Source organism: Oryza brachyantha, chromosome 4 (genome assembly GCF_000231095.2).
Source record: "Oryza brachyantha chromosome 4, ObraRS2, whole genome shotgun sequence".
In the NCBI taxonomy this organism is placed as follows: Eukaryota; Viridiplantae; Streptophyta; class Magnoliopsida; order Poales; family Poaceae; genus Oryza; species Oryza brachyantha.
The window spans coordinates 11713739-11829300 of record NC_023166.2 but is presented as its reverse complement, the minus strand read 5'-3'; the positions used below and the strand labels follow the sequence as shown (position 1 = coordinate 11829300).

The following is a 115562-nucleotide window of genomic DNA, read 5'->3' as shown; positions in this document are numbered from 1 at the left end:
TAAAGCGTGGGCCCGCTACCTAGTGGCGCTACTTTGCTAGTAGCGTGGGTAAAACACACATCGGGCTGGTGCAAGGCTAGACAATAAACAATGTAACGGTTTTGTTATGACCTCTAGATCACACTCAATGTGTAGAGTGTGGTGATACCGACGGGTATCGGACAAACTAGAGCGATCCATATCATGTGGGCTTAAAAGTTGTACAAACTCTGCAGAGTCTAAAACTAATCGATTAACCGTGCTCACGGTCATGAGCGGCATGGTGAAGTGTCATGAGTATAGTTTGTGATTTTGATAAACTCTTGTGAACTTGGAAAATTGTTGAAATGTTTTATTGGTGAACTTAAGTAAAGTTCGGTGAATGGTGATGATATGATGGTAAGTGGTGATGATCTACCTTGAGAGGTAGACGCGTGTTATTTATTTATTTACATTACAAGTTTTACTCACCCTATACTATTGTAAAAAAAAATTCCGTTGAGAAAATGTTGTGAACTAAAACTGGCATTTATGCAAATTAACCTATACACAGCTTATCCTTGAGTATGGCCAACATGTAGCATGCTAGGGTTGTCACCGACTTGCCAGTACATTAATTTGATTAATGTACTGATTTCTTGTTTTCTTTTACTTGTTTTTGGTTCAGACCCTGCTGCAGGTATTGACTGTTTGAATGAGGAGTTTGATGCAGCTTGTGATTTCCAGCATGGTTCTAACTAGGGATTTACCCTAGCCGGTTTGCCTATGGGCTTTTGGGTAGCACGCTTACCGCATGAACCAATATGTATGGCTTGTCGCCAAGTACTACTTAGAACTTATTAAGACTATTTATGCGTTATGCTTAGAACCACTTATAATTCGGATATCGTGCTTGAGATGAGTTATGTGAGACTATGTTGCATTCCTGGGCAACTAGTCCCACATGAGGATGGGTTTGAAATGGTTGAGATAACCGGGGAATATGCCTTTGTTGAGATCGAGTCTCTGGTGTACGCTTTTGGTTGCTACCATCGAGTGGTTGACGGGCGTATGACGTAGATAACTGGCGTGGCTATTCCAATGGTTATGTCTTCTATTTCATATCCGATGGCTTAGAGCCTTTGTAGTGCCCTCTTCAAGACATGTCGGGGTCTGCGATGAGGTTGGATGGTTACCGTAATTATTTGGGTTTAATTTGAGGCCCCATCCATCCAGATATTTCGCGCTGACATGTCTCAGAGCATTGCACCACCTAGCCTTTGGAACGTCCTCACAGGTAAGAATCTGAAACAGAACACTACTAAATGGACTTTGGATTCCTTTATCTGTTAGATTTCGAACTCCTGTAAATTTACAATCTTCGATCACCTAAAATTGGGCATTTCTAATTCTGAGAAAATTATCCGTCCTACGTAATCTGCAAGTTTGGTCTATTTAGCTACAATTTTGTCATTATATATGGTTTTATTTTTCTAAGTATTGAATACCTTTACATGTAGTCTTATATTTTTTTTGAATTGTAAATTTACTTTATGATTAGATTGAAATAATTTATTATCCAAACTTGTGTCTAAAAAAGGAAGAACTTTGTTTAAATAATAGAGGGACTGGTGATAACTATTGGATTGTAATTCAAGGGATAAAAATGTGAATAAAAGTTTTGAGATTTCCAGTCGCCAAAAAATGTAGACAGATTCTTTCGTTTATATGTAAGCGAAACATATTTTTTGCAAGAGAAACACAAGCGTATTCAACCATGTCATTTTTAACGAGATAATGGATAATCCAACCTTTGCTTCAACCAAAGCTACAACCATGTACGACCAGAAATGGGATACAGTGACAGTGACATTGAAGTGTGATATTCTTGGTGACATTCTATCACTGACGTGTGGATCCAGGCACATACAGGTCCCACGTGTCAGTGACAGAATGTCACGTTACAATATCACTAAATCTAGATCCGAATGAACGTGGAACACCGTCACACCGGAAAACGCATCACCACACTGACACGGTCAACGCAGGAACACGTCGTCAGTTTATGAGGACCTCCGCGACGGCGTCCTTGGGCGGCGGCGGCGGCTGCACGAAGCGGCGCCAGTACCAGTGCCGCGCCCAGACGGCGCCCATGGCCTCGAGGGGCACCCCGTTGGTCTCCGGCAGGAACGCCCAGATGAAGGCGGTCATGACGGCGACCCAGGCCGCGTAGTAGGCGAAGGTGGCGTACTTGAAGCTGCACAGCATGGCGAGGAACGTCTGCGTGAACAGGAAGGTGAAGCCGAGGTTGACGGCCACGCTGATGCCCTGCCCGGCCGACCGGATCTCCACCGGGAATATCTCGCCGGGGATCACCCACGTCAGCGGCCCCCACGACCACCCGAACGCCGCCGAGAAGACGCACGTCATGGCCAGCACCGCCACGGAGTAGCGTCTCGCCATCGCCGACTCGCCGTCCCGTCCGATCTGCTCCCCCATGATCCACGCAACCGCAACCTGATCACCACCAAGCAGCAAGAACATCAATCACAACGTCGCAACGCCGATAAAAGTATAGATTTTTTTCTGTGCTCTTGTTGTACCTGGCAGATGATCAGTACGAGGCCGCCGGTGAAGAACAATATCCTGCGGCCGTAGCGGTCCACGGTGAGGATGGAGACGAGGGTGGAGGCCAGGTTCACGGCGCCGAGGATGACGGCGGCCATCAGCGAGGCGTTGTTGCCGAACCCGGCGGTCTGGAAGAGTATCGGCGAGAAGAAGGCGACGACGATGACGCCGGTGAGCTGCTGGAACAGCGGCACCGCGACGGCCATCACCAGGTGGGGGCGGTGCTGCCTCCAGAGGATCCTCCTGTACGCGCCCTCCTCGTTGGCGCGCGCCGCCTCCACCGCGCGCGCCACGTCCGCCAGCTCGGCGTCCACGTCCGCCTTGGCGCCGCGCACGCGCCGGAGCGCGGCGCGCGCCTGCTCCACCCGCCCACGCACGAGGAGGCTACTGGGCGTGTCCGGGATGAGCAGCGCGCCCACGACGATGACGGACGCCGGCGCCGCCGCAAGGCCGAGGGAGAGGCGCCACCCCCACCGCGGGATACGGGCCGCGCCGTAGTTGGTCAGGTTGGCCGCGAGGTTGCCGATGCTGAGGAAGAGCTGGAACCCCGTCGTGAATGCCCCCCGCCACTTTGCCGGCGCCGTCTCCGCTAGGTACACCGGCGCCGCCTGCAATTGTCAATTGTTCATGCATTCACCACACGTTCGAACTCGAATTTTCTGTAGTACTGCGTACGGGCTTTGGGCTGGGCCTAGAAAAAGTTTGGCCAAAAAGCCTAGGCCCAAGTCCAGCCCGGTGCATGGTTAGCCCGGATCAGGCTTAGGATTTTCCGGGTCGGGCTAAAGTTGAATAGACCTATGTATGTATTGTATACGTAGAAGTCACTGACAAATAGATCCTACGTACTCTACTCAGTGACACCTAATTACATATACATTATAATAGAAGATCTTATTCACACTCAATTTATTAGGATTGGGATTCTAATCAAAACCATATTTATCCAAGTAGTATCGGATCGTACTATATCGTACTATATGATGAAGATATCATGGGATTAATTTAACTTTAATGTAATATATGTCAATTATATGTATCCATTTATATGGAAGTAAAGTAATAATATATGCAATAAATAATTGTTAAGAGGAAACTTCGCACTAGAGCTAATAGTTTTATTTTAACATAGGTTGATTGTACCTATCTCGATCAAATATTAACAATAACGATCCTATAGGATGTATCTCCATACTAGAATAATAATAACCAACCGTATTCTTATAACGATACATATAGTATCGTGGTATCATACAATATCATTCATACGAATCCCAATACCAGTGACCTTATTCACACCACGTATTTGTGCACCTATAGCAATATGAATAGTATAACCAACCACCAACTTTATAGATTAACACATATATAGCCGATGTAATAACCAACTAGCTTATACAGTAGTTAGTCATACATCTATCGTATTTTTCAAACAACTTGTTAGAGTTTGTGTTACAGTCGACAATAAACCTGTAGCACAATTTTGTTATATCTCCTCTCCTATCTCCTTTACCTAAGGAGAAAGTTGATGCGTTAATTTTTATAGCTCACCTATATCATTTTATTATACTCGTTTTTATGGTCAGTTGGAGAGTGAGTAAAAAAAACAGAAGATCATGCAAAAATGATATAACTCTTTAGTGAATGATAAATTTAGTATTAACTATTGCAGTTTAAAAATAAATTAATGTAATTTATTAAAGCTACTTTTAGATAACAGATTTTTTTTAAAAAAAGATGCTTAGTAGTTTGAAACTGTGATGAGTCTCTATCGTTCTGCTACAAGAGTTGACTATGAGACTTGATACACCTTAAAGTTCATAGAACGAAAAGACACGAATCTAAGAGTTCTCTTTCTTTCTTTTTTTCCCCTTTGGATCTATTGCGGACGTCCATTAACACTTCATCGGTCACCCTCGTCTTTTCACTTCTGCTTATGTTTAAAGATAAAATTTAAATTTTTAACCTTAAATTTAGAGTTATTAAGATTTATTCACCGAAGTTTATTTTCAGCATTGACTTTTAAGTCGTTAAAAATACATATATAAAAGTTTTATTCATAAATTAATTTTTTATTTACAAATATACAAGCCAAACAATCACCCCGTTATCATGTCCGACTTAAGCATGACGTACGCACGGTGGGAAAAGGTGAAGGCCATAGCCACTTAACTCTGAGACGGGAACACGGGAGCTGCTGCTCGCCTACTCCCAGGTCCCCAACGAATTAAAGGTAGCAGTAGACTCTCGCAAAATTGCAGGATTGATGCGTGAGTGAGAGAGATGTGTACGTTGACACAAAACCAGCCACGCACGCGCCATAGCTAACACGAGGGACAACAAACGAATGAAGCAAGGCACACATACCTACCTACCCTTCCAGTCTGCATCTGCATGGCCAGCTACCCCCAATGGCCCGATTTGGTGAACATGAGCTTAATTGTCATTCTTTCATGTCCTTCGAAGTGATTTTTCCAGACAAGCTGACATAGGTCCACTAGCTTTTGTGAATCTGTTTTCCATTTTGAAGCCAACATTTTGTCTGGATGTTTATGATGATTAGGGACTTCGTAGTTGGGTGATGGTGATAATGATTCGAGGGGAAAAAATTAACTCTGTTGTGTGATCAAAGTAAGCTACATTAACGAAAAACTATAGTGAATTCAAGCAAATGATTATTTTAGACAGTTAAAGAAATTATTTTTTTGTCTAAAATCAAAGAAACAAAAAGAATTTAGTGTTGCTGTTAACTTTTATAGGTCAATATATTTAATAGGGGAAGCACCAGTGATGGAGTCGTGGGTACATAACTCAACTCACTAGAGTTTCTATTTTGGTGCTCAATGTACTTAATTGTGCTACCGCTAGTATTTTAGAGAGACGATAGATTTACCACCGATAATCGTCTACTGCCTCCATTTCATATTGTAGGACTTTGTAACCTTGTCTAAATTCATCAATTGATAAATATATATAATTTATATATACATCTAAATTTATTAGCATCCATATGAACCTAAGTGAAATTAGAAAGTCTTACGTTATGAAACGGGGGAGTACTTGATTATGATTCTCGATTAACGGGTATATACACGAGCGTGGCGTGCGCTCATCTTCTACATGGTAAAACACTTTAGTGCCTTTATTGTTTATTTCTCCTCGACATATATACCTAAAACTCAAAAGTTTACTTAGAAACATGATATCAAAAGCTCAGAAGGGAAAGAGAAGGGCTGGATCATGCAAGAAACATGACCCCTTCAATTCTTTTGGGGTACGGGTACGCTGCGTGACACTATTTCCGTATGTACGTTCCTCTAAAAAAAAAACGTACTTACGTGTATGTTGTAGCTCGATCTGGATACATTGCAACTGCAACACCATAATGGATCACGTGTTTGGTCTAACACACCTGTTAATTACTCGTAGATAGTAGTAGCAGCTGCCGTCGTCTTGACCAGAGATTTTGTTCGGTGCACGTGCGACGATGTGATGATGAGTGAGCAAGCTAGGCTCGTGGCCATGCATGCGTGCCCAGTGGTAGTGGTGCTGGTTGATGCGATGCTCGTGCATCGCGTGAATTAGTTACGGAGTAGAACTTAGAACTTACCCGTGTGCGTGTTGTAATCGGGGGAGTCGAGTGATTTGATTTTGGTTCCAATTTAAGGGCGGATCGATTAATTATTAGGTACGGACCTGATTGGTGAAGCCAATGCCAAAGCCGAGCAGCACGCGGCCGACGATGAGCATGGCGACGTTCACCGCGGCGGCGTTGACCGCCGCGCCGGCGAAGAAGAGCGCGCCGCCGGCGAGCATGACGGCCTGCCTCCCGATCGCCCTGGTGACGCGGCCGGCCGCCAGCGACGCGACCAGCCCGGCCAGGTACAGCGACGAGGTGAACGCCGTCAGCACGTGGCTGTCGTAGACGCAGTACTGGTCCCGCCGCGACGCCGCCATCCGCCGGAGCACCCCCGGGAAGAAGGGCTCCAGGAACGACTCCATCGCCGTCACCCCCCCTGATCGATCATCGGCCAGCCAGTGTCAGAGAGAACATCGACGCTAATTTGCAACCGCGGAGGATGGATCAGCTAGCGGCCGGCCACCACGTACCGGAGATGCCGATGTCGTAGCCGAAGATGAGGCCGCCGGAGGCGGCCATGAGGCAGGTGACCACCACGGAGAAGGTCACGCCGCCGCCGTAGTCTGCCGTCGGGGCGCCCGCCACGGCGAACCCACCTCCAGCCATCGCGCAGCTAGCCGCACACGCCCGCGCGCGCGCGTAACCTGATTAAACTGCGTAAAGCTAGCTAGCGCGCGCGGCCGGGTTCGGCTTGCCAAGAGCCGCGCGCACAGGAGCAAACAACAATAGCCGCGAGGCTCACCTGCCGCGCTACCTGGTTGGTCGGACTGGTAGCTAGCTGCTCCTAGCTCTGGCTTTACGCTTTTGCTTAGGTTTGTAAGTTTAAATTTAGAGATCTGCTTCGGTAACAAAAAATACCTTGAGTTATCTGTTAGGGAAATTGGCCACATAACCGAGACAAAGATTTAACGTGGAAACCCTTACGAGAAAAAAACACGGGCGCCAACTGACAATAACCGCTATGAGGTAATGATTACAATAGCAGGAGAATACATCGGGCCGTCGCACCCTTCCCGTGCAGCTTACAAGAGATATTATATATAAGGGGAAATCAAGGAGTCCTAATAGGAAAAGCTTGACAGAATCCTATTAGAAAACTAATCCTACCTCCTAGTCCAAGTAGGAAACGGTTAGGAGAAACTTACTAGGAAACTAGTAATATAATCCAAATACATTATAGATAATAATTCGGATCATATCTCTAACAATCTTCACCTTGAAACGAATTCCCTTGTAGCATAAAAATCATAAATCACCAGAAACCTTATGTAGATTAAAATCACCTTGCGGCAAATAGTCTTTTAGACTATACTGAGCACGAACCAAACTTGAGGACAACGAGAAGCTCGCTTGTTTTGAACAGGAGCAATGAACGGTACTTTAAACTCGCAATGGGAATAAAACCCTAAACCTGTTGGTATAAATTGGTAGAACCCAACAGATATGCGAAACAAAACGAAGTACTTGAATCTCCTGATAAACCTCATGAAAAAATGGTCATGTGCTCATAATAGTTTCTCTGAAATCGCGCGATCAAAACAAGTGCATTAAATAATACTTCAAAACTCGCCGTAGGATCAAATCCTAAAGTTGTTGGTATAAATTAGGGGAACCAAAGAATCAGAATCAACATCAATAGTAGGTGAAACTACCTCAAATTCCGAATTCCTTGCAGCAGCTTCATCGGTTTCAGTCTCAACTGGGGGAGTATGACTACCCGATGAAAGGAAAACATCTTCATGAAAAGTAACATCACGACTAACGATCAATTTGTCAGCTTCAGGACACCATAAACGATATCCTTTGACACCAGAACCATGACCAACAAATATGCACTTTCTTGCTCAAGGCTCCAATTTTCCAGTGTTAACATGAGCATAAGCAGGACAACCAAAAATTCTCAATTTAGAGTAATCAACTGGTTTACCTGACCAAACCTCTTCAGGAATTTAAAAATTTATGGCAGAATTTGGAGAACGATTAATCAGATAAGATGCAGTAGAAATCATCTCAGGCCACAAAGCACGCTTATTCCACAAGCCTGCATTAGAAAACATGCAACCAACTCTTTCCAAAAGAGTGTGATTCATACGCTCTACCACACCGTTCTGTTGAGGACTTTCTGGAACAGTCAAGTGTCTTGCAATACTATGGCACAAAAAGTATCAAACTCACCACTACAAAATTCCAATCCATTATCAGTTCTAAGCTTCTTTATTTTCCTGCCAGTTTAGTTTTCAACCAACACTTTCCACTTCTGAAACACCGAAAGAGCTTCATCTTTATGTTTCAAGAAGTAAACCTAAACTTTGTGAGAAAAATCATCTGTGAATGTAATAAAGTACTCACATCCACCAAGAGAACGAAACTTAGATTTACCCCAAAGATCAGAATGAACGTAGTCAAGAATTCCTTCAGTTGATGAGTAGCAGTACTAAAACTAACCCCCTTCTGTTTGCCAAAGACACAATGTTCACAGAAATCAAGTTTGCCAGATTTAACGTGGAAACCCTTACGAGAAAAAACCACGGGCGCCAACCGGCAATAACCACTATGAGGTGATGATTACAATAGTAGGGGAATACATCGGGCCGTCGCACCCTTTCCGTGCAACTTACAAGAGATATATATAAGGGGAAATCAAAGAGTCCTAATAGGAAAAGCCTGACAGAATCATATTAGGAAACTAATCCTACTCCTACTCTAAGTAGGAAACGGTTAGGAGAAAATTAGTAGGAAACTAGTAATATAATCCAAATACATTACAGATAATAATTCAGATCATATCTCTAACATTATCGATGCCTCGCGGTACCAAATTATTTCTGATCATTGGCTCTAACGGTGCACATCATAATCAGCTAGATCCAATGGTGAAAAACGATTTAGTATCTCGAGGTACCAGTACCTCGAGATACTTTTTGTTGGACCGGAGCAAATATCTTAAATTTAAATTTTAAACCTTAAATTTAAAGGTGATTTTAATTTTTTATTGAAATTTATTTTTATTATTAACTTTTATATCACTCCGAATAAATATATAAAACTTTATTTATCAATTGTTTTTCGTTTATAAATATACCGTTCGACTTTTTATTAACAAAAACAGCAATTACACCCAAAAGGGTGAGTAGCTACAAATACGATAGCAAAGGCCGATCTGCTGGCTGCTGCTGGTTCTCCGGTGTTCAGGTGGTGATGTGGTTGTTGTACACTGACTACTGAGCGGTGGTGGTGTTCATTCCCATCCACTTGCGTTAGGTGGCGTAGAGCAATGGCGTGCCAAACTATTGAGAACTCGATCGTTTCGCTTTATTTCCGTTTTGTTGGACAACGGAATTATTCACTCGTAGTATTGTTAGAAAAGACTCCCACGTACAAATTAAACTTAATACTCAAAAGATATCCTGCTGTTGCGATGGACGCGTATAGTCCCACGAATAATTCGTGGTCGATTATAATTAAAATGATAAGCTATAGTTTTGATATACTTTAAAAATAGTTTATTTAGTTGATCATGAGCCGACCCATATCTTCCGTGAATGGTGCGCTAGCGCTGCTACACTGATTGCGATGGATAATGGTTTTTATTAAAGGGAACGAAATATCAACCTCTGCATCGTATGATGTACACAGTCGTTACTTATTATAATCTAGTATTTATTGTTTACGTATACTATAAAGCAACAAATGATCCTATAAAATCTTGCTTAACTTTAATGAATATCAGATACATATTCTATTGGAAAACTTCCATCCATTATTTGATCATTTTCATCAAAGTAGTCTTTAAAAGATGACACACCACTTCCAAATGGTAGTGTTCTTCCTCTTTTTTGCAACACATCCTAAAATCGAATACAATAGATGCCCTTAAAGGTTACATACATCATTATGACTTATCCATATAACCCAATACATGGCAGTTGCTCCAACCAAAATGAAATGTTTTGATCTTTTGAACACCTTATAATTAACCACATTCCAATATTAGAAAAACTAAGAGGTATTATTGGTCCAAAAGTTATCTGAATCGGATGTCATATGAACCTGGGAAAATGAAGATTGAAAAATAGCTATTCTATATATATAGTTTCATTTAAGTCACAACTTCATTTACAAATGCCTTTCCATTGCCTTTTTACTAAGTCGTTTCTCGTTAGAATTACTCCAGTATGTAAACACCATAACAGAGCTTTTTTTTTTTGAGTTTCCGAATTTAGTTGTTATTCGGTATGATACTATTATTTATCTATGCTTGTACATAGATTGGACTAAAAACCACCCATGTTGATGTATAACCATCAATCTAACTACAAGCTCATGCCAAACAATCAATTTATTCCATACTAGTGCCCCACGTGCCTTTTTGAAGGATACTAGTAGTTCACTAAATGTGTCCTTTTACTATATTATTTAGTGCAAAGTACAATTATAGTGGTGTTTAGATTTGAATTTATAATCTCAACTACTATTGCACTTGTCTTCCGTACAATATTATAAAACATATGGTATTGCTCTTTAAGCATTCGTCGCCCCGAGCCATATATTCTTCTAAAATGAATTTGAGTTCCATTTTGAGTTTAATAAAAACTTAAATACACAAACTCCCGCTTAACATTCATCATGCTACTTCAAAAGTGGGATTCACTGGGTTTCTGATCAACTTAAGTAATTATTACTTTAATTTTCAACTACTTGTTTTTAAGGAGACTTTGCCACACTCCTTCCTCGTTCATTAATTAAAATAATCACTTAGGCCAATCTTAGTGTATGTTTCATGAGGTGTCATGCACATTAAATATGTGTCACATCAGTAAAATTGTTTACTTGGCAGAGTCATTAAATAAGGGAGTTTCATGAGATGAGAGAGGAGTTTCAACACCATGAAACTTATCTGATTTAGTTACCTAGTTTACAGTTTTGTTAATTATGCAATGAAACTATGTATTAAGACTTGTTCTGCACATTCAAATTTATGATGCCCAAACCACCCTTGTCCTTGGGAGTGCAAACAATGCTCGATTTAGATACTATATAGTAATTTTTTTATGTCTATCACTCTAGAAAATCTCGAGCTATTAATTACCGATAAAACCTTTTTAGAATTCCCATGAAAATCTCAAAGAAAGATAACATAAAAATTGCCAGGCTACTCAATACTGAAATGATAAGTACTAATTTATCCCTAGACAATAATTTGCTCTTCCAAGTTCCTACAATGGAACTTTTTAAAAACAAATCTCCCCTCTATTTCTCTCTAATCATTATCGCTTGGTTTTCTGCCATGTATAGGAATTCCCAAGTATCAAACTTTAGGATTACACCATTGTGTTTTCTCCTATAACATACCAGGTAAAAAAGTTATCTGAGTAGATCTAATAACTGGGCATCGGGATTAACTATATCAGTAAGCACTTTAATAAGGATATTTTTAAGGTGTTCCTAAGTTTGTTTGGATGGTCCATTGGACTTCAATCTAACAGTTGGTGTAATTCATTACCTCACTAGTGGTAAGACCAATAATAAGGAAAGTGTTAATTTATTTGCATGTGCTAACTCTGTTTATAAGGAGGATGGAATTGCTAGCACAAAATGGTGTCACTTAATACATTATAAAATTTTAAAACTTGTTGTGTAAATTATATTCCATATTATGAATGCAAAATTTGGAATCATATTTAAATCATATTTATAGTCAGAAATCAACATGACAATGCAATTTTTTGAATCAAATACGAAAACAACAATACATTGAAGATATGTGTTTTCTATGCTTCCCATTTACAATCGCTTGAAAGTACTTAAGCATGTTATCACCTCAAGCAACTTTGTTGTGTTAAAGCATTGAAGGCATTTAATTTCTTCTTATCCCAACAACTTAGCTAGCTTGAATTCTTCAAACAACAGTGGTATGGATCTTTGTTTGAAGAGCAATTTTACCATCCTTGAGAAGGTATTAGGAGATACTAGGAGTTAACACTGATTTATATATATAATTTGATACCTCTTGGTACCTTAGATACTAGAAGGTACCAAATTTTACATAGAAAATAATGGTATCCTACGATACCTACTCAAGGACGAGAAAAATACACTTGTTTGAAAGGCTGCAACAACCTATATATATTTTCAGCTTTCTTAACTCATCAATTTGATTTAATAAAACTTATTTTCCTTTTCTATGGGCACCCAGATCATTTTTGGCCTAGCTACTTCTTAAAAACTCCCTATTGTTGGATTTTTTAAGGCTTTAATTTCCGACGGAGTGGTTGTTGGGGATTAAATTACGAGTATTTTTCCTATACTTGAAGAGGTGTTTTCTATATAAAATTTAGTACCTTCTAGTATCTAAGGTATTAAGAGGTATCAATTTTTACATATAAAACAGTGATACCTCATGGTACCTTCTCAAGGATAGAAAAATTGCTCTTAAATTGCTAGTGTGTTTGCTCTCCACTTCTCTATCAGCGTGGTTGTTGGGGATCGAATTGCTCAACCGCATGCTTGTGCAAGCTGCCGTCGTTCTCGGACGCACCGTGCCTCGTTTAGTTTCTGTAATCTGAGCGATGATGACAGGAGTCAGTTGGTTAAGAGCATTTTTTTCATCCTTAAAAAGGTAACATAAGCTACTACTGTACCTACGTAAAATTTAATATCTTCTAGTATCTAAAGTATCAAAAGATACCAAATTTTACATAGAAAATAGTGGTGCTTTCTAGTATCTTCTGGTTAATGTTAGAATCAAAAGAGAATACGGAACGGTATACCCTTCGAGAACGAGATAAACGAGATAGGTATACGATACAAAAGTATAATGCAGCATCGGTCTGATTTTTTTCTGGGGCATTTCTGGAAACAAAAAGACTTAAATACATATGTATATGCAGTGTGTCTCTTGGCCAAAACTGAAGTTGGCGGATAGCCAGACGCCCATCTAGCTCTTGTCAGCGGGGGCCTGGTTTTGCTCCAATCACCCGGGCCGTCGTCACCGGCGGCCGGATCGACTCTATCTAAGCCGTTAGCCACTGTATGGCCCTGCAGGCTATCTCGCCACCACATCTACCACCGGTTGGATGGACTGAGTACTATGGGTGTGTTTGGTTGCATGTATCTAGCTGACTTGCATGAGAGATATGTAGAAACGTTTGTTTAGATGTCTCTACATGTTTCGGAGCTAGACTGTGCGCATGCAAAATTCATCCCGTGGCCAGGCTGAGGAGAAAAGCTCGGCCTGAGTATCTGAACTCAGCCTGACCCGTGCGATGCTCCGGACCGCACCCACGTGTGCACTGCTTTGCACACGCACATGCAAAAATCAGACTGGGGGTCATCCGCGCAAGTCTCATTTTTTGACCGGAGGCAGACACCGATGGAAGAGAAGAGGATACGGAAGAAGCCGCAGCTTGGGCATGTTTTGAGCTGTGGTGCGGGTTGCGATGTCCAAAGGGAGCAACAAGGAAAGCTGCTCGATCACTCACCGGGACAAGAGTAATAAAGATGATGATAGGAGGAACGTCGTAGTTAGGCCATCAGAAAACCGTGTGCGATGGGCGAGCGAAGAAAGACGCATCGCGGCCTGCAGTTTGCAGCTGCTAGGCTTGTGCAGTTGTGTGCGTCTATGTCAACGTGATGGAGATTATTTTTCTGGGCCTGTACTGGACTCGCTATGCCCCGTACCTACCACGCTGGAGGCCTGCCTGACCTGGAGCTTGAGTCGTACAGTTACTACCTATGAAGAAAGACACAGGTGGCCCAGCAGACCTCCTCGATATCCATTATCATACTTCTCACACCGCTAAATATTATGTTTCGTATGATAATTATATATGTGTTCCTTTAAAAATACAAATAAATATATTTAAGTTTTTAATATTTATTTTTTAATTAATCATATGCTAATTATGTTTTAATTTTGTGTGCAGTTAATCGACTAATCCTAACAACCGAAAAGAATGCAGACAAGGTCGTTTTTGACAATTCAGTTATGTACAGGGTGATGTTGCCATGTGATATACGTGTTTGACATGCCACCAGCTCGATCAGTAGCTTGTCCAACCAATACACTGTACATGAATGCACTATATATTGATTGAAACCGGAGAATATCTCTCGATGTAAAATATGGGGAAGAAAATAAAAAAGGCGCACTACTTGATCTGATGAGAAAACTCCTCATCATTTTAATTCTGCTTATGTTTATAATCTAAAATTTAATTGATTGATGTGTTCACCACTGTCTGACGGACACGTGTGTTCAGCAGCTGTACGAAGAACACTCAAAGCTAGCTGCGTTCCTTCCTCGTTATCAGATGGATCATGGCTTAGCCTCACACATGTCGATCGACCGATCCCGTCATCTATCTACACCGACGTCGCGTCACCGGAGCATTTCGCAGTTCTGTTATCTTGCGAGCAGTGGGCCACGACGAAATTTGGAGCTCATACCGGAGTGCCTGTCGATCGAACAGTAGTCCCCTCGCTTGCAGGTAGCACCAGCAGGCATGGGGCAGCTTCCTCTGTATGATCGGTAAGCACGTGAAATGTGCGAGGTGGTTTGCAAAATTCAGCCATCCACCAAAGTGTTGCTTTCCTTTTTTCTGTCTAGCTACATCCTGACGGCGATGTTGTTGTTCATATAGGCGGCGGAACTGCACTGCGCAGCTCGAGTGGCCAACAGAGAGGCGAGAGCTGCTGCAGCACGAGACGTTCGTGACGGCTGGGCCAGAGGCAGAGCAGCAAGCTCGCCACCGCCGCCGCCGCCGCCGCCTCGTCGGGGTTGTGGTCGTGCCGCCGGGCCGGCCGACGGAGGGAGCGCTACGGTGAGTGACAGTTAGCTCATGTGTTTTTGCAATTGAGCGAGCGAATTGGATGTGATTGATGCTTTTTTTTTTTTTGGTAGAAGTAATGGTTCACCGAAACGTTTGTTGGAGTAGGTATATGTTATATGTGCACTTTCTGTATCCGAAAGAATTCGTGTGCCTGAACTTTTCGGATTAGGCTAGATTGTGGAGTTTGGTGGTGAAAGTTAGCTCGTCAGGCCTTAAGGATAGAGGAGTGGCCTGATGATGGAAGACATCTCGGTTCAGAGTTTCTCAGAGCTTTTGTTTTTCTTTTAGGACACTTTGGTTCAGTTTTTCTCTGTGTAAATGGATCCACCTTGTGTTGCTTTGCACTGAAGACTGAACAAATATCATGTCGGAAAATGAAAAAGAGAGGAATAGTCAGGAAACGATCGAATTGTCGGGATTAAGGATTGCTTAGATAAGAGGAGGGGGTGATTGTTTGGAAAAAGCCAAACGACATATTTGCAAAAAAAAAAATAATTTATAAATAAAACTTTTATATACGTATTCTTAGCGATCTAAAATCCATGGTCGGTGAAAAAAAATCCTAAAATAAACTCTAAATTTAGAGCTTTACTCACATCCTTCCTTTTGTACCGCGAGATACTAAAATCCTTACTTGTGCTATCCACCTCACGATTAAGTTGATACTAAAATCCCAACTGTTGCTGATGATAGATCGAACGGTCACGATTGTATTGTAACTCGAGGTACCAGCTTGATCGTGTGTTGGATAGCATGAGTGAGGATATTAGTACCTCGCGGTACAAAAATAATGATGGGAGTAAAACTCCTAAATTTAAGGTTGAAATTTTAAATTATGACTTATAAGCATAAGCAGAATTGAAAAAAATAAGCGTGGAAATATCTGGTGTAGGTGAATTCTGAATTTAATCACTGTTTCCCTGTGCTATTATGTACTCTCTCCGTCTCAAAATAAACCAAATTTTCACTTTTTACCTTTAATTTTTGACTCTTCGTCTTATTCAAAATTTTTTATGATTGATATTTTTGTTTTTATTAAATGATAAATCATAAATAGTACTTTACGTGTGACTAATTTTTTTTAATTTTCTCAAAAATTTTCAAATAAGATAGATGGTCAAACGTTGGACACGAAAACCGGAGAATTAGTTTTTTTTTGGGACGGGTACGCGGTATGCCCACAGCACCTGTGCAGGCAGTGCAGCTGTGCTTCAGGGTAGCTCATGTGAGGTCAGGATATGGTGTCATGGTGAGATAAGTGAACCTTTTTTATTTTAACGAATGGGACAAGTCTACTTTCTTCCTAGATGCCACAAATATACTGGGATAGATGTGGTCATCCTTTTTTTTAATGATGGCAAGTACACATCTTGTGTTATTAGGTAGGGGCATTTGATACAGAACTCTCATCTCAACACACGGTTAAATTGAGCCAACCAACACTCCACAAGCACCTTATCAGTGTCCAATCACCAGTTTTTCTAGACATTGTGAATCAATTGGAAACGATAACTTGTTAAAAGCAGGCTTACTTTCTGGATAGAAAGCAGTGGATTCATTCAGCACTCGCGGTTTTTGGATATGTTCGTTCGTCGATCGGCACAAACTTCATCGCAGCATCATGAGTTCATGACTTGATACCTTGCGAGTTGCCTGCAGAGTGCAGACTTGTCTGAACTCTGAAGATGCATTGCTGATATTTTCTTCTCCAAAGGCGTCGGCAACAGCCCAGCGTTGTACAGGGTGTTTGCGCACGTGGCCGCCAGGTCAGCGGGCATCGCGCGCGCGGGCCGCCACGTCACCACCCACGCGATGGGGCGTGCGCCTCTCGTGCTGATTGGCCCGCGCCGTCCCCATTATTGCTGGGACGATTCCAATTATTGCCATCAACTATGGAATTCTCGTCGCGTGCTGGCTGCTGCACATGGTTGATGTTGTCCAGGTTTGTTGCTCAGCACTACGAACCATTCTCTCTCTTTTTTTTTTTTTGGGGGGGGGGGGGAGCACTACGAATCAATATCTAATCTCATTATTTATACCCTCAGTAAAACTATATATCTTTTGAGACCTCGTATATACCCAACTTTCTATCAGAATGTGATGATCTTTTTCTTGGCTAAGATGTTTCTATAATAAATCTTTGTATAGTAATTTATATAAAAATGAAAATTAATTATTTACTTCCAACATATACAAGAAAACTCTCTCATGTTCACTTGCGGAAATAATGAAAAGTATATATACCGTGCTATTTATTTATTTCCTCTTTCGTATTGTATGCAGTTCAAGATTAAGATGAAACAAATATTTTTTAATACAGATATTGAGTGTGGTTAGCTATGGGCATGTCATGGGTCTAAGGATGATTTTAAGCTAAAACTAATACTTAGAGTACTTGTATGAACAAAATGGACAACAAGGACCAAATTGAGTTTTGGTGAAACGGGAGGGCTAGATTGGGTATTCACCCTCTTTTTTTTTTTGCCCCATTGGGTATATTTTTTATTTATTTTTGGAATAATATATGGCTAATACAAGGCTTAGGGGTAGAATGGTCATTTTTAATGTCTGTTTTGTGAATTTTGGCGTTTTGGCATGACTACCTAGTGGTGTTTTGGAGGGTTCTTGTTTACTAATGGTGTTCTGGAGAGTGCTAACTTTACGGGTGATGTTTTGGCAATTTTCCCATCTCTTAGTGGTAGAGAGATACAGGTGTCAAACAGGGAAGCAAATTATGCGTAGCATGGCAGCTAAGGGAATAACTACGTAAACATCAATAATCAGTTGCTCTACCTAAGCTCAAGCTGAACCTAAGCTCAAGCTGAAGGAAGACTTTGGAATCGAATTTTGGATTATCGGAGATCTTCATGCATGATTGCATCTTTTGCTGTTTATTTTCCTCTGTTGAAATGATAATGAACATATCAACTGATTTTCTGCTGATGAAATGTACAATTTGACAGAGCAAATTGATTTGCCGTGCCATGGCGCTCCAATCCTCCTGGAGTAGCAGACCGCCGTCGTTGGATGCTGTCGGCTCTTTGGTACGCGATCTCTACGACTCCAGTGCGATCCACAGCCCTGGCTGCGGTGGCGGTGAACAGTTCGTCGTCAGCGGCACGAACAGTGGCGAGCCCCGGGCGAAACGCGTCGTCAACGACGGTGGCCACCGCGGCTGGCAGCATCCCGCGACGCCGGATTTCCTCGACAGCGACCGGATCTACGCTGCGCTGGTACTCGAGTGCGTTTGCAGCGGTGGTGGTGGTGCGCCCAGCATGGAGGAGGAGGCCCATGCGAAGCGGAGGCATGACGTTTCTTGGAAAAAGCGGCCGAGTCGGCGGGGCGGCCTCGGCCGCTCGTTCCGGCTGATCGTGGCGAGGAACGAGTGGTGCGTGACGTACGCCGTGGTGGTGGCGACGCTGCAGCTGTTCCTGCGCCTGACCGGGGCCAACGTCACCGGCACCGCGCTGTTCCTGCCGGTGCTGTCCCGGGCGACGGGCTGCAGGAGCAAGGCGGCGCTGGCGGGAGGCCACGCCGTGCTGGTACTGGCGAACGCCGGCGGCATCCTCGGCTCGGCCCTCGCCGCGAGGCTGTACGGCCGCGAGGTCATGTGCGCGATTGGCGGCGTGCTCATCGTGTTCTGCCAGGTGAACGATGATCCACGTTTACGTACATGTACGCCCTGACGACGTGTTCGACCAATAAACGTGCATATGCACGTCGCTGCACGATTTATGCCAGGTGGTGATCCCGGCGGCCATGGAGACGCACGCGGCGGCGTTCATCCTGGCGTGCGCGGCGTCGGGCGGGTGCGGCTGGTCGTGGGCGCGCTGTTCTGGACCGTGCCGGGGGACGCGTTGGGCGCGGCGCTCGGGTTCGCGCAGATGCACTGCTTCCTGCTGATGCTGCGACAGCTCAGGCACGCCGCGCTCGCGTACTACGCCGTCCGGATCTGGTCGTGACACGCACGCCTCGTCCGCATCGGTGCGCGACCGCCGTCGCCATCGTCCCTCACGACCCCGGACGGCGATACGGTGCATGAACAGACAGGCAGAATCGCCGGGCAACGACGCGCTGTACACTGTGCGTGCATGCAGGCATGCAGCTGTGGTCGGTCCAGCGGGAGTTTTATAGATAATAAATAGGATGTCATATAAATATTTTTGATGATGTGATAATTTATTAATAGAGAGAGATGAAATAAGTTTTATAGAGATAAAACCATATATGTACAGTTACCTAGACAACTTGTGTCTTGCATGTAACCTAGAAAACAACAATAGATAAAACTATGTATCGAGAGATGGATGTTTTATCCTAGTTTTAAACATATTTAAATGATATATCATTCTAAATAATCGTGTCCACAAAATTTATATTGGGATGGCTAAAGACGCCGAGACGGTGGCTGGATCACAGTGGAACTCGAACCATTTTTTTTGTTTTGCTACAAACAGTGGGGAAAAAGACGTGCTTTAGCATGTGTTCGCCCCTATCTATCCATCCACGCGAATCCATACTCTATGTGGTGTACTGTGTGCGCGCGAGACGGTGGACTTGGCCTCGAGTGACCACGCATTGTTGACGGGTGCGTCCATGATTGCATAGGCATCCATTCGCAATGTACAGTCCATTTTTTCCCCGATTGACTTTTTCTTGGGAGGATACTGTATACAAACTATACGCTACACGCTGTGCATATGATGAACCAACTTACACCACATAAAAAACCACCATGGCTCATGTTCAGAAGCATTGGCGTGCTGACTTTAGGCACGCATAGTGCTCCTACGTGGTAAGAAGAACCAGCTCATGTAGGAACTGGTTCGCCATGTCAGCGTGGATCGTGCCTTAGCCAAAATGCACGGTTCTTGCTGAGGTGCCGGTGGCTCTGTCAGAGAGAGATGAGAGGCGATCGAGAAAGAAGGAGAGAGAAAGGACGCAACCGACACCGCCCACCAGCGTTGCTGCTTGACTCGTGGCTGCCAAGCTCCGCCACCGCTCCTGATGCGCTGCAGGGCCCTAAATCTGCGTGCGGACACGGGTGCCACCGAGCTCCTCCACCCCCCGACGCGTCGCTGCACCTAGATCCACCGGCGACCGCCGCTAGGAAGCTCCACCGCTGCCGAGATCCACCGCCGGGGTCTACCGCCCGCCTAACGCGTCGCCGAGCTCCTCCATCGGCGGTGTGAGCCGCCGGGAGAGAGAGGAGAGAGCACTGGAGAGGGGAGAGAGAGGGGTAAAGAAAAGAGTAAAAAAATAAAAGGTGGGATCCACTCGAAGCCCCATGCATTATGGGGTGTATAGCTCTATCCTATGTGATATATTTTTTTTTTTTGGAGAGAGAGTAACTTGCATAATGCATACTCTTAGTGTGCGGTTTGTGAGCCTAAATCTCAGAAAGTTTCGATTCGTCTGCGGATGCTCTCTCTCGCAAAGCTGCTGCTCCGAAGTCTGACCAACTGAACCTTAAAGATTGCCAGATGGAAGAAATTCTCGGGTCCCCCCAGCGCTACAGCGGCGATCTGCTCCAGCCGGGAAACGGAACACTAGGGATGCGCTTCGACTACCGCCTTTATGCCATTTCCTAAATAACCATCGTGCCGCAGTGCGCTGCACAGGCACAGATGCTGTCCCTCGAAGGAGGAAAACAGTTGAGACTTTAGAAGGGAGGGCTCCAGTGCGCACCGCCTGTCACGCTCGCGACGCTTGGCAGCAGCCAGCGACCGGATTCGCCGCCGATGGGGGCGATGGCCCCCGCAGCTCGCCCGCCGCCGCCCCCCGTACGAACGGCGCGATCGAAGCACCAAAGCGCACCGTGCGTGCGTGCGTCGTCGACGCACTGATCCGCGGTTCGGTTGACGCTACGCCCCCCAAGCGGCCGGGGCGAGGGGCGTGAGTGTGATCGATCGTTTTAGCCGCCCGCGTGGCCTTTTTCCACGGCGGAATGATGGCGTATCGTGTGCGTCCCGGCCGTCCGGCGGCCACGCACGCTGATACGCCTTGCTGTGGGCAGGGCAGGCGGCGACGTGGTTGCACCACGAGGGCACAACTTTTCATCCCCTGGGGGGCAGCGCCATGTGTGCGTGCATGGGCATGTCCGGGTGTGCACACGGCAAGCACGACTCCACCTCCACGCTTGTCACTTGACACGCCAGCGAGCAGCACTGACCAACGGGGGAATTATTGTCCCGGAGCCGTGTCTGGAGTAATGTCGTTATAGAAACGGATATTTGCAGAGATTTGTTCATCTCAGCAGGCAATATGCCAAAATTGGTCCAGACTCCAGAATATGACCCGCCGTTCTTTCTAGATCGATCTGACGGTCGAGAATCATGCGAGAGGTAAAAGCGCCGTAATCCCGGTAATATTTTTTTAATAGAAAAGCATTACAGTGCTCGTGCTCCCTCTCGTAGTATAATACTACCGGCATAATTGATCTAGACAATCGGTTTATAGAAGTATTTTACTATTTTACTAACTCAATGATTAAAGGTAATATTGTTATTTATAATTTTACCAATTCTTCGTAAGATGTTTAGATCGTATTACTACCTAGCACGTATTCGATGACGTATCCCTTTGCACGGGTGTAAATATACGATTTTATCCTTTAAGCCTATATTATATTGGACGATCATGCTCCCTCATATTTTATACTTCATCAAATGATCTGATAGTAGAAATAGATTTGAACCATTCAATAAAAATAAATCAACGGTTCAGATTTATTTCTATCGCTAGAGAGAGCGCCATAGTAGGGCTCTATGTTCTTTGTAATTAATAGTGTTCTTTTCGACCATTGTTTTCTAAAAAAAAATAATTGTTGGACTTTGCAATTCCAACTCTACGTATTATTTATCACAACTTAATGGGTAATATGAAAACTAATTAGAACATCAACATAAAAATGGATTACTATCTATCCAAGGTCGCCGAATATATGCATAAACGTTGTTTCCGAACAACGGTCTGCAAGGTGCATGTAAAAATTATCCCCTTCAACCTAGAAACATACTTCTCGAAGTCAAGGTTTTCATCTAAAAGTCAATGTGGAGAAGGAGAAAAAAAACAAAGCCATAAAATGCCTCTAAGAAGGAGCATAACATCCAAATGTTTTATCACTGTCGAAGCCCGTGGACGGCACAGCAAAGCTTTTGCCAACGATCCTCTAATGGTACAAACAGCTCTTATTATCGTCTCTATCGCTGCATGCTCGCTGATATGAAAGAGTGACAATAGAAAATAAGTTGTTTTGTATGGACTCAGCAAACCATCGACTTTTGGAGCATAAAACGAGGAGATAACCAGAAAAATATGTTTTATATGTATGCTGACTCTAATCAGAGACGTCAACAAGATAAAATATGGACAAGGAATTACTTAGTCTATAATTATGAATAGTTAGCATGTAAGGTTGTCTTTGTATGAGCAATTTTTTCTGCTAACGTGACTTAAGATAGAGCTTATAATAGACTCTATCATTGAACATGCCGTAAGGGCGCGTACAAATGTACTTATTAGCTGACTCTTTTAATTATCATTTTAGTAAATTTGGTGACGTGGAGAAAAGATGGGAATAAGAGATAAAAGCTGTTGTTATGCATGATAACAGCTTACAGTCAACTCTTATTATTTATTAAAAGAAACTTTGCATGAGAGTGGATAAAAAGAAACTAGCATAATAAAAATATTTTATTTACATTAAGAAATTATATCTGATTTTATCTTTATACGTACTATTATAAAATAAGTTCTTGTTGCTAACGTAGATCAGATAAGAGTTAATATTTAACTGTACTTTTTTAGATAAAGAATAGGCTCTATCATCGAGCATATCAACAACTACCCCGTATACGGAGAATTGCCATGGCCAGAACACCACGTCACCGCATAATCCCAGGCATCCCGCGACCATGGTCTGCTCTGCAAATCGTCACTCTTCTAAAACCAACCACCCTTCTATATATGTGATGTGATGCTATTAGTTGTGATGCCAGATGAGCGCATGATCAGCTCCAAGTACTATCACATATGAAGGACATATCTTCGTGTTCTTAAATGCTGATCGCAAGAGTTGTTTATCAGTATTCAGTATTGTAAAACTTGGACTCTTTTTTTTCTAAAGCAGTACATGACTAATCTGGAAAAGAGCAATGTTCAGCAGAGAGCACAGCTTCCTCTGGCGTTTAAAGTTTAAACAGTTTGGCCAGAATCATGACAGTTGATTAAGACGGACAGGAACCAGTAACACCCCACGCACATGATGTTTTCCAGAGCCGAGCCTGATGTGCGTTGCCAACCTGAATCCGGTGAATCCTCTGAGCTTTCATTTTCTGCAAGGTGCGACTGCGAGCTGCTCGACAGAGAAAAGGAAACCCATTTCCACCTTATCTATGCGAGCTGCCAGTAGAACTTGCATTGCAAACCTAACACGCCACAGCTTCTAACATGGCTAGAATGCTCGATGTCAATGGGCGTGCTGCTCTTTATTATTTTTCTATCTCAAACTTTCCAGCAGAAAATGACATTATAATCCAGTTATCCAACATAGAACGGTGCAAGCAGCAGCGAGCTACTGCTAGCGGTGCCTCCATCAGCTGACAAACGTGTCCTTTCAGTCTTTCACATAGAATGCGCTCTACCCGCTAGCTCTCCCTGGTGTTGTACTCTTCTAGAACTCTTACGAGGATATCCTCTCAACTATTACACGTTATTTAAATATTTACTAAAAAAATTAAAAAACTATATCAATATAGATTAATACTAAATATATAACTCCACAAACATACGCGTTCAAATATGACTTATATAAATTATAACAAAAATAACTATAAATATGCGTATACTATTTAGAGTTAAAATTTGTTATTTTTTTATAAATTATAGAAACCACATTTAAACTCATATGTTTGTGAAGTGCTATATATCATATTAATTTATCTTCGTAATTTTTTAAAATTTTTTATAACTATTTAGATGATATAAAATAGATGAGTGGATGTCTATAATCCATGTTCCTAGCTCTCCCCTTATCTTAAGTTATTGTGCTGAGCCCACCTGATAAAATTCCGCATGCTCTATTACGAGATCTTCCTTCATGGGAGCTAAGTACGGTTGTACCAAGCACCCGTCCCTCCATCCCAATATAATTATATTTTTAACATGGTAGAGACAAATTAGCAATAAGAAAAATGACTTAAATAACCCTAATAAATAAGGGTATTGTACGAAGTTAAAGGTATGTAGGGTTAAATGGATAGATATTTGAATATAAGATGACCGATGAGACAACCCATCATTTACTGATACACGTTTTATCGAACAAATTTAAATGACAGAAATTTACTTATTATAATACAGAGATGAAGTATACGATGATGCCTTCTCTTAGACACAATACATGTCCAGATGTAAATTTAGAGGTTTATTTTTCTCCGTGACGAAGGAAGTAGATACTGGTGTCTATTAATTCCACACAAGTGTTTGTATCTTTTATACGTAATGGATACGATTCAAATGGGTGGAACCAATTCAAAAAAATATCGTTGTAAGGTTTCTAACCCGTGCATTGCACTGACAATTATAGCTGATATTATAAATATTTAAATTTTACTCGTAGATATAACACGTTGTTTAATTTTGTAGTTATAGCTACAGTTTAAGAAGAGCCCACGCCAATTACATCAGCTAATTATTAACTTTGAATTTTAGAATCTCAGTAATAAACTACTAAATTGCGGGACATTTATTAACTCTAATGTTATGAATTATTAAATTTATGATATCCAAAAGTAAGAGTTGATGTTAGTAACAAAACTAAACAGTCCATAATTTATTGGCGCAACAATTTGATTCAACTATCAAAAAGATATATTTTTCTGATTAACGTTGGGGATCTCTTGTACTGCCAATTAGTATAGGCACAGATTTAGAGATATATAGATACAAACTTTAATTCTCTATTTCTTTTCCAAGTTATACACGTGCAAACACATCTAAATTATGAATACTTATATATCAACTTCGGATAACTCAGGCAAGATCACAGAATCACTTTCAACAGGCAAAAGAAGAACCAAAAACTTTTATTGGATAATAGAATAATTCTGTCGTCCCTCTCTCTGTACCCAAGAGGGAAAAGGTGTTAATTGAACGAAAGAAAACACATCCATGCATGTTGGCATCCTTTTTGAATTTGGCTGCCCACTGCTCAAGTGTGCGTGTGATGAAGCAAACACCAAACAGTCCAACGAACGGTGAGGCATGTGCGCAGCCACATCAAATTGGGGAGCCGGCCGGGGGGACGGAGAATTCCGGTCCGGGAGGGAAACCACACTACCGCCACTCGTGTCGCGGTCGCGTTCTTCGGACACCAAAAGAGATAGCACGACGCTGATCGGTAGCTAGCTAGTACTACCAGATTGAGTTTTGAGCATTTTCAACGGTTTATTTAAATTTTATTATCTGTATCACTATGGACTCTATTCATATCAATTATTATTTTAATGAACATTTATATTATATCATCTATGCATAATTTATTAATATTTTACCACCACACTCTCATATTGTTATTAACATTTTTTTATTGAACGTTGAGATATGAAGGGAGAAGAGAGGACATCCATATTTAGAGTTTTTCTTTTCTAATATGGATGATGCTTAATTTATGGATGATACAAAATATTTTTCTATGTCATGTCATTTAAATTTTAGGATGAATGATATGATAAATAATCTGTTGAGTTTGCTCTCGGCAAGGGTTAACTAGAGCACGACAGCCATGTACTAAATGGAGCGTGCACCATCGAAGCATCACACTGCAGTGCTACTCAGTAGTCAAGACACACGGATTGCGGGATAGGTGCTCTCGGCTCCAGAAAAGGGACGTGTCCAACCATGACGAGCATTTTCCTTTCGCTTGGGATTCCTAGAAAGATCAAATCAAGGACTAGCGGACAGGGTATCTCGGAGAGATATGGACAGCCAAATGGTGTGTGTGCTCTCCTCTGCGCCGAGAAGAAAGCGAGCCGATCGATGAGTTTTTGTACAAAAGAAAAGGAAAATTCTACGAGCTTGCTGGACACACAATCAAAATGGTGACCCGGGTATCAATAATGAAAGGGTATAACCTTGTGAATTGTGATAGTCACTGTTATCGGCTCCCACCCTTGTTTTCTCTCTCTCCTGTTGATGCCTATATGTTAAAATTTGAATTTTTAATATTAAATTTGAAGTAGATTTTAGGATATTTCATCGTAGTTTATTTTTTAGCATTGGTTTTTAAATCTCTAAGAGCACATATATAAAAGTTTTATTTATAAATTTTTTTTAAATATGTCGTTTGGTTTTTATGATCAGTTGGCTTATTTAAAAAAAAGTCAAATGATATATTTGCTAATAAAAATAATTTATGAATAAAATTTTTATACAAGTATCCTTAGCGAGCTAAAAGCGAACACTGAAAAATAAATCATGATTGAAAAACCTCAAAATCTACAACAAAATTTAAGGTTAAAATTTTAAATTTTCACTTATAGGTATAAATAGAAATGAAAAGACGGTGTTGTATGAAAGTTTACCTAAGAATTTTTCTGGTTTTTATCATAGCCGAGTGGTTGTCAAGAATTTTTCGTATTTCGAAACCCTTGGTGGCCACGTTGGTATCAAGGCCTCTCATCAAACAATAAAGAACATGTTTCTATCTTGTGACAATCGTGGAAGGAAACGCAGTGCCCCCACTTTGATAGTAAACTTTCTCATGTTGATGCAATAGCTGATGTGATGCTAAGTAAAGCATGTAATTAGACCATAGCATATTAGTTCGTGTGAAGAGCCATGATGGCATCGAAGATGCGTACCGAACCTTTTCAATTTGCATTCCCTTTTGTTTTCTTCTCATGACCCACACCATATTTTTAATGTTTGCCTAGTAGCTCATGACAAAGCTTTCTCCTTTACCCTTTTACAGTGATTACATTGGTTGCATGGTGTACTAAACTATTTCTATCTATTTAAACGTCCATCTTTTACTTATACTTATATTTATAAGATAAAATTTATATTTTATAGAACTTAAATTTGATTTTGATTTTAGATTTTTTTTATCGTGGTTTATTTTTCAGTATTACTTTTATATTGCCCAGAACATGTATACGAAAATTATACCTCTAAAGTATTTTTTAATCATTAATAAGTTATTTTGCTTATGTTTATTTTCAGCACAGCAGCCATGCTTTAATAGATTGTATCATATATCCATGGTTTTTTGCGTGTTCAAAAAAATGGAAATCCTTTGCCAACTCTTTGGTAGAGCTTTGTACCTACCGCCGGGATGCTGGAAATGGTGCATGCACGCGTGAGTTCTTCTGCGCGGTAAACGTCGGTTTGCTATTTTTCTGCCGTCCGGTAGACGTGCAGAACAGGTGCATCCGTTCATAGCTAGGCTAGCGGGCAGGGGTCGGAACGGGCGCTGTTTTCCTCCTCATCTGGTTGCGTGATAACCCAAAGTTTCGACCAATCCAAGTGGTACAGGCACTACTACGGGTGTGTCAAGTTCTCTAATCGACAAGCTATCTAGTGTCAACCATGTACACTGCACACGTCACACCGAACAGCAAACAAGCAAACGATCGAACTGATAAATATGTTTATCCAGACGAACAATTGGATCGCACACCTGTTGGTCAATGGAACCGAAGTAGTGTGCGACCGGCCAGCCCGGTCATAATGTGCAGTGCAGGCGTAGAGGTAGAATTGAACGGTATTGGTGTCATCTCTGTTATATTATTAGATTATTTTATAAATATATATTAAAAATATTAATTTATAATAGAGATCGTAAAAAAATTATCGGTGTCATCTGAATTCTCTTACGCTATAAAATATCCATACTCCACCTCTGACTATAGTACTTACATGTCATATGGCACAGAGGTATGCGCGCACAAGCTGCAGGAGACACCAGCGAATAGCGTCGTGAGTTCGTTACTCGTGAGCGATACGCTCGTGGGGGTTCGGGGGATCGAGTGCCATCCATCATACGCGTTCAACGCGAGCATCCAATCGCGGGACGCGGGAGGACGAGGAGGAGGAGGCGGCCAAAAACGGGGCTGATCCGGTTTATGCGCTCGATCAGCGGCCGCTCTTGCAAGTTGCAGCTCCGGCACCACCTTACACACATGACAACATCGTGTCAATGCATCTGCAACTACTGTTCAACTGTCACGACGTGTCGACAGGCAACTGAGCTATACATACGGCCTGGATCGATCAAATGTCGTGGCTCAGAGCTTCAGATATTTTTCTCTCGTTTCTTAAGCAAATACCCCCTCCGGTTTTAAATAATTGACATCGGTTATTGTTTCTCCGGGAACTTTGATCATTCGTCTTTTTAAAAAAAAATTACTGTGTATATCGAAAAATATGTCATATTTATGATGTATGACGTATAAATATACAACCGTACAGCTTTCACTAATCATCAACTGATCACTTAATTGTTTTTAATGGTCAACAGTGACAACTAAATAAAGACGGAGAGAGTATTTCAAGCAGATAAAGATATGTGTTTTTTTTTAAAGTTTCCTTTATTTACTGCTCTCACAAACTATACAATGATTTTTCAAAGATAAACTTATTTTTAAAAAATAGACAAAGATGATCTAAATTTGAGATAACGGAAGCATATATGTATTAACATTCTGCTCTATTTTATAAGTGATTAGAACCAAACGCATCACGTGGTAAAACCATGAAACTGTAGTTTGGATGTGTTCAAATATAATATTTCCTAAATTCTGTCGTCTTATTTCCATTTCTACGTGCATGATTCCTAACCTAACGAAACATTTTTTTAAAAAAAAAGTTTATAAGAAGGTTGCTCAAAACATATTAATCTATTTTTAAATTTTTATCTAATAATTAATTAACCATACGTTAATAAGTCGTTCCATTTTACATGTGAGCAGGAGAAGTTTTCTAGACGCCACCAGACAAACTTAGTTTGTGTTTAAGATTGATGGAAGCTAGAAGATTATAGCATTTTTCCCATATTTGAGAAGGTAATATGAGGTACCAATGTTTTCTATATAAAATTTGGTGCGTTCTAGTGTTTAAGGTATCAAGAAGTACCAAATTTTGAAAACAGTAGTACCTCATGATACCTTCTCAAAGATGAAAAAATTGCTCCTGGATTTTACTACAACTGTTTAAAGTTGAAAATCCACTTTAAAAGAATACACAAAGTCTAGAGAACGGTATTCCGAGAATACACAAAGTCTAGAGAACGGTATTCCGTTCTCGATGGAATCATTAAATAAATTGATCATGTGCAGTCCGCTTCTCTGCTTTGCTGCTTGCGTTCTAGACAGTTAGCCTTCGGTATTCCATACTGTAGCAGTTCTTAAACAAAATAACACAATAAAATTCTCTAAGAAAACATTTTTTAAACACGTACTATGGCGTATGGGTTTTCTTCCTGGTACGCGCCCTGATCTGTACCGTACGTGTGCCGCAGATAAGGCAGGTCGCGCAACGCAACAGCGTCGTAGTAATGTGAAAGAGGCCAGAATTAAACGGTAGGAGTAGCCACTAGCCAGAGACAGAGGCAGGGCCTGCCGCTATAAAGACTCACCCCCCCGCACCCGCAGGGCTTTGGACTCCATCATCATCGTCATCGTCATCGTCATCGGCGGCGGCAGCATTTGGCGACGGCCGCCTGAGGATTGGTTTGCCGCTGGGGGTACGTACGTACGGACGCGCGGAGAAAATGCCCGGCGGCTCCCTCCTCAACAGCGGCGGCATGGCGGACTACGGCGGCGGCGGCGGTCTCACCTTCCCCGTCGTGGTCACCTGCCTCATGGCGGCGTCCGGCGGCCTCATCTTCGGCTACGACATTGGCATCTCAGGTGCGCCTTCCCTCCTTCGTTCCCTCGTCGACCCGTAGAGATCGATCGACCGATCGATCGACTGCTTACTGCATGTGGTTTCTTCTCTGAAATCTCTACCAGGGTTTATCTCGCGTGTCTTCTCTGAAATTTCTGAACACATATCCCGTGAGATTTGATTTGATTTTGATTTTTATCGGGGGTCAGTGATTCTCCCAGTCCATCATATCTCCCTCGCGACATCAACGATACGATTCTCTCGTGGCTAGCCCACTGGACTGATTCCTGGTCTCCAGAAGTCGCTCGCTACAAGCCAAAACCTTTGATCTGAGGCCATGGAGCCGCGGCCGCGCATCTCAACTGCTGCCTCTGCCCCCCTTTGGTTTCTTTATTCCGTCTCTGCTTCTTCCGCTCCAGATTCCCCAAACAAGTCCAAATCTGGCCACAGTTTCTTATTAATCTAAAGATCACCAGGCAGGTGTGTGGCATCACTCCACGCTCCAAACGAGCGAAGAAATCTAGTCCGATCAAATTGGTGCCGTTTAGAACAGACGATTATTCTTTTTTTTTTTTGAAGATCTCGAAATATTTCCGCGTTCAAACGAGGTCGAAGAGGACGCACGCGCAGCTCTTGTTCTCTCGTCAAACCGAACGTACAGCAGCCGCTGATTATATGACCTCACACATTCACAGCAGAAAAAGCTTAGAAAGTGTTGGGGTGTTGGGTGGAGGGTGGGGTGGGGGTTTGGGTTGATTGGGAGCGCTTGGCAAATGAAAAATAATTTATAAATAATAAAATTATATACAGTTATTAGTAGAAATCTAAAGTTTAATACTGAAAATAAGCTTTAATAAAAAAACTTAAAATTAACTCTAAATTTAATGTTTAAAATTTAAATTTTAGTTTATAACTATCAACAAAGAGTTTTTTCATCCTTGAGTAGGTACCATGAGGTATCACTATTTTCTTTGTAAAATTTGGTACCTTTTAATATCTACGGTATCAAGAAGTACTAAATTTTACATAGAAAACAGTAGTACCTCATAGTACCTATTTAAGGACGGGAAAAATGCTCATCAACAAAAGCAAAAAGACGGGGTGTTGGATTTCTTCAAAAGAATGGCTAAAATTTGATTCTCCAAATCTTAATTTAACTATTTATGTTAAAATATTATATTTTCAAATTACGTGCATTTAAATAGACTCTTCATCTTCACCCTCTAAATCATAACGACGGAGAGGATGAGTTGTGGCCCAACCATGTAGGACCCACAAATAACAATCCTGTTAGGTACATGATGAATTGTAGTTTTGGATATTGAGGAGACATGTTTAACGATCCAAATAACATGTCAAAGTTAAATATCCAGTCTCTTGAAGGTTAATTTTTTAATATAATTGTTAAAATTTGGAGTAGCAAGTTAAATAGACAGTCACCTAAAGATGCTAACCATCGGACGACGAGGAGCGGTGGGGGGCCACATGGTAGAGACCCTTACATGTGGGCCCGGACACCTGCTTGGGTGGGTGGGACTAGGCGGCGTGAGGCGACACGATCCGGTCGAATTTGGATTTTGGATCAGCCACTGGGCCGGCGGGGGCCAGCGGCCGGTGTACGGCGGTTCCACGGCCTGTCCAGCATCATCATCTCGTGGAGCGCCATGGAACACGTCAGGTTAGTTGCAGTTAGCCCTTTAGAGCACATAAGTGTGTCCGTTGACTACCTTTCCATGGTGAAGCTAATAGGCTCTATCGGTACTAAAGGAGATGATTGTTTATGTTTTTCATAAAAAAAGCCATGATATATTTAGAAACAAAAATAATTTATAAATAAAACTTTTATATACATATTTTCAGTGATCTCAAAGCTAATACTCAAAAATAGATTTTGGTGGAAAAAATCTCAAAATCAACTCTAGATTTAATTTGAGGGTGTAAGTTCATAAATTAGTTTATAAACATTAGCAGAAGTGAATAGATGGGGTACACGAGTTTTGTTTGGTTATTAGAGAAACATTGTTTAATGTATGTTGTAAAATATATACATTGTATGTGTAAACAAATCTATGTATATATGTATTTAAAATTAATTATATTTCAGGACAAAGATACTAAGACCCATGTGAAATTTTATTTTACGTAACCCAAAAGTATTCCTATTCCTATAGAATTTTAGCTGTGAAAATTCATTGCATATAATCTTCCCTTAGATCTTAGTACGACCTCAAATGGACTGTGGATGCCACGGTTACCTAATGTTGATGGTGGATGCCATGGATGTTTCATCGTATAAGCATCGCATGCAAAATGGCCGTATGTATAGCGGTGTTCTTTAAGCTCTGACGTAATTCTCTATTTTGGAAATAGCCGTATTCTGTATGTCCAAATTTTGTAGCCCCTGTTGAAATGTAAAATTTTTAAAACCTACTTTGACCGGGACTTTTTTACCTACGATTTTTAGGCCGTAACATGTGGTCGAAGAAATGGAAAGCAAACATAAATTCTATGTCCAGGCTCATAACATGAAACTGAGATAGTAGAAGCGATGACAAAAACACACATTACTAACTTAAATGTAAGCTTAGACATTAAATTTGAGCTGCCAAGCACACGCTAGTTCAAAATATCCTCGTCTTCCAGATGAGTTTTTTAATGAGGCTCATGCGACATGCGGGAAAAGGGATGCGTACTGCTTCCACGTATTACGCTCGGAACGTACACCAACTTGTCGTTAGGTGTGCATCGATAGTTACTTGCAACTTTGGACGTTTTCTGTGTGCGTGCAATCTGCGCTTCGGTCAGACCGGATGTCATGGTGGCGTCCTCCTCCTCGGCTCGTCGTCTTCGCTCTCCTTTTGTTGCCTGCCGCGAGTTTTGGTGCGGCTTTTCTGCTAATCCCGAGCTGTAATTCACGGGCACCTTCCTTGAATCCGTAGTCCGTTGCTTTTCTTGCAACACAAAAAATAAAGAAGAAAGGAGATTGATTGTGATTGCTTCTTTTTTGCCCCCACTGGAATGGCTACTTGGCTTTAGCTAGCATGTTGAGATTATGTGCTAGTACTACTACGAGTATAGGCGAGTAGTAGTATTTGTAGGCCACTCGATGGGGGCTAATCTTGCTTTGGATCGGGGAATCAGGTTTGTATCGTGTCTGACAGCCTGAGTGATGTACGGGCTTGACAAGAACGGAATTTTTTTATAAGATAAGTGGATGATGTGATGATCGATCAAGACTAAATGCGTCAATAGAAATACTAATCCCTATCAACGTGAAAAGAAGATATATTATAAGAGATTTGTTTCAGTCCAACAAAAAGTATCTCGAGGTATCGGTACTAAATTATTTCTGATCGTTAAATCTAACAGTGCATATCCTACTCAGCTAGATCTAATGGTACAAACGATTTGATACCTCGAGATACCGGTACCTCAAGGTATTTTTGTTTGGATCGGAGTAAATCTCATATTCTAATGAAATGACCGTGGTGCGTTCAATTTTGGGGTCTAAGATAAAGTCTTTACTTTTTTACTTTTTTATGCTTAACGCTAAAGTTGGATCCTTTGCAGTGACATGATGTGTTAAAATCTTTCCTTGCCATAAGATTGAAAATCAGAGTGTAAAATCTTTCCTTGCCATAAGATTGAAAATCAGAGTGGAAGCTGCATTAAACCGTCAGGGTCAGCCGACCCTAATAAACTCTGAACAAATCCATGGTTATATTATTTAGACAATGATACTATGATTTAAGGTTATATTATTTAGACAATGATACTATGATTTAAGCAAGATTAGTGTATTTATAACCTGATGATCCTGATAAACTAAATTTTTTAGCTCTGCCCTTATTTAAAGATTTTTTTATTTTTTTTAAACATTTTTAATAAATAATTTTATTACTAAACCTTAGAGAAAAATATTTTTACCGTATGAACCTTTTGATCACTCCAGTGTTGGTGACGTGACAAGATAAAGCTGCCACACGGAGAATTTGGCGTGGTAAGTGACGTGGTCAAAAGGTTCATACGATGAAAATATTTTTCTCCGAGATTTAGTAATAAAATTATTTATTAAAAAGGTTTAAATGATAAAAAAATATTATTTAAAATGCACTGCTGAGATCAAAAGTAACACGGTAATCGCTTATAGTGTGTCACTACTGTTCACAGCATTAATTTACTGTTGCTCTCACGGCTAATAGTTTTCTACTATCAAGATTCCACTAGCTCCCGCATGTAAGGTTATTTGTGCATGGCAGAAAAAGTGTATGCACAACACGAAATTTACGTGAACGAGTACTAGTCACCCTCATCACGTGTTCTTGTTCTAATTAACAAGAGTTGAAACTTCTCTGCGAGTGATCAATTTATCATCGGTTTCTTTAGATTTGAGACCAAAAAAAAAATCTTGTTCATGTCACAATGAACATCAGGTGGTGTATCGGAGATGGAGTCTTTCCTGGAGAAGTTCTTCCCGGGCTTGCTGAAGAGGACGGCGCACACGAGCAAGGACGTGTACTGCATCTACAACAACCAGGCGCTCACGGCCTTCACCTCGTCGCTCTACGCGTTCGGCATGGTCGGGACGCTGGTGGCGAGCCGCGTCACCCGGCGAATCGGCCGGCAGGCCGTCATGCTGATCGGAGGGAGCATGTTCTTGGTCGGCGCGCTCGTCAACGCCGCCGCGGCCAACATTGCCATGCTCATCGTCGGGAGGATGCTGCTTGGCCTGGGGCTCGGGTTCTCCGGCCAGGCCACGCCGGTCTACCTCGCCGAGATGTCGCCGCCGCGCTGGCGCGGCGGCTTCATCTCCGGCTTCCCGCTGTTCATCAGCGTCGGGTACCTCATCGCCAACCTGATCAACTACGGCACGTCGCGGATCCCCGTGTGGGGCTGGCGCTTGTCCCTCGGCCTCGCGGCGTTCCCGGCCGCCGTCATGGTGGCGGGCGCGGCGTTCATCCCGGACACGCCGAGCAGCCTTCTCCTGCGCGGGAAGCACGACCTCGCCCGCGCCGCGCTCCAGCGCGTGCGCGGCAAGGGCGTCGACGTCGACGCCGAGTTCAACGACATCCTCACCGCCGTGGAGCACGACCGCAGGAACGACGAGGGCGCGTTCCGGCGGATCCTGCGGCGTGAGTACCGGCCGTACCTGGTCATGGCCGTCGCGTTCCCGGTGTTCCTCAACCTCACCGGCGTGGCCGTGACGGCCTTCTTCTCGCCGATACTGTTCCGCACCGTGGGGTTCGAGAGCGACGCCGCGCTGATGGGTGCCGTCATTCTCGGCCTAATGAACATCGGCGGCATCCTCGGCTCGGGCTTCGCCATGGATCGCTACGGCCGGAGGCTGCTCTTCATGATCGGCGGCGCGCTCATGTTCACCTGCCAGGTAAACCACTCACTCATTCACTCACCTGGAGCACACCAACCTTGCCTACATTTTCCCAGCAAGAAAGTGACGGCGACCCGTGCGTGCGTAGGTGGCAATGGCGAGCATCGTGGGGTCGCAGCTGGGGAACGGGAGCAAGATGGCCAGGGGATACGCGGTGACGGTGCTGGTGATGACGTGCGCCTTCTCGGCGAGCTTCAGCTGGTCGTGGGGGGCGCTGTACTGGGCCATCCCCGGCGAGATCTACCCCGTGGAGGTCCGGTCGGCGGGGCAGGGCGTGGCGGTGGCGCTCAACCTGGGGCTCAACTTCGTGCAGGCGCAGTGCTTCCTCGCCATGCTCTGCTGCTTCAAGTACGGCACCTTCCTCTTCTACGCGTCGTGGCTCGTCGTCATGACCGCCTTCGCCGTCGCCTTCGTGCCGGAGACCAAGGGCGTGCCGCTCGAGTCCATGGGCCACGTTTTCGCGCGCCACTGGTACTGGGGCAGGTTCGTCAAGGACCAGAAGTTCGGCAACGTGTCGACCTAAGTCTAGTGCAGTAATTTACACGCGTGCAGTGCAGGTGCAGCGTCGGCTTGATTGATCTCATAAGTAGTTTAGCGTGTGCTCAATGTTAGTAATATCGGTAAGACGGATTTTGGGTAAGTTAATCAAGAATGGGCAATGTATGTCACTGAGATGTTCGATCTCCTTCTCGACCACAAACTGCACAGTACACACATCACACCACGATCGGTTTAATTGGTGTCGATCATGTCGAGGACACGGCCGTCGTGGCGGTCGGCGTCTCCGACGAACCTTTTCCAGTATCAGTGCCGCGCCCACACGGAGCGCATGGCCTCGATCGGCACGCCTTTCGTCTCCGGCAGGAAGGCGGCGACGAAGATCGTCATGGCCAGGAGCCACCCTGCGTAGAAGAGGAACACGCCGTACTTCATGGCGCAGAGCAGCGCGATGAACACCTGCAGCTCGACGAAGGAGAGGCAGAGCGCGACGGAGATGCTCAGCGCCTGCCCCGCCGACCTGACCTCCACGGGGTAGATCTCGCTCGGCACCACCCACCGCAGCGGCGCCCACGACAAGCCGAAGCTGAACGTGCACAGGCAGATCAGGACCAGCACGCCGGTCGCGTAGCCCCGGGGCATCGTCAACCCCTGGTGCCTCCCGAGGTGATCCGCCATGATCCACGAGATGGCCACCTCGCAGAGCATCATGCCCAGGCCGCCGACGATGAACAGCGGCCGGTGGCCGGTGCGGTCCATGACGGAGGTGGACAGCAGCGTGGAGGCCAGGTTCGTCATGCTGTTGATCACGGAGCCGAGGATGGCCTTCTGGCTGTTGAACCCCACCGTCCGGAACAGCACCGGCGAGAAGATGGAGATGACGATCATGCCGGTGAACTCGTAGAACACCGGTACGCCGAGCGCCACCGCGAGGCAGTGCCTGTACCGCCAGCTGAACAGCCGCCGGAACGCGCCCGCCTCGTTCTGGCGGGCCTCGTCCACGGCGCGGACGATGCCCTTGAACTCGGCGTCAATGTCGGCGTCCTCGCCGCGGATGCGCTGCAGCGCCGCGCGGGCGCGGTCGTGGTGGCCGCGCAGGACGAGGCTGCTGGGAGTGTCCGGGATGAAGAGGGACCCCGCGACGATGATGGCGCCCGGGACGGCCGCCAGGCAGAGCGAGACGCGCCACCCCCACCCCGGGATGCGGTTTGTGAAGTAGTTCGTGACGGTCGCCGACAGTATGCCGACCACGACGAAGGCGTTGTACGCCGACGTGAACGCGCCGCACCACCTCGGACAGATACACCGGAGCTGCCTGTACCGGAAAAAAAAATGTAATCTTTCCCCCCAAAAAAAAAACAAACAAAAGAAGAAGGGTTGGAACTGCGCCGGAAGCAGTTTTTTAAGCACACGGGTATATATACACCCGTTGCTTGCATGCCATCTAAATAGTCATAAAAAATATAAAAAAAATTTACAAGATAGTTTAATATGAGTTATATCACTTCACCAACATGCAAGTTTAAATTCAACTTCTATAAGTTGTAGCAAAAATAACAAAAATAATTATGAATATGCGTATACTTAGTTTTCAGTTTTGTTTGTTTTTTTTCTATAACTTGTAAAAGTTGAATTTAAACTTTGCATGTTTGTGGAGTGATATAACTCATATTAATATATCTTGTCAAATTTTTTCATATTTTTTGATAACTATTTAGATGGCATGCAACACCCGTGTGCTAAAAACTATTTCCCGAACTGGGCCGGATTGAATCGCCGGGCCTTCTGTACCTACCTGCAGGGTGAAGCCGAGGCCGAAGCCGAGCAGCATGCGGCCGATGATGAGCATGGCGATGTTCACGGCGGCGGCGTTGACGATCGAGCCGGAGAGGAACATGACGCCGCCGAAGAGCATGATGGCCTGGCGGCCCACCGCCCTGGTGGCGCGGCTCGCAACGAGCGAGGACAGCGTGCCGGCGACGAAGAGCGACAACGAGAACGCGGTGAGCCACTGGTTGTCGTACATGCAGTAGGCGTCGCGCCTCGCGCTCTTCATCCCGCGGAGCACTTCCGGGACGAACTTGCTCAGGAATGATTCCATCTGCGTCACGCCACCTGAACCAACGAGGAGCGGACCGATCGTCAGTAGGATGACTGAATAAGGGTACGGTTATTTTGTTAAACAATTTTACAGTTACTGAGTTATTGGAGTAGTCACGAGTATGAGTGGTACCAAAATTTTAACGTAAAATTCGTTGCCTCATTTAAGATATCAAGAGGTACCAAATTTACATAGAAAAATGATACATTTTCAAGGACAGTAAAATTGTTCTATTTTATTTCATGCAGTAGTATGTCGCAAAAAGTTCAAGTCAAAATTTGGAACTCACCACGAGAAAAGAGCAATATATAATACCCAGCCATGAGTAGTATCAAATGTTAAATTGGTCCAAAATTAGGTGGATTTGTGTTTTTTTGACAAATATATATGACAAGTTTTACCAAGTATGCAGAAGTTTTCAACCAAAAAATGTGCAGCGTTTTGTACATAAAAACTTGAATTTTCCAGCACTTTTTAAGTTTTTCTTATATCTTTTGGAGGCATTAGGCGTACCTCCTAAATCATACTTGATCGGGGAATCATAAAATAAATCGACCTTTACAACAAGATTTTATGAAAATTTTGAAAGGGGGTAATTTTGTAAAGACACGAAACCCTCCAAAGTACAACTATAGGTGATTATTTGCTTCTTTATGGAAAAAGCTTAACGATATATTTAGAAACGAGAAATAATTTATGAATAAAATTTTTAGATATGTATTCTTAGCAATCTAAAAGCTAAGACAGAAAAAATAAACTTTGATACAAATATTCCAAAATTAACTCTAAATTTAGGGTTGAAAATTTAAATTTTGGCTTATAAGACTAAGCAGAAGCGAAAAGATGATGGTGCTAATCCCAAATATAGTTCATTCATGGGAACAAGAATCAAGGAAACAATCAAATGATTTTGTTGCCCTTCATTTTATTCTATTGAAAAATATGAATGGTTTTATTTTTAGAGAGGTATTATTTATTTACCAAGGGCAAACACGAAAAACATTAGTTAAAATGTCCTTAGAAATCCTATAGTGACTTATATTTTGTAAACAATTAAGAAGGATAAAAGACTTATAATTAGGATTATAGGGAGCACTAAAAGGATACTGTATTATCAAGGCTTGTTGCATCTTTGATAAGCTCTCATCCATCGTAGTCGAACCAATCATAAATTATTAATGATTAAAGTTAAAATAACGCTAGTCAATAGCGACAAGTAATATTTAGGAAGAGGGATTTGAATTTTTTACACTCCAAAAAATTTATCGTTATGGGATGGAGTATAATATGTCCAAAACTTCGCCTTTGGTGGTGAGTGCATTCCTTCATCCTTCTTATCTGGCCAGACACCAACTTCAGGAATTTCCCAAAACAAATAGGGGTTGACTTGATGGCTAAATTATTCAGAATTTCAGATAGTGTATTTTATTACATGATCGCTTGCGTCGTTGCACACCTGCACATGAGCTTATTCCTTTTCATTTTTCATTGTATTCTTCCAGGCCTTGTGGAAGCATCTCGTGCAGCGTGATCTGCACTGCTTGTACGGTTTGTACCACATGCATTTGAGGGGAGTAAGATACTAATCAATTCAGTGATGCGTTGGAATTCAATATATACACTTAGACAAAATCGGGGGTGATCAGCATATATACGAATGAAAAGTAAAATTTTCATATATGTGTTTTTAACGGTCTAAAATAGTTAAGACTAAAAAAATAACTTGTAACAAAAAAAACTATAAAATCATCTTTAAATTTAAGGTTTATAATTCAATTTTGACTTCTGAGCATAACTAGAAATAAAAAGATGGGGCTGCAAAATTCTAATTAATCATTATGGCAAACTGCTTTCTCACATCAGCTACAATGGAACTAGCTGAAAAGATACCATAGTTTTGTGTAACTCTAGTGGGCCAAAATGCCAAAAAGAAAAAATTCTGCTTTGAACTTGAAAGATTGAAAATTTTGAAATGATTTTAGAAGAACTCAACATGCTGTAGGCCTGTAGCTGTTCCAGAGTACGCACCTGTGACGCCAGAGTCGTAGCCGAAAATGAGGCCGCAGGAGGCGGCCATGAGGCGGGTGACCACGACGGAGAAAGTGATGCCGCCGCCGTAGTCCTGAGCGCCGCCGCCGCCGGAGACAAATCCTCCTCCGGCCATTTCTAAATGTGTTGTCTGACAAGATCCTGACCAGATTGCCTGTGACAATGGCTGGACCTTGCAAGGTACTGTGCATGGGTGCTGTATATATAGCTTAGCCAGGTGCTTGTATTCTCTGTTTGGATCCATTCAAGAGTGCAGGAACCTCTGTTTCTAAGCCAGTTGAGCCAAGATTATACTAGTATATTTGTGTGGTATCTACACAACGATCTTTCAAGATATTTCAATAGGAATGCAAGATTAGATCAGATGCATGCATGCATGGGGTGAAGCATCTGAACAGCCTAGCCGGGAAACAGTTTTGAGTACACCAGGTGCTTGCGTGATATGTAAAAAGTCATCAAAAAAATATGAAAAAATTGACAAGATAATAAACATGAGTTTTATCACTTCAAAAACATGCAAGTTTAAATTTAACTTCTACCAATTGTAAAAAAAAAAACAAAACTGAGACTAAGTATATGCATATTCATAATTGTTTTTGTTATTTTTACTATAATTTGTAGAAGTTGAATTCAAACTTGCATGTTTGTGAAGTGATATAACTCATATTTATCTATCTTATCAAATTTTTCATATTTTTTATGACTATTTAGATGATATACAAACGGATGGACATCCACCCGTGTGCTAAAAACCTAAAATACTGCTTCCAGCCTAGCCGTCCATAGCAAGTGGGTTATCTGGCAGAGCGTTGACATCGAGATTATGTTTCAATATTTTTCGCCGATAACGCCGGAAGGCTCCACCTTCGGTTTAGAGCACATTTGAAGAACAGGAGTCCGTTTGTCGTTAGAAACAGTTCTGTTTTCAGAAGAATTGGAAAAGGTATGTGATTCTGAACGCTCTCAAACATCTTTGGCAATCATTTTTTTTCAGAAAAATGAATTTATATGATAATTTTATCCTTAGACCTTATGGAGAAATCGATGAGAAAAGGGCATGGGGGAAAGAGGATGGTAGATAAGGCCAGTCTCAGTTTCACTACACAATTAAAACAGTTAACTCGACGAAACGGTGCATGAAATAGTTACTCACAGTGCAACATTTCATTGTACAAATTTGAAAGCTAAATAAATCATTTAATTACTGCTAAAAATTTAATTGCATGCAGAGAGTGTTTGATTGCATGGAACGTCTCAAGCCCCTCGATGCAAGTTTCGCTGCATTATCAAGGACTTGGTAACGGCGCCCAAAGGTTTCATGGCCATGAAACTAATTCCCCTTCTCTCCTCATAGTTCATGCAAATATTTCCTTTTTATGCTGAGGTGTCACTTAATTAATGTGTATGACATCTTTATGAAACCTCCATCGAGACTGATCTAAGAACAAGAGACCGACCAAAGTGTTGTTGTATTTAGAAATCTTAATAGTTGTAGGCAGAGAGAAGATAGGAACACAGTGAAAAATAAGAGGAAGACAATAACTTAGGTTATAACTTAGTAGATTTGAAACTTTTTTCTAGTAGTTTATTTTTCAGTCTTAGATTTTAGATCATTTTATTTATAATTGTTTTTTACTTGCAAATACGCTGTTTGGTTTTTTCCCTAAAAAGTTCAAACATTAATCACCTCCTCCATGTTGCCAATGCTACTTTCCATTTTGAACAGGTTATTTTATATTACTAAAGCAACTCAGATGCTTTCATCCGATTTAACTTTGTTGTGTTGGTATATACACACGTGATACACCCTGTCAACAGAACAACTAATCAATCCTCAAAACATGGAAAGTCAATTCAACCTATGGGCCGTTTGGCACAGCTTCAGCTTTTAACTCTAACTTAACTAGAGCCGGAGTTGTGCCAAACGGTATAGATTCTAATTTTGTTAGAGCGGAGTTGACGGAGCTGCTCCTGAAAAATGAACTACAGGGGTGGAGCTGGGTTTTTGCTGCTCCACAGCTCCACTCCACACCAAAAGACCCAATACACTTAATTATTTTATTGTAATTATTTGAATCTGCCACTCATGCTACTATATATTATTAGTAAATATTTATATTGTGTGTTAACTATCATATAGTATTTTATTACCATATAGTTGTGTTGTTGAAGTTCAAAAGAAAAATAATCAGTATTTAATTACATGAAAAGAAACATAATTAAATCATGGTTTAATCATGACTACACATAATCCGCAAGACTATTATTATCAATCTACTTCGTATTCTCTCTTTTAGGAGTTCTGGAGCAAACCAAGCTACAAACAAGATCTACTCTCCGGCTCCCCCAGGAGCAGCTCTTAGTGAAGTTAAAGTTTAGAGCTAGAATCTAGAGTTTAGAGCTCTACCAAACGGTCCATAACCACTCCTCATCATTGAGCAATCTTTAATCAACAGCAATCTCTCCTTCTTTCCCATTACAGACTAATTAATCAATCAACAAAAAACATGCAGACACGCAGCTAGCTAGCTCAGCTTAGCTGGTTGGTCTACACTGTGCACGCCAGCTCACGCCGACATGTTCACTTGACCATAATTAAGCTAGCTAGTAGCTACCATCTGTTCACAACTTGAGCATCGTTTAGATTAACCAAATGGCATGTATGGTCAACCGAACGAAGCAACAGTTCATGCTTCAGCTGAACGAACAAGAAGACGCACACGCGCACACACACGAACCAGTAGACACGGTGGTCAGAGGCAGTTCACTTGGGCGTCCATCCTGGCGTCCTTGGCGTACCGCTTCCAGTACCAGTGGTTCGCCCAGACGGAGCGCATGGACTCGAGCGGCACGCCCATGGTCTCCGGGAGGAACAGCGCGACGAAGGCGGTCATGGTGACGACCCAGCCGGCGTAGAAGAGGAAGATGGCGTACTTCATGGCGCAGAGCAGGGAGATGAACACCTGCGTCTGCGTGAAGGAGAGGGTGAGCGAGATGGACAGGCCCAGGGCCTGCCCCGCCGACCGGACCTCCACCGGGTAGATCTCGCTCGGCACCACCCATTTGAGGGGCCCCCACGACATGCCGAAGCTCGCCGTGTACAGGCACATCAGCCCCACCAGCCCCGCAGCGTAGCTCTTCGCCATCGTCGCCGCCGCGTGGCGCCTCCCGAGGTGCTCCGCCAGTATCCACGCCGCGGCCACCTGTTTGATTGATCGGTCTGATCGAGCTCGCGACGTAGTAGCAACAGCAACAATGGAGATGGGAAGTGGCCGTGCGTGTACATGTGTGTTCGTACCTGGCAGAGCATCATGACGGTGCCGCCGGCGAGGAACAGGACCCGGCGGCCGACCCGGTCGACGGCGAAGGAAGAAAACACGACGGAGCACATGTTGACGAGGGTGAGTATGACGGAGCCAAGGATGGCCTTCTGGCTGTTGAACCCGATCGTCCGGAACAGCACCGGCGAGAAGACGGTGATGACGACCATGCCGGTGAGGTCGAAGAAGGTGGGGATGGCCACCGCCATCACCAGGTACTGCCGGTACCCCTCGCCGCGCAGCCTCCGGAACGCGCCCTCCTCGTTCCGGCGCGCCTCCTCGACGGCGCGGACGATGTCCTTGAACTCCGCGTCGACGTCGGCGTCCGCGCCGCGGACGCGCTGGAGCGACGCGCGTGCTTTCTCCTGGTGGCCGCGCAGGACGAGGCTAGCGGGCGTGTCCGGGACGAACAGCGCGCCCACCACGATGACGGCGGCCGGCACCGCCGCGAGGCCCAGGGACAGGCGCCACCCCCAGCCCGGGATGCGGTCTGCGAAGTAGTTTGTGACCGTCGCGGACACCGTGCCGAGGACGAGGAAGAAATGGTAGCCGGAGGTGAACGCCCCGCGCCACCTCGCCGGCGCTGTCTCGGCGAGATAAAGCGGCGCCGACTGCGTTCAATGGCCATATTTACTACACAGTGGGCCTAAATGGGCCATATTATATTGTAGGCCTAAACGAGCCAGAGCCGTATTCGAACACATAAATTTGGTTAGGAAGTTGGTCTGGGTGGGCTGGGCCAAATTCAAGCGAGAATAATAAATGCAGGTTTGTTATTCGTCAATCGCTTGAAAAATTTTAATCTATCAATCGATTTTTCCATCCATTAGATTTGCTTCATAATTTGTCCTTGTTGACCCATTCTACTTTATTTGATTGTTTTTGTTACTATTTGATTTTAATCCAATGTCTAACAAAATTATTTGATGGATTCAGTTTCTTCGAGCGATTATATGTCAGTCAGACCTGCGTGGTGAAGCCGACGCCGACGCCGAGCAGGATGCGTCCGATGATGAGCATCGAGATGTTGACGGCGCCGGCGTTGAAGGCGGAGCCGGCGAGGAACATCGCGCCGCCGGCCAGCATGATGCCCTGCCGCCCCACCTTCCTCGTCACGCGGCTCGCCGCCAGCGCCGACAGCGCGCCGGCGATGTACAGCGACGAGGTGAACGCCGTCAGCAGCTGGCTGTCGTACTTGCAGTAGGCGTCCCGCTTCGCGCCCCGCATCCCTCTCACCACCTCCGGAAAGAACTTGCTCAGAAACGACTGCATCTGCGTCACACCACCTGCGCATACAGCAGAATTGATTGATTTTTTTAAATAAAAAAATCATCTTTACAAACGCTAGAAATTCTTGAGCAATTTGTACTACTATATATTTTGATTGGAACAGTAATGGTGATTAAACTAACTGCTAGTGGATTTTTTTTTGTGATAAATGGAAAATGGCAATCCAACAACCAACTTTGCTACACGATTGTCAACTATATTCAGGTCTTTTCTATCTTATTGGTTGCCCACGTGCGTCCTCGTGTGACTTGTTTAATTGCTGGTAGATCTTTTGTGATATATATAACAACCTCAATCAGTACTCTGATTAATGTTTTGGGTCTTAATTTGGGAGCTGATAACTGCATTCAAAATTAATTTCAAGTAGTTTTTTTTTAAAGCAAGAGGTTACGGACTAGCTAGTTCCTTTCTCTTTTTCTTCTTCTTCAAACGTCATGGGCACGTATTTGCAACCAGCGTACACACATCCGCCAATTTCATCACTGTGTCGCACATGCATTGACAATTGAATTATTGAAATGATCTGGTGGCAGGTGATAAATACAGTATATAGTATGATCTTGGGTGTTGACTACGCACTAAATAAAACAGTAGTGGCTGGCAGATATGCTTGTTCTATCTCATTTCTCAGGTCATTTCAAACCTGCCAGGTTTCTCGAATACATCATGCATCCGCAAGTTAGCATGCCCGTCGATCAGAAGTCAACACATCCCTCTTTTTCTTTTTGTGAAACAATGGTAATAAAAAGTGTCCCAGTCTGTGGACAGAAACAAATCAAGCTGAGCAGTCCGCTAGAGCAGCTCACACTAGCTTAATCTGATTGATCATAGACAAGGCGGCCTCTGTTGAGTTTACACTTGTATAGGTTGAATGAGTGCAGTCTCATGTGCCCTCTGCCCTCTGCACATTCATAGAAGTATATAATCTAATCCACTTTGAGCATCTAGCATGTGGCGTTTTTGGGGCAACTATTTTCAGTGGACTTGGGCTTTAATTTGATGTCAATTGTTCCTGTCATTCTGTATTTCTGTGTGGGTGGCTGCATGCATTTGCTAATGGTGAAGTGCTGCCACCTAGCTTACACTGCTTGCTAAAGGATCGGCAGTAAGCCAGTAAAAGTGCACATGCCACTTGGAAGCAACTGCAATGGACGTATATTTCAGCGTGGAGGCTATGGAGGCTACAACCTCATACACGCTGGATCCCCATAGAAAATAGGGAAGGGAAGAAGAGAGAGAAAAAAGCTAATTAGTCTCTTAGCTTTCAAATCCTGGATGAACCACTACTGTATATGAGTTAGTTTTTAGGAAATCAAAGTACTAGTTATCAGCTAAAAAATATTTTTTTAGAAAATGGATTAAAAGAAACCCAGCCTCTACATCCCTAAATAATCTACATGGCAAATAATTGGAATGCATGCCTAGTTAATTAGCTCCTCAATTATAGTGTTATTATGCACCATTAATTCCCTTCCATTTTGTGCAGATGCAGTGCAAGTGGAAGTGGGCGGTGCCAAAATCTCTACGGATTAGGTTCTCGGATTGGGAAATGCAATTCTTGCGACCGCATGGACAAATTTTAACTACAAATCCAAGAGGATATATATGTGTGCTGTTGCATGGAAGCAATTTTTTAACATACGGGTGTATATACATATGTTGCTTGCATGTCATCTAAATAGTCATAAAAAATATGAAAAAATTTAATAAGATAGTTTAATATGAGTTATATCACTCCACCATCATGTAAGTTTAAATTCAACTTATACAAATTGTAGCAAAAATAGCAAAAACAATTATGAATATGCGTATACTTAGTTTCAATTTTGTTTGTTTTTTTCTACAACTTGTAGAAGTTGAATTTAAACTTGCATGTTTGTGGAGTGATATAAATCATATTAATCTATCTTGTCAATTTTTTTCATATTTTTTGATGACTATTTATATAACATGCAAGTACACAGGTGTACCTACATTCGTGTGTTAAAAACTGTTTCCCGCTGTTGCGCGTCGCTGAAACATTGCTGTAGATATGATTCCCTACATGTTTTTTTTTTGGCAATGTGATAGTGCTCTTGACATGCATGTTCTTGTTAGCTTTCGTGTTAAGCAACATATTTGAGAAACTCGATCAAATTCGATGGGAATAAGATTCTAGCTAGAGGTAGGGTATCAAGTGATCAGTAGCAACGAAGAAAGAAACAGGTTTTAAGGCTGAAAGGCTCAGTTGGCAAGCTTCGTAGTCTTTAAAAGAAATGCTAACGAATATGTCCAAGATTGTTACTGCCTTGTAAAAATATTTTAGCCAAAATCTTGTCTCCTCTTGTGATAAGTGTCTTGCCTTTGATTCCCAGATGTAGTATTCTGACAATATAATATTACTTGCATCATACCAAATGAAACTATTAATAAGAACAATGACCACATTATCCACCGAGTCAGCGATGGCGTCTTGTATATCACAAGTAGTACAGCTATTTTTTGAATGAACAAAAGTCCAACTGACAACAAAAATTGTAGGATAAGTTTATTAGCCATCTTAATGAAATCGTAGTCATTATCAAGTTTGGGAGGGTAGAGATGCTTACTAGCTAGCTAGGAGACAAATGGCTTTAAATAAAAAATTGTTCCAATCGGAATATCTCCAATAAGCTACCAAGTGCTCCTTCCGAATGCAAGAATTTTATAGAAAATTCACAGGAAACAATTCAATTTACCCAAAATTTATACAAACTATTCCAATGATTATCTAACGGCCTATTCGTTTTGGAGGAAAAGTAAAAGATTAGATTGCTATGAAAATCATTATGTATATAGAAATAAAGTATAGGAAAAATCAAAGAAAATTTGGGTGGGCTAGATACATGACGGCTATGCTAGCCAACCAATAATGTCTACTAGTTATTCCTACACTTTTCCTATTTCTGGGTTAAAATATCTCCCAAACGAACAGGCCTAAGCTGCCAAAGTTATGGTAGGATAAGCCTGTCACCGATACAAACCGGCCCTGCTAGCTTCCCTCTTCTGCCACAAAGGAAAACATAGAACTGCGTACCCATCTCTGACGAGATAATTCTGGGTATCCAGTAACTATACCACCTTTATAATCGACCAATCAATTAGCACAAGCATCCGATACTTAGGTAATAGTATCATCCACTAACTTTGGAAAGGGGAAGAAGTTCGCTGTTGTTAATTGGTATAACCATTGACTAGTAGGTTATTATGGGTGTCATAATGCTGATTAAAGGCAAAATGCATGTCACGAAGACACGAACCCGGCCTCCACGCTGGTATGAATCTTAGCTCCTTTTGGGCACCACAGAAATTTGGCTTACTTGTCTGGTTAATTCAGTATAGCCTGCCCCACTGGCGTCAAGGCAGCTAGCTGGTGGATAAGAAAAACATGCATGATGAATGCGTCTCTCATTCAGAGCTCAAACTCGCCGATGGCGATGGAGTAGTCAAACATGGTGATCTTGGCATGCCATATCCAAAGTTCTCTCCAGACGTTCAGACACGCGGGAAATTAATTTCTAGCTAGCTAAGCTACCAAGTGCTCTACACGATTGGACGAGCAAGTTAATCAACCTGAAAGCGCTGCGTGAAACAGCAGGCACCATGTGCAGAAAATATACGATGTGGATGTAAATATACCTGTGACGCCAATGTCGTAGCCGAAGATGAGGCCGCAGGAGGAGGCGATGAGGCAGGTCACCACGACGGTGGCCGTCACGCCGCCGTAGTCGCGCGCCGCCGCCTCCGTCCCCGCTGCCATTATCGCCGTAGAGCTCGCCCGCTCGCTCGCTCCAGCCGAGGCAGCGCGTGTGTGCGTGCGTTCGCCGGCCGGCTACTCGACCCTCGGAGATCCTGTCTCGGCCTCCCTCCCGACGAGGCGCTTGCGCTTTACGCTACACAGCGAAGAGAGGCAGCGTCGCGGGCTCTCTCTTTATAATAGGCGGCGCTCGGCGGGTCGATCGCCCTGCGTCTCCCTCTCTCTCACTCCCGTCTCTCCCTGTGGATTTCTGACTTTGGAGAGCTCTCTCGGAGAGGACACACTGACGAGAGTGCGATGAAACGGAGGTTTAGGCAGAGGCTCAAGTGTACGGAGAAATTTAAGATTTTGCCACTGCTTAATGTTGACTTTGATCTTATGCCATCTCACAAATAGGCTTCGATAAAGAGCCACGTTTAATTGGGTGAGCTTCGACATTTTGCCATTTTAGCCTATTTATGTATTTTAGATTTATTTTTAGTGAAAATTGATTATGTGACCGATTTGCCCCTGTCTCTATTTTGCTGGAGCTGTGGCGACGTCGGGGCGAGTGGTGAGCGAGGAGCCGACGTTGGCGCACGTGGCAAGCGAGGAGCCCGAGCGCCGGCAGCGGAAGGTGCGGCGGCGGAGGAGGGTGCCGGCAGCGGGAGGGTCTCGGCGCGGGCGGGCGGCATCGGCGCCCGAGTGCCGGCAGCGGGAGGCGCGGTGGTGGAGGAGGGCGCCGACAGCGGGAGGGTCTCGGCGCGGGCGGGCGGCGTCGGCTGGGCCGAAGGGGCGGCGAGTCGGGCTAGCCCGAGCACCCAGCGGGAGGCGCAACGGCGGAGGAGGGCACCGACAGCAGGAGGGTCTTGGCGTCGTCGGGCGATGTCGTCTGGACCGGAGGGGCGGGGAGTCGGGCTGGCCCGAGCGCCGACAGCGGGAGGCGCGACAGCAGAGGAGGGCGCCGGCAGCGGGAGGGTCTCGACGCGGGCGGGCGGCACCACCGGTCGCTGCTCTGGATCTCTCTCCTCTCGTTTATGATTTTTTGGGTCCAGTTCAATGAGAAAGACGGGCAAAATAGTACTGTTTGTAATTAATTTCATAGAAAATACATCTAAAATGCATAAATGAGCTAAAATGGCAAAACATCAAAGCCCACCCAGTTAAGCATCGCTCTTTATCGAAGCTCATTTGTGTGATGGCATAATACCGAAACCAACGTTAAGCAGTGACGAAATCTTAAATTTCTCCAAGTGTACGTGAGGAAAGCAACAGCACGTCGACACGCACAGCCAGAGGCTCAAGCCTCAAGGGCGGTGGTATTGTGAGGGAGACAACGAATAAGATAGAGCTTTTTACCGTTCTTAAAAAATATCCTAAGGTAGCCTACTTTTTAATATAAAAAATTAGTAACTTTTGGAGATATATGTACCTTAAGGTTCTATAATCTTGTATTACTCTAAGATACTTGTCAAGAATGATAAAAAAACCCAACAACATAGGTGTAAATAAAAATAATTTTGTAAATAAGATTATTTTATATAGTATGTGTTTTAGCGATCAAAAACAAAATAAAAAAAATAAAGTATGATAAAAATTAAAATTAATTTAAAATTTAAGGTAAAAATCTAAAAATTTATATTATAGATAAGGCCGTAGGTCATTAGCATCTGCTGCTGTCAGTCACGGCAGTTGAAGTTCAAGCCTACTCCATCCGTCCCAAAATAAGTTAAACTGATCATCCGTATTATCTAAAATTTAGTCACATATAAAGTAATATTTATGATTTATCATCTAATAAAAAACAAAAGTATTAATCGTAAATTTTTTTAAATAAGACGAAGCTTCTAATATTATAGCTAAAAAGCGAAAGATTGATTTATTTCGTGACGGAGTATCAAGTTTAGGGGAGTACGTACGCTGATATATACATGGTTTTAATTAAACCGTACGTTTATGGACCGATTATTCGAGACGTCCTAGAGTGAACTAGTGAAGTGGATGTATCATGTGTGTGCCACAAAAGTTATTCGGTTTTTTGATAGCGTACATGAGGCTAAAGTGAGCTCAACCTTTTGGTTTCACCCTTTATTACAAGTGAGTGGCTGGAAACCCTTTTTGACAATGCCGCAGCGTGAGTGGATGCTAGCTCTAATTAAGAAGCAAGCGCCGTGGTAGTTTTGTTCTTTTTAAAAAACCAATCCACATATTTATAAATAAAAAATAATTTATAAATAAAATTTTATATATGTGTTATTAGTGATCTAAAAGCAAATGCTAAAAAACTACGATGAAAAAGTTCTAAATTAACTCTAAATTTAAGATTGAAAATTAAGATTTTAGCTTATAAGCAGAAGGAAAAAAAATGAGGATACAATTATTTTTTACTGCAGCACCTACAAAGTCCAGGGATCAATATCCACCGAGAAGTCTAAAGAAACACGAGAAGATGCAACAAATTCTTGATATTTGCATCGATAAATACATAAGTTCATGTGAAATGTACTGAACGCTGATAAATTCTTTAAATATACTCCTTTGGCTCCGGAATAGGATTATATTTGGTCTGTCTTTCTTGTTCCAAAAATTTTATCTTTAAACAATCATTGTATCGAAGTTTATTAAAACTAGATAAAGTAGAAAAACATTATATTTAATTTAATAAAGTAGAAGATATTTCTATTTATTTTTTTATAAGCAAGATGACTGAAAAATAAAGTCATTTTGGTCCGAAACCAATAAACTAATAAAGTGTGCTCTGCTCTTCCAACTTAGTACTCCCCTCCATCCCAATATAAATCCATTTCTAACACTATATAGTCAAATTAGTTGCGAGAGAAAATAACTTAAATTCTTCTTATTAAATAAAAATATTATATGAAGTGTGAGGTATGAAACGGTACAACTGATAAAGTTTTGAATATGAGGTGATTAATAAGACAACCAATACTTGTTTATTCACAAGTATACTCTTAGTCAGACAAATATAAATTCTAGACATGACTACTGCTTCTTTTTCTTGGAAAGGGGCCAGCGTAAGCTACTAAGTACTAGTTTGCCATGACTACTACTCTAGACATGACAGCAGTATAGCTAACTGCTAGCTCAAATTTATCTATAGTCAATCTAATAGCTCATTTATACAATAGTTATCTATAAAATATTATTACATGATCTCACATATTATATACACACTCTGTCTTGGAGTCCGCGTGTAGCTGGCTACAAATTAGTAACCTATCTCTCTTTTCTCTCCTCTTTTATCTCTTTAAAATATGTTTATAGCTAGCTTATATAGGTTGCTATTGTACTGCTCTTAGTGGAGTTTGCGACGTGATCTGAGAGCTACGCGTAATAAATTGTGCATACGATTGGCGCGTAATCAGGTCCCACAAATAATTTGGGATAACGACATAACGTAAGTAGGTGAAGCCCGTATTATTGTATGTTATCTTTCCGTTTCTTTCCTCAATCTATAGCGCCGCGTTTGTCCATAGCTCTGGCTTGTTTTGAAATTTTTCCCTTCGTCATCGTTTACCTTCAACTTCAAAGTCTTATCCACATGTATTTCTTCAAAAATCCTCTACACATGCAGGCATGTTTGAGTTTGTGGAATTTTTTGTTTTGAATTTTATTTATTAAATAATTTACAAATTTAATTTTGTATTTTAAAAAATCACAAAACTAACATCTTACTGTCCTCTAAGCGGGTGGAAAGGTGACGTGACAAACAGCCACTCAGTCCTAGACATGAGAGTGGGACAGTGACCACTAAGGTAAGGTAGTACTTGTGACTAAACAATTACATACGTTATACATATATGTATTAACCGTGATTCAATTGAAAAATTTCCGGTTCAGTCACAAAACTCCCGGGCGACACGTGGCAAGGGCCTAAATACAAAATTCGCCGTGCCGCTGTTTTCAGCCGTTCCTCGCGACCGAGTGGTCGTTTGCCACTTTACCTTTTCGCCCTCCTAGAGGACGGCAGGAAGTTAGTTTTATGATTTTTTGACATACAAAATTAAATTTGTAAATTATGTAATAAATAAAATTTAAAATTCAAAAAATTCTGAGTTCATGTGTGTGAGAGGAATGCGATATAGTTCAGTGGGAACAGAAGTACATAGAAGAACTTGTTGGGCTACGGCCCGCGTACGAAATTTTCGGCCCAATAACACACTACGGCCCACACAAATTGCAATCGGCCTCAACTCCCCCATCCCTTGCGCCGGTCCGTCGCCTTCCCTCTCGCGTACTGTACAAATGGTGATCTTCGGCTTCAGATTTGAAAAGACGAGTCATCCAGGATCGGAGCCGCCAATATTCGAACTCACTCACAAATGCTCTAAAAAACCCGCCTGAATTCTGATTGCTATTGAAATCCATGTATTTTGATTGAAACGAGTTGATAAGTACACTCTTTTTTTTTCGTTTTTGTTTATACTTATAAGTTATAAATCAAAATTTGAATTTTTCACCTTAAATTTGAAGTTAATTTTAGGGTTTATTCATCTTAGTTTATTTTCAGGAGATGTACAACAATTGACAGACCATCGCAAGCGTTTACACATTTGTGAACACATGGATCTCCGGAAGTCAGCTTAGCCAGCAGTAGTCGTCGTCGTCGTCGTCGGTGCGTCGGGGCTCTTCGCTTGCTCCGGCGCGAACCGCTTCCAGTACCAGTGGCGCGCCCAGACGGTGGGCATGGACTCGAGCGGCACGCCCTTGGTCTCCGGCAGGAAGACGGCGACGAAGACGGTCATGACGGCGACCCACGCGGCGTAGTAGGCGAAGGTGGCGAACCTGAAGCGGCAGAGCATGGCGAGGAACGACTGCGTCTGGACGAAGGTGAGGCCGAGGCCGATGGACACGTTCATCGCCTGCCCCGCCGACCGGATGTCCACCGGGAATATCTCCCCCGGCACCACCCACCCCAGCGGCCCCCACGACCACCCGAACCCGGCCGTGTGCAGGCACGTGAACACCACCACCGCCACCGCGTACGGCCTCGCCATCGCCGCCGACCCGTTCTTCCCCACTTGCGCCCCCATGATCCATGCCACCCCAACCTTCAAGAAACCTTGCGTGTGAGACTCAAACCGGCCGGAACGGGCGGCTGCATGCATGGTGGAGTGGACGTGGACGTGTGAGCTTTACCTGGGCGATGATCATGACGACGCCGCCGATCATGAAGAGCACCTTGCGGCCGAACCGGTCGATGACGAGGGTGGAGAGCATGAGGCAGCCCAGGTTGACGGCGCCGAGGATGACGTTGCCCATCAGCGCGGCGTTGCTGCCGAACCCGATGGTGCGGAACACCAGCGGGGAGAAGAAGGAGATCACGATGACGCCGGTGAGCTGGAAGAACATGGGGATGGCCACGGCGAACACCAGGTAAGGGCGGTACTCCCGCCTCACCGCCATCCGTCGGAACGCCCCGTCCTCGCCCTGCCGCGCGATCTCCACGGAACGAACGATGCCCTTGAGCTCGGCCTCGACGTCGGCGGCCCGCCCGCGCACCCGGAGGAGCGCGGCGCGGGCGCGGGCCGTGTCGCCGCGCATGACGAGGCTGCTGGGCGTGTCCGTGAGGCAGAGCGCGCCCAGGAAGATGACGACGGCCGGGGCGCCCGCGAGGCCGAGGGAGAGGCGCCAGCCCCAGGGGACGCGCGACGCGAAGTAGTTGGTGACGGTGGCGATGACGACGCCGACGGCGAGGAAGAACTGGAACCCTGCGGTGAGCGAGCCGCGCCACCGCGGCGGGGCCATCTCGGCGAGGAACAGCGGAGCGGCCTGCCATTTTGTCAAAAAAAAAAAAAACACACGAGATGATCCCCAAAATTCGTCGTGCGCACCGCGCTATCGCTCGTGTGATGCACGCGCCGCGCGCGACGGTGGTAGTGGATCGTGACGCGCACGAGGCCAAGTCGCCAAGACGCGGCCTCGTCGCGCGCCAGGCCGCCGCCACCGGTGGATTAGTTGCACCAAATCGGCCATGTGGCCATCGGCCTAAGTACTACATGTGGGTAGTTTACTGCAATTAACGAGTGGACTGACAGATAGGAGTACTAGTGCTCTTTGGTGTCTTGGAGATCACATTGATTTGACGACGAATAGATAATATCAGAAACGTAGCACCAAGGCATCGTTTAGTTTCCAAAATTTTTCTCCAAAAATATCATATCGAATTTTTGGACATATAAATAAAGCATTAAATATAGATGAATCAAAAAATTAATTGCACAGTTATAAAAGAAATCTTGAGAGGAATCTTTTGAGCCTAATTAGCCCATGATTAGTCATAAGTGCTACAGTAACCAGCATGTGCTAATGATGGATTAATTAGACTCAAAAAATTCGTCTCGTGGTTTCCAGGCTAGCCGTGAAATTCGTTTTTTCATTCGTGTCCGAAAACCCCTTCCGACATCCAATCAAACATTTGACGTAACATTTTTTCTAAAAATTTTCTTAATCTAAACGCCACTAAGAACACGTAAGAACGGATTGGCTTGCAGTCTGCTAGTCCTCATTTTTCTGTATACGCGGAGATCCACCTGCCCTTATATTTAGGCAAAAAAAAAAAAGAAACCATGGCTCAAGGCAGTGGCTTTTGGAACCATATCCTGATATATAAAAAAAAACGGTAACATAGCTGTCTGAAAGCAAATATCCGATAAGTTCACCAATGAGCATTAGTACTGATGAAGCTTCTGTCTCTGGTGTCTATCAGCCCAAGACTTTGGACACCATACGCTGACGCAGGCTTAGAGAGTGTTGCTCAATGCTCGATGGTCAGAAGCACTACTGCATCGGAGTGGAGGATGATGGAAGAGAGCGTGACACTGACACTGACCTGGTTGGTGAAGCCGACGCCAAAGCCGAGCAGCATGCGGCCGACGATGAGCATGGCGATGTTCACGGCGGCGCCGGTCACGGCGCCGCCGGCGAAGAAGAGCGCGCCGCCCATGACCATGACGGCCTGCCGCCCCACCGCCCTGGTGACGCGGCTGGCCACGAGCGACGCCACCAGCCCGGCGACGTACAGCGACGACGTGAACGCCGTCAGCGCCTGGCTGTCGTAGACGCAGTACTCGTTCCCGGGCCTCGCCTCCGCCATCCTCCTGAGCACGCCCGGGAAGAACCGCCGCAGGAATGGCTCCATCGACGAGACGCCGCCTTTTGATCGATGCAGGCAGCAGGTCAGTTGGCTCGCTCTTCGTGCGATTGATTACCTTAGCTTTCAGTTCGACGGACAAGCTTAGTTAAAAAAAAAATGGTTGATTCCATAGATATGCACCTGAGATGCCGACGTCGTAGCCGAAGATGAGGCCGCCGGAGGCCGCCACGAGGGAGGTGATGATCACCGAGAACGTCAGCCGTCCGCCGTGGTCCGTGGCGGCAGGGCCGTCGCTGGCAACGATGACACCTCCGGCCATCTCTCTCAGTCTCTCTCCTCTCCTCTCCTCTCTCTTTCTTCCTTCGTATAATTTTTGGTCAGATGGGCTGCGTTTCAAATGTGTACATCTTAACTTGGCAGTGTTGAAAGTGTTGCTGTGTCAAATCGAGATTGTGTGGGTGGTCAGATGGGCTGCGTTTCAAATGTGTACATGAATGATATACATGGGGTTTCGCCTCCTAATTAATCCCACTAAAAGAATTTGTGATTTGGACAGATAGCTATTTGTAACAAGGTACCAATTTTTCCATTGTTTTATTGTATAAGCTAACAACACCACCTAAAGTGACTTGTTTGTTTCTGTACCAACCATTCCAATCTCCGAAGCAATTTTTAGCACACGGGTGTAGGTAGACCTGTTACTTGCATGCCATCTAAATAGTCATTAAAAATTATAAAAAAATTTAATAAGGTAGCTTAATATAAATTATATCACTCCACCAACATACAAGTTTAAATTCAACTTCTACAAGTTGCAGCAAAAATAACAAAAATAATTATGAATATGCGTATACTTAGTTTCAGTTTTGTTTTTTTTTTTTGCTACAACTTGCAGAAGTTGAATTTAAACTTGCATGTTTGTGGAGTGATATAAATCATATTAATCTATCTTGTCAATTTTTTTATATTTTTTGATGATTATTTAGATGACATGCAAACACACGGGTAAAAACTGTTTCCCTTCCAACCTCCAACAAATGCTTTAAATAATACCAAACGGAAAAACGATATTCTCTCTTGTCTTTAGTCTTACTATGATCAAACTCATCAAGCCATTTTTGGATAAGGGGTTGTTGTTCTCAAACTAAATCTAATATATTTTTTGAATGCTAATGTAATTGCATTATTTGTTTTGCTCCCAAATTTGGGAATGCCCATGGTTTGGTGCTTCAGTTGATGCCAAACCACACAATAGCTTGAGCAATTCCTATCAAAATTGTGCGTTCATTTCAGTGGCAATTGTCAGTTTGTGGCACATTTATATGTGAAACGTTGTTGGGGGGAGATTCTGTGGGTAAGGATCCTAACTAATACTAAGGGTGTGTTCTTTTCATGATGAAAAATAAAAGATATGAAAGATTATCTGATTTTTAATAGCTGTTTAATGGTACAAACAAAGAAATTAACTTCTACAAAGTTAAAAAATTACTCTAAAATGATAAGATGATGAAGTTTTATATAGAAATTTTTCATAAAACAAATGTTGTTTAACAGTTTGGGAAGCGTGCATGCAAAAACCAAGGAATAATTTGGGAAAGATCAACCAGAAGAAAACAAAATTAAGAAAGTAAAAACAACCTAGTAAAATGTAAATTGCATGTCAGTCATTATTAAACATATTTGTCTATATAATCTAGGTTTCCATACGCCCAAAAATATAAATCTAGGTTTCAAACATTGTTAAAGTGTATCATTATGTTCCAAAATTATATGACCCCTCAAGGATTCTACTTGTCGCTGAGATGATATGCCACACATACGTCGGTGTGATATCACCTTTTAAATCGAGTGATAAATGGGGCCTACTTGAGAAATTTAATGTTCCTTCTTCCTCTATCATCTTTTACTTTCTTTTTCTTGTCCATCCCTCCCCTTCTCTTCTTCTGTTGCATGCAGCTTAGACGGTGGCAAGCTAAGCCAAGAGTTTTGAGATGAGGGACCAGAGGCAAGCTCTCGACAATGGGCAGGGATGAACTCGGTGGCGGCGATCGTGATTTGGGGCTGACGATATATAGGGGATAAGGTCTAAGCGACCGTGGCTCGGGGCAAACTTGAGAACAGCGATAAGGGAGTGAGCTCGATGATGGTGACCGTGACCGAGACAAGGGTTTGAGACCCATGGCGTAGGGCTAGTTTTTCGGTGGAGATGCGTAGAAGAAGAGGCACTGTTTTCTTGTCTTGTGATGGTTGGTATGACCTCAGTGGTGGTTGGGGGGCCGGGCAGACCAAATGGGGTCGCTGCCAATGAATATTTAATACTAAAATGAATCAACCACAGAACGCATTATATAGGGAGAAACTGAAGATTAATTTGTGTTCCATTAGTATTCAACCATGTCACCTGAAGTAGTATTTACGTAAGATTTCCTCTCTTTTTTTCGTCTCCCTACACGTCATATTTTGGGTTGATTTTTTTGTGTTATGATATATGGCATCGTGTTGCACAACTCAGATTTTATAAACTTTTTGGATGCAATTTTTGATAGCACGTGAGATTCTCTCGGTACGAGTATAGAACAGACGAGAGTATAGTTGTGCTGCCGCTTTTACCGTAGCTAGTTCAGTGCCCATACGGTGATGATATTTAGTAACAGAATTTTTTAAAAAAATGTTGTACATATTGGGGCAATATAAATTTACTAAAATACATATCAATTCTTTTCATACACTTTTTCCACTTCTCCATAAATGTATGAAGTAGTAGCAAACACATAGGTGGCCATCTTTTCGCTTTTTAAGGAAAAACCCAAACGACATATTTATAAATAAAAAATAAATTATGATATATATATATATATATATATATATATATATATATATATATATATATATATATTCTTAGTGCTCTAGAAGGCAAGGCTAAAAAAATAAACTATATGAAAAAACTCCAAAATCAACTCCAAATTTAATATTGACAATTCAAACTTTGATTTATAAGCATAAAAAACGAAAATATGGGGGCGGGGTGATAGTAAAAATATCAATGTGTGCATGCTTTTTGCAAGATGAACTAAATGAATCAAAATTTTGATATTATATCTACTACTGTATGATCTTACACGAAAAGAGAAAAATGACAAAATGCATAACTACATACTCTCAACATTTACAACCAAAATACATCTACTATCAATCGACAATATTTATAGTTGTAAAAACATTTAAATTGATCGCAGTCTAATGTTAAAACATTGAAGAGTAGTTTGCATTGCTTTCAAATATTGAAACACCAATTCACAAGCAAATATACATATCCAAGTGACGAAGTTAAGGTTGCATAGCTAGGTATTGAAGCAGTGAGTGACCAAAGATCAAACATTTCCAGTTCAGAACAATATATGCCCCATAGAGCATCTTCAATTCCTTTTTTTTTTGGTTGCAATAACAAGTTGGGCTTGGGCATATCTTCTGCTAGCAAGAAAAATTCACATTATTGGATTAAAGATCGCTAAGACCTATATGGACCATAAAGGAGAACATAGTCATTCCTTGGTTTAATGGGTAAACAGACATCCTCTACTTTATTAACATTTTTCCAATTTTTTCAGCAATTAGCATTATAAACCAATGCACAAATCGAATTTATTGTTAAATTGTTTTATTAAGATTCCAATTTCATTGGCATCCAATGTACCAATGCACAAATCTAACGTGCTGCTCTAACAGGGATTTTCAGAAATGTAACATAACCTATCATCTCTGTACTATTTTTAGAAATGGAAAGAAAGTGTGCAGAAAAATAAGCAGAACAACAGGGCCTAGCCATACCCTCGTACCTTGTTCACTGGCACTCTTTAAGAATAATCATAAGTCACCCTTTTAGGCCAAACTCCTATGCCATATTTTCGCTTCTAGTGACGCTTATAAGCCAAAATTTATATTTTAACCTTAAATTTGAAGTTACTTTGGAGTTTTTTTTACCGTATTTTATTTTTCAGTATTGGCTTTTAGATATCTAAGAATACATATATAAACGCTTTATTCATAAATTATTTTTAGTATACAAATATGTTGTTTGGTTTTTTCTATGAGTAAAACAAACTTTATGGCTACATGAGTAGAAATACCAAGTATTGCAATATTAGTGTCTGATCCAACGTGGATGACGATTGAACTAACACCAATAGCAGCAGACGACCAGTACAGAGCAATCAATTACTGTGCACGATTCAGATGGATCAGATTGTTGGTGGTGGTTCCGAGAACTTGAGATGGGATCAAAGATTTTTTAGTTTGGTACGTGATGGTATTAAGATTGGCTTCCGATTGTTTATATAGTTTTGCAATCTATATATTTGCATCAGCTGAACATTTTCTAATTAACTCCAAACCCATCTTCTTTCCCCATGACCCATCCATCGTCCACCAAACAACCTCTAAAAAACAGTCCAAACAAGGAATTAAACAAATTCCACTCCCAAGACACAATTTTTAATCCAAATGACAATTGTTCTTCAAGAGGGGAAAAGAGAAAGTCAAAACCTTTGTCTCAGTGGTCTTGGCAGCTTCCTTGTCCAGCTCCTCCACCTTCTTCCTCCTGGAGCTCTCTGGCTTAACATTCACAGCCTTGGTGTACTGCTCATCCAACGACTACTGCAGCACCTTGATCGCCGGCTTGTAATCCGAAGCGTGGCCGCCGAGCTTAAGCAGCGCTGACCCCTTCCAGAAGAGCGCCCTAACGACCAGCCTTCTCTCTGCCCGGAGCTCCCTGCCCCCTCTCCACCGCCTCGTCACAGCGCCTCGCGCACTGCTTGTACTGGAACGAATCGAAGCAAGCTTGGTTATAGCAAGTCAAGGATGGGTTGGGGGAGGCAATGGGGGGCGCCTGACCTGGTTCATGCGGAGGTACGCTTTGGCAGATTTGATCGGGAAGGAGATGTCGCCCGGGTCGAGGGCGGCGCGACGGGCCGAGTGGTCGACGGTCCTCTTGCACCGCTTCTCGTCGTAGCCGTCGTCGCGGGCCTCCTTCTTCTGCTACTGCTCGTTCATCCCCGACGTCGCACTGGCTCCCTCGGTGGCGTCCGACATGGGCGACGGAGATGGCGGCAACGGCTGGTGGGGGCGGAGGCGACCGGTCGGAGTGAGGCGGGCGTCGGCCAGGTGCGCCGGGGGCCGGGAGCGGCAGCGGAGGAATGGAGGATGGGCACAGTCGGCAGAGGCCGGGAGCAGCGTCGGAGGATGGGGGCAATCGGCGCCGGGCGTTCGGAGGGGCTGGAGCGGTGGATGGGGGAAGTCGGCGCTGGGCGTTACGCTGGACGGGGACGGCGCATAGTTAGGGACGTGTCTTTGTTTAGGATCGCAAGAGATAGATGTTTTAGGTCATTTCATGTCATTGGATACCTTGATCTAACAGTAAAAAATGGATCGAATAAATTCTGTGTATATTTATTGATGTGGCCATAAAAAAATTGTAACTTCTCATTTTTATATTAGTATAGATATAGCAATTAATCTCATCCGTTCTTTGTAAATCCTAAACGAAAATGCTTCGCGTACGACTCAGACGTACGTTTTATATACGACCGGGACGAAAGGCCAGCGGCTTCCGTCCGCGGTGTTATGGTGTGCGCAGGCGCAATTGCTATCATTCGCTGCGTCCGTCTTACGGTCATACACGGATCGTACGTCTAGATCGATAGCGCTTTTAAATCCTAAATTCACTGGCACTGTGCACCGACTGCGTAGGATCGGCTTCCGGTCTCTGCTTAGAGTAGGTACAATATCAGGCTATAAACCAGCTATAAGCATATTTTAAAGAGATAAGAGAAGAGAGGTATACACGGGCTCCAATACAAAATATGTGTGTGACATGTGGGACCATGTATTGATGTTTTGTAGGTAACTATTATATGAGTTGATTATTAAATTAACTATAGATAAATTGGAGCCAGTAGTTGGCTGTAGTCTGAACTTGCTCTTAGCCCACCCCCAACGAGCTGGAGGCTTCCCCAAACCATCAAAATTCTCCCTTACCATTCTAAAATCCACTAGTTTCCGAATTCCGAGCTTAGCATTTACCCACAATTGTCAACTAGACAAAACTCACGCCAACTCCAAGGGTCAAAGATGCGTCTTTTCACCCACTAGTCCACTAGTTACCAGGATTTGAGGATCATACATGCTATAAAAATCGCATTAAGCATACTAATTAATCCGAGTCGACTAGATCAAGCATCAAAACCTCGTTCTTTCTGCATCGATGTATTGACAAATTCATCTCCGAGACTCCGACGTCGTAGTTGTAGTTCACCCGCAAGTCAGCACGACAGCTCTGAGTATAATATTTGTTCAGCAAATTGTCCACTTGGTACAGCAATTTCGTTACACACACTTGACAAAAAGCGACAATATTTAGTTGACTAGTTAAGCATGGCCTAGAGGAGCATGATCGAAAGCTTAACGTACACACATTGTAATTAAGTAGTAAAGTAGATCGACGGAGATGGATCAGCTCGCCGGTTTGTCGCCGCCGACGAACCTCCTCCAGTACCAGTGGCCCGCCCAGACGGCGCCCATGGACTCGAGCGGGACGCCCTTGGTCTCCGGCATGAACACGACGACGAAGGCGGTCATGGCGGCGACCCAGCCGGCGTAGTAGGCGAAGGTGGCGTACTTGAGCCGGCACAGCAGCGCGAGGAACGTCTGCGTCTGCAGGAACGTGAGCCCCAGCGTGACCGACACGCTCACCGCCTGGCCCGCCGACCGGATCTCCACCGGGAAGATCTCGCCGGGGATCACCCAGATGAGCGGCGCCCACGACATCCCGAAGCCGGCGCCCTGCAAGCAGGTGAGCACCAGCAACGCCCGCGAGTACGCCCGCGGCATCGCCGCCGCGCCGCTCCTGGCTTGTGCTCCCATGATCCAAGCGTTCGCCACCTTGCAGACAAAAGCCTCGCGGATTTAACAATCTGGAGGCGAACGAATTGGACGGAGTTGCATGCTTGCGACGTATGTACTACCAACCTGGCAAACGATCATGATGGCGGCGCCGGCAATGACGAGCACCTTCCGGCCGTAGCGGTCGATGACCAGCGTGGAGAGGATGAGCGACGCGAACTTGACGGCGGCGAGGATGACCGCGCCCATCAGCGCCGCGTTGCTGCCGAAGCCGGCGACGCGGAAGACCAGCGGGGAGAAGAAGGTCAGGACCATCATGCCGCTGAGCTGGTGGCACAGCGGCAGCGCGAGCGCGAACGTCAGGTGCGGCCGGTACGCGCGCCCGGAGACCAGCCTCCGGAACGCGCCGTCCTCGCTGCCGCGCGCGGCCTCCACGGCGTGGACGACAGCCTTGAGCTCGGCGTCCACGTCCGCGCGGTCGCCGCGCACGCGGAGGAGCGCGGCGCGGGCGCGGTCCACCTTCCCGCGCATGACGAAGCTGCTCGGGGTATCGGTGAGGAAAAATGCGCCGACGACGATGAAGACGGCCGGCGCGCCGGCGAGGCCGAGGGAGAGCCGCCACCCCCACGGGACGCGCGCGGTGCCGTAGTTGGTCAGGTTGGCGATGAGTATCCCCAGCGAGAGGAAGAACTGGAAGCCCACGGTGAGCGACCCGCGCCACCGCGCCGGCGCCATCTCGGCGAGGTACAGCGGCGTGGCCTGGTTCGTGAACCCGACGCCGAACCCCAGGAGCATCCGTCCGACGATGAGCATGGCGACGTTCACCGCGCCGCCGGTCATGGCGCCACCGGCGAAGAACAGCGCCCCACCCATCAGCATCACGCCACGCCGGCCGAGCGACCTGGTGACGCGCCCGGCGGCCAGCGACGCCACGAGCCCGGCGACGTACAGTGACGACGTGAACGCCGTCAGCGCGTGACTGTCGAAGATGCAGTACTGGTCCCTCTTCGCGTCGGCCATCCTCCTCAGCACCTTGGGGAAGAAGGTCGCCAAGAACGGCTTCATCTGAGAGACGCCGCCTGCAACAAACACCATTAGAGAGAGATCAGAAATCAAGCAAAGCATGCGGATGCACAAGCTCGGACAGTGACTGTGACCTGAGATGCCGATGTCGTAGCCGAAGATGAGGCCGCCGGAGGCGGCCACGAGGCATGTGACAAGCACGGACAACGTAAGCTCCCCGCCGTAAGCTGCAGCCGAGACATCGCCGACGCCGTCGAGGACACCTGCCGCCATGGTGCTTCCTGCTCTCTCGTGTGCGCTGTCACACACCTACAAGGTCGCGAATGCTGCCACTGCCACGGGAGCAGCTCGTGGATAGCAACTAGCAAGTGCAGAGTCGCCTACGACGACTTCTTCAGTTCTTCCCTTTAGTCCTCTTACTATAGTGGATAAAATGCATGACGCTTGTGTTAGCCCCAGCTCACACTCTCACAACTCACTCAACAGTCAAGCGCTTAGCTCACTGAACAATAAGATGAACAACATGACCCTCTCGTTGTTTGACTTTTTCTCAGAAAAAGAAGCAAAACACTATATTTATAAAAAATAATTTATAAATAAAAAATTATATAGGTGTTTTATGTGATCTAAAAACAAATACTAAAAAAACAAGCTTTGAAAAAAAAATTAAAATTAACTTTAAATTTAAAATTTAAAATTTTAGGTTTTGGCTTATAAGTATAAATAAAATCGATGAGATCAATATGTATAACACGGGAGAATTTGTTGCCACTAAACCAGCGCACCACCGCACCCTTCACTTGTGTTTTATTCACTTAAAAAAACACAAGGTTCTATACTGCTTAAATCAGCACACACTGGGCCACGTTTTGGCCGTACGACCTGGCCAAACACTGGATGGCTTAAACACTATTCCACTAAAGCACTTCTCTACACATGCAAACCGCTATATATATATAATTCCATGCAAAGCACCTCGAACTAACCCATGCAGGCTGCAAGCTAGCCGATCCACGGTATTTCTTGCATGCATTCACTTGCATATGCCAATCATGTTTTTTTTTCCTAATCAAACTAACTCACCCACTCACACATGCACTTGACTAACACACATGCTCACACTACATATACATGCATATAACTAAAACAAGATTACGTCCAACAACTTGTACCAGCTAATCATTGATAAGTAGCTAAACGGTATGCAGGACCTAAATAGCATCAATAGTCTTGAGTTCAAATATTCATTGGAGCTATTGGGTTATTTGAGGGTCGATAAGTATGTACTAACATTATATATACAAATCTCGGGAACTCATCGCTACACATTATAGAAACCATGCTAGATGACAGACAAAGTTGGAATCCCTAGCGCAGGTGCATTTTCCACGAGACGCAAAAGAAACTCAAATTGTCCTCTGGCCCCTTTGAATCCAGTAGTGAGCACATTCTTGACATATTTGTATTCCCTCTGCCCAAATTCATGTACGAGGGGACCTTGTTGTCTAAACCATAAAAAGCCACCAGCAAACTGCAAAAAGTTTCAAACGTTCATGGAATGCCATATATATCTAGTTTGACTATGTAGTTGGATATGATAACTTGATGAGGAACCATAAAAAGTTATGATTTGCCTAAACCACAAGTTTTACTTATCGCTTTTTTGTGAATGAAGAATTTCGGTAAAGACAATGCGGTATGAAATTAAATATAAAACCCAAGAGACGTTTCAATAGTTAAAAGCGAATGAGTTGGGACCGTGGGGCGCGATTCAGGATAGAGTCCGCATCATGACGTTTTAGGTTAAGGATATGTTCATTTTATTACTACCAAAATAACCTTACAATTTGTTGGCAAAACCAAAATTTGACAATGTTAAGACGTAGGGTTTATATTTGGTTTGGTACCTTATCAAAATTTTACAAGAAATACTTTGGGGAAAAAGAAGAGAGGTCATACTATTCTTTGTATTGTTGATTAATTTTCGGAGTGCCCAAAAAGCATGGTTGTATTTTTTTTATTGGATGTGCAAGAAAATAAAATAATTAATATTGTCCGTGAATGGATTTTGCTCATGCCCTTAGTCTGTACAGCTTACTTATTCCTGAGCATTATTGCTGTCACTGCCACTACCGAGCAACTATCAGTTTGATTTAGAAATGTTATTTCTACCATGCATTACCATATATCAAGATGTTTGTCAAAGTTCTGACTCAATTTAGTATAATTGCAGATAAAAGTCAATTATTTAGCAATTATTTTGATTTACGTAAGCCCTTGGAGCGGCATATACTTAATGCTCGAATATTGAATGTTTAGCACTCAAGGAGACAACACTTCCTCCAGGATCGTAGTCGTTTCGAACAGCAGGATGGTCAGATGCCATGATCAAGCAGGATAAAAGATCATTGATTCAATCCGACTTGGGATTGCACTCGGGAGCCATAATCATGCTTCTGAAGGTCAGCACCTCAAATGTGAGCTGCAAGGGGAGGAATGATTAGAATTCAGAAGTTGTAACAACTTTTGGTAATGAATATGATAAAAGAATCGACAATTAATCAGTTTTTTTCACAGAAAAACACGATTACTTGAGAAAGCATCAGGTACCAGTAGTATCAACTATATGTAGATGCAGTGTAAACTGTAAAGTTCTTAACCACAGAAAATAATCGTCAGTGATTGCCGGAAACCATATCGTATGCTGATATTTTTTATATAATGGAAGGAACATTGAACTCAGTCAATTGCATAGAGGTGATGTTCAATATGCTGATATAGGCATATAGCTCTACATCATCTATAGATTCGTAAGTTCATAAACGTTTTAGAACCAATTCATTGTACCCCTAGTATCAGTTCGTGATCATTTTTTTTTGGAAGTAAGCAGACTAGCCAGGACCCTAACATGTCAAAAATACTTGGATTCAACGAGATGTAATACAACTTATCCAAACACTGCTAGGTAACTACATTTATAATACTCTGTCAAGGATGGCAACCATATTAAAGTTGCAGAATAGGAAGCCTTCTGAGGCTTCCACTGCATCTTCTTGGTACAAAAACGGATAGTAAGGTACTAGATGAGTTGAAATTTCAGGTCCGAGTATGCTATTCACCAGAAGTAAACTTACCTCTGAAGCACTATTCGTAGCATTTTAGTACATCGGAACACTCGATGATTATTCATGCAGGCATATATTACTGGTTCGGAAATAAAATATGTAAAAGAGAAAATATATTACCTTCTAGCCAAATGCGTAAGGGTCTTCAGCATATGGATTCAAGGAGCCCTCAGAGAACAATTCACCAATGTTTGCAGGATGGGGATGGGATCCAGAGACAACCTGGAGTGGAGAGTATGGAGGCATAAATGTAAAAGGAAGCAAAAGAAAATGAAAATAGTGCAAGAGCATTGTGTTCTGGGTGCATGTTTTCGGACAGATACTGATTGAATTCTGCCACATGAGCGATCACTATTTTTTAATAGAAAAAGAGAGTGAAATGATCCTTTAATTGAATTAAGTGGATTTACTGTGACTAGCTGTATGCCTACGAATAAAAGAAAATATATTATAACATTCCTGAAATAAATAAAAATAATAATTCCATGCAATGTGCTACCCATCTTTTGCTATGGGGAATCTTCACCTTAAATTTGATTTCATATGTGGCTTTCCACTTATATTTGATTCTTTTTAATACTACGAAGATCAAGGGCTAATTTACAAATTTAGAATAGGAGTAGGTGGGATGGCAGATTTACTACTGGCACTGCTACTTTATTTTAAAGAGTATAGATAAGATTTGTAGAGAGCACTAGAGCAGCAGAAAAAAAAAACAAAACAAATTTTCAGTCATGTAGAGCAAGAGAATATTTTCTAGTAAATGTACGATGTATCATCAAAGTGGTAAGTCAACAGCCAATGTTAGATATCTTAATTCAGAAAATATGGGATAGTACATAGAGAATATTTCGATTCTATAAAAGTAGCCATGTAAATAAAAAAAGAACTACAAATGTCACTGAACCTATTTTTCTGTAAAACTTTTAGACATGAATAGGGAAAATAAGTTGACGAACACATTTACTCACACAACCATACCTTTCTCACTTTTGTATGATCAGTGTCAGCAGTATTATGCAATGACTTTTGAGTGTTGGGTTCCTGAAAGGGAGAAAAGGCTAGCATGAACATGATTACATGAATGAAATGCTAGATCACCAATCAAATGAAAAGGACAAACTTTACCCCAAACATGACGGTGCTCTTAGTTTTCCTGCGCTTTGTGATTCTTCCATTTGCTGTCTCAACTTCATATTCATGATGTGTTACCTAGTTAGGAGAAATATGCCCAAAAAAATGTCACATGAAAGCATATACTTTACAGATTAGTTCAGTCAATATTGAAACTTGATTCACTCTATGTAAACATATGAGAATGAACCTAATGCAAAATGAGTCACCTTTCTATGCTTAGGAATATCCTGGGTTCCTTTCTCTACCTTTCTCAGAATATTTGAAATTGGTGACTGTATAATGCCAGATAGATTAACATCCTGGTAGTAGAACACGCGAATTTAGAATTTGGAAAATGAAGCATGCAGTGATAAAATCAATCTTTAATGAGAGATATTTTACCTTCCGTTTGGTTTCATCATGACTTACCAACTGAAGCTGGTGTTCTTTTCTGATATATGGATCTCTCCTCTTTATTGATGAAACAGAGTATTCCTAAAAGAGAAAATATGCATGTCTTATGGAAAGCACTGTCACATACAATACTAATGATGAAACAAATAACAAAGAAGAATCGATGCAAAGAATTAAAAATTGAAAATAATGCAGGATAGGGACTATATCAGCCTTTCTGGTCCTGCCCATCATGAGTACAAGACCAGATTATGGTAACCATTAGAATCAATTCAAAGATTAACAAAAACTGAAAACAATGCAGGATAGGGACTACATCAACTTTTCTGGTTCTGCCTCACCATGAGTACAAAGACCAAATTATTGTAACATTTTTTAAAGACATGTTTCCTCATTACTTCAATTTGTAAGATATGTTTAAGAAGCACTTAGGTGAAATCTAGCATGAATGTGATTGTATGGCCATATGGATATTTTAATCCAAACAGGTGAGAAAAAAATGCTTTTCTTTCATTTATTCTTGATAGAAAGCGTCATACTGGGAATAGGTTGAACAGATCTATGATCAAGATCCTGGATTTTTTTTTTTGAGAAATATTATTATTTTTATAGAAAATCGCAAAATTGGAGACCGTCTCAGCGAAATCACAAAATTAGCAGCCTATCAAACTGCTGTAGGTCAATAGGGTACATATTGAACGGCCAGAGTTCGACTGGGCACCCGATCGAACGGATGCGACGTCGACAGGGCCTGTCGAACAAGGGCAGTTCGATAGGGTCCTTGTCATCCTACCATTGTTCGATAGGGCAGTAGCCTGTCGTGCTACCATTGTTCGACAGCCACCAGCGTTTGGTGCTGGTGCATTCTTTTTCCTTTCCTTGGTCTTTCGTTCCATCATGGACGCAGGCTGTCGAATAGCAGCCTGTCGACAGGCCCCTATCGACCATCCCCCGTTCGACAGGTCTCTAATTTTACGAATTTTCGTAGGTGGCCTCCAATTTTGCGATTTTCCATAAAAATCATAATATTTCTCAAAAAAAATTCAAGATCCTGAATATGAAAAATCAATAGTACTTCACTACTTTGCACGTGTAGCTACTAGCGCCTATGTATCAGCCAAATCACATACAAAGGGACCTAAATACAAATATCACATTCAGATTTCGCAACGCATGAAACGATATAATAGGATTATAATGAAAAAAATTGGCAAAATGGGGCATAAAAAGTCTACAACATAAAGTTTAACAAAAAAAATATTTCAGTTCATACTAAAAAAAGGGAAAGCAAAGTGTGATGTGTTAAAAGATAGTTATATACAAAGAAAATTGGCACCCCAGCACAACTTTTCTAAGTACTCCCTCCAGTCATGTATACATGATCAGAGGGAGAAGTGAATAAACTCGATTGTTACAGTAGGGTTAAATTTTTTTGAATGTTTCAACAGCCAACTTGAAAGTTAAAATAGAACGTTTTCATTAGTGCCACACAGGGATTGAAATCACTCTATTACTGTGAAACTGTGACAATTATGGACGATGTAAGCAGGGATGGATCTAACATGGGTGCGGTGAGGGTTCGAACCCCCACTAACCCCCCCCCCCCTAAAATTTTGTACCAAAGATAAATGAAAAGTGGGGCTAGAGCTCTTTCTAGTTAATTCAGGCACCCCTGGTATCGTTTGCTAAATACACCACTTGACGTAAGCATATATTGGCAATACCAAACAAAGAGTTAAGAAGCATAAAAAATGAATCTCATCATTTACTTTCCATTAACTTATTCAATCAAATCAACCAAATTGCTCATTTCCTAATCTTCATCAAAAAAAATTTAATCACGATCCACAAGGCAATAATGGTTTTAGTCGATGTCAAAGGTAGTAAAAAAATACCTGCTTGTTTTAATGTACATTTTCGAAAAACAGGCCACAAGCCAATAGTTCTGTTTACAATTGAATGCTAAACCGAGTTGAACCTAATTTCTTGAATTATCGTTACATGAAAAAAACAGCATCATTTCAGTTAGTGAGAACATATGCACTTGCATCTTTATATTAAATGCCTAGCATGCTATGCAATCAATACAACATAACATAAATATGAATTGCTTAAATAATAGTGTACTGAGTGGCAATCAGACGATACCTTCTTAGAGTTTACTTCTTGATCAACTTGTTGGTTTTCACCCATTACTTTCCATTGTAACTGTAATAGTGCTCTTTGTTTCTCCTCCTGCAAAAAGAAAAGTGTTCAGATATACTTTCAAGTAACTATGTTCAGAAGAAAATCACCAGAGTAACTACCTTTGACTTCTGCAGCTCCAGTTCATCCTGAAGTTTCTGGCAATCTTCCTCATGTTGTATAGTCAATGATTTTATTTGAATTTCATGATCTTTCCTTAGTGATGACAGCCTCTGCATTTTTATTCCAGATTTAATTAGTATGAACAACCATCGTTTGGAAGTTCGAAACATCTGCTGGAAATCTGGAATGTTGCTTACCTCCCTCAATTCATTCTCGGCATGAGATTGAATGCGCTGGAGTTCTTCTTTATGATAAGCTCGAAGAGTTGATTCCTTGTGCTCATTATCCTGCTGAATTCTTGCAACCTAAATATCAAGAAACAACTTTCATGGTCACTTATTTCAGATTTTTCCGCTGCACAGTGCTTCCCTAGTCTTGGCTCCAAAGGTGTACTTGGACAATAGTTTCAGTCTTCAATAAATGGTAATTTACTAGTGAATAGTGACAGTATGCTACTCGAAATTTAAAGGAACATTTTTACAGAGTCTTCTCATTGCACCCCTTTTACTTTATGTAAACAAAAGTACCATCTCCAAGCTGCCACAAACCAAATGGAAGATCAAAAAATATTCTCTGCTCAAATAGCACATTTTGTTTTCACTTATGAAATCTTTGTGCAATCCACCAGTAAAGTCTACAAACCACTAAATTAACATCGTACATCAATGAAATATGATAATCGTGCTTTGATGTATTTTGTCCCTAGTGCAAATTAAATTAAAGATGAAGGCAAGGACAGTGGTATCCTAAAGCACCTTGAAAAAAAAAACTTTGAACACATTTAGCTACCAGTGGGTGTTTTGGTATGGTTATCATGACTGAAATGTCAAGATAAAGGAAATTAAAAGCACACATAGCAGACTTTGAGTAACTCTTTTAGGTGACTAAGTGTCTAAGCCTCCGTAGCAGAGAGAAGCATTGTAGAACAGCTAAAATGAAATTATGTATCCATGCCACCAATACCTTGTTCAGATACTCTACAACTAACATTTCCGATGGAAAACTGGCACATGTGGCTCTTCTTGGCTCAGCCTTTTTTTTCTTAAAAGCTCTAGCTTAATTTGAATTTTTGAATTTGATTTTACAGCTACTTTTAAAGGTTTTTCTTCATCACTTTCATTGCCTAGCTCTCTTTTATTGATTGCTAATAAGACAAGCAAAATATACCTAAATAATTCTTAAAAATTAATTTCAAAATTAGCATTGTTACCATACCTAAATCATAAACTTCACTTCTTTCAAAATATCTTTAACTTTTACGAATAAAATCAAACCAGTACCACTTACCATTGCGCCATGCTCCTCCTTCAGATTCATCATATACATATCAGAGTCTTGCTTGTTTTCTGAAATCTTTTCATTGCATTTGTTTTCCATTTCCTTTATGAGCTTCTCTGCCTAAATATTTTCAAAATCCAGAAAGAAGATAAAGAATAAGATCAAATTCAAAACATCTAGCATACAGAACTTTGAAGAAAGAGGTTAACTTACCTTTTCTTTTTCAGTGTTAATGATCTCTACCTTTTCTAGTTCATATTTCCTACGGATTTCATTGATTGCCTGCAAAATGCATTTTGCTAACTGTCATTCCTGATTCACATAGAAAAGTGCTAAACAGCTGATAGAAACATAGTACCTGATCATTTTTTAGTGATAATTCTTTCAGATGCTTGGACAGTTCTATCTTTTTACCTTCAAGCATGGTATCATACCGTTTTTTTGCCTCAGTAAGTTGGCTTTCTGTTGCAGCAAGTGATGCTTGGACCTGGCAGTAGATACAAAAGATTAGATGTTGTCTACAGATCATTATATTATGAGATCTAAAATACCTAGTAAGAACAGACCTGTAACTTCTGTTCCTCTAAATTCTTCTCTCTTTCTACAGCACAAGTATACAGTTGCTCTTTCTCATCAATAATACTGCGAAGCTGATTGACCTGATTCTCAAGTGCCTCAACCTGCTGGTCACGCTTAGCTATCTCTCCTTGCAGAGATTCTTTATCATTAGACTTCTCATCCAAGACAGACTGCACTTGACCTAGAAGCTCCTGATTATCTGATTCCAGCCTCAGAATCTTCTGAATCAACTCTTGCTGCAAAATTCAAATCCCATGAATCTTACAGGTTAATGGCATTATTTTCTTAAATAGCAACCATTTTGTCACTGGACTTGCTAGGACACAAACCTTATGACTTTCAGCAGATCTAGAGTCTTCCAGTAATTTTTGAACCCTCCCTTCTAGGTCAGAAGCTGCCTTTTCTAACTGACTAATGTTGGAGGCAGAAATTTCTGCTTCAGACTCCAATCTTCTGATCTTATCTTCAGCTATTTGGCATTCTTCTACATGTTGAACCATGACAATCTCTTGAGTTTTCTGCAGCTCTATGATTCTGGACATCAGCTCCTTGATTTCAGTTTGGAGAGAATTGTTTTCTGATATCAAATGTACGTACTGACTTTGGAGATGCTCAAATTTGTCCTTAGCAGATTGTATTATAAGTATTTTCTCCTCTTGAACTTTGCCATCGTATCTCTCAAATGAAGAAATCAACCGAGAAACATCACTTGACATTGATGTGTGCTCTTTATCTAGCTCAGTTACTTTAGCCATAAAACCGCTAAGCAATTCATTAAGCTCCTTGTTGTCCTTGCATAGTTTTTTAACTTCCAGATTGTAGCCCTCATTCCTAATCTGCAAATCATTCTTTTCACTTTCAGTGCTTGCTAGGTTTTCATTCAGACAAATGCAAACATCTTCTTTTAGCTTCAATTCTTGCTCCATGCATTGCAAACGGGAGTCAAGATACAACATACGGGCTTTATTTTCTTCAACGGAAGCTTCCAACTGTTTGATGAGAGAATCTGCAAAAAAAAAAAAAAGACACAGTTGGGTTACTGCTTTTGGTTTGTGATAGTGCATCGGATGAACATAAATGTAGTAGATGAACATTTTTCAATGAAGTATCATACACTATACCTACCTACTTAATTTCTGTTTACTTAATGACCAATAACATTTTCGCTTCATACCTTTTTCCTTTATGGCAGTATCACTTGCATATATCTGTTCCTTGTAACTCTGATCCATCTCTTCTTTCTCTTGTTTGATCCGCAACATTTCCTGTTTCCCTGAGTTAATGGAACAAATGAAAACATTGAAGCATTCCTACCTAAATATCCAGCACAATATTATTCACAAATCATATAAAAACAAAAAACTGCAAAAATAATCATGGTTTAGGTGAGATAAACAGCAGTGTACAGATAGTGATCCCCTAGCAGATATACAGTCTCTACTAGCAAGTTACTGCATTGTCAGACATTCTAAAAGACTGGTACTAGCACTACAGTGTGAAGAGACGGACCAACCTGAAATGATCTTTTGTTCTGCACATTCCAGTTTTTTTGAGGAATCGTGCAACAGGCAGTTGAATTCTTCTAAAGCTTTGGAATTCTTGCCAAGAATTTCCTCAAATAACCTTTTATCTTCCTCAGCTGACAGTGCGTTGTTTCACCAGTTAGATCTAGATAGCACTCGTGCATGAGTAAATGGAACAAGAAACATTACCTCTTTCCGTCTGACTGGCTAGCTGCTGCAGAGTTTCTGTCAGTTGATTACACAGAGTGTTTGTTGAGGAAACTTTTGAATCTAATCCCTGCCAGAGCTTTGAATCTTCAGTCTGTTTCACCTTAAGCTTCGCATTTTCATTGATGGCTTGTTGGAGCTTTGATTCTAACAGATTTATCTGTTCTGTTGCTCTTCGCAATTTGTTATGCTGAAGTTGCATAGAGCATAGGCATCAGTAGTAAGAAATCCTGTAAAAACCAATACAATATCTTGCTGTACAAAACTATGATATATGGTGATATATACGTTCTATACTTGAGTCAATTTACCTATTATCTATGACAGCGCTGAGAAATTGCATGATGAAAAGTGACTACAGATTACAGTAATGATAATATGGCCATACACTGAGCATGGAAGGGTACAATCTCATGTTCAAAGTTCAGGATGTGAGAAAAATGAAATGGAAGGCGGAATTTGCTTGATCTCCCATGTGTTTAACAGAAACCACAGAGTACAAAGAATCAAAGCATCCTAGTTTTTGCAGCTGGGCAACATTCAAAGGTTCTTAATCTTTGCAGGAAAAGTTCAAATTTATGAAAATACAAAATTCTAGAAAAGTAAAATGTGACTGTTGCTGAAAAGTGAAAACTGGTTCAATATAGCATCCAACATCTCTTTGGTAGAACTATTCCAATTTTCAACACAACTATGTATATGTCAGGGGAAAGAAAAAGGGTATAACAATCATGAGATCCAGATTATCTACAATATGTGCAGCCTTAAAATGGTAAGAATTTGATGCCTGTGAGCTGCCTACACTGGTAGAACATTGTACTTGCATGTTGACATGCATACATGGTTACTGGGTTACGTGATGCAAAGATAACAAGGTACTTCCACGTATAATGTAGTTAATTTGTTTTACCTAGTGCTGAATTCAGTAGACCACAAGATTATGATAGGATCTACAGACAGAACAGGACATAGAAAACTACTGCATGTGATACAACTGAAACGCCCTAAGTACATAAAAAACTTTGCAAGTCTGACACTGATCAATCAGAAGACAGTTTTCTGCTTTTTTTAAAGGAAATTTTCTGCGGTTAGACAATATAACAACCAACAAAAGGTACCGGATATATCCCGAAACAGAAATTGTGACAGGAGCACAGGAAACCGAACTATATATCCCTTTCAGTAAAATTTCCATAAAAACGGGTAAACGCTGAGAAATATACCGTCATTTCTAGATCAGTCTTCACTGAAGCCTGCTCCTTAACCATTTTTTCTGTGATTAAGCAAAATTTTTGAGGGAAATCGGTTAACGCACAAATTAACCAGCCTCCACGAATAAAAATAGGGGGGAATGAAACCAGAACCTGCTGTGATCTTAAGATTGGCGAAGCTCCCGTACGTGCTCCCTCCAATATCAGCCGACGGTTTGGGGTTCGGGGCCTTCCCGGCCGTCAAGGTGGTTCCAGCGAGAGATCGGAACCCCTCGAGTCCTCTAAGCCCCGAGAAACCCAGCTTCTGCATCTTGTCGTCGAAACCCTAAGGTTCGCCGGAGGCGGCGGAGCTGCAGAAATTCCTTCGCGTGAGTAGAGGAAGCACCCACAAAATGCACCATATTGCAAACAAACTAGAGTAAGCCGCTTACTGCTCAGGTCGTAGGAGGCGATTTGGTGTATCACCTCGCAACAGTAGCTTCGCAACCCCGATTCCCGAAGCGTCGAGAAGCTTCGAGATTATCCAAAACTGGAATGGAACCAATCGAATGCGATCGGTTTGGGACTGAGCAGAGGAGCTACGCGATCAATCGATCGGAGAGGCGAGAAGCTGAGAACACTCACCGGTCACCGATTTGGCGGAGCGAGTAGCTTCCGAAACCCCGGCCTCCCCTGCGGAATGCGGATGATTCCAGAAGCTTCCAGAGAACACGGGGCGTGAGCAAGCGATCTGAGCCCGATCCAAGCCCCACGCCTCGCCCAGTCGACGAGGAAGCACGCGGCGTCGTGCCGTGAAGAACCGGGAGGCTTCTAGAAGCGTCTAGAGATTTCTAGAGCGAAAGGGGATCAGCCGGCGGAAGGGGAGAGGAGGAGAGAGGGCGTTTGAATTGTCGGTTCGGCGCCAGGCCGAATTTATAGGACGGCCGAATTTATAGTGCTTGAGGCGGGGAGACAGCCGGCGTCGGGCGAGGCGAAGCACATGTCATCGCTACTGCTCCTAGCCAGAGAGGATCAGTGGAATGACGCGAGCACATGTCATCGCGCGATGTTTACTGCTGTTAATTGTCTGGTCGACACTCTATACAGCTGTTGTCCGTAACCTATTTAATAAATTCTTTATGTATTATATTTGGTGATCAATTTATTTATAGATACATGCAGGCGGCGTTCGGTTAAAAAGATTTTGGGGTAAGTTAGGGGTCTTGGGGTAAGTTAGGGGTCTGAAAAAAAAGTATATAATTAATTAATTATTAAAAATTAATATAATATTTTAAGACAATTTTTTATAAACTTTTTTATAGAAAATACACCGTGGTTTAGAAACGTGTACGTGGAAAATAAGGAATATGGGTAAGTTATTGAGACTGTCGAACACAGTACATAGATTAAAACATCGATATCCAAGTTTTTATTGAGTAATAATAACCCATACTGATTAATTGGACGTGTGTGTGTATATATATATATATATATATGAGTGGTTAGTTATTTTAGAGGTGTTTGGTTGGTGAAATAAAAATTTTTGTGTGTTATATTCAGACGTTTGACCGGATGTCGGAAGAGGTTTTCGGACAAGAATGAAAAAACGAATTTCACGGCTGGCATGGAAACCGTGAGACGAATCTTTTGAGCCTAATTAATCCGTCATTAGCACATATGGGTTACTGTAGTACTTATGACTAATCATGTACTAATTAGGCTCAAAAGATTCATCTCACGATTTCTCACATAACTGTACAATTAGTTTTTCAATTTATCTATATTTAATACTCTATTTAGGTGTCCAAAGATTCGATGTGATGTTTTTAGGTGGAAATTTTTAAAAACTAAAAGGGGCCTTAGTTATGCATGAAAAGTCAAAAGCCACTGCTCGTTGGCCGTTGCCAATTTGGCATGGTCACAACTCACAGGCCCACTTCTCAAACTTTTCTCAAATGATGTGTCTGTCCCCTGCCACTGTCATTCATGAGTTACACGGGGGTTTGTTTCTAGATGCTAAATTTTATCCTATTTGTTATATCGGATGTTTGGATACTTATTATAAAATAGTAAACATAGACTATTAATAAAACATATCCATAATCTTGGACTAATTCACGAGATAAATCTAATGAGCCTAATTAATCCATGGTTAGCCTATATGATGCTACAATAAACATTTACTAATTATGGATTAATTAGGCTCAAAGAATTTGTCTCCCAGATTAGCTCACATTTACGAAATTAGTTTTTTTATTAGTCTATGTTTAATACTTCAAATTAGTGTCCAAACATTTAATGTGACATGTAGCTAAAAAGTTTAGCCTAATCTAGATAACCCCACAGTCAATTAATCATCATTATTGCCTCTCGGTACATTTGGTGGCATGATTGTTACCGTCTCCCTTTTTTCAAGTTCTCATGAGTTATTACGGAAGTGAAAAACTATATAAATAGAAAAAAAAATACAGGAGTATGATAAAACTGTGTGTGCAAATGGGAAAGAAAACCATATGGAATGTATATGATGATTTATTTAGAAAAAATAAGTAATTGCAAGCATGTAGTTAGGGGTAGTTCAAATGGACTTGTGACTACCCTAATTTTGACCCACGAATACCCTCCCTCTGTATTGTTTTTATACTCCTATCATCTTTTAGTTAAAAATGTACTCGTTTTATAATTTGATATGTTTAAAAATTTTGATATGCCATGTCCACTTGTGGTGTAGGACTATCCAACGAAAAAAATCTAGCTACATCGCTGAGTAATTGCATGTGTTTTACAAAGCACAATTTATCATGATCTCTGTTAAAATTGTCCTCAAATTATGGTCTTTAGAGCTTTCATCGCTTTGTTTGTCCTGGAGTTAGCAAATACAAGGGAGAAGAGAGAAAATGAAGGTGTTGACAGACGCCTCAGTTTCTATGAGATCTATAGCAAAGAAAATTTTTCTCCACTTCCCCTATGCCCAAATCCTAGTATAATACATTCCAAATGAATGAATAGTGCCAAAACCTATAGGAATTGAAATCCTCTACTTTTCCTACAAAATTCTACAAAAACCAGACGATCCCTTGTAAGTGCAATCGTGCAAGGAAAAAAAAAATGAAGGATGCAATGGTACATTTGGTTGTGCATTCGGTAAGCAGGAGCACTGTATAGTAACTGAAATGAAATTAATATAAGTTCTCTAGGGGCAAGATCGTGAGAGCATATGTTCTTCCCAGGCATTAATGCGTAAAAACACAATTTAAATTTAATATAAGTATATTTCTCTTTAAAATACCATCGACATATTACTCACTTGTTAGATTTACAAATTTACTGTAATACAAAGTTAATTGTCAGAGATTCAAAGCGTTCACTGAATTATACCATAAACATTAAACAATTTTTTTTATCGCAGGGAGTACTCTCGTGCTATCATGCGTATGATCTAAGAAAAACAAATTTTACCATGAAATTTATTAATTTAACCTACTCTTGTCTTGTACACAATTTATTAGTTTTTTTTATCGAATCCACTTTCCGACACTCACTCAACGTGTACTCTCTACAGCACATCCCGCGCAAACCAAACCTGCTTACACAAGGGTGACCAAAATGGCCATAAAGTTTACTTGGGTGTGTTTGGTTGAATAGATATCTTTGAATGAGAGGTGTTTGTTCAGTTTTTTTTAATGTGTTTGGTTTATAGGCGATGAAAATACACGATGGTCGTATCTGGTCAAATTGGCTGGCCGAACTCATCTATCTTTAATAAAGTGATTGTTCAGTGATAATCAACGTGTTTTGTCATTAATTAGTAATTAACAAGTTTAAATTAATGATGATAGATATATTTTATATTAATTTGTATCCATGTTAAATAAGTAATGCATTATTTATTAGTAATTAAATACGTTCATCTCGTCCATACTTATCCATAAAAAATATATCATCTGATTCATCCAACCAAATATAAATATGAATAATCACATTCCAAAGTATATATCTCATCTCCCAACCAAACGCCCTTAGCGACCGGACTAAACAAGATTAGATCCGGGCGCCGGGAAAAAACCAAGTCCGAGAAATTCCAGATAGGCCCGGACCCCACAAGGTCCCAGTACTCCAGTCAATTGCAAGCCGCGCCCACCCACGACCAACACAAACAGTAAGAACCACAACCAGCGAGACCGATCTAACCCAAGGCAAAACTCCCATCCCCCCCAACTCCACCCGCAAGCAAGACGCGAAGGCGAGGGAAAACAAAAGAAAGAAAAAATCCCCCAAACGAGAGAAGCGGCAGCGACGACGGCGACGGCGGCAGCAGCGGCCGCAGCAGCAGCAGCCCCCTCCTCCGCCCCGCCCCATCGGATCGAGGCCGCCCTAGGGTTCCGCCCCGGCCACCCCCCGCCTCCCCCCTCATCCTCTCCGCCGCGCGCGCGCGGGGAGCCACCAAACCCTAGGACGGCAAACCCCGCGCGATCGCCCACGGTGGAGGCCTCGTCGGCGGCCGATAGGAGCCGCTCCGGGCTCGGGTCGGGGTTCCGGTACCTCGCCGGCGCCGCCTCCGGGTGGTGGGACCGGTGGATGGTCATGGGAGCCAGCGGCTCCAAGCTCGAGAAGGCCCTCGGCGACCAGTTCCCGGAAGGCGAGCGCTACTTCGGCCTCGAGAACTTCGGCAACACCTGCTACTGCAACAGTGTCCTCCAGGTCTCCATGCCCTATCCCTGACGCCTCTCTGCCTTATGGATTTGTTGCTCCTGTGCTCGGTGTGATGCCGCTGAAGTGCTGATTGCGATAGCATTCTATACGTTGATACCGCAGTATACAGCCCAAGTGGCTTGATTCAGTACTGCCTTGCTTTGATTAGGCAGCATGTTCGATAAACTTTGTGCTGCCTTTGATTGTTCGAGTTGACTTCGATAGGCTCCCTGTTATGTGTTTATGTTACTATAATGGATGGCCAATACCTTAGTGGTTGTGCGATTTTTATGTGATTTAATGGATGGCCAATACATTACAGGTTGTGCGATTTTTATGTGAAATGGGTTGTTATGGGTAGAATCTGCCATTTCCTCAACTATACAAGATGTTATGAGTTGTTGGACATTTGGATATTTGGTTATACACCAGCACTATGCTTTCAAAATCAAATGGTTAGCTTCATCATATATGGAGATGTGTGAATGCAGGGTGCCAGGGTCCCAGTGATTCTGTATGTTGGCCCTCCTACCATAGCAGCATACTTATTTTTGGAATGCAAGTAGAAGATTGTCTCTATGAGCATCCATGTATGTAATACCTCTAGAATTGAATGAGGTAGACATATGGGTTTGGTAGCCTGAAATTTAGAATCAATGTGTTTATCTTAAGAGTTTGCAGTGTTCAAATTTTCTGCAAGAATACTTGTATGTTACAAGTTAGAAGTCTAGCAATATATCTCCATTTATCCGGTTCTGATTTGAATTTTCTTCTCATTTTTATATGCATTGTGTTGATAGCTTTTATCTCTGTAATCTCAAGTTCTTTCTGCAATAATTGAAGTAACTTGTAACAGTTCCAGTAGTTTGAAAAACATTGTGGGGTTATATTTTGACAAATGCAAGACAACTTTCTGTTCTTTTTCCTAGCATGGAAGCTTAGGCACTTACTAGCAGTTAAAGCCACATGACATTTCTGATGATGCTGTTTCCTACTCTTGAACATTCACCTTATCTGACTGGGGATCTTGTTAGATACATAATTTTGTCTGTAATTGAAAATTGTGATTATGATGACTTGGATCTTCACTAATTATCTGATTAGCAGTTTGCATATATAATCTTATAAGTAATTAATTAAAAACCTTCTGTATTGTTATATCGAGTAAACAGCTCACACTGACCAGTAAAGCTTGTTGTATTTTGATAGAATATATTGCAAGTGCGCAAGAATAATTACTTCAGCATTAGAGGTGGTGGTTTAGAGTTTTGGACCATTATTCTTATTACGTAAGAAAATCCCCAGCAAACAATTAATTATTCACCATCTTAGCTTTTGCTGCATATCTACTTTCTGTTTATAAACATCTGTGCATCGTATTGTATAGTTGTAATGTAATATGATGATCAATGATAGAACTTATCATAGGGTGGTAGTTGGTAATCAGATAGTGTTACATTCTTGAATCATACTAAATTATGGACTATTTCTGTTTAGTAAATGTGCTGCACTGCTGCTAGAGTCTATTCTTCACATTAGAGCATTTACAATGCTTATAACTTGCACTTTGCAGTGAATTATTTTTTATAAACCTGATCTTTTTACATGAACTTGTCTTCCAGGCACTATATTTCTGCATCCCGTTTAGGGAGAAGTTGCTGGAATATTATGCAAATAATAAAACTCCTGGAGATGCAGAGGAAAACCTTTTGACTTGTTTGGCAGATCTTTTCATGCAGGTAAAGTGTACAAAAATACAAAAAATTTACTTGATGATAATGATATGTAACTGTACTTGAGCATATTGTTCCTTTGCAAAAACACGCAATGGGTGACACCTTCTTCATAACTATTTCTTCTGCATTGCATCTAGTATTCTAGTGGAACTTCCATCTACCAAGTATTGTATGTCTGATTGATATAAGGAAGTAGTACACTGTAGCCTCAGTTGGCTTAGGCATGTTGGCTTAGGCATGTTGCCATGCTTGGGGGCTAGTACTTAGGCCTGTTTATTTGGTTGCTTATTAAAAAAAATCAACCTGCGTAAGACAGCCCCCAGGCATTAAGCATAGAAGAAGACCTTCTCATGCAGGTCAAGAAAACCTGAATCTAGCCCAATGAGAATGACCAAAGACCTGGGCCAGGCCTTAGACCTGTGCTTTGGCGTGGGACAGACGAGGGGATTTTTTTAACCCCAGCCTGAAATTCGGTCCCACACTGAATCGAACCTAGGACCTGAGGGGCGCTACTAGAGCCACCTAACCAACTCAGCTAGAGGTCTGTCTGCTTTATTTGGTGGCTTATTAGCCTGTTTATAAGCTAAAAGACGTAAGCCTGGACATACAAGCAGTTTTTGTTCCCTTTGCTTTGCTCAGGTCTAGGAGATGGGGGGATTGGATTTGGCCTCTGTGTTTCCCTCTGCCCTGCTAATTGCGCATCAGCGAGGAGAAACTGGTGGTTGTGTGGGGAAGTTGTGGAGGGATTAGTGGGTGAGGGTGGGTGGAGGATGGGTACCCCGCCCCCCCCCCCCCCCCCCCCCCCAAAAAAAAAAAATCCTCTCTATCTTCCTCTGCTAACTGTACACTCCATGTGCTGATATTAGGGGTGCCATGTATGACATTCTTGCCCATCTAAGTCATCATATATTCTCTGGCCAGGGTGCCAGGTATTGTGCCTGTTAGTGAATTAGGTGTTGCACTGGGTTCAAGGGTTTGTGCCATAGCCTCGGTCAGAGAATTATGATGGAAACCACTTGATAGCACTATGCAGCTCCATATGCGATATTTTTTTTGTCCATATGCTATTTACAAGTTTGGGTGTTCTTGAGGTGATTTGTTTAGTCTTGAGGGAACACGTTTGTTGTGAGAATTATTGAACAACATACTTAGGATAATGTGCACCGATCTGCTGTTAAATAACCAGTATAACTGAAATCCATCATGAAAACTGGTAACTAAATAAGATATATGGCTTGATGTTAAATCCACAAATTCATTGATTTGCTGCATCTGTATGCATTATGTACTTATGTTTACTGCTGGGTTTTGTATGCTGTGTGAAATTTCTTGCAGGATATTGTCCTAGTCAGTGAATTAATGGATCATAATAAATCTTGCAGGTAAGCCAGTCAAAGAAAAAGACTGGCGTTATTGCTCCGAAACGTTTTGTCCAAAGAGTAAAGAAACAGAATGAGCTATTTCGCAGCTACATGCACCAGGTACCTTGCACGTATAGTAATGCATTTTGTTTTTAATATTGTGAAGTATCATGAGACCACATTGGCACAATATAAGAGTTCACTTCGCCAGTTATATTTTCAAGTCAAGCTTTATGGTGACCAAATTTATGCAACGTAAGACAAACTCCTCAATCATTTATACATCATTTATACTTGAAGTAATTAGTCTGAGTGATGTCAGTTTCGTTGGTGGTATGAAAATTCACATTTAAAGTTGACAGTTCATTGCGTTTGAGAAAAAAAAATAACTTGTATGTTTCTTCACTAAAATATACTTCCATGGTTGCTGTGTAGGATGCACATGAGTTCTTAAATTTTCTGTTGAATGAACTTGTTGATATTCTGGAAAAGGAGTCTAGTGCTGCAAAGGACTCGCCCCAGTCATCATCTCCTGAAAAGGTTCCAAATGGACCAGTTCAACCTTTAGCCAATGGAGTTAGAAAAGAGCCACCAGTTACCTTGGTCCATAAGAATTTTCAGGTGACTGAACTCACTGAAAAGTCCTTACAGTTTATCCACCTTTAAGTGCTCAGGCCATTTGTCATCTTATAATACTTGTACCTACGTAGGGCATACTGACCAATGAAACCAGATGTTTAAGATGCGAGACAGTGACGGCGAGGGATGAAACATTTTTTGATCTGAGTGTTGATATTGAGCAGAATAGTTCTATCACAAGCTGCTTGAAAAATTTCTGCTCCACAGAGACTTTAAATGCTGAGGACAAATTCTTCTGTGACAAGTGCTGCAGGTACAACTATGTACTACATTTTTTTACCTCATTTTCTTCTCATCACAGTGGCATGGTTTTTTTGACCTCCCGATTTGTTTTCATGATGCCATCTCCATTTTGCTTGATGAGCACCTGTTTTGCTATATGTGTGGTCACCTGTTTGTTGAGAACCCATTATATGCTATAGATTTTGGGTGAAACAGATGGAAACTGTGTTTAACTAGCCTATGGTAATCTTCACTTAATATGCTGAGCTCCAATATTTTGGTCATTCCAGTTTGCAAGAAGCACAGAAGAGAATGAAGATCAAGAAGGCTCCACACATATTGGTCATCCACCTAAAGCGCTTTAAGTACATTGAGCAGCTTGGTCGGTATAAGAAGCTATCCTATCGGGTTGTATTCCCCATGGAGCTGAAGCTCAGTACATCTGATGATGTAGATACTGAGTACTCCCTCTTTGCTGTCGTTGTTCATGTTGGAAGTGGCCCCAACCATGGACACTATGTAAGCCTTGTCAAAAGCCACAACCACTGGTTGTTCTTCGATGATGAAAATGTCGAGATGGTTGAAGAGTCGACCCTGCAAACATTCTTCGGTTCTTCACATGAATACTCTGGCAACACGGATCATGGATACATCTTGTTTTACGAGGGTCTTGGTGGGAAGAGTTAGATTGATTTTCTTCACCTTCCCTGTTATTTTCTTTTTCTTTGGAGCATGCAAGATTACCGTTGTATTTACACAGCTATTTCATTACCTCCATGGAAAATTGTTGATCTCAGAGATTGTGAGTATGAACATGAGGACGCTGGATTTTGGATGGTTTTAGTGTACAGAGCATAATGGGACCATGCTCCTAGTGATGAAATAAGGTGTAAATCATTAAGTACGCCTGACATTTTTTTCCCCGTCAGCATTGACATCTTTAGGCTGAGAATCACGCGCTGAGAATCATGTAAGTTTGATTAGATTTCGGGAACTTGGCCAGTCAAGCTAGCCGTGTAACTCATTGTGTATCGCTACAATATTGTGATCTTGAAAGGAGAACACTTTTTTTTTCTACTGGAGACACTCTTTTCACGAAGCACGTTTTATCTCCAATCTGTTCATCCTGAGAAATGGCTGGATAATTTTTGCTACTCTTGCTTGATAGCTTGATGGTTGAGAGTTGAGACTATGGATATCGCATAAAACTCCTGATATTGTTGCGAGGAAACTATCTCCAGATCAATCAATTGTCCCATTTCTCCCAATACATCCTTAAACTGATTTTTATTTTCTAAGATCCAAATAACAACTACTAGCACCCCTATTTTTTAGCTTTTGCTTATGCTTATAAGCTAAAATTTAAAATGTCAACTTTGAATTTGAAGTTAATTTGATTTTGAAGTTTTCTTTTTTATCGTAGTTTATTTTTTAGTCTTGACTTTTTAAATCGCTATAAACACGTATATAAAAATTTTATTTTTATAAATATATCATTTGTTTTTTTAGAAAAAACGAAAAGATGACACGCTACATTGGTGGCTTGGTGCTCGGGCTCAATCTGACAGGACCTAGCAAATAGAAGTTTTACTCCCATCTTTCTTTTGTACCTCGAGATACTTCTCGAGGTACCAAATCGTTTTTTACCATTAGATCTAGCTAAGTAGAATGTACACTGTTAGATTCAACGATCAGAAACGATTTGGTACCACGAGATATCAATAGAAGGAAACATGAGAGTAAAACTCAGCAAATAGTGATAGCACAGGACGGTGCTATTCAACCCAAAAATATTGATAGGCCATAGGTTACCAATAGCACAAAGGGAATGTACAGGTATAGATAATACTCCCCTAAAAAAATTATAAGCATGACACTAGGAAAAACCACGTTGTCTGATCAATATTACAGATCCCTTTCAGCCAGCTCTAACAATGCTGTTACAACATATAGGTTCTGCAGGATTAGATTTACACAACTATTATCACACTCAGAAAACTGCCTGGCTTGCATGCTCATCAGACTATAGATAAGCAAAATAGGTGGACAATTTACATATGAATCTGGGCGTCGAGAAAACCCTAACCGATCAAATTTGGCTGCACGGAATTTTCCACTTCCCAACCTGTTGTCCTGCAATTCAAGATTGACCAAATATTAGATCAATGTTGTTAGAAATGTTAGCACAGCAGTCTTATGTTTTATTGATAATAATAAGTTACAGACATCACCAAAAGTTTGACGACATACTAATTAAAAGCCAAACAATCAGCTTGCGCAGAATCAGATGAGATGTGGATGTGATCATGAAAAAACAACATAGAATAAGATTTTAAATGCTGCAAAAGAATCTACAAAAGGAGGAAGATAGAAGAGAGTTTTGCCTTAAATATGTAATGCCAGGTAGTAATTCTCCAAACACAATTAGTAAGAAAGTCTTGGTCAAAGTTGAGGTAAATAGACTGTTCTTTATATATCAAGCCATAGGACTTGAGATTTTTACATGATCATACATATGCTCAAGAGATACTCCATCCGTTTCACATGTAAGAGTTTCTAGCATTGTCTATATTCATATGAATGCTAATGAATTTATGTAAGACTAAAATGTCTTATAATACGAGAGGATGTAGTACCTTTCAATTTAAGGTGACATTTTTTGTTTAAACTAAAGTCAAATGTTTTTACTGATGGTGTTTATATGTATACATACATGATTGCAATATTGCATGGCTTCGCACGTAAAACAAACATTTTTAGATACTATTTTGGTATTAGTTTATGCACGAATTTTGCATACTATGATAGAAGCGTTTCAAATTGTGAGCAACTGCATCTGCAACATCAATTCAACTTACTGAGACCAATCAGTTACCATGCATCTGAACTCACAATGACTGCGATAACTGGCTCCAGTTCATCAACCGGTGTGACTGTGGATGCCTATCCAAATAACTCCTACTAGAAATGTCAGCTTCATCAGACGCAAAAGTTTCTGAATGGCCTGATGCTGCAGGAGGCGACCAAACTGGGACCACGCCTCCCTCTCTCCCGGTCCAGCCACTCGATGCCTCTGATACAGATGGTGCTAGAGCATTTCGCATCCGGTGCTGGGGTTGCTGGAAATTGTTGTGCCCGTGAATAACATTTGTTCCAGCAGCATTTCCTGCAGCTGTATGGACAATGTCTTGCCGCTCAGTTCCAGGCTCAAAATGCACATGAGCTGGGACCTCTGCCCTACTGTCCACGCTGTTCAGAAAGTCGGCCGAAATCTCAGTCTCAGCCCTGTTCAGTGAAGATGTCATCGTAGGCACCATCTGATCCTCGCGCCTTCGAGCTGTTGTCGGCACATTGGCTGTGACCCGGGCCGGTTCTCGGTCAATCTCCATCTGTAGTTCTTGAGGAAACTCAATTGGGGGAACCTCGGAGGAGTCACCTAGGCCTTCCTCCATTCCATTGTCCATTGCGGCCCTGGATGCTGCCTCGAGCTGCCACATTTCTGACAGTGCTTCTTGCAGCCTGGCGTTGGCTGCATCCAGCCCAACTATAGGGAGAGGGTAGTTGGAGCCTAGCTCAACTCCTGCAGCTTGCAGCACAGATGCAGGTGCATCCCATGGATGGTGTATCCATTCAGTCGGCAACCTTGCAAGCTCAGGGAGCCACCGTCGGACATACTCCCCACGTGGATCAAACTTGTACCCTTCGAGCTGCATTTCACAATTGAGTTACACAAGACAATGCATCAGCATTTGGAAAATGTTGTCCACACAGGATTGCATTTTTCTTCTGAAATTTATAGCTGCACATACCTGGGGATTGTCAATGCGGTCAAGCTCTCGGCCATCAGGGAGAGAGCCAGAGATATACTGCCAACCTAGGGCATCACTCTCAAGATCAGCATCTAGCAAAGTGTCCCAGAAGTACTTCATCCCCCATCGCCATGGCAGTTGAAGGACTTTGACGAAGAAACTTGACACTACCACACGAATGCGATCATGCAACCACCCTGTGGCCCACAGCTCCCTCATGCCGGCATCAACAAGTGGGTAACCAGTTCTTCCCTGCCGCCAAATCTTGAAGTGGCACTCGTTGACCATCCAGGGAAAGAACCTGAGGTGTGCCAGCAGGGGCTTCTCATGGCTGCACGGGTGGTTGAAGCTCAGGTACCGTGAGTACTCCCGGAGGCCAATGGAGCGGAGAAACAGGGTGCAGCTCTCCTCAGCTGCACGATTTCCTTCATTGCTCCACACAAGCTGCTTCATTCGAACAAGGTGGAAGACTTTGCGCACGCTCAGCTCACCAAAGTGCAGGTACGGTGACAGGAGGGAGGTGCTTGCGCTGTCTGCTTTCTTGCGGTTCACTGAGTAGTGAATCAGAGGACCATTCAGGAAAGCTGTCAGTGCCTTGTCTGCGTTCTGCCAGCCTGGTGACCATGCTCGAGCGAGAAGCGCATTGCTTCCCCTCTCCGAGTCATCCTCAAAGATCAGATCATCTGATGGGCACATTGATAGGTCACCTGTTGAAAATTTGTCAGTGAATCAACGAACAGTTTCACCTTGTAGTGTCGCACTTGTTAGAAACAAAATATTGCTATTTAACAAAACGGCATTAGTGGTTATAACTAAACATTGCGCAGAGCAAGTAAAAACAGAAAGAAGAACATTCCAACAGTTGCACTGTTCTTCTCGGTGTGTAAACTCGCTACTCTGATTCAATTTAGAACAACGCCAGTGACTGATACATTATTCTGGATAAGTAGAAACTAGCATCGTGACCCACGCAGATTGCGCGGCTAGCTTCGTTATGAAATTTCTTATAATATCAAATATAGATTCATATTATATTATAAAATATAAATATTAAAGTGTCAATATAGTTTTAAACTCGGACTTAACTTAGATCAAACTTTTACATTCACGTTTTTTTCTCCTTGTCCAATTCAGATTAAAAAAATCTAATCCTTCCAAAAAAATCGACGTTCTTTTTTATCCAAAAATCATGTTTTTTTCTCTTTTTTGATCCAGATTATAAAAAATGCAATCCTTCCAAAAAAAATCCACATTCTTTTCATCCAAAAAATCATGTTCTTTTTTATCCAAAAAATCACGTTTTTTCTCCTAAAAAAACTCCTTGTCCAATCCAGATTTAAAAAAAATCCACGTTCTTTTTTATATCCAAAAATCACGTTATTTTTTATAAAAATCAAGTTCTTTTTATTCTAAAAATCATGTTCTTTTTAATAAAAAAATCATGTTTTCCCCTTGTCCGATCCAGGTCAAAAAAATCCACGCTCTTTTTTTATCCAAAAAATCACTTTTTTTCTCTAAAAAACATTTTTATCTCCTTGTCCGATCCATATTAAAAAAAATCCAATCCTTCCAAAAAAAATCCACATTCTATTTTTATCCAAAAAAATAATGTTCTTTTTTCTACTGAAAAATCACGTATGTTTCCTCCTCGTCCGGTCCATATTAAAAAGATCCAATCTTTCCAAAAAAAAATCCAGTTCAATTTTATCCAAAAAAATCAAGTTCTTTTTTCTCTAAAAAAACTCCTTCTTTCTTTCTTTTTCTATGATTTATCTACACCGTTATAATCTGGACCTATTATGATCTAACGGTGCATTTTTTTTTCTGATTTATCTACACCGTTATAATCTGGACCCACCATGATTTTCTCTGATTTATCTACACTGTTATAATCTGGACCTACCGTGATCTAATGATTCATATTTTTTTTCCGATTAACGTGGTAATTTCTAGCCGTGAGAGCGAACGTGGAGACTTCTTTTCCTATTACTTTAGATATATAATAGATAGATTAGAACATCTAAATTTAGTTGTGCAAGTACCTGAATTGATTCTCTTAGGAGGCAACAGTGGTGCGGCAGGATCATACGGCATGCTGAGGCACCTGTTCCAGAAAGGCGCGAACATGGTGAACGATTGGCCTTCGTCGTCCACAACCTCCCACGGCTCATACAGCAGATCTGCATTGAAAGACTGCACGATGATGCCCTCCACTGCCATCATCTGCTTCAGCCGGTGGTCCCTGACCAGTGAGATCGGGTCTGAAACGATGACACAATGAGTGCAGATTTATATGAGGCCATGAGTATCAACTGCCAAAGCTTACAAAACATGAACCATTAATGGATGATGAATTTTAGAAACTACACAAACACTAGGAAGTACAACCCTACACGTGCATATGGAGAGTGCACCTAACTATCGGCTGACCTATGACTATTGCCTCCTTAAATTGGTTGGTTGGTAGCAAGAGCTTTAGGAAACTAATAAAGAGGGGATGACGCAATGTTCTTAATGATCGAAGTGTAAAGGCAGATTACTAAAACGGGGAACTTCTGATCAAAGACAATGGTATCTAAATTAGAACATAGTTGGCATGTGGACCATGGAGGTATATTATAATATTAAGTTACTATATAATACATATACAATATTGTTTAACAAGACGGAGTAGATCTAGCTCAAACTTTGAAGCAAATCGGATGAAAAGGCTAAAAACTGTGATAGGAATGCAAGCGAGACAGAGAAGTTGCATTGTTTCATGTTATCATGAGGCCAGTCAATTCTTAACCTCAAGTTAGAATTACCCATAGCAGCATGAACTTGTCATGAAATTTGATCAACAATATCTAACAGAAAGACTCGCCAAAAGGGAAGACTGGTGTGCGGAAAACAATCTAAAAGGCCATCTCTTTCTTGTATGAAAAATTAAACAACACAAGCTAGCACAAGCATATTCCACTCAGAAAAGGAAGCAAACCGTAGAGATGGTTGAAGAAGAGCTGCGTGGCGCCCGTATCGCGGACGAGCTGGAGCAGCGCGATGACGGCGTCGGCCGACCTCCTCGTCACCAGCCTGCCGGCGCCGAGCCGCCGGAGCGAAGCGTCGAGGTGCTTCAGGCTCTGGCTGAGCCACCACCGCGACACGCGCCCGGGGTAGTACGCCCCGTCCTCCTCGGGAGCCCACACGTACGCCGGCACAACCTCCCCGCCGGCGCGCGCCGCCGCCGCCAGGGCTGGGTTGTCCTCCACCCTGAGGTCCCTCCTGAACCACACCACGGTCCTCACCCCCGCGTCCCCGCCGCCGCCGCCGCCGCCCATGGACGACGAGGAAGACACCGACATGGCCAAACCCAACCCAACAACCACCTGTCCAAGAAACCCCCCACGAGTTCTTGGATCAACAGGTCATCAACGAAACATGGAGCCAAGGCCAACCAAGAACTTGGAAGCTCACAGGCTCCTCCTCCCCCTCGAGATTCTCAACTAGAGTGGAGCTCCACCGGATTGGAATTGGATTGGGTATCGGCGAACGAAGCAAAGGTAAGCGAGCAGCGTACGCGCGCGAGCTCAGCTGATGCTGCTGCTCTGCAAAGCAGCCTCCTTTCCTTCCTTTATTTCTTTTTTTCCCGTATATATTTTCCTATGTATAATTTGGCTGTTTTTTGTTTGGTGTTGGGTGTTCTTGTGCAGTTGGCCTCTCTAGTCCAATGGAGAGAAGAGGTTGTGGATTATCGGGATTGGTTGGCTGGATTTGATCTAACTTTTGTTCTTGTCCATTTATCCTGGTGACCCTTCTTCTCTCCCTCAATAATATTCTTCCCATTAGCACCTGTTTTATTTATAACAAAATCCACTCGCCTCGATAGATTCCAAGCCAAGAAATGGTCCTCACATGATCGATGGTTCGACGGTCGATTGGTAATACAGTACGGACGAGTTTTTTCTGTGGGATCAAATGGCATGTTTGCTAATGTCCCTCTTGGTGTATAAAACGTAGAGCCTGCCTGCATAGTGGCGAAAGAAAAACCAAATAATTTCCTTACCCAAGAATTTGCTTGAAATTCTTTCCAAGAACGGCACATGTAAACGAGTATGTAGCATAGTGATTATAGTGACCAGGGACGGAACCAGAAACTAATCACGTGTAGAGCTAAATTAACACATGTTTCGTTGTTTTTAGAATTTACATAGTAAATTAATAAGATATAAGTAGTATTATAGAGCTAAGCATAGTGCTTAAGCTCTAGCTGCTCTACATTTGATCCCGTCCCGTAGTGACCTGAGTAGCACCCAAGATCCTGTGTTCAAATCTAATAGCTGCATATATCCACCGGATATAGAGGCCGGGTAAAATATCATTCTCTAATTTTTTTTAAAAAAAATCACAGATCGAGATATAACGTACTCATTTCTTCCATATTTGTTTGATGTGGTAAGATTTTCTGATTTTTCATAGATTTATTCATTGATCAGCGAATATGGCTTATATGTGTATTTACGTTCATACAAATTTAGATAAAACTAAAAAAATGAGAGATTAATAAATTTTGGAAGTTCAAAGTGTTTTTTAAGTTAGAAAACATGCATAGCTGATCTGAAGTAGATATGGATCGTACGAATGAAATTGCTACAGTAAAGCCCGTTGATTTTGCTGGATTTTTATGTTTTTGTTATAGTTATTAAAAGGATAAATTAATGAATTAACTTTGGTGTAGTTGAAAAATTGATCGACAAAATTATTCTAACAAAAAAACTATATAATGCTGTGCACCGTCTAAGAGCACAGAAAGCATGCAAATAAAAATACAGAATCAGAAAAAACAAGACCTAAATCACTACAGTATTTAAATTGCACGTTGAAACTACAATAACCTATTCTTTGCAAGAGAACACATAAATGACGACGTACTACTCCCTTTTTCCATGATATTTATCTTTTTAGGTTGTTTAGTATATACAGGGTTTAAAAGAAAAATATTGTAATAGCTCTTAATGGTTAGGAGTAAGTGGAAAGTTAGGGTATAATAAGGATAAATTTAAACAAGAGATGATTGATGGGACAAGCAGCACAGAAAGAGGATAAATATTTTAGGATAAGTTTTGAATTCTAGAAAAAAATAAGTATCTTAGGATGAGGCAGAATTTGAAAGTAAACTTTTGGATAGTCCACTTTTAGGACCCTTTGAATCATAGGAATAAAAAAACAGAGGAATACGAAAAACATAGGATTCTAAAAGAAATATAAGTGTAAAATAGATGATTGCAAAACACAGAAAAACGTAGGAATGACTGTTTGATTGGACCATAGGAAAAACACAGGAGTTCAAGAAGAGAGATGGACTCAAAGGATTTTTTCTATAAGGTTCAACCTCTTGTTAAATTTCATCCAAAACTTATATAGAAAGATGTATTTCATAAGAATTTCATTGGATTTTATAGGATTCATTCCTCTAAAATTCCTATGAAATTCCTTTGAATCAAAGGGGGCCTCAGATCTATAAGCTGTTGTCTCCATCTTTTCACTTATATTTATTCTTATAGTCTAATTTTTTGAACTTTAATTCTTAAACTTGGTTGATTTGTAGTTTATTTATCATATCTATATTACAATCTTTGTTTTTGATAGCTAAGAACATGCATATAAAATTTTTATGTATAAATTATCTTTTAATTGTTAAGAAGCCGGTTTGCTTCAGCGAAAAGATGGGCCTTTAGTAAAAATTCTCCAGTAGACAACAAACTTGTCATGACCAATAATATGTTTGATACAATACGACCTACCCCTTCATTTTTCCTCTCTCTGAATCATAATTCATTTTCATTGTCGTACAAGTTTATCATTTTCGAGTCACTATCAATTGAAAATTCTTTTGCCTTTTTTTAGTTAATTGAACATTTTTTTAACATTGAACCTTTTCTTCTGTTAGTGGGCATATCATCTAATAGTCAATTAAACCTTAGACATACTCGTGCGTTGGAGTGGTAAGTTGGATTTGCTGGGTGGATTGATCAAGACGCACATTGCACGCATGAACAGAAAGAGATTATTTGAGCCAGTGAGATTTTTTTAATTTGAAGTTTTTACGCATATGGAAGAAGGGGACCCATAGGTTTTCTGCTTTTATAACCATGGTTTGTTCTCACTAAAAGATGAAGGACAAAATATTATTCTACCTTTTTGTAATAGCTATTCAATGACATAAACATTAAAAATCTAATATATATAACATACAGTTCAATAGTTCAATAGTTGAGAAAACTTACGTGTACAGATGAAAAAAAAATCTAACAAAAGGCTGAGAAAATAGCACAGCTACAAGTCCTAATGACGAATATATGATGGGGTACCCATCTAGCACATGATCATGGCACGTCAATAGACAGCCCTGTCAGGCACGTCGATAAAACAACACCGTTACCTCATGTCCCCATTTTAGAACTGTTCCTTGATCCTGGAACTTTGGGTGATGTTTAGTTGCCAAAATTTTTTGACAAAAACATCACATCGAATGTTTGATCGGATGTCAGAAAAAGTTTTCGGACATGAATGAAAAAACGAATTTCATGGCTAGCCTAGAAACCGCGAGACGAATCTTTTGAGCCTAATTAATCCGTCATTAGCACATGTTGGTTACTGTAGTACTTATGGCTAATCAGGACTAATTAGGCTAAAAAGATTCGTCTCACGATTTCTTTCATAACTGTGCAATTAGTTTTTTTGGTTCATCTATGTTTAATGCTTTATTTATGTGTCAAAAATTCGATACGATGTTTTTGGAAAATAATAATGATAAATGAGAAGAATTTTAAATGATAATTAATTGATGGGATAAATAATATTGTAAATAGTGCTAAAATTACCTATATTTTAATTAGAGATTTAAATTCCAAAAATGTTTACATCTTAGAACTGAGGGAGCAGTAGTTTAGGTGCATATTAGCTATGTGATGGTTAATTACTATGCGTATGATTTTATCACATTTCCCACAGCACATTTTACATTTAATTGCATAAATGATGCCGATGGAACGAAGCAAACATTAGTGGCCTATATATAAAACCAATGTAAAATTCACACATAAATAAATTTCTTTCAACGACTCATCATTTCTTCCGATATACCAAGCACCTTTGATGTGCTTTTCAAAGATGATACCCTCTCTAGTTACTTTTATTTAACACCATTAATTTTTGAAGATACATTGATTGTTCGTCTTATTCAAAGTTTATATCTAAATATGTAAAATTATAAACCATCCTATTAATAAATATCATAACAAAATAGTTAGAAATTATATAAAGTTTTTAATAAAACGAATAATCAAACGTTGAACTAAAAGTTAACATGCGTAAGTAAAAAAAAGATAGAGTATATTATGGCGAAACTGAGTCTATGATAATTATTGAAAGTGCATGAACCCAAATTAAATGTATTAGAAAGTTGTTGCGTTGACTTAAAATTGATTAAAAAAATAGTGATAGAAAACCTTTGACAAAAAATGAATCGTTTAGAATATTAGTAAACAGGACTACGATAATCCATAATCCGTAAAATAATGCATCATTCGTCTATATATGAAACTGAAACTGAAACTGAAGTACCAGGATTTGTTCAATGACAAGACCACCTTCCTTTGGCATCATATCGCCATGCTGACTAGCCACTTCTATCGTGTGCGCTACGAAAATGAGAGATTTTTCTTTTGCCCCGTCACACATGATGGATGAAGATGCATCGCCATGCTATCGAGTAATCCCATGTCAGTATGAACAATTGATTGCGTTAAGGCAAGTTCAAGTTCAATAGTATAGCCAACTACTAGCTCCGATTAATCTATAGTCAATCTAATAATCAATTTATATAATAGCTATATACAAAACATGTAATAGCATATCTCATATGTCATATATATATATATATATATATATATATATATATATATATATATATATATATATATATAACCTTAGAGTCCGTGCTACAGCTGACTATAAATCTGTAGCTCACTACTTTTCTATCTCCTCTTATACCTCCTTAAAATATATTTATACCTGGCTTATAATCTCATATTCTTTTCTCACTGTCGACCATGGATTATCACGAATCGACGCACCTCCCAATCTACTGAAATATGTGTTTTGCGTGTAAAGAACTTTTTTAATAAAAGGTTAACTAGTTTAATCGTTTATGTCCTTAAATAATCATTATAAATTCAGATGATATAGACTAAAAATCAAGCGAGAAAAGAACATTCCCAATGCCCCAGACCATGCATGCATCTCCCGCCCGATCGATCTCGAATCTGGACTGATCATGCATGCATGTCCTGCGGTCCTGCCCCGGTGACCAGCTGCAACGTACCGTGCTAGCTTGCTCCACGCTATCCGATCCGTGGAGCATTTTTTTGGGTTCCCCGTTGCATTTGTGGTCAGCTCCTTTTTTGTAGGAGGGGGAGATCGAAGAGGATTTGGAGCTTTAGCGGCAGGCACCATTTAAGTATGTTTTTTTATTTGACGCCGTTGACTTTTTAATTTACGTTAGATTATTTTTATTATTAGAAAATTTATATGATTTGATTTATTACTAAAATAACTTTAATTATAATTTATAATTTTGTATATATGGATAAAATTTTTAAATAAGACGAATGTAGATAAAAAAATCAAAAGCGTAAAAAAAAAAAAAGATCAGAATGAGTATCTAGCTAGCGAGCGAGCTAACCGGGCCGGCCGGCGCCGTCGTCGCTGTCGCCGTCCCGTGTGGGCATTTCTGCGCGGGTGGTGGTGGTGGGGTTGCATAAAGTCCAAGCTGCAGCCAGTCCCCCACCACCGCGGCGACGGCGACGGCTTCGAGCTTCGGGCGCCGTACCATACCATGCGCCCCCCCGGCCCGCGCGCGAGATCTCCACTAGCGGATACGGCTCGATCGATCCGCTCCGTCCCTCCCGGCAAACCGGCGGCCGCGCCTTTTGGGTCGGGTGAGGTCGGCGTCGCGGGGGATGGGGACGTGGTGCTCATCTGAAATAACACGAGGTACGCGACGCGGTCGAGCTCGTGGTGACGTCGCGCCACCACCGTATTGTAGCCCCCCGTCTATTGGCCCAGCAAGGGAGTGGCCCATATACTGGGGGGTTTGCCGCTTCGTTGGAGCCCAAGTCGCCATGCATGGATGCAGCCCTGGTAGAGTTCGTTGGGGCCTTGTGGGGACACGTACCGGGCCTTGAAGTGGCGAAGGTTTCTTCCCTATACCCTTTTTTGTCTTTTTCTTTTCGTTTCCCTTTTGTTTATGGTTTTATTTTTCTTGTCTCCTGCTAAAGTTCCCGTGCTTTCTAACGGAACATAGAGTTATAATATACTACATTCATCCCAAAATATAAATATTTTTTTGTTATTTATCATAAATGGTTGAATAAAAGATTATGATACCCCCTTAATAAATGAGGGTGGGAGGGTAAATGGGAGTAAAATGGGCAGAATTTTAAATGTAAAATTTTTTGGTGTAATAATTAGTACTTTAAATAGTGCAAAAATACTTATATTTTAATGCAAGATCCAAGTATCATAAATGTATGTTACATAAATCTAAATTGTGCTCTTAGGGTTAACCCATGAGTAGACGTTATTATACCCACTCTTAGCAAAACATCATATATCAAACTTGGCTCTTAAAGACATGCACAATGCTTCAATCTGGCTAGTAGTTTCAAGAAAATGCGTCAGATTCAAGAAAGAGGTGGAGGAGAGAGGGAAGAAAATGTACTCTACAAGCTTCCAATGCCTCGTTCTGAAAAAGACAAATATGTGTGGTTCTTGCTAGAGAAACATACAATGAGCATATTGGAGGTTGTCGCCCACGCCACACCATTAGGGTTGGCAAAATCCCTATCGAGGCCGAGGATCCACCGAGGACACATCCTGATAGGTGCAGGGATGGGCAACCTTCATCCCCACGGGGATTCGAAATGTCCAATAGCCCAATAGGCGTGGTATCATTTTTCCGTTTTTACCTCAATTGGCTAATTACTAGCTTCATATATAAAGCCCAAATAACAAACCATATCCTCCTCTCCTCGCACCACTGCCCTCCTCCCCTTAGCCGCTGCCTCCTTAGATCATGCGCTTGCGCCGGCCTCTGCCTCGAACGACCGTCATTTGTCTCGCGCCTATCCTCGCCAGCTACCGTCGCACCGCGCCTACCCCAACTGATCGCCCTCGCCCTCGCCGGCTAAAGGCTGGCGTCGCGGGCACTGTTCCCATGGGCCCCGATCAGGAATAGGGACCCACCGGGGGTCAGGGTCGTTCTCGACCAACCTAGCCCTAACACGCCCCGTTGCCAACCCTACACATTGTTGGGAAGCCTCACCGGTTGGCGGGCATAGTTGCCAAGGCCTGCCCGAGTGCCTCGATTTGTGCCACCTGAAGCTCCACGAGCCCTCTCTACCTCAATATGCACTACCCAACTATCCGTCGACCCTCTCTGCTTTGATTTGCACCATCCAGAGCTCCGCCAACCATCCAGGCGTACCGATCCACAACGCCTGAAGCTTCCCTTAGCCCACTGTGCTTAGATCCATGCCTAGAGGCCACTGGTGGGAGAATGCCAGAAGTCACCACTACTGCCATTGGTGGAGAGGGGATGGGCCACTGTTGATGGAGGGTGGAGAGGAGATGAGAGAGAATTTGGTGAAGAAGTGGATGAGGTTGGATATTGTGCCATTTTCTAGGTTTTAGGTGCTGGCCACAATTTTTTGGAGTTAAACATAAATTTAGAAAATAAGATGATTTAAATAAAAAACGATGGGACCAATATAAAAATTAAATCCACATTATAAAAAACACGTTGCATGCAAGAGAAGGTATAGTCTTACCCTAAGTAACAACAACCATGTACACTCTGGGACCACTGATAGGAGGGTCTTGCATTATTTGCGTCCTAAGAGCATGCATAATAACTCATCCAAATTTTGTCATTCATATGTCTATTTGAATGATCATCCAAAAAGATTTCTCTTTATATCTATTTGTTCTCCAGTGGATCATATATATTGCATCCTCTATATCACACATAATTATATTTTGTTAATGTATTTCGACTACTTATTCTCCTTACGCATATATTACACAAGAAATAGTTTCACATCCTTATTTCGTTCGTGAATGAGAGAGAAACTTCAAATAGAGAGCATTCCTCCGTATGCATAATGAAAAATGGAAGATATATTAAAGAAACTATCGTACCATATTTTTTACACTCATTCCTTTATTTTGTAAATAAAGTTAAAAATAGGTGGACAGTTAGACATACTCTAAGTTCCACATTGACTGCCTACTCATGCCATTCCTTTATTTTGTAAATAAAGTTAGAAATAGGTGGACAGTTAGACATACTCTAAGTTCCACATCGACTGCCTACTCACGCAGTCACGCAGGGTACAAAAGGACGATGGACACGAACAGAACAAGCTCTCATCGTCATCATTGTACTGTTGCCTGTCGGGTACTCCACGGAACAGTTATGCGGTCGCCTTCCTGCCTGCCACGCTATTGTTGTGCGTGGGACGGGGCAAGAATGGTGTGAGCTCCTACCGAACCACTGCCTCGCATAATCACTCCATAATCCATATACTTCCTCCTTGGCCTTAAGTATTTCTATGATTTAAATTTTATGTTATAATATAAATATTTTTATATTAAATTTATGGTTTAAGTTATTTAAATTATTCCAAAGCCAATCAATTGTTTAGAAAGAAAACCCAATTAATTTAAAATTTAAAAATTAATCACTGAGTGACTAAAATATAATCTTTATTTTTTCTTAAGTTTGTGCTAAATAAACTAGAAATACTTAATATATTAAGGTAGGTGAGAAAACTATGGAAAAAGGTAGGTGATACCCGCCACTGGGAATCTATATAAATATAAAACAAACAAATTAGCTAGCAAGCTGATTACTATTTATCGAATACAACTAATGTCAAAATGTGAAAACATATATGTTTTTATTTTCTTATATATATATATATAGTATAATTGGATAAATAAATGGTAACTCTCGTATAAAAATATGTAGCATTAGTGGCTAATTAGCTACTAGGAAGACTAGATTGACTATACTAAGTAGGTTGTTAATGTATATGCATATGGATGGTTATGATCAAAGCATGGGAAGAATCAAAGGATATTATTTTAGATGAAGTGGTTCAGCGTTGAATTTAGATCTTGCTGTTTTCCAATTAGTTATCGCTGCATACGACACCTGTTGTGAGCTTGTGATCGCATCTCTTTGTTATCTTTGCCGCCGGTAAAAACTGTCATGCAGGGTTTGACTTATTGCCGAAGATGGTATCCATTCCTTCTCGGTCATACTTATATTTATAAATAAAAGTCAAAATTTAAAATTTTAAAGTTAAATTTGCAGTTGGTTTTGTTTTTTCCCAAAGTTTATTTTTCAGTCTTAATTTTTATATGGCTAAGAATATAAATAAAACTTTTATCCATAAATTATTTTTCATTTGTAAAAATACTAAATGATCACCCTTACCGCGCCGTATTTGTTATCTTTACCATCGGTTCGTGCATTTTGTGAGTGCCGTAAACAAGACATACAATTCTAGTTTTTTTTTTATATGGGGCTTCTATAAATTTTTCACTATTTTTTTACATTGTATGGATATCACTAAAATAGTAGTTTAGTGACATTCTTATAATTCTACTATAGTAATTTTGCAGTAAAGATTTACTTAGTGACAAATTTTTAATTGTGTCCTTTCTCTACTCCACTTCAAATCATGCACAACAGTTTCACCCCACTTCTAATCCTACTTGACATAAGTTTTTCACCCCACCTCTAACCCCGACTTAGCACTTACAAATATTACTTCTTCGGTTCTAGGAACCTAACGAAATATCCATGAATTACAAGTGACCATTCAACTCAGAATAGATAAGGACCTATGAGTGAACCACGTGTAAAAATTTGCCAGACCAACAAGTGTGGACGTACTGGGCCGATCGATAGCGGGGCAAGTAACCCGTATGAAAAATAGGTTAGTACATAATTAATTAATTATTTATAAAAAATTAAAATATATCAATATGACTTTTAATATAACTTTTTAATAATTTTTTTAAAAAAACATATCATTTATGTGAAGGGTGCATACGAAGAAAAAGAATCTAGCAAGCCTACCGAACGAACGAACGTGGCCTAGAAGGATCTAACTGTTTTTTAACGGAACGCTTAGTTTTTCATTTCCTTATATTTTATTTTTATTCTTTCTATTTTTATTTCCTTAAATTTTAACTTTTGAATCACTTGCGAGGTGCCCTGAATAAAGTGAATTAAGCTTTGACTACTTTCAGTCAAATTTTAATTTAGTGAAGCACAAATACAAGCCAGTGAACGCGAGTTAATTTTTAACTCAAGGACACGTTGCATACATATTGAGTTAATTTTTAACTGACACGTCCACCAGCAAGCACTATGCAGTTAAAGTTTAACTTATCGAACAACACAAACACATGCTAGGCATATAAGTTAAATTTTAACTTCTCAACCAGTAAACGCACATATACCTTTCATGTTGTCACCAGTTAAATTTTAACTCCACAGTGTATCGTAGTAGACAGCTCACTTATATATAAGTTATCTTTTAACTCAATACTCGCATCTGTTAGTTATTTTTTAACCTACTAGTTTTTGTTGGGGGTGGTGGTGGTGGGAGGGGGTGGGTTGACGTGAAGGTTGATTGGTTAATCGTTGTGTGACGCCCTACGTTGCTTCGTAGCGTGGCGCGTTGTGTAGCGTCATTGTATATAATTAACAGATGCGTGATATATATATATATATATATATATATATATATATATATTTTCAAACGTCATATCACAATATAAACGTTTATACATTTAATTGTTTCAATGCACTAGAGCTAATTAAATGCTTTGTAAGAAAATTTAATCAATATAAAATTTGACCACCGAGGTGTTTGTTTTTAGGGGCTAAAGTTTAACCTCTAGTCACATCGGATATTTAGACACTTATTATAAATAGTAAATATAGTCTATTAATAAAATCCATCCATAATCTTAGACTAATTCGCGAGACGAATCTAATGAGCCTAATTAATCCATGATTAGCCTATGTGATGTTATACTAAACATTTGCTAATTATAGATTAATTAGACTTAGATGAATTAGTTCTTATTTATGAAATTATTTTTTTTATTAATTTACATTTAATACTTTAAATTAATGTCTAAAAAGTTCCGTCTAAACCACCCATGTTATATTACAAATGTTATATTTTGAAACCTACACGGTAAGATGGAGTAAGCACAGTTTAACTGCCGTACTGTACATACTCCCTATGTACGAAAACCAATTCTTCAGTTTTCGTGTCAAACGTTTAATTATCCCTTTTATTTGAAAATTTTTAAAAAATTAGAAAAATAGTCACAAGTAAAGTACTATTTATAATTTATTATCTAATAAAAACAAAAATATCAATCACATAAAAATTTAAATAAGATGAAAAGTCAAAATTATAGAAAAAATAAAAAATTAATTTGTTTTTGGACGGTGGGAACATGAACGAAGTAAACAGTGAACAATCGTGCGGCTAGTCCCCAAATTTTCTAGTCGCCGGTCGTCACCTCAATCAACCGAATTAAATCTCCATCCCTCCGAGCAAGGAGGACACGGTCTTCGGACCCGACCCCCACCGGCAATCTCAGCCGTCCACCGCCTCGGCCCGCCGGACCCCTGCGGCCCCAATCCGGCCGTCGGTTTCCCGCCACCTGCCTCCCGGTCCATACACCCGGCGCGCGGAGCGAGGGGCAGCAGCACCCGTCTCGCTCGCCCCCGTAGACGCGCAAGTCAAACGGGGCTCCGCCCCACTCGCTCCCTCGCCCACCCCGAAGTCTTTAATTGCCGCGCCCCCCCCACCGGCTCTCCGGTCCACAAGAGACACCGACATGGCGGGCCCGCGCCAGTGCTGGCCCCACCTGTCGGTGTGTGGGGCGGGCTTCCTCGCTTGGACCCGTCAAGTATGACCGTTCTTTGCTCCCCCGGGTCCGCGCATTTGTACAGACCGGGTCTACGGCACGGAGGCGCTGCCGCTCGTAGATTCCGCCTCGAGATCCGTGCGCAGGAGGGATCGGTGTACGGACGGGGTCTACGGTTGGGTTGTGGGCCAGCAGGCTGCTCCCTGTTGAGTGTGTTGACCCTGAGGCTTTTTTCTCCCATAGACTTCTTCGTCCCGACGCGCAAACGGAAGGAGAAAAAAAAAATAATTAAAACCGAAGCACCAAAGAAAGGCTCAGCTTCTTCTTCTCCGCCTCGACCGCTCAAAGCTCCTCCGCCGTCTGGGACCTTGGCACTCCTGCTCGGTCCCTCTCCCCCTTCGAATCTCTGAGCTCGAGGACTGGAGGGAGGAGGTGCTGGATCGACCGGTAAGTTGATCTATTTTGTGGGGGGTGCAGGAAAAAAAATCCCGCTTTTTTGGTTGTCTTTTGGAGTTTCTTTTCGCTGAATTCTGCTTCTGGTTTTCGCCCGCTGGATCTGCGGCAAACGTGATCTTCCCGTGCGGCGTTTGGTTCCAGGTCGCTAAATTTCCATGAAAAAGGCGCGGTCTTGGGACGGCCGTCGTGAGCAGAGCCGACCACTGCGGTTTCCCGAGAGTCGGAGGGGTCTCGCTGGCGGCGGGGGTTTCTGAATTTCCCCGCTCTTTGGTTGTTTTTTTGTTCTTGTATTTTTAGCTCTCAGATTGGTGCTGAGGGGGATTTCGGAAGACATGGCAGGGTTCTGCTGCTTTGGTGCTGGTTGCTCTGAGGTAAGGCGACTTTTGATCCGCTGTTATCATTAACTAAACTACGTGTCTCGTCTGTCTGCATGGAGTTTATTAGGACTAGTATCTGTCGGAATGAGAATTCAATCGTATGGTTTGTCTTGAGATGTTCATGGATAAAACTGCGTGCTTTCTTCAGATATTTGACTGACTGTAATAGTTGAATAGTAGAAGAGCGAATTTGTTCTACTTCTACATAAAGATATATACTTATGCTGCTCCTCTATCCGATTTACTCTGGTGGTAGCTACTGAAAACCATCGACTCAGTTGACGTAGAAAAGGCCATCATTAGTCTCCCAGTTTCGGGTGAAATGATGTTCGTTAATTTTTAACTAGACCTGCTCAAAGCACCACTTGGAAGCATTATCAGATGCCATATAATACATGAACTATTGAAGCCTGTAACTATATTGGAATTTTAAGGAAATGCAAAATACAGTGCATATGCACTTCGGCTTACTCGAGCTGACTATTCTGTTTTATTAAAGTTCTCAGGGCATGCATCAACCAGCTCTGGTAAAGGGAAAGGTTGTCAAGGCCAAGTGAAGGTAAGCTATGGATTTCACCTCGTCAGAGGGATGACGAATCATCCGATGGAGGATTATCATGTCGCGGAACTTGCGGAAGCAAAAGGAAATGAAGTTGGTCTTTTTGCTATTTTTGATGGCCATCTAGGAGATACTGTTCCTGCATACTTACAGAAGAACTTGTTTTCAAACATTTTGAATGAGGTTAGTTCTGGCATTTGTTTCACCTCAAAAAGGTTTCAATCACTATCATTTGCACTGATTCCATTGTCCTATATTAATCTCAGGAGGAGTTTTGGACACACCCAGATAGTGCAATTATAAAAGCTTATGAAAAGACAGACCAGGCTATCCTGTCACATACTCCAGATTTGGGACAAGGTGGCTCAACTGCTGTAACCGCCATTCTTTTGAATGGCAGGAAGTTGTGGGTTGCAAATGTTGGTGATTCACGAGCTGTTCTTTTGAAAGGTGGTAGGGTAATACAGATGTCGACCGATCATGATCCGAATGTTGAGCGTAGTGCTATTGAAAATAGGGGTGGCTTTGTTTCAAACATGCCAGGTGTGTCATTAAATCCCTCAAATTTTAAATGAATTATTTTAAATTGAATGCTCGCTGCACTATGTCATTTTTTTATTTTATTAAACCACCTTTATGTAAAGCTAAAACACCTAATACATAATTTCCATGACATGTACTGGTGTCAAAAACCTGGAAGTTTCTTACTTCCTTTTCTCCTCTATTTATCTTGTCAAAGGCAACAGTTTAGCATCCTCTAGCTCCTTGCACACACTTTCACATAAGTTGAAACAAGTCCCTACCTTGAAAAGGGAACAGAATATATGCTCTTTGGTGCCAATGGTATACTTGTACATTTAATGTTTCTGAGCATATTCTTTCATCACATACTCACCTTTGATTGCCTCCTATATCTTATAATTGTTAGTTTGTACTTGATGTTTATTCTGTGTAACAGTCCACCTCTTCGAAAATGACAAACTAGAATCATGTGTAGTGAACCTTTATCTTTTATCTATTTGATTGGTAGGTAGATGTGTTATGCTATTGTGCATCATCACTACTACTTAAAAAGTGCAGTTGTCCGTCCTCCCTCTTCCCTCACACGTAGCACTGCTCCCACTCCGAGAAAACCAAAAATAGTTCAATTGTGCCCTCCCAGCCCAAGAAAATTAGAAAACTAAAAAAATCCAACCGCTCCCCACTCACAAGAAAATCAGACCAAATGAACAACTTCTATTTTCTATTCGACCTATATATTGGGCTCACTCTCGATAGGCCTATAAAACGATCAATAGCACATTATAACTCAATGTCCCGTTGCAAAAAGTATGGGTAACTTACTAGTCTATGTTAACATGGAACTGCCATCTATATGCTTCAGCTCAAATTTTCATTCACTTAGTGTCCACCTTTTCCTCATTGTTGCCTTTGGTAGCACCATCAAACATAGTTCAGATTAAACAGATTATTGGTGTGATAATAGGATACTAATGCACATACCCAGCCCCGTTTAACTTTACAAATCAGCTGGAACGCTGAACATTTATTAATTTTACAAATTAATATTACCTTGCTAGTAATTATTGAGTTATTTTTTTATCTATCCACCTTCGATACCATAAAATAAGCATTGTTATGAATAGCACTTGTATTCATTATGAGGGCACTAGGCCAGAATCAATACAAGTACAAGGTGAATAAATTGATTGAGTAGTCAATTTATTGCGCTCGTGCGGTGAAAGAAGCACATAGCACACACAACCGAAAGGGTGAAGACTAGAGAAATCAGGCAACATGCTATAAAGATGCTCATGAGCAATCCCACCATGAAGGGCTGATGAAGGTTGAAGATTAACCAAAAATGTGGGAATAGAGACAACCTTGGCCGCAAAATGAGGGGAAGGGGGGGGGGGGTGGGAGGACACATGAGGCAAGCATAAGAGCACGAGCAGTCTCAAGAAGATGACAATGCTCGCGCTCAGCAACACCATTTTGAGCATAAGCACCAGGACAGGAAAATTGAGCAAGAGTGTCGTGCTTGGAAATAACCTGACAAAGAGCACTAGAAAGATACTCTCCCGCGGAGTCAGCACGAAAAATACGAATGGAGGTGTCAAAAATGAGTCCGGATCTTAGCAACAAAAGATTCATAGATGGATATAGCCTCACTACAATGTTTCATAAAGTAAATCCAGGTACGGCGAGAAAAATCATCCATAAAAGTATATAGTATTGATGGCCCCCAATAGAAACAAAGGGAGCAGGACCCCATGCATCTGAATGGACAAGATCAAAAGATGCTGAGACACAGACTCACTAGAATGATAGGTTAGTTGTGTCTGCTTGCCTAGCTAACACCCCTAACACTAATCTAAAGACTCATGACCGGAAACGAACCCTAAAAGACCACAACGAATCATAGTGGACAAGCGAGAGCCACAGATATGACCCGAGCAATGATGCCACTGAGCAAAAGACGAGGTCGATGATGTAGCAAAAACGGAGCCATCACGACTGGTGGACGCAGTGGAAGGAAGATGAAGCCAATCATGCTCCAAGAGATGCTGAGAATCACGGCACTGGGGATCAGAGACAACCACTTGACTCGTGCAACGATCATGAACATAGAAAAAGTCAGGATCAAGAATCACACGACAATCATGGTCAATGAGTTGACTAGCAGACATAAGCTACATAGTCAAATTAGGCACACAAGAAACATCAGGAACAAAAAAAGAGTAAAAGGAAAGAACAACTTGCACGACAACTTGAAGAGGAGACCCATCGACTATATGAACAAAGCAAGATCGAGATGGGGGAACCAACGAGGAAAGACAAGCACAGTGGGGAGTCATGTGAAAAGAAGCACTAGAGTCAAGAATCCATGGACAAGTACCTGAATCAGAAGAAGAACGAAATCCCTCAACAAAAGACTGAGAAGTTGTAGCAGACACTAGCACTGCGGAAGGCTGAGTTACCAAACTAGCAACTCCGAGTGAAGAAGAGGCAACGTGGTGACCGAACAGCTTGAGAATCTCCTGTGCACTAGATCCAGTAGAATTATGAGAATCTCAAGTATTAGAACCATTAGAAGCCTGTGAAGAATGACGAGCATGAGCCTTTTGATCCTTCCTCTTTTTGAAACAATAGGACTCCACATGGCCGTCCTTGCCACAATATTTGCAATGAAGACCACTCCCCCCTCCACTATCAGAAGAAGGCGCCCTAGATGTAGGAACCACTGGTGGAGGAGCTGGAGAATGAGAAGACGAAGAACGAGCTTCCAACACTGAAGAGTACTGTAAGAGACCCGCATCACAAAGACGAGTCTCATTACGAGCCTCAGCAAGAGCATACAACAAAGACACATGGGTGACGAGCAAGTAACTTGGCACGAAGAGGCTCAAACTTAACACGAAGACGAGTCAAGAAGTCATAGGTACGGCGTAGCTCAAGAGCTTCCTTCTAGCTCTTACAGGACTCACAAGTAGTAGGCGATAACTGAGAACCAAGTGTGTTAAGTTGATGCCAAATAGCAGAAATCTGAGCATAGAAGTTATCCATTGTATCATCACCTTGACGAACCAACTACTCCCAACGAATGACAGCTAGTAAGTAGACTTTCCAGAGGGCTCATAACACTCACGAAGAAAAGTCCACATTTGATGTGTATTCTCAAGCTCAACAATATCAGCAGAGAACCGATCCTCTATGCTAGCAACAAGAATGGCAGTAGTTCGACGATCCTCATCAATCCATGCCCTGTAGGTTGCATAAGCAGAATCATAAGAGGCCAAGCGATCATCATATTCAGCATGCAATCGCTCCACACGTGCATCATAGTTCTCAAGCAAACGAGCAAAGGCCAAACGTCTTCTGGTCAGCAGTACCATGTTCCGAAAGAACATGCGCTTGTGGAAACTTAACATAGGCTGTGTAGAAGTAGGACGGAGTGGACAAGGAAGATCACCAGTCGAAAACTCCCAAAGACGTAGACCACGCATATGAATGCGAAGACGAGGAACCCAGTCGTGAAAGTTGGTGCCATTGAAAAGCACCGGACAGTGAAGGAGAGCAACCCCACTAGAAGCAGTTGAAGACGGAGCGGAGCCATGTCGATGACAAGAGTGCAAAAGAAAAGCAGCACAAAACCTCTTTTTGTTCTGTTTTGTTTTCTTTGTTTTGTTTTGTTTTTTAAACGAGTCAAGCCTTTAACCGAGCCCAGCCGAAGTCGGTGGAGCCAAGCCGTTAACCGAGCCGAAGTCAGTCGAGTCGAGCTACCAAGCTCAAAACAGAAAAACAGATCAGATCTGAGCAGAGGCGAGCACGCTGGTGGCAAGTGCCGCAGAGGCGGTGCCAGGGAGGAGTAGCGGCCGCTCGTGGAGGCGAGGACGGTGAGGCGACGTGCGAGGATTCCGACACCGGTTAGAAGATAGATGCAGCAGAAGATAAAGATAGCGTGCAAGTGCAACACGCCAGGAAAAAAAACATACACTCCGATACCATGTTATGAATAGCAGTTGTATTCATTATGAGGGCACTAGGCCAAAATATATATAGGTACAAGGTGAGTTAATATAGAAACTATAAGAGTACGAATACATATACATCTAACAAGCACGAACTCATTGTTATTAGCCCATGCATTATCTTCAGAACTGAATAAAAAGTATTGATCTAGAAAGTGAATTACATATATTTGTGGAAACCGAATATTTTGGGAAAAAACATCGCACCAAACCACAGGTCTTACATGATGTAATGTGCCCATGATATTTTTTTTGTAAGTCATGCTATGGAGTTACTTGTTAACCTTGGGGAGAGACTGCTTACATTGTCATATATCTCATAAGGAGAAAAACTAAAGTTAGAACTTCTGCTTTCAGTAACTTCGGAATCTCATCCTAACTAGTTCGTTGCTATCATGTAGAGATTATGTGTGGATTACTCTCAATGTGCTTATGTGCTACGCCCACAGAAACAGAACAATGGAGTTTCATGAAACATTGATTTCTTTAAGTCTATTAACAATATTTGTCAATGTGCTATTTTCACGATGTCATAGAAAAGAACATTGAACTCATGCTTGAACTGTGATCCTGTTAATTTCAGGAGATGTTCCCAGAGTCTGTGGCCAGTTGGCTGTCTCAAGAGCTTTTGGCGACAGGAATCTAAAATCACTCTTGAAATCAGAGCCCGATATCAAAGTTGAAGATATAGATTACACTGCTGAGCTACTTGTCCTTGCGAGCGATGGACTTTGGAAGGTTTGACATTTTGTTTCTGCATTTGTCCAAATGGTTGGCTGCATAGATGAAAATCAATCTGTGTCTATTTGTGTAATATTATCTTATTACTTTTATGTGTCATCCAGGTAATGAACAACCAGGAGGTTGTTGATGTGGCCAAAAGGTTCAAGGATCCGCAAGCAGCTGCGAAGCAATTAACAGTTGAGGCCCTAAAAAAAGATAGCAAAGACGACATATCATGTGTTGTTGTTCGGTTCAGGATGTAATTGGTTGCAGGCAACTCGTGAAGAATTGGATTGTCATCGAGGGCACAACAGATTTATACAGCAAAACATAGGCTGCCTGAGAAGATAGTGCCAACTCAAAAAAAAAAAATCCCTGGGATGTTGGTTGTAAATGATGTGTTGGCTCCATTGTAAGTTAATATATATAAATGGGCTAGAATTCTTTGTTTGGCGATTCAAAGGTACATGTGTGAGGCGGATAGCTGTCTAAAATAGCTATTATCTTCTGTAAATAATGGTTGCAGATATTTGGAAGTTTACCTTGCTCCATGTGTTTGTAGTGAGTGCCATTTGGATTATGTTGGCCTATTGCTTTGTATTGAATTGGCCCTCAGATCAAATCTTTGATACAAATGCGTCAAAACCAGCAAGAGGACGGCTGTGATGAATTTACTCTGATAAAATAGACAGCATCAAAGTTCATTCGACTATTCGAGTATCATCCAGCATTCCAGCCAATGATGGCTAGCATGAAATGAGACATGTTTTCGTAGGGAGTAAATTTTAGAGAATTGCAGCTTGGGTGGCAGAATTACCACCTGTTACAGCTTAAGCGAGGATTTCAGTCAGCCGCTGTTTACTAAAAAAAAACAAGGGTCGTTGTCTGGATTTTTTTATAAAAAGGTCAAACGACATATGCAAACGAAAAATAATTTGTGAATAAAATTTTTAGAATGGATGTATAGTAAAGTTTTTACATAGGATTTCAACCATATAAAATTTCTCAAAAATTCTATTGTTTCAAAGAAGCGGTTACATTATGGGCGAGCAGTTGTCTTGATCAGACATGCCAAAAACGAGGTTATGAAGAGTCGATTGAGCCTAACATGTGGACCTATGCTTAAGCTTTAAAATTAGATCTACTTTCAGACCTTATCTACGATGAATTGGGTCCTTCAAATGAGCTACCACATTAAGTTGAAATATTTAACATTGATTCATGTTAAATAAACTACACAACTTGAAATACCAGAAGGTTCTCAAATTTAATTATTCTAAAATTATAGTAAATAAATATGGTACCGTACCCATCTTAGACTCTCAATTTAGTGTTTTATTAATTTAATTCTAAAATTTGAAACTACTCCGTACTTATTAGCAAGTTGTTACTAATAATAAATATGATATCGCAACCATCTTGAACTCTTACTTTGGTGTTTTAGTAATAAAACACTAAATTGAGAGTTGTAACTAACATGAATTCTTATTTTAATATAAGCCATAATTTTAAAGATAACCAACACATTTAACATAGTATATAAATTTAGTATTTATAATATCAATAATAACAACCCATTCAACAGGTGGGTTAGCAGCCAGTACACCACGATGCATGCTCCAACACCTTATTTTTTTCGTTTTTCTTACACTTATATACTAATTTTTGCTTTTAGATGCTAAGAACATAGGTTTTATTAATAAATTATTTTTTGTTTCCAAATATAACGATTGACTTTTTTTTTCTCCAAACATGCAAACAACATGCAAACATGCAAAGATTTTGACTTTTTTTTCACCCCCAAATCTCTAATGGCTGGGTTACAATCTTTATGCAATGCCGCGCGGAGTGTTGAACGATATCAAAATCTTTCTTTTCTCGAAGAATACAACTGTACAACAACTCAAAATCTGACACATCCAGAGACATCCCCTGCCGGAGTATACACTACGAAATTATATTATCTTACACCCTTTCCAGGAGAGAAAAAAAAGGGGAATGTACAAGCCGGGTGATCAATCAATGGATCAATCGATCAAGAAGCAGAGTGCACCGCGCGTCAGATTCGACGACGCAGGCTTACGAGCCGCTTCCAAAAAAAAAGGGCACATTGATCTGTTTCGCTCTGTGAAAACAAAAAAGAAAAGGCTCAGGAATTGATGGGCAGGCGCAGCTCAGCTAGTATTGCATCGACTCCCTGATGGCCATGGACGCCACGGCCTTGGCCCAGGCCACCAGCTCCCGCTTCATCCTCCTCTCGTCGCCCCACATCGCCAGCAAGTCCATCGCCACCGCCGGCGATGAGTCTCCGCCGCCGCCACCGCCATCACCGCCGTTCCCGGACCATGGCCTCTCCTCGCCGACATCGACGGCAGAGCCGGCCGCCGCCGCCGCCGCCGGCAGCATGGCCCTGGCATCCAAAGCCATCCTCCTCGACACAAATGGGATCAGTGAAGCTGTCCTTTTTTCGCTGCTCGTTCACCTTCTGGTTGGTTGCCGCAGCTGTCAGTGTGCAGCAGCGAGCCGCGCTCTAATATATATTGCCCGGCAAGTGGCGCGTCTACAAGCAGGTGCACGTGTTGCACGAGCATGGACAACACTACGCACGCGTGATCTCGTCTCTGTTTTGTTTAAAGTAACTCTTAACCACGCATACAAACCACTTTAGAAACTTGACCAGAGGGGAAAAAATAAACAAATAAACTTGGCATCAATTTCACAATTTCACATCACATCAGCAAGTGCATGTGTGATCAGGCGATGAATTAACAAATAGTGCCGTGCATTAGTTGTGACTACCTCGATCGATCGATGCCTACAAGGCAAAAGGGTACTAGGCAGCAGTTGTAGTTGTACGTCGCAGTGCGTGACGAACACGTGTGGATTAATTGGCACGCGACAAGGACACGGAATATGAACGCTATACATCGTTGACATTACCACAGGTTGGCGCTTGTTTAATCGTTAAATTTCTTCTCTAGGATAGTGAAGCACACTGGAATCAATCAAGCGGGTTAGTTGGGACGACGGGCTCTCTTCTCGCCTATCGTGTCATGCGCATGATGAAATCGATACTAAATGGTGCACGCGTTAATTAGGTGCCAGGTACTGCTGCTAGCTAGCTAGTCCGTGGCGAAGATCGGACGGCCAGAAACTAACGAGGATTACCGTGGGCCGCGTGGTCAAACCGGCCAGCGGCAACGGGTGCGCACGTATCGTCCGTAGCGGTGGTAACTGGTAAGGGGCCAAAGGACATAGCGTTTCGAGCGGATTCTGTACCTTATTATTCATTTTAAAAATACAGTATATGAGAGAAAAATATTGATCCAGCAGCAGATGCTTTGTATCATTATCTAAAAGCATCAAAAAGAGAAATTCAAAATATAGATATTCTCTCTTCTCTCTTTATATGTCAACGTCCAACAATAAGAGTCAAGAGATAACATGAGTGGACGTAGTTACAAAATATTAATAAAACATATAAAAATGATGTAATATGAATATTCTGTTACGGTGATAACTAAGCAATATTATAGTCTTTGAGAAGTTATCAGGATGTACCAAAATTTTTATGTCTCCTGGTACCTTCTCAAGAACTATAAAATAGCTCGTGATAACTGATATAAATAAATAATCTATTTTGTATGGTCATATAATATGAAATTTGAATGAGCTGTTGGGAATAATCTTAGATCCTTTTATAACCTTATTTAACTTTAGAATCTTTTAACTTAAAAAACTATAAATTTTAGTATATTCTATTCTAAACCAAAACTTAAATTTTGTAGTTAAAAAAATAGACCATTAACACCTCCATCGTACGTCATCATGCTCGTCAGCCGTGGCAATAATTAATGTGGCATCGCTGGATGGCTATTCGCTAGCATGGATCTATCACGCGGATCGACGATCCGAACGTAACCTTGTGTTCATCGACGCGTCGTCGATCCGATCGATCGAACGACGAAACGGATGTGCGCACGTCAGAGCGTGTGAACTGAGCTGGCCGGTCGGTCGACGCTGATTTCTTCGACGTCTGGCTCGGGGATAATATTGATTAATTAGGAAACAATTAACACGGAGCCAAGAGCACGGCAATTTTATACAAGAACATATACAAAGTGGGAATTCGGTGACACACATACGAATTTTGCGGCTGCGAGCTCTGCGTGAATACATCCGGAAAACGGGTTCGTGTGCACGCGCTCATGCACATCTATTCCACACACACACACACACAAGCTTATGTTTCCAAGATAGCATGTACGCCAATTAATCCACAAATCACCATCCAAAAACAAAGATTATAAAGCAATAGATTAGGAAAAAAACTGAGAAGATTAGTTACACAGTCATGCATGTAAAAGGCAAATACAATTAGTTCACCGTGGGTTTGGTATAAAATACAATTAACTCAGTTCACATTTACTTTATATTACTGTAGTCAAAACTTTCACACGAACTTGGGGCATGGAAACTAATATATTTTTACATTCAAACTTTGTACATGAAAATTAGCATCTTTATACATATAAACTTTGTAAAAAAACTACAATATTCATATATACAAACTTTGTACATAAAAACATATTTATATTTATATGACCTTTTCCAGCTCAGAAAACATTCTTTTTTCCAGCAGGCGAAGCTCAGAAAACATTTTTTTCCAGCCCATGTTCAACTCAAAAAAAAAAGGATAAAAGAAACGTTTAAATAGAATTTAGACTGGCATATTTGCAAGTGAGAAAAAAAAATGTTAAATGTTAGCCCTCATGCAAGAGAAAGGAGATAAGATAAAACTAGTGAAACTAGTCTTATAGCTAATTATTACTATGTTAACTCTAAATTAAGTTTATAGCTAACACTTACCTGTACTATTAAATTTGCTCTAACCAACGCAAATGCTAACGAGTTTACGATATTAATTCGTCAGCACTCAGCGGTCGTTTTTGTGGTGCTTGTTGGCATGATGCAACCAATTGACATTGTGAACCCTAGCTAGCGCGATCACGTCGAAGTAGACGCTGCACATGAATGCTGAGTGTACGAGGATCGAACACGTACGTACGTGTAAGTTTAGCACGTAGCCCAAGCATAAAAACGCGAAACTGTACACAGCAAGCGTTGACAAACTGCAAAACATAAGCAGGTGGCACTTGTTTGTCACATTTAATATAATTTTATCTAGGAGATCAATCAAAACACACGACACGTACGCTGAAACTAATCGACCGGGTTGAATGGCCGGAACGAAAACGTACGACACATCGAGTTCTGAGCAAAATTAAACGATGATCCGACGGCTTAGGCCGCGCGCCTGGGCCCATCGGACGGCTATAAACTACTCCAGCTACGGTTACCGGAGCTCTGAGTCCCGTCTGACCACACACACACACACCTCCAGCACGTACAACGTATCGTCATCGTGGTTCTCGCGTGTCAGGCGGCGCGTTATATTTATGGGCCCATCAGCGGGAATGGGCCGAGTTTGTAGGCCTCACTGACAAGCCATACCTCGTCAGTCGCATGCTCTTTGGACTCTTGGGCCGGCACGTACAATTTGGGCTTTAATGATGAAAACGGCACAAATCTAGGCGACGTAAACTAGGGACGTTAACGGGTCGGGTATAAGAGCAAATCTATGTTTAATCCATCACCAAATTTTGCATGCGCGATTCATACTCGATAGGATTTATGGGTACAACTTCAGACCCACATCTATGACTGATGAGCATGGGTATACCTGGTCGGTATCTATAGGGTTATAAATAGAATATGACACCTGGTAATTATTCACAGGATTCTCATGTCTGTCAACAATCCACCACGTGGTGCACACGTGATGATTTGTGTCCAGGGTCCACCCCCATTTATTTTCTTTTTTCTATCATGAAGAATGCGTACGCACGAAGAGAAAACACAGGTAGGTCGATCCTGATCCGATCTCCAAATCCGTCGCTTGGACCAGTGCGTGTCACATCGATCCGTAACACCGTATATATGAAGCACATCGACGTCACGTGCAAAACAAACAAACAAAAAGAAAGAAAGAAAACGATGCAATCGCACTTGCTGAATTATTGCAGTGGTACTAACGTACGTAGGTAGGTCACGTTGGATCTCCGGGTGTGGCATGCAACACGGACCACATTTCGGAACAGCCACGTTTTGGAATTGGAATTTGGAAGTAGCAGGGAGCGTCTGCACGAACACTCTAGATAACCGACGTCTCGGGCAGGAGCGTCTGCACGAACGCTCTAGATAACTGACGCCCCCATGCCAACGGTGACAGTAATTAGTCGCCCTCTGTAATTTTTGTTGCCAATG

General features: G+C 41.8%; 10 protein-coding genes and 2 pseudogenes across 13 annotated transcripts; 4 read left to right on the top strand and 8 right to left on the bottom strand.

The window, feature by feature from the left end:
• Positions 1-1797: 1797 nt before the first annotated feature.
• LOC102715936 (sugar transport protein MST1-like) lies at positions 1798-6988 on the bottom strand. Its single transcript, XM_040523742.1, has 4 exons — positions 6694-6988; positions 6280-6599; positions 2562-3194; positions 1798-2475 (listed from the first exon to the last, which is right to left on the bottom strand). The coding sequence occupies exons 1-4, from the start codon at positions 6827-6829 to the stop codon at positions 2017-2019; spliced, it is 1548 nt and encodes a 515-aa protein (XP_040379676.1). The 5' UTR covers positions 6830-6988; the 3' UTR covers positions 1798-2016.
• Positions 6989-14789: 7801 nt separating this feature from the next.
• On the top strand, positions 14790-19358 carry LOC107304154 (annotated as a pseudogene).
• Positions 19359-29638: 10280 nt separating this feature from the next.
• LOC102705808 (sugar transport protein MST1-like) lies at positions 29639-36016 on the top strand. The gene is made up of 3 exons (XM_006652290.3): positions 29639-29966; positions 34377-35329; positions 35421-36016. Exons 1-3 carry the CDS (start codon positions 29828-29830, stop codon positions 35853-35855), a joined length of 1527 nt encoding a protein of 508 aa, XP_006652353.1. The 5' UTR covers positions 29639-29827; the 3' UTR covers positions 35856-36016.
• On the bottom strand, positions 35973-40095 carry LOC102715658 (annotated as a pseudogene).
• A 2248-nt stretch (positions 40096-42343) lies between these two features.
• On the bottom strand, positions 42344-48667 carry LOC102705524 (sugar transport protein MST1-like). Its single transcript, XM_040523025.1, has 4 exons — positions 48248-48667; positions 44267-44586; positions 43279-43911; positions 42344-43183 (listed from the first exon to the last, which is right to left on the bottom strand). The coding sequence occupies exons 1-4, from the start codon at positions 48366-48368 to the stop codon at positions 42734-42736; spliced, it is 1524 nt and encodes a 507-aa protein (XP_040378959.1). The 5' UTR covers positions 48369-48667; the 3' UTR covers positions 42344-42733.
• A 3818-nt stretch (positions 48668-52485) lies between these two features.
• On the bottom strand, positions 52486-60764 carry LOC102705245 (sugar transport protein MST1). 2 transcript variants are annotated; one of them, XM_040523514.1, is made up of 6 exons: positions 60352-60764; positions 60004-60277; positions 55642-55847; positions 55198-55520; positions 53505-54137; positions 52486-53416 (listed from the first exon to the last, which is right to left on the bottom strand). In XM_040523514.1, exons 2-6 carry the CDS (start codon positions 60078-60080, stop codon positions 52949-52951), a joined length of 1707 nt encoding a protein of 568 aa, XP_040379448.1. In that variant the 5' UTR covers positions 60081-60277; positions 60352-60764; the 3' UTR covers positions 52486-52948. The 2 variants fall into 2 exon arrangements, with proteins under 2 accessions (XP_040379448.1, XP_006652352.2); XM_006652289.3 differs by lacking the exons at positions 60004-60277; positions 60352-60764 and having other exon boundaries at positions 55642-55941.
• Positions 60765-61771: 1007 nt separating this feature from the next.
• LOC102704972 (sugar transport protein MST1-like) lies at positions 61772-63654 on the bottom strand. Its single transcript, XM_040523657.1, has 3 exons — positions 63516-63654; positions 62485-63437; positions 61772-62397 (listed from the first exon to the last, which is right to left on the bottom strand). The coding sequence occupies exons 1-3, from the start codon at positions 63652-63654 to the stop codon at positions 61969-61971; spliced, it is 1521 nt and encodes a 506-aa protein (XP_040379591.1). The 3' UTR covers positions 61772-61968.
• Positions 63655-65397: 1743 nt separating this feature from the next.
• Positions 65398-75815, bottom strand: LOC102704696 (synaptonemal complex protein ZEP1). Its single transcript, XM_006652288.2, has 21 exons — positions 75766-75815; positions 75573-75670; positions 75295-75491; positions 75154-75203; positions 73913-74120; positions 73714-73839; positions 73375-73473; positions 72530-73206; positions 72188-72436; positions 71980-72108; positions 71835-71903; positions 71631-71741; positions 70541-70648; positions 70343-70453; positions 70185-70271; positions 68025-68117; positions 67850-67942; positions 67635-67718; positions 67488-67550; positions 66627-66728; positions 65398-65863 (listed from the first exon to the last, which is right to left on the bottom strand). The coding sequence occupies exons 3-20, from the start codon at positions 75449-75451 to the stop codon at positions 66630-66632; spliced, it is 2613 nt and encodes an 870-aa protein (XP_006652351.1). The 5' UTR covers positions 75452-75491; positions 75573-75670; positions 75766-75815; the 3' UTR covers positions 65398-65863; positions 66627-66629.
• A 3499-nt stretch (positions 75816-79314) lies between these two features.
• On the top strand, positions 79315-84852 carry LOC102704414 (ubiquitin carboxyl-terminal hydrolase 4-like). Its single transcript, XM_006652287.2, has 6 exons — positions 79315-79821; positions 81435-81551; positions 82931-83029; positions 83345-83530; positions 83620-83801; positions 84061-84852. Exons 1-6 carry the CDS (start codon positions 79699-79701, stop codon positions 84455-84457), a joined length of 1104 nt encoding a protein of 367 aa, XP_006652350.1. The 5' UTR covers positions 79315-79698; the 3' UTR covers positions 84458-84852.
• Positions 84853-85510: 658 nt separating this feature from the next.
• LOC102703956 (cryptochrome-1) lies at positions 85511-91342 on the bottom strand. Of its 3 annotated transcripts, none has more exons than XM_006652286.3 (5): positions 90560-91342; positions 89622-89840; positions 87580-88286; positions 86646-87477; positions 85511-85903 (listed from the first exon to the last, which is right to left on the bottom strand). In XM_006652286.3, exons 1-4 carry the CDS (start codon positions 90921-90923, stop codon positions 86659-86661), a joined length of 2109 nt encoding a protein of 702 aa, XP_006652349.1. In that variant the 5' UTR covers positions 90924-91342; the 3' UTR covers positions 85511-85903; positions 86646-86658. The 3 variants fall into 3 exon arrangements, with proteins under 3 accessions (XP_006652349.1, XP_015692202.1, XP_006652348.1); XM_015836716.2 differs by having other exon boundaries at positions 86663-87477; positions 90560-91336; XM_006652285.1 differs by having other exon boundaries at positions 85549-85903; positions 86629-87477; positions 90560-91305.
• Positions 91343-102860: 11518 nt separating this feature from the next.
• LOC102703673 (probable protein phosphatase 2C 41) lies at positions 102861-109870 on the top strand. Its single transcript, XM_006652284.2, has 6 exons — positions 102861-103035; positions 103186-103415; positions 103921-104163; positions 104247-104523; positions 109096-109250; positions 109358-109870. Exons 2-6 carry the CDS (start codon positions 103377-103379, stop codon positions 109496-109498), a joined length of 855 nt encoding a protein of 284 aa, XP_006652347.1. The 5' UTR covers positions 102861-103035; positions 103186-103376; the 3' UTR covers positions 109499-109870.
• A 1169-nt stretch (positions 109871-111039) lies between these two features.
• Positions 111040-111729, bottom strand: LOC107304087. The gene has a single exon (XM_040523691.1). The coding sequence runs from the start codon at positions 111660-111662 to the stop codon at positions 111414-111416; it is 249 nt and encodes an 82-aa protein (XP_040379625.1). The 5' UTR covers positions 111663-111729; the 3' UTR covers positions 111040-111413.
• Between the last annotated feature and the right edge of the window lie 3833 nt (positions 111730-115562).

Coding starts and splice junctions, on each gene's coding strand:
- LOC102715936 (XM_040523742.1), bottom strand. CDS start 6,829: ATGGCTGGAGGTGGGTTCGCCGTGGCGGGCGCCCCGACGGCAGACTAC. Junction 6,600..6,693: donor CTACGACATCGGCATCTCCG/GTACGTGGTGGC, acceptor ATGATCGATCAG/GGGGGGTGACGGCGATGGAG. Junction 2,476..2,561: donor TCGTACTGATCATCTGCCAG/GTACAACAAGAG, acceptor GGTGGTGATCAG/GTTGCGGTTGCGTGGATCAT.
- LOC107304087 (XM_040523691.1), bottom strand. CDS start 111,662: ATGGCTTTGGATGCCAGGGCCATGCTGCCGGCGGCGGCGGCGGCGGCC.
- LOC102705524 (XM_040523025.1), bottom strand. CDS start 48,368: ATGGCAGCGGGGACGGAGGCGGCGGCGCGCGACTACGGCGGCGTGACG. Junction 44,587..48,247: donor CTACGACATTGGCGTCACAG/GTATATTTACAT, acceptor CTGTATGCGCAG/GTGGTGTGACGCAGATGCAG. Junction 43,184..43,278: donor CCGTCATGATGCTCTGCCAG/GTACGAACACAC, acceptor TCAATCAAACAG/GTGGCCGCGGCGTGGATACT.
- LOC102704414 (XM_006652287.2), top strand. CDS start 79,699: ATGGTCATGGGAGCCAGCGGCTCCAAGCTCGAGAAGGCCCTCGGCGAC. Junction 81,552..82,930: donor TGGCAGATCTTTTCATGCAG/GTAAAGTGTACA, acceptor TAAATCTTGCAG/GTAAGCCAGTCAAAGAAAAA. Junction 83,531..83,619: donor TGGTCCATAAGAATTTTCAG/GTGACTGAACTC, acceptor GTACCTACGTAG/GGCATACTGACCAATGAAAC.
- LOC102704696 (XM_006652288.2), bottom strand. CDS start 75,451: ATGCAGAAGCTGGGTTTCTCGGGGCTTAGAGGACTCGAGGGGTTCCGA. Junction 70,649..71,630: donor AGGAGGAGCATGGCGCAATG/GTAAGTGGTACT, acceptor CTTGATATTTAG/GTTGCAAGAATTCAGCAGGA. Junction 67,943..68,024: donor ATGATGAAACCAAACGGAAG/GTAAAATATCTC, acceptor TTCTACTACCAG/GATGTTAATCTATCTGGCAT.
- LOC102705808 (XM_006652290.3), top strand. CDS start 29,828: ATGCCCGGCGGCTCCCTCCTCAACAGCGGCGGCATGGCGGACTACGGC. Junction 29,967..34,376: donor CTACGACATTGGCATCTCAG/GTGCGCCTTCCC, acceptor AATGAACATCAG/GTGGTGTATCGGAGATGGAG. Junction 35,330..35,420: donor CGCTCATGTTCACCTGCCAG/GTAAACCACTCA, acceptor GTGCGTGCGTAG/GTGGCAATGGCGAGCATCGT.
- LOC102703956 (XM_015836716.2), bottom strand. CDS start 90,923: ATGTCGGTGTCTTCCTCGTCGTCCATGGGCGGCGGCGGCGGCGGCGGG. Junction 89,841..90,559: donor CTTCTTCAACCATCTCTACG/GTTTGCTTCCTT, acceptor TCATCGTTTCAG/ACCCGATCTCACTGGTCAGG. Junction 87,478..87,579: donor ACCGCATTGACAATCCCCAG/GTATGTGCAGCT, acceptor TGTGAAATGCAG/CTCGAAGGGTACAAGTTTGA.
- LOC102704972 (XM_040523657.1), bottom strand. CDS start 63,654: ATGGCGGCAGGTGTCCTCGACGGCGTCGGCGATGTCTCGGCTGCAGCT. Junction 63,438..63,515: donor CTACGACATCGGCATCTCAG/GTCACAGTCACT, acceptor TGTTTGTTGCAG/GCGGCGTCTCTCAGATGAAG. Junction 62,398..62,484: donor CCATCATGATCGTTTGCCAG/GTTGGTAGTACA, acceptor TTTGTCTGCAAG/GTGGCGAACGCTTGGATCAT.
- LOC102705245 (XM_040523514.1), bottom strand. CDS start 60,080: ATGTTAAGCCAGAGAGCTCCAGGAGGAAGAAGGTGGAGGAGCTGGACA. Junction 54,138..55,197: donor GCGTCGGCTTCACCAACCAG/GTCAGTGTCAGT, acceptor ACAAAATGGCAG/GCCGCTCCGCTGTTCCTCGC. Junction 53,417..53,504: donor TCGTCATGATCATCGCCCAG/GTAAAGCTCACA, acceptor GGTTTCTTGAAG/GTTGGGGTGGCATGGATCAT.
- LOC102703673 (XM_006652284.2), top strand. CDS start 103,377: ATGGCAGGGTTCTGCTGCTTTGGTGCTGGTTGCTCTGAG. Junction 103,416..103,920: donor TTGGTGCTGGTTGCTCTGAG/GTAAGGCGACTT, acceptor GTTTTATTAAAG/TTCTCAGGGCATGCATCAAC. Junction 104,524..109,095: donor CTTTGTTTCAAACATGCCAG/GTGTGTCATTAA, acceptor TGTTAATTTCAG/GAGATGTTCCCAGAGTCTGT.